A 138,488-nucleotide genomic window follows, 5' to 3' on the forward strand; every position below is an offset into this window, starting at 1 on the left:
GACCAGGGCCCAGCAGGTCAGAGACGAGACGGCCCGGGTTAGACGAGTTCAGAGGTGAAGTCGGACTGACAAAGGGCCATTGAGTCGGAGGTGATTGTGTCGTCGACTGCAGACGATACCGCAGAGGTTCACAGGAATGTCAAGAACGCCTGTCTTAATGTATTGTCATTTGTTCGTGCATGTGTGTGTTCACAATGCCTGCGTGTGTGTGTGTGTGTGTGTGTGTGTGTGTGTGTGTGTGTGTGTGTAAATGCATCATGAGGTAAACGTGTGTGGGTGTACTCTACGCCCCAGGAATAGCACTTGTGTCGTAAATGCTCTGTTTAAAACAATCAATATCCACTCTGGTTTATACACAATAAAGGAGTATGGAGTGTGTGTGTGTGTGTGTGTGTGTGTGTGTGTGGCTGTGCTCTTACATGATGGGAGCCCTGATGCGGCAGGGTGAGTATGCGTGAGCGTGTGTGTGGGCTGTGGGCCACCCTCTGATCGTCTCCTTGGCAGCCGCTGTGCTGAAGTGCTCTCCGGGTGCAGAAGAGGCCTCTCAGAACAACACACACAACACACACAACACACACACACGTACGCACACACATACACACGCACACACACTTCAAACTCTTTATCAGAGCTGACAGCCTCTTTCTCTTCTCTACACTTGGGCTGGAACAGCATCGCCTAGATGTGTCTCTGCAACTTTGTGCCAAGTTACGGTGCACACACACGCACACACACACACACACACACACACATACACATACAAGAGAACCGAGCTCAGCTTCTCTCTCTCCGCCCATTTACCTCCTTGTGTTTGATGTGGTCTTTGGAGAGCCCGTGTTTAAAGAAATTCTTCTCCGGCTTTGAAGTCTCCCTGTGTTTCCCTCTTCTTCACTTCTTCTCAGCCATGTTTCTTCTCTCTTTTATCTTCTGACAGTTTTGCGAGTTGGGAGGGAATTAGGCTGATGTGGAACAAGATACTCGCCGCTCACAACACTATTTACCTTATGTTGTACCTGTGAACTTGAGACGTCTCCCCGGCAGAGCCTATTGTTTCCTTTGTGACATGGTCATACCTCTACTTCTTGCCAAATCCTGCGGTCTCCACTTGATGAAGAGCTCTGTTGAGCACGCACACACACACGCCTCGGGAGCAATGTTTTGATGTCATTCCAAGCATTTATCTTGCTCCACATGCGAGGGAAGAAACCCTGAGCTATGTCTGGTATGCTCAGTCAAATATGACTGGCGTCATTATGGCTTCTTGCTCGACAAAGAGTCAAATGACTTCAAAGGATTTAGCTGTAACTGCTGAGTCGAGTCCTGTTGACTCGACACGGATAAAAGCTGGAATACCAGTTTATGCCATCGCTCAGTGCCGTGTCGCTCCTCCTCCTTGGGTGACCCGACACGGACAACGAAGCTCCCCGGGCTGGGCAGATATTCGGACATGCAGGAAGGAGGAAACGGAGGGAAATTGAGCGTGTATTTGCGGACGCTTCCTGAACGCCTCCCCGGAGAGGTACTGGGCACGTCCAAGCGGATATTGGTATATTTGTAAGTAATCGGCCCTGGGAACATTTTGTGATGTCCCAGGAAGTAGAGGGAGGATATGGCGAGGGAGAGAGGGAGAGAGAGAGATGTTGCTCACCGCATTCCCTGCGTTGCCCGGACATCACAAAAGCAACCGGACGCTATTACACATAAGAAGAAGGCCGATTGATTAGTTTGCATTTAATTAGGTGATTTGCTTGTGTTCTTACATGATGCTTAATTAGACCAGCAGCAGTAATTGCGTAAATGCTCTGATCTTACATAAGGACAGCGAGGTCTCATTTGCTCAGGCTGACATGCTCTGACCTTCTTCGCTGAGATGATCCGCTCGTCTCACAGGTCAGCGGCGCCCACATCAGTGTTTACAAGCCTGCACAGATGCCTCAGAGTGTAAATTATGTGGGTAATCTGCGTGGGCCGGATGACACAGGACAATGTTTGTACATCTTATTACTGCTAAAATATAATTTACAGGGTGGGAAGCCATCAAAGCACAGCAGAGGCTTGGAATTAATGAGTTAATGAGATAATTAATTCACGTCAAGTACTGGATTGGAGTACAATTTTTGTGGAATGTGTACTTGACTTATTTGGGAGTAGTTTTATTGCGTTACAGTGAATTTAATGGCTATTTCACAGATTCAGATTCTTTCTTTCTTTCTTTGCTTCCTTCCTTCCTCCTAACTGTGTCCTTAAGGTTTCATCATCATGTTTCTGGTGGAATAACCTGATTTCCTACACGGATCTGAGCGTTTTAGGTCTCATAAACCAGGATGGAATAGCAATTTCCTCACTCTATAAGCCATTTCCAGCTCTGCTCGTGCCCACCCACTTTTTTAAATTAACATAGTTGACGTCTCTATATTTGGTGAGGTGATGAGGATTTGGGGACACGGATATTACAGGCCAGAGAAATACTGTTGCAAATTCAAGCGTAGAGCTGCAGTTGAAAGGTGGCTGTTATTCTGATGAACGGCGTCTAATCAAGGCCCCCGGTGCTCCCAGCTGAATGTATTAATCTAGCTACTTTGTAACGAATGGATGACAAAAATATTCACAGAGGCCCTGATTGCATGATGTCGCTATTCTGAGAAATGTTTACCCACTTCAATATCTCTGATCAGAGAAACCAGCGTCATGTCCACTTCAGGGACTTAATTGTGATTAGTGAGCTGCGGCCGTCACACCATCCCCATCCCCACCGCCGCCGCCGCCGCCACCACCACCTCTTCCCACCATATAGCCTTCCTCCATGGCAACACAGACAGACAAACAGGAAGCAGCTGTTGCCAGGGAAACAGCCAGAAGGTCTGCAATGCTACAGTGTGGCAGAGAGTGTGAGTGAGGTAAGAAACGAGAGAGAAATGCGGAGGGGAAAAAGGATCACTGTGGCGGTGGAATCTAATTAGACTGTGACAGAGGATAAAAAGGGATATTTCCAGCTTGCGTTGATGGAGCCAGAAGGAGAGAGAGAGCGAGAGAAATGTGTGTTTCCTCTGTGTGTCTACGCGCGCGTGTGTGTATGCGCCCTCATTTGCGCAACTGCTATACCTGCGTCTGAGCCTGGGAATAGGCTGACTGACGCACGCATGACAGACGAGCTTTGGAGTCCTGGCAACCCTGCTATTTCTCTCTCCCTTCTCCCTCCTCTCTCTCTCTCTCTCCATCTCCCTCCACCTCCTCCTTCTCCTCCTCGTACACCCCCACACCTCCTCTCAACTCTCATCCCTCTGTCTCCTATCTGCCATCTCTCTCTTCCACGTCTGTCCTCTGCCTTGGCATGAAGTGATTGCATATGGATCGTCACATAATCCGATTCTGTCACTGAGAATAGCTGCGCCTTCACGGGGCCGCTCCTTTCCTCCAGAATGTGAATTTGGAACACTTATCTGTGGAAAAATGACAAGGATGAACCCGGAATGATTACATTACTATTCACCATTTTACTGCAGCGGGAATTAGTTTCATGGAGGCTGATATAGCTCTTACCTGTGAAATGATATAAAGAAGTGGAAAGTCTGGGCTTTGGATAGACATTAAACGGAGAGCTGGCTCCTCTTGGTCTTTGCTCAGTGGTGGCATACAATGCAACCCCCCCACCACCACCACACACACACACACACACACACACACACACACACACACACACAACCTTATTTTAAGTCCACCTGACTTTGATCTTCAGCCTGGAAAACCAACAGAACACTGTATTCACACACACACACACACACACACACACACAGAGGAGATGTATGTATTATGACTCTAGCATGTTCACATTAACATATTATGTATCATCTTCTATCATTAAGCTGTAAATACTATCTGTTTTGTGGTTGCACTTAGTTGAGTGTATTTGTGTCTTGTGGCGTTGTGAGACATGAAGACATCTCAGTGTTTCCAGTGAAACAGCTCCTGGACTTTCCCTTCTCTTGGCAGATAGCCTTTTCCTGTCTTTGGATTTTTCCATCTATCGCCAAAACGGCACCCAACCATTCTTTCATTCCTGCTCTTCTCATCCCGGTGAGCTCCCCAAAGCTTTCACAACGGATTTGCAAGAAAGCCCCTGAAAACAGCGGCTCACATGGCAGCGTGCCCGGTCTAATACACTCTCACTGCGCTTTGAGCAAAGTCAGCTGCACTGCCCTCCAAGGCCCAGACAGCTTTGTGTGATTTAAATAATGCACAGGGGGGCTACAAAGGAACAGAAACAACCAACAATGACCACAAGGGCTTCATTAGAGTACATACCACAACAAAGGCTGAGCAAGCCACCCACCACAACAGCATAACGTAACACTGCTGTTTGATAGCATGCCACGGTTTGGTGAATCACTTTAGAAGAAATTGACAAAAAAAAGTCCTGCCATTTCCTAATATTAAGAAATCAGATCTTTGATGGACACAGTATAATATAACTAATTCTCAAAAAAATTGACCCATTACATCAGACACTTTGGAACCCACAGCTTATCTTATTCCACTGATTTGCATTATATAGCAAATGTGATGTTTGATTGTTTTCCGCTCCCTGTTCATTTAATTACGATTATGTGTCGGAATTCATCTTGACAAACACGCAGGGACGTGTCACCTCCACCACACTGAGAACAACGGTTTTCAGAAGTCGAGTCATCAACTTTACGTCGTACGTCAATGAGCGATGTTGCTCAATCATTTCACAAACCACAAGTTGAGGAAGCTGTGACCTCACCAGCGCTCAACTTTGTGCAAATTAGTGAAGGAGGAGCGACTTGAGCACCTTCCAAAAAATCCCATCCACCCATACATAACGTTTTCCATAGAGGACGCTGAATCCGTGAGAGCAAAGAATAGCTTCCTGGTGTTAGTCACAAAGTTCCCACTGCTTAGACTTTTCCATTGGAAAAAGGGGGTGTTAGACATTAAAGGTGGCACTGGATGTTGTGTTTAACATTAAGATCAAATGCTAAATAAGTTTATATCAGCAAGCCCTGTTGTATTTATTGATTCAAAACTACAAAATTAATCAATTGACCTAATTAGCAGCTTTGCTTGCATGGACCTTGTATGGATGCATTTTGAAAGAAATGACTCAATAGGCTGTGGTCATTACAGATTTACAGTGTATTCATGCGTGGGTGTTCATGAGTATACAACTGTGAAGGGTATGTACATCACCTTCAGTGAAGTATGTATCTCAACATCTTGATAAGACGAAGTGACGGTGACATAAAGCGATGACGAGCTGTTTTATCATCTCACGCACTCTCTCTCTTTTTTCAACCCTTATCCTCCACCTCCTCATCATCTAAAGATCACGGGTGGATCTGCACGCAACAAGCTTATTTTTAACTTAATTCTGTGACAGAGAGTGCTAATAATAATGTCAGGAGGAAGTGAGGAACAAATGTCCTCCTGGGTCAAGTTCTAATTAGAAAACCAACAGAGGAAGCTCTAGAATGGAGCTGTAAAATGTATTCATTCACGCCTAAGCCTTGTCATTTCACCTTTTGTTTTATCTTTAAATCATATGATTAACAGTACAGTGAAGGTCATGGGTTCAAATCTGAGTGGCATCAGTTCCCCATGACACAGGAGAAGCAGAGAAGATCAACTCCCCCTCTTCCTCTTCCTCCTCCTCCTCCTCCTCCCATAAACATGAAAAAAGAAATAAAGAAAAACAACACACTTTTCCTTTCCCTTATACACATGCCTTTAATTAAAGAAGATGTTATGATGGCAGAATGAGAATAAGTGCCATATTTTTTTTCCGACTTACAGTACTTGAGTTTGGATCGTTTACATATAAACACATATTTTAAAACATATCATAAAATATAAGAAGATATAACATTTTCCTAAACAAAGCAGCTTCATATTTGCATCACAGCTTTACAATGAATGAACTTCAAATAGAAATGAAGGAGACCAACAACCTGTAAGCTGTATTTAAATGTTGTTGTTTTTACATCATATCTCCATGAAATGAACGCAAATGCTGCGGAGGAAGTCAGAAATCAATCTAGAAATGGTCTCAAATGGTTTTGGCTAAATCGACCACCACAGTAGTTTAGAAAGGTGTATTTCTCACTGAGAGACTCTGTACTCTCGCTCTGCACAGAGGTTAGTCATAGCCAGGTGACAACCCCTCTCCCTCTCTTTATGTGTGTGTGTGTGTGTGCTGTGACCCAGTTGATGCTTGACCTGCGGGACCACACGTATGTCAGACCACCAGAGATGTCAGAGGGAGAAGGAGGAGGAGGAGGAGGGGAACACAGCAACTAATGAGATGATAACGTGCAGGTTTTGCTAGTGACTAAAGGCAAACATTTATATACTATGTACTATGTTCATGTACTATTATTGGAAGTTTTAAATGTTCCCTCTGGTGGTTGTCAGTCACTGTGCAGAATCCCTAAAGCTGCCATCATGTGAGGCCGAGCCATAACACCACAACGCAAAAGCATATTTACCTCCCTCCCTCCATGAGATTCTGTTCTCACCCACATTTGTTTGTTTGTTCTAAACTGATTTAAACGAATCTTTGTCCAGGGAACAATCCAATCCAAGAATTGATGTTTGACGCCAATATTAATCAGATCCATGAATCATCAATCTTTTTAATGATTCCCTAATAGTGGGTTAGGGCATTGTTCAATATGTTTGCCATATTGTTTCTATCTAACAGGCTGATTTCTATTAAAAGCCATATTTATAAAAGGGTTTGTATAGATATGGATACATTTGAAATCATATAGGACACTATGGTAGCAGTGGTGCCTCACAGCTGTGTAGGAGTTGAATAGAAACATTTTGTCCGGGCTTTTTTTGGGCCTGTTTTCCTCCATACAGCACACGTGTTGGACTCCACACACATTATATCATATAGAGGGTGTTTGTCTGAGCCTTTGGGGGGATTCGTATGAGTCGTGCGATCTGCATCCTAGTGATTCACATGGATGAGTCACCCTGTTTGGTCCCACTGTGGTCCCCTGCTCCTATAGGAGGCCTTTCTGACAAGATGGGGGAGAGTTGGAGTCGCTCTGAAGGAATCTGTCTGCTCTGTTTAAGTCAAACTCTTCTCATTTCCTCTGCCTGGCATAAGACCCAAACTTGACTGTTTCACTGATTTGTTACTTTCCCCACAGGCTAGAAGATTGGTAATTATAAAGAGAAGAAGAGTGTGTGTATTTGGATGTGCTTGTATGTTTCAATTTGACACTCTTGAGGATTATTCTATAAGTAGATTTAACATCTGGAGGTGGGCGGCTGACAGAGAGGGTGTGTGTGCGTGTGTGTGTGTGTGTGTGTGTGTGTGTGTGTGTGTGTGTGCGTGTGTGTGTGTGTGTGTGGTTGCGCTCTTACCATGAGAGGAAGGAAGCATGAAAGCGACAGATAAGAGATTGGTGACGATAGATAAGAAGTCAAATAAAGCTTTTTATTAGTCGGTGGAGGAAATGAAGCAACGGCACCATACGATTTGTAAAGAGTGAAGACTTCTTTTACAGAGTTTTTTTCATTCTTCGTCTTCCCTGCTGCTAAATTACAAGGCTCTGCATTAATGACCTACACACGCACAGATATTAAATTCATTATGGCAATCATGTGCCGTTGCCTCCCTGTCTCTTTCTTCCTCTCTCTCATTCTCTGAATCAGCCACTCCAGGCTGCAGCTGCCAGCTTCTAATGGCTTCCAGATCCAAATCTCTTCCTCCCTCCATTCCTTTTCCCATTCCTCTGTTTTTTTTTCTGCAGCTTTTCAGATGAACAGGCCAAAGTGGAAGTGGAAATCCGCCGTACTTCAGCCAGTGAGTCAGCTCGCTCGGCACCCGTTTGAAGGAAAACCGCATCAGGGGTTTGAAGAAGTAATGGATTTTGTTTTTCATAAATCACCGTAGAGGTTGTTGGGAGATGGGGGGGGGGTATATATTTCAAACAGAAGAGCTTTGATGTGTGCATTAGTGAAATACGTGTGTTTGTGTGTTTACACTCAGGGGAAACGCATTCAGAGAAGTAATGTTGGAATTATTTACCTTTACTGGAAACTGAAAAAAAGGCTGTGTGTAATTGCTGTGAGACATGACATGTGCTTTTAAACTGCTTTATGTGTCTTATAATGTGTGTGTGTGTGTGTATTTGTTCATCAGAGGTGGAAAATGTGTTTTGTAATCCTGCTTCCCTTAGACTGTTTCCATTTTCAGAGTTCTTCTGACATTTCTGTCTCTTTACTTCAGAGGCGTTATTGTATTTTTGACTTGAGTACATTTCTCTGACAGCTGTACTTACTTGACCCTGCGGAGTTCAATTTTACATTCAAATGTTGTCAGGTAAAAAATCACATCACAAAATCCATTTTCAAGAGCTTTTTGACAACTGTAATCCATCTATCTCCGAATGTTAAAAAATCATTGCTCTTAGATTTAATGGTTTTGAAGACATTTTGAGTACTTGAATGCAGATTTAGTATGTTTACTTCCTCTTTCTCTCTCTCTCTCTCTGTCTGTCTCTCTCTCTCTCTCTCTCTCTCTCTCTCTCTCTCTCTCTCTCTCTCTCTCTCTCTCTCTCTCTCTCTCTCTCTCTGAGTTTCTTTGGAACTGAATGAGGCAAATAGGAAGGAGAGAAGTGAGTCACCTAAGTTATTGTTTTGAATACAGTGTGCACTTGTGCCTGTTAATGGACAAACGCTCACGACAATAACAGGCAACAATACAAATGCAAAGCCTGACAGGTGACAAGGCCTAACACAGAGCTCCCACACACACACACACACACTTTCAAGCTGCATCCTACATGATCCCTGCCTGCTTTGTAAGTGTGTGCAGCAGATAAACACACACAAACACCGACCGGCCCTGTACCACAGATGGAAGTCGATAGAGTCCTGTTAGGAGGAGCAAATGCTGCTTTATATCAACTGCCTGATGACATTTTAATTGCAACCGCCGTCTTTGTGAAACAAGCCAGTTTTTTCTACGACTGTTTTGATTACTCACTCTTAGTCATCAGGAGCACCAGCAGCATCGGCAGCAGCGCGGAGGCCTCATGTGCCACATACCAGCTCGGCCTCGCGGGCACAAAGAGCCCAAAGAGACGGAGGCCTATCAATCACGTGAGGTCACTGCGGTCCAGCAGAGTGGAGAGGGGGGACGGCAGCGCTTTTGTTGCGTGTTGGTGTGTTGCGGCCGCTGACATCACCCTTTGTGAAGTCTGTCATTAAACAGAGATGGATGTCTTGTGTTGTCTGTGTTGCAGGGTTGAACAGTGGCCAGAAGAGCTCGGCCCCTGCAGCCAAAGGGCCCCTAATAGATGGGTAATGGTGTTATTGTGCCACGTTCAGGGTCCCGCCACGGAGAGTCCCCGACCACAAAATGATGTCGATGATGTGTTAGTGAAACCGCGCACTTTTAGGGTGGATGAGTGGTCGGACAAAAGAGCTGACACAAAAATAGAAGAAGAAAGTAAAGCAATAAAATCTGCGGTTTTCCTGATGAGAGTTTAAGCACTTTCCATTATGGGGGTGATTCCAAAAGCTGCAGTAAAAGCTCCTATATTTGAGCGCCGTCATCACTTTGCAAGCATTCATCAGCATGTTATTGTCACACAAGATGGAGTTAGCAAGTAATAAACTCTAAACATGGCAGCTGATGCCCGCTGAGTCATCTCCACTGCATTTGACCTGATCATTTGGAGTGCTTCGACACACTCACACATACTGTAAACTGGTTAGCAATGAGCCAGTAGCGGTTCCAGCTTGTTTTTTTTTCACGCCGTAAGTCTTAACTTGTTATCTCCTCGGGTTTCAAAGCAGAAGCGCCCGTCTGCACCAACAAAGGGAGCTTATGATGCAGACAGCTGCGACTCTCCCGCTGCAGCGCTGCCTTCGCGTTCATTCCGAGACACTTGTCAAAACTCAACAGGGCTCATTGAAAGCATGACGGGGCAATCTGCCGACGAGGTATTCAAGCTCTGCGGTGGGACGCCTGAGGGGGGAGCGACCGGTAGAAAAGAAAAAGTGATGACTCACCAAACTTCCCAAAATCCCCGTCCCTCCCCCCTTCCTGGTTTACGGGAAATGGAATGCTGTTTTTTTTTTTCCCCCCCGCTCAGCTTCAGATGTTCGTCTTCTTGACAGGCTGCAGGGTCAGGGCCCGGGTTAATGTTTGTCTGCGGGACTGTTTCATCTCTCTGCGGGAGCCAATCGGGTAAAACGGGTGTAATTATGAGAGGAGGCCGTTTGAAAGCACTGACTTGTCAAACACATACGGCTTTGTTCTGCATCATAAACAGTCCTTTTATACTGTGATTTATTCTGATCAAGATGAGATTTACCAGCTGGAAAATTCATTCACGGTTAATCTAAAAGGCATTAGTGGATCAATTGAAGTTTATGTAGATGTTGATAGACTACTACACTGTTGAAGTGTGCTTACAGGATTTCATCAGGTGTTTGGTTTGACCTATAAAATATTTGGTTCATCACACACACACGACAACGGAAAGATACACAGAGGTTGTTATGCAATTCTGTACAATCTGATATTCAACCTCCAATTATTAAGGTCATAATCAGTGCTGCTGTCATATTAGGCTGCATCGTGTCAAAAGGTCTGGACACAACACTATCATGGTATTATCATAACTATAATTGGAAGGGTGCAGGTTCACTTTTTCACGTAGTCACACACTTCTCAGCACACTGCAGTAATACCCAGTGACTAAGGGAATCTCACCTTAGCACCTGCAGGGCGAATGTCTTGCTCAAGAGTGCCTAGACTGAAGCGTTCACTTCTCATAACACATTTGTCATCACAAAATTTAGAAGTTGCATTTTATTACCTCTGATAATTCTCAATAGCTGACATTAATTCTTCTCTTTTACTTTTGATACATCTAGTGTATTTTGCAACTATCTGGGCATTTGGTCATTGTGGTTTTATTCTAAGCTCTTCTTTCCCCACTTGTAATAGTGCGTTTGTCTGTGGTGTATGAGTGAACGAGTGACCTGATGTGACATGTATGCAGCCCTTGTCCTCATCGGAGAAGTTGATAAATTGCAAGATGATTACAGACAAGCTGTCCCATGGGCAACAGTGGTGTAACAGTGACCTGTGAGTGGGGGAGGGGGGATGACATCATGGAGCTCTCTGTGGTTAGGGAGCTGTCAGGGTGCCCGTGCTGCAGGCACTGACCCTACAACAGGAGTTGAAAGGTCGTGGGAGTTATCGTTTCAGCGATGCTCTAATCCGACATGACAACTCCCTTTTTAAAAACCTAAGTGAACCTTTATTCACCCGCCTGTAATTATCTCCCAAACCACAGGTGCTATCACTTCTTCTTTGTATCTTTCTCTTTGTGCAACCATTATGCAACACCTACATGCCAGTTATTGTGCGTTCACCTCACACGTCTTGTGATGGTATTCGCAACTTCAAAAGACTTTGAATCTTAAGTGGCGTTGCGTGTGTCAATCGTCAACTGGCTTTTGTTAAATGGAGATCAGAAAAACGACGACAAGCGTAGTTATTGGACGAGTGATGCTACGGAAATGAGGTCAGCGGCTTTGACTCTTTCAAGTGCGTTTCAGTGTGTGTGTGTGTGTGTGTGTGTGTGTCAGTCAGCTGGACAGGCGCTCCATCACTTGTTTGTGAAATGAGGGGAGGGACGGTTCCTTCACCTGTGTTCAGATCAGTTGCTATAGGTTGTTGTCTGAATGGATCAGTCTCAGCTGGACAGTAGAATCCACACATCGCCAATGTGCTGACAGTGTACACACACACAAACACACACAGAATTAAGCACAAAAGAAACGTGTAAACAAATGAGGTGACTTGAGGACGACAGGATCAAAGGATTTGTTTAGTTAGATGAGTATGAAGTAGGACAGGAAGAGGATAATTGTGGTAATTATCGACGATAATTGCAGAAACTGAAATTGAAAGTTGGAACACAGCAAGATCATGAATTTGATTATATGGTAATGTATATTGTAATGTTGGTCGTACTGATGCTTTTTAGTGGATGAAATGAAAATTGGAATATTCCATTTTACTATGATTCGTCATACATGATGTGCAGATAGGCTCCTCTTTATTAACCTGTATTTCAATTTGACGTTTTCAGATGAAGCTTAATACAGACGCCTGTGCTGTGTGTAAGTACACGCATGTTGCTCTGCATGCCTCAGAGGACACACTCTGATATGGACGAGGGTGGACAAACAGGGAGAGAGGGAGGCCGTCCTCCCCCCAGCAGAGACTGGGGGAACAGCACCACGCCTCACTAGGATTACAGTCAGGCCAGATGAGGGCGTGCTGATTGCGGTGGACAGGTCCAGTAAACAGAGGCTGTGTGCTGCTGAGTCAGGTGAGGTGTCACTCTGGGTGAAGGGCCACGGCTTCACTCAGGCCACACTTGTTTTCTTCGCTCAACGATGGTGCTGTGTAATTTAGGTTGTTGGGGAAGGGCATCAATTAAGCTCGGCTGGCTGCAAGGCACAGAGAGGGACTTATGGGTGAGGAGACGTTTGGGTGTGTTTGCTGAGAGTGTGTGCACCAAAAGAATAGGGAAGTTGTGCAAGGTTGAAGGTGTGGTTGGCTTTTTTTTTTTTTGGCGTGTGTTCGCAATTCATTCAATTCTGGTGTCACACCCTACAAACGGCCAAGAATGGAGGCCTTTATAGTCACAACTACCACAGACAATTAATACTTATTTAATACAGTATCGTAAACTCTCCCATAAAGTAGGTCTCACACGCACCCACACACGCACCTGCACACACACATTCACAGAATCTTTTCAAAAGCACCTGCACTGAAGGAACAGAATGTCAGGGCGGTCTCCAATCTCATTTGAACTTGTTTTCAAGATGTGGACACACGTCTGGAGGAGGTTCCTCGTTCATTTTCCAAACATCTACAAGGAAAACAAAATGACTTTGCATATTTCACTCCCTCTCAAGACATTTTGTCCATGATGGAGGTCAGGAGGCCTTCAAAAACAAGGTGAAAACTACAGAGTCATTTATCAGACTTGCATACCTCTACCAAGGCCGAACAATCGCTGACAAAATGTGTCTGAATCTCTGATAATATGCTGGCATGAGGAGAAAGAAACAACCTAAATAATGACGACATTAAGATGTTTTGTGATTCAATTTGATCTGGATCTGGGCCAAGTTGCACCTATTTTTTATTGAAATGACTTTGTCAGGATGTGATGTCATGGGAACCATTTTGTACCCCGCCATTTTCAAGGCGTTGCCCTTTAAGTTTCATAGACAAACGCCAAAATCGCCCACAATCCCACTTTTACTGCACTTCTAGTTTCAACTGGCTGTCTTTACTGGGGTAACAGGACTTCAGTCTTGCCAGCGTGCCCGGTCTTGCCACAGTCAATCCAGCCAGTCAACACCACCATGACCAGACCACCGAGTGCTGGTATGGCACCTGTGCCGGCTGTGCAGTATTTCAACAATAGGTGTGTGGAATGTATGCGAGAAGGCAAATAGGGTGGAGGAGAGATACGTCTGGCCTGTCTGAGCGGGGGTGGAGTACGCTGCACGCTCCCTCCTATTGTTGAAGTTCATCGTGGGCGTGAGAGGTGTGTTTGCTGTTTGTGAACATGCGCTGGGAGGGACAGGCTTAAGTACTGTGCCTTTAACCTGTTATTAGTCCTACACTGTAATTATTGCATTTATAACCTCTAAACTATATACCATGATCTGTTGCTTTTTGGATGCACGTGAGTTGATATTTGCTTGTGTTATGACGGAAATATGATCCACTCACCTTAAGGCAATAACATAAAGAAACAACCCTCAACAACACTCAAGTGAGCAAAACAGCTGCATATGCATTCAATCTATCACAAATGAGAAACAAAGTCATTATAAATGGATAGTTAAGAAATAGCTTCTATATACGTCTAGGATTTCTCTATTGATAGGTAAGTAGATTAGTAGTTAGTAGATAAATGAATGATTAGTTGCTAATTATCAGTAAGTAGCACGCTTGTCTACTGAATTGTTCCTAATTTGATCAGATAAATGGCATGGAACCAATAATTAAGCATTACCTCTTAACCTGTTATTTGTAACTAGTTTGTCTGGAGTAAGCTAGATAGATCATAATGCCATATACTGGATCAATTACTCCTGACAGCATTACTTACTTGCTGTCTAAAGATGACGCCGTAGTCAGGGCACAAAAATAGCAACTTACATACACATGACAAGGAAATAATACCTCACTTTAGTTACTTAGAAACTATTTGTTGACGCATTTTTAGACAGTTAGTTCCTCATTGGTGCTTGGTAATTGTTGAGGTTTTTAGATTCCTTGTAGTAAAGTGCTTAGACACATCTATTTGTATTCCAGTCGTATTGTGTAACATACTTGTTTGTTGCTTCTGGAAAGGTCATTCCTCTACGTGCTTTTATAGATACAGTATATACTATGTTAGCTGCACATAACCACACACACCTCTGCCTACCCATCAAACCAGCTATCTCATAGAATACTCCTCACTATTTCTATTTTTAGATGCACTGCAAGCCGAAGAACATGCCAGCATGTCACTACGATCGTTCTGTGCAGGTTTCGTTTGGTTCACGTTCAAGGTGTCTGTATCTTCTTTCAGGTGTGTCTGGCATGTGCTGCTTCTTTATAGTGAACTTGGAGACAATGGCCTCAGTCTCACGTTGCCCAGTGCAGAGCGCACCTGATACACTCAAGGGGATTGGCCCTGCTTACAAGGACACATGGAGGGACTCTCCCTAGGTGGAGGCACTTGTTACCAGCCCGGAGTGACTCACTCTGGCTCTGGCCATGTGCTGCCTGTATGCGTGTCAGAGAGAAAGAGGGGCACCGAAACAGAAAGCGAGGGAGGCTGAAAACACAAACACAAACACAGACTCAACCAAAACTCTGTCGTGCCGCTAGAGGTTAAAAAAAAAACAAGTGGGGCACACCTGTTTTCTTGGCGTCCAGATGCCATGACAGTGATCAATTGTTTCGGGGGTGTCTGCTGCCACCCACTCATCACAGCTGATCCCTCCTCCACCGATGGCACAGTCTGTGGTTTGATGTTACTGTGGGTCAGGCCTGCAAAGAATAGAGTGGGGTTTGAGTGTTGCAGCTGCTGCCATTACGCCGCCATGAGTCACGAGTTAAGACTTAGATCAATATGTATGAGGGTCATTTTGTGCCTGTTACATAACGTGAGTGAAACTTTGCTGTTTTAAAGTGGCACAGACACAACACTGGCTAGTCACTGAGTCACCACAGTGATGTGAGTGAAGTCGCTGAACTCACTCATCTCTGATATAATCCACAATGTTGGTGCACGTGATGAAGGCTCGGGATACAACTCGCTGGGATTTGAGAATTCTTTGACAACAAATAACCCATCTGTGGATCTAGTGTGGGTGTGTTTATTTAACAATCAACACTCACTCACCATGTTCCAGGTTTAAGGCTATTATTGAGAACCTGCCCTCACCAGAGACATAAATCTGTGGTTTGAGAGGAGAGAGAAGATAAGGCAGAAAGGGGCCATAAATCACAGGCAGGGTGTGTTTTATACTGTTTACATGTCCTGACAGCATGTATGGGTGAGCTCATGTCTAGAAATGGTGTTTGTGATCAGACCCATGAGGGGGGTTTTTTTATTCGTAGCCCCACACCCTCTCTTTTATTCACGGCTTGTTCTTCTCTGCTCCAGGGTTTTGTTATTTTCCTGCCCTTGTAACACCTGGGAAAGCTGGAGGGGAAATTAACCACTGCCAGCATTCCAACACATTCCAACAACAAATGCCTGGGCACAGCCACAGATTGCTGGCATTCTTTCACTTAAAGGTGCAGCCTTTCTTTGTCTTTCCAAACCACAATATATATATATATATATATATATATATATATATATATATATATATATATATATATAAAGGAAAGGCGTGTGGAGAACTTTATAAGGCATTGGAGTTTCAAAATGTGTTCATTCCTCTTATTCAATCCTTGGCTCATAAAACAGGATTTAAAGCACAAAAGTTGGTTTTGGAATTAGAATTGGAAGGATTACAATCAGCTTTGTGACCTTGTGGTGTATACGATGCAGCAGATGGTTTGCTTTTTTACACTTAAGAATAAAAAAAAGGAACTGTCCGTATTTTCTGTCCAAACAAGAAAAACCGCAATCTTCAAAAAAAAGGAATAATTACTCAATCTTAGCTACTGGCCCTCGGTCCTCCACCCTCCTCCAGTTCCCCCAGAGGGATGCAAGTGCGTCAACGAAGGAGTGGAAAAGAAGAGAAGTACTGCTTTTTGACTTTCAGGAAGGAAACACATCTGGGGAATAAGGAAAGAGAGAACGGGTAAAAAGAGGAATTAGTGTGGAGGAAGAGGAGCTGTCCAAAAATAGTTAACCTCCGCCTGAGCTTCACCAGAAGCCCCAGCCTCGCCTCCTTGCCACTCATGTGTTAGTCAGCCCCGACCCTAACATCACTGACTGACTAACCTATGAAAACCCCCCAACACACACACACATACACGTATCTTGGACCCCTCAATACGTTTATGTATACTTACTGCTCTTACAGGGATCCACTAAGAAGGCTACAAGGTCAGAGAGGAAACTATGACTCCCACCAAATGTTTCCAGTGGTTAAGGAGGTAAAATAACAATAACATGGCTTTTACCGCATTAAGACAGGTTTGTAAAAACAGATGAAACCCAATAGAAAAATCAGTATGACAACAGATAAAAGGACGCTGCATGAATAACAGCCATAGGAGTGGAGCGCAGAAACACGTGCGTGCAAAAACAACAACTTTTACGAGACATGCATATACTGGTAAAGTCAGTTGTGAGGCAGTGTGACCCATACAGTTGTCAGACAGGTTTGGATTAATTGCCCGGAAGCAGGGCGGCTATTTCACCATTTGCAGGTGTTCAAAAGAGACTCTCCTCAGACTTGGCACACTCTCCTTTGGCTGGGTTTGCCAGAGCAAATAGGAAGTATGTGGGCAGTGTTTCGCTGTGATTGGTCACTGTGTTTGATTTGTGTGACAGTACAAAGAGCGCAGAAAGGAGACGTGTGAGTGGGGAGATTCACAAATTGCCAAGGAAAGGGAGTACGTGTGTGCCTGCATGTAAATAATGCAGAGCTGTCTCACAGAAATGTGCTAAAGGTTTTTTAGGTGTCAATCATAAACCAGTGTGAATTATTCAGCACAGTCCTTACTGAAAGCCTCTGAATAATATAGGATAGTAATGGTTCTCATTATGTCTAAATGGGGGAATTATAAACACACATGGTGGTACATGTTGAAAGTGTCACATGGTTAAGGCTGGTTGCTCTCGGTAACCTTAAGGTTCGTTCACAGCTCCTACTATCTGAACTCATCCTACTAAGAATCTAACACAAAAACACCTGTCACAAGCAGTGTGTCTGGTCTGTAGCCTTGGAGCAGCCAGCTGTGTGTGTGTGCAGCTCCTTACCATAGCTGTTTGTCAAATAGAGCCATCCAGTGGTGCTTTAAGGAACTTAGCATATGTAATCATAGTATACTGTAATCCAGATGATGTTTTGAATGCACCCAGTTAGTTCCTCTCATTACACACACATGTATAGTAATCACTGGTGTTAGTTTGTCACAGTAGTTTTATAGTATTGGGATTAGGTTTGGTTTGGCAGCTTGGTTGGGGTTAAGGTCAGTTTGTTGGCTATTGATTTGTTTTCAGGTCAGTCAATGGTCAAGGTCACAGACTCAGGTCAAAGTTTCAACCCAACGCTAAACCATGCGGAATATTTAGAAGGATTATATTATGGAAATGACATGGAACGGAGGTGGTATTTATTTATATCTATTAAATTAATATGTGGGTGGTTGGGGAAATTATGTGGAAAAAGTTGAGGAAAAAAACCTTGTGCAATTCTGGGGTGATTCTAGCCAAATGAGGCGATTTCACACGCACTTAAGGCAGTCTGAGTTGACTTTTCCTTCTGTTTTCATTTCTATGTAAATAGCGTGGGTAACAAACGCACATGTTTCGCCATAGTGGGAATTCTCCATATATTTGGTTGCAGCATCTCTTTGAGCACATTTCTAGCCTTTGTAGTGTCATTGAGTAAGTAACTTTTGGTTGATCATAATATTTGTTCAACTATATTTGTTCCCTCTCTGTTCTGTTTTATCATCCAGGACACATTTTGTTTCCTCCGGGTGTTCCGGTTTCCTCCCACAGTCCAAACACATGCAGGTTGGGTGAAGTGAAAACTAATGTACCCTTGGGTGTGATTAAAAGCTGCTGCATGAACTCGTTTGTCGGAGTGTTTGCCCTTTGATGGACTAGTGATCAAATAATGAGAGGCTACATTAATGAATATGGGCCTCCAGCTCCCCGAAACCTTCACTCCAAATATGATAGATAGATAGATAGATAGATAGATAGATAGATAGATAGATAGATAGATAGATAGATAGATAGATAGATAGATAGATAGATAGATAGATAGATAGATAGATAGATAGATAGATAGATAGATAGATTTTGGAATAATCTAACAAAGTAACTGAATTTCTATACATTTTAGTTGTTTTTAGGAGAAACATCTAGCAATTTGAGAATGACTTTGTAAGTTTATAGGTATGATAAGTGTAGGCAATTACAGATTATAGGTTATAGGTGACTTTATATAACATATTATCATTAAACTTTTTAATGTTTAATGACATTGTGATTGTAATTGTAATGTGATTGTGGAACTATGACGCATTACGTTTTTATTTTCACGTTTATTTTAAGAATTACAATTGCTAATGAAGCCGACCTGCATTATAAGCCGTTACCCTGGAGACGCTGTTAGTACGGGGGCTCGCTTGGATCGTAGGAGGTGAAGCGCGAAGGGGGCAGGAGGAGGAGGAGGAGGAGAAGGAGGAGCGGGAGGAGGCCATGGCTGGATGACTGACGTGGAAAAGTGTTAGGAGAGAGAAAGTTGGATTAAACAAGTGTTTAGTTAAAAACGCCGCGCCTCCTCCGGGATTCCAGCCGCTAAATCAGGATGAGTGTGGATAAAGCAGAGCTGTGTGACTCTCTGCTGACGTGGGTAAGTTCGCTGTTTGCGGCGTTAACGAGCAATGCTAACAGGCTAACGCTGTCATACAGGTGACAGCAGGTGCCCCACAAATAAATATATAAAATATACTAACATAACGTCACACTTTTGTCAGCCATAACGACAATTCGACGACAAGTAAACGCACTTTATTCCCCCAGAAGCTGTGAACGTAAATGTAGTCGGCAGCTATGAAAGTTGCTGTTGTTTGGAAGCAAACTATCGCTAGCCGGCCAAGCTAACTGAGTGAGAGCCATGTTTGTTTGAGCTTATATGTTGTTTGTAACAAACACGCCACCGTCTGCGTGTCTACCAGAACAACTCGAACAACAAACTCACTTGTGTTGCCTTTTACTGCTCACAAGGAAAGTGAGGTTGAGATGAAACACGAAAACTTCTCCCTATTACATATTAAAGAGCTCTGGAGTGAGGGAGGGTCACATTTCTTCACTCACAGTCCAGTTTGACGATTTGGAAGGTGGCATTTCAAACCCTTTTTCTCCCTCAAATATCTCCAATTTACATACATTATTCCAGAACAACAACATATACTTCATGTTACTGACAAATCACCAGTGAAAGCTGAGAGATTCCATGTTGGAGCTGCGTACACAGTCCTACCTGTCACCAGATAAACAGCTTTAGTGTTCCCTTTAGTGCTCCCTGGAGTTCTACTGCAAGGATGGAACACCATTCTTCACATAGATAACTCCTTATTTGGCGTTTTGATGATGATTCTGTACATTTGGTGTGGCATCCATGGATTCCTTGACTTATTGAAGGAGCATTAAATCACAGTGAAGGGCCAATAATGAGTGATTATATGATGAAACATCTCTATCTTGACGGGAGTTGTGTCCAGGGTGAGATAGCATACCACCATCATTTAAACACTGAATTATAGATTATCCTTTAGTAGAATGATGTCACAATTCTCAGGTAGAGTCTCAGAGTCTTGTACAATCTATGTCAAGCAGCACGGAAGCCCGTATATTGGTTCTATTCATCAGTATGTGGCCCGAATCACTTACACATCAAACTGACAAGATATTATCAACTGAATAACTCATCTCAAAGCTTTGTTAATTGTCTAATGTCCTAATTGTCAATGTCTTCATCCTCAGCTCCAGACGTTTCATGTGCCGTCATGTACGAGCAAGTACGACTTAACCAGTGGAGTGGCCATCGCACACGTGCTGCACAGAATGTAAGAGCGGCATTTTGAATGATTCTGCTGCTGTCCGTGTTGTGTTGGTGATGCTTGTGTTGCTTAGAGGTACATTTACAAGTAAAGGTGTGAATGAATGTAGGAATTAATTTCGGACTGCACTCGTGTGTGTGGTTGTATGATTTGCATTTATTGGGTGTTGTGGTTGTACAAGCTGCTATCTATGCAAAATGAAAATCGCGACATCGATTGGAGCCTGAATTTCGGAGATTATGACACAAATTCAATCATTTTCCTCTTCCGTGAGTGAATGTACACGCCTGTGTTGGTGTGGGGATTTGTGTGTGTCTGTGTTTGTGTATCTGTGTGTGTGTGCCTTTATAGATCTTTTCATGCTAGATGACCTTTGTATCCTGCAGTGGAGCTTTTTGTGTTCTCACTGTACACACGACAGTCCAAAGATAAAAGCATAGTACAGCTGTTTTTGAAGCTAACACTTGGTTTAACTCCCCCCAGTTTATCTTGGGGGGGGTGGAACTGCTGCACTTCTTCTCGTTTCAGCTCACAACACGTTTTCTGGTTCCCATGTGTGGTGTGTATGTACCTGAGACCTTTTTGTTGTCATTAACAGAGACCCCTCCTGGTTTAATGAGACATGGTTAGGCAGGATCAAGGAGGAGAGCGGGGCCAACTGGCGCCTCAAGGTACCTTTGGAAACACACAGATAGGACACACTAACCTGGAGCCACTTTGGTTGATCATGTATAATTGAAGAGCTCCATTACAAAAACAACCCCAGATTGTTTTTCCTGATTTGTTGTTTCATTTCAGGTCAGCAACTTGAAGAAGATTCTGAAGAGCATGTTGGAGTATTACCACGATGTGAGAGGATTCATTTTTACATTCTAAATCACGCTTTTTAGTGGCATTTACACGTGAATTTCTTCCCTCCTCCTCCTCCTCCTTCTCTTCGCTCGGTTACATCCGTAGCTCCCATCCTGATATCTCACCTTTCTCCTCGTGAACAGATGCTCGGTCACCAGGTGTCGGAGGAGCACATGCCAGATGTGAACCTCATCGGCGAGATGGGAGATGTCACTGAAATGGGCAAGCTGGTCCAGCTCGTGCTCGGCTGTGCTGTCAGCTGTGAGAAGAAACAAGGTAATCTGCCAGACGCATAATGGAGCAGCCATCCGCGAAAATAACTCAGGATTTAACTCAAACTTAATTTATGTCACTGCTGAGGAGTTCATGCACTGATCACACATCGCTTTCCCTTCAGTGAAACACATTTTGCGGATTACAGTTGAAAAGGAGAAACTGAGCGGGGGCCATCTTATTTATCCGAGCAGAAGCTTGATTAGCTGTAATCGCCCCGGTTCTTTGAAAATAGATTCAGCGCCTGCCTGTCTGATTTTGAAGAACGCATTTAATGTAAATTTGTGTTGATCTGTATTTGGCGGCACCTACACTTGTCTCATTTTCTCCTCTTTTACAATCAGAGCAAATCCAACAGATAATGACTCTGGAGGAATCTGTCCAGCACGTCGTCATGACAGCCATTCAGGAGGTGAGTGAGCCACTTGCTTATCCTCTCCATTGTCTTTTTTTTTTTTTTTGTATTAATCCCGGCTGTTAGTCGCAGTAAATTCCCCAATCAAAGAGAACAAAATCTTGGCGATTACAAGACTAAATAAAGTCCCAGAATCAGAGCTTTGATGTTTGAAGCGACTTTATAGTCCTTAGTTTGAACTTGCAGGCGTATAAAATAGGAAATAGATTACCTATTGGCTAGTTAACACGGTCCTGAGCTGAGCTGGGACTTGAACTGCCTCTTCTTGTTTTAAGCTCTTGTCAAAGGAGCCTTCATCCGAGCCAGGAAGCCCAGACACCTACGGGGACTTTGACTACCAGGTGAAACTCTTGTTCCTTTTCTTTCTGCTCGCCTCGCTTCTGTCCACTTCTCTGTTGTTGTTTTTCCCCTCAGCAGATCTGTTACATGAATCCTTTTGTCTTCTGCCTCGGCCTTTCACTCATGTTTACACCCTCCTACTGTGACTAACATGACACCTCCTCTGCCTCTGTGCTGTCCTTGCTGTGTCTGCAGTCCAGGAAATATTATTTCCTCAGCGAGGAGGCCGGCGAGAAGGAGGACCTGAGCCAGCACTGCCGGGACCTGGAGCATCAGGTTGGTTTGAGCCCCGACTCGCCCCCGTTTTGGTTTTCGCAACACAATTGCGAGCATTTGTAACGCGATCCAGTTCACCTCCATGTACGTCTGAGACCTGCTTCTGAGGTAGTGTTGTTGAAAGGTGCGCTCTGGTCATTATTGATTAGGCGGATCGGCACTATTTTGTTTTCCTGCCTGTATTGTGTAAACAGTGTTTGGTTGGGCGCCACCGTCTGAAGAAGACTAATTTGGGCTTTTTCAAAAACATGCATCCCAGTCAATAGTTGCATAACATCAAACTAAAACTGACACACTGCAGAAGGATGGAGCCGTAGCCAACAATAATTTGTGCTGCTCTCTGCCCACCTGTTTGTTTACTGACTTCGCCCACGCATTAGGAATTAGTCATTTGTGTTGTTTTGAAAGCTCTGTACTGTTGCTGGCCCTGTGCTAAAGCATGCAATCTGTCCTTAAAGTTCAGGGTAGGGTTGTGCTGTGTGCTGGAGAGCCGTCCAGCAGGTAAGTATGCACCCCCCCCCCCCCCTCCTCGTTTTTTCATATTGGAATGCCACCTTGTCTAACTGTAACCCCGCACATACAGTAGCTGCAGCGTGTTCAGTCTGACTGAATCATTCTACAAGCATCATGTCTCAGCTCTGAGCCGCAGTCTTTCCTCTCCGTAGCCCAACAAACTGATTCAGAATACTCCAACCTTAACCATGTAACCAGTATCATAAGTGGTCGACGCTTATTTCTTCCTTGATATCACAGGGTCTAGTTTTGACCTCGGGGTAACGCTAACAACCTCACTATTGTGAAAGTTCCATGTGCCTGAGACCATTTCATACCAGCTGACTAACTGGCCTCTGACGACCGCGCATGTCAAATGAAAAACAAAGCATGTGTTCAGAGTCTTGTGGGTTTATAAGAAGCTGAGTTTGTCGCCTCATCTCTTTTTCTCTGCTCTGCGGCTTTACCCTGTTCAGATTCAAAAACATGCTAAACTTTTGATACTGAAGCATTCTCGAGAACGACAGAGACTTTAAATCGCCACTCGGCTTTTTCTTCGCATCGGCGTTTCATCTGCATCCATTTCCTCTTTTTCTCTGTCCTCTGTCCAGCTTTAGATTTGGGTCACGCCGCGCTACTTCATCACTTTCTCTCAACACTCTCAGTTTGAACACATCCGTGTGCGTCGCTCATCTGTTTCTCTCCCTCTTCCTCCACAGTTGTCAGTGGCTCTGGAGGAGAAGCTGTCCCAGCAGGCCGAAACTCGCTCCCTGAAGGAGAGACTGAGCTATTACGAGTCTCAGGACGCCTCCACCACTGCCATCACCGGCAAAAAGTTGCTTCTGCTGCAGAGTCAGATGGAGCAGCTGCAGGAGGAGAACTACAGGTACGTCACAACGGCAACACAAACCTAGCCGCCCAAACATGCTAGGAAAACGCTCCAGAAAGGCACAAGCTGTAATCCACATTACAGTAGTTTAGGTTTACTTAGGGAAAATAGGACTCATACGTAGGCTGTAATATAATATAAGGTAAATAAAGCACAGTCTTATCTTAGGTTTACTTAGGGAAAAACAGAGCTCACACGTGGGCTGTAGGTAAACACTGGGGGGGAAAGACTTCAGGCCTGCACACAGTAGATATCCTAAAATGAGCTAAATGTATCAGCAAAGTTCCTGATATGAAAATCCCCTGATGTCCCTCTGTCCTCACAATGGCTCTATTCAGTGAAGTTGTATAAGATATGTATATGTATATGTATGTGCGCCTCAGGCTGGAGAACAGCAGAGACGACATGCGTGCACGAGGAGAGATACTGGAGCGAGAGGTGGGGGACCTGCAGCATCGCAACGAGCAGCTGACCAGCCTGGCAGAGGAGGCCCAGGTCCTCAAAGACGAGATGGACATCCTCAGGTAACGCCGACCATCAGGGTTCAGATAATCCAGTCTTAACCTCCTATGACCTCCGGAAGGACTCGTCTCTACTCTTCTTACTCTAATCGGTCCTCATTCTTTGTCATTAGCCACGATTAGATTTTCCTACCAAACGATTTAATGTGTTGAGTGCTACAGAGACGGCGGTTGTCCAAAACTTCAAATGATAAAATTTCCCTCTCATTTTGGAAAAGTAATGCAGATTTGTGTTCTAACTGGACTGTCGGCTTCATGTTTAAACTGATGCTCTGTCCATCAATCACCCTCAGTGAGACGAATCAATACAGCTCTCCTGCCCCCTCCTAGGCGCTAGTTTGGACATTATCAATTTACATGTGGCAGAGAAGCGACACCCACACCTCCTACACACAGACGTCAATTCACCTCCTTCCTCCGTCAGCTGTGTTGATAATGTGAATGGCATGTGTTGACGTTGTTTTGCCTCAGAGTAAGTTTGTTTTTACCAGTTAAGTACATACCGAACACGGATGTGTTCTGTTCAAACATATTCGTGTTCGTGTGCTGCTCTGCCACACCTCCAGCTCTCTCCCCTCCTCCCCCTCAGGCACTCATCTGACCGGGTGAACCAGCTAGAAGCAATGGTGGCGACGTACAAGAGGAAGCTGGAAGACTTGGGAGACCTGCGCAGACAAGTGCGCCTCCTGGAGGAACGCAACACCGTCTACATGCAGCGCACCTGCGAGCTGGAGGAGGAGCTTCGCAGGGCCAACGCCGTCCGCAACCAGCTGGACACCTACAAGAGACAGGCAAGCAGCGGCCCCTGATTAATTCACGTGTTTGGAGTCGATCCACAGCACTCTTTTGCCAACCAACACTTGTCGCTGCGCTGTTTGACTCGCAGGCTCTTGAGCTTCACACCAAGCACTCAGCAGAGGCCATGAAAGCTGAGAAGTGGCAGTTTGAGTACAAGAACCTTCATGACAAGTATGACGCACTGCTGAAGGAGAAGGAAGTGAGTTTGAGTTCATGGATATTGTGTCCACATGCCTCTTAATAAATGCTCCTGTTATTGATCTTATGAATGTGCATTATCAGTGTTCAGTGGAGACTTGTACTCATCTAAATGTACAGATGGACGCATTATAATCCATACACATCCATACAACTAAGCCTGTGAGTGTGAACCTAAATCAGTGTTTTGTGTTTTAGCGTCTGATCTCAGAGAGAGACACACTCCGGGAGACAAACGATGAACTCAGATGTGCACAAGTACAACAAAGGTGTCTCAGCGGAGCAGGTGAAACGCAAACCCCCACGGATCATCATAAGCTAATTTCCTCCTGTGGTTGAAAACGTTGACGCCTCGTCTCTATCTTTGTCTTTGCAGGAGGCTTGTGTGACGACGACGCCCTCGCCGTAGGAAACCTCGCCGCGGAGATTATGCCTGCCGAGTTGAAGTATGTCTGCCATTCTCCCGCATCTGCGTGTGTATGTTGGCACGTGGGGGTGTGTGTTTATGAAGCAATCAGATTTAGGTGTAACAAATGAGATTTAGCTACAGAGCCTCAGCCTTTAATAAATTCATTAGTGTCAGAATCGCTCGCCCACTCTTTCGCTATATTTTCCCGTTGTCTGTGATAAAGCACTCAGCCCTGCTATCACAGCTGCCAAAGGTTATTTTTAGCATTAGAAGGCCCGATTGGCTCCCAAAGTGGCAACACATGGCTGCACACATTTGTCTGGGGCGTTGGTCAGCTCAGCGCAGACCTTTTGCCTCTGACACATTTCATCTGTCGGCCTCCATCCCCTCTCGCTCTTCAATCGCCCCCTGACGGCCCTCTCGTCTTCTCCTCCCGTTCCCCGCACAGGGAGACGGTGGTGCGTCTACAGAGTGAAAACAAGATGCTGTGCGTCCAGGAGGAGACCTACAGGCAGGAGCTGGCAGAGGTGCAGGCTCAGCTGGAGGAGGCTCAGCGCAGCAAGAACACTCTGGAAACTCAGAACAGGTCAGTGCCCCACACGCTCTTCTCTGGGAGAAGTGTGATCCAGGCCTTTCTAGGTCACCATGCTGTGTGTTCCTGAACATTAAAGATGGCTGACGGTGGGAGTGATATCTGCCTAAATGTCAGCTCACCCTCTGGACTGTGTTCTGAACCGAGCTGTGTGGGCTGATTGGAGGACAGACAGCAGAAAGCCAGATTGTCCCTTGGCTGTGTGTTTGTGTGTGTTAACATGCCTGTGGGCATGTGGACATGTGGGTGGAATGTGCGTGTGTGTGTGTGTCCATGCAACACCAGGCTTAGGGTGTGGGAAGCATCCTCGGCAACAGTAACAGGAGGAGAGGAGCGGAGTGAGCATGTTCAGTGGGGCGCAGCAGAGACTGACGGACCGGGCGGCACACAAGTGGAAAGAATGAAAGTCACGGGCAGCAGATACACACGATTCCACCCACAGTCGACTCAATAACCTGGTGTCTCTCTCTCTCCCTCCCTCCCCTCTGTGTTTTACTTCTGCCACCATCTCCCTGAAACTTTTCATTCTTTCCACCTCCTCTCCTTTCCCGCTCGCCTTTGTTTCCCGCCCGTCCCTCTTGTGCGTCTCCCGCTCCGCCTCCCGCTCGCAGGTTGAATGTGCAGCAGATCACCGAGCTGCGTTCCCAGGTGGAGGAGCTCCAGCGGGCTCTCCAGGAGCAGGGCAGCAAGACGGAAGACGTGAGTGCAGACAAAACGGGCCTCTCTTTCCTCCGCACGCCGTGTCGCTTCACTTCATCACCAACCAGAGTTTCCATCAACCACACTGACACAACACTTAAACTACCCAATCAATCATAGCCCCAAATGTCACAATATCGCACATTTATTGGCTGCAAGTATTCATTGATTTGTAAGAGAGTGGAGTTGTAGACGTGACTCTAAATGAGAGCATGTAACCGTACACTGTAACGTTAGAGTGAGAGAATCTGCTCCTGATGACACGTAGCTGTCAGGTGCTGCAGTCTTGATACGACTTGTTGTGTGGGAATTCAACGCATGTTTGCTGTGGTGACTCAGCGTTAACGCTTAACCCCTCTCTGTCTGTGTCTCTGGCTGCCCTCGTCGATCGACTCTGCCAAAATCAGGCCATCGTAAGTACGGCCCCCCACCCCCTGCTGTCCAAATGGCCTGTGATTGTGTGTGTGTGTGTGTGTGTGTGTGTGTGTGTGTGTGTGTGTGTGTGTGTGTGTGTGTGTGTGTGTGTGTGTGTGTGTGTGTGTGTGTGTGTGTGTGTGTGTGTGTCTCTCTCTCTCGGCGGTACAGAAGAACCTGCTGAGTTTTATTCTTTTTTTCTATCCTCCTTCCTGTAGTCGTCCTTATTAAAGAAAAAGCTTGAAGAGCACCTGTAAGTATTCCAACAACATTTAACAATGTAAAGACCAAACCAGGACAATTTCACATCAAGCTCCAATCAACATTTTCAGGGAGAAGCTCCATGAAGCTCACTCAGATCTCCAGAAGAAGAGAGAGGTCATCGACGACCTGGAGCCCAAAGTTGACGGCAACAGTAAGTCATCTTTCAGAGCTCTGAAGTCATTTCATGCTTTCATAATCCTGTGCATGCCCACTCTTTGTTTGCCGTTGAACCGTTCTCGCACCTCCTCTTGTTTTTCCTCTTCCCTCTCTTCCTCCCACCCCTGCCAGTGGTGAAGAAGATAGATGAACTCCAGGAGAACCTGCGGAAGAAGGATGAGGACATGAAGCAAATGGAGGAGAAGTACAAGCGCTACATGGACAAGGCCAGAACGGTCAGGCCACCGAAATGTCTCACACTTATCTCAGCATGTGTTCAAAAACCAAAACGCTTAATTTCTTTGCTTCCCTGCGAATAACGTGTGTGTGTGTGTGTGTGTGTGCAGGTGATCAAAACCCTGGATCCTAAGCAGCAGCCGCCTAATGGTCCTGACGTTCAGGCACTGAAGAACCAGCTGACGGAGAAGGAGAGAAAAATCCACCACCTGGAGGTAAAGAAGCAGAGACACACAGAGGCAGAGCCGTGGGGTTAGGTTAGATTATTGTCACACATTGATCCATGACCTCTTCCTGTGTGCAGCACGACTACGAGAAGAGCAGAGTGAGGCACGACCAGGAAGAGAAACTCATCATCTCCGCCTGGTATAACATGGTATGTGAGGGGACAGACACACACACACACACACTGAACGTTTGACCTTCAGCACAGAAAACTATTGGATAAGGAATACTTGACAGGTTTTTTCAGATCCTCGCTCTCTCGTTCTCTCTCTCTTTCAGGGAATGGCCCTGCACCAGAGAGTGGCTGGTGAGCGCCTGGGTCCCTCCGGTCACACCATGTCCTTCCTGGCGCAGCAGAGGCAGTCCACCAACGCCAGGAGGAACCTGGCGCGGCACCAGCCAAGATGAGAGGCACCTGAACTCTGGGGGAAACACTGGAGGGAGGGCAGGGGGGAGGGAGGGAGGGAGGGAGTAGAATCTTCCCAAAACGTGCAGCAGGAGATCTGGAGTCCATCTTCACCTTTTATGCCTTCACTGGAAACATGTTTGCACCTCCATAGATACCGTCATGCTGCTGCTGCACTCTGGTGGCTCTTAACGGTAAGACTACTTTATCTCTGGCGCCCCAGAGGAGCAAGACAGGTACTACTGTGGGTTTAACTCCTGTCTGTCGCATTCAGAGTGAAACACCTAAAGGTCTGTGCCTGGAGTGTTATAGAGTCTGAAGAAAGGCTTCTCACCTTTTGAGGTGATTTTTATTTCCTCTTTTTCTTTACCTCTTGGACCTCCTGTTTCTTTAGGGTCTCTTTTAAATATCTTTTATATATATTTTATAGAATACAGTGAGCCGTGGTGTGGATTGGCCTCTAAGGAAAGTGACAGGAGAGGAGAGGGAGGCATTCAGAATTGTTTCCTGCCTGTCGACTGGAAAACACTGCTGTTATGATGTTGGTGTCCTCTTGACAATGGACACCACAAAGTTACGTCTCTAAACCAAAACCTCTTTTTTCATCAGACTGAACCTTCAGCTCTTTGTACGTTTTTGAATTTTCTCAATTTTTTTGTCTCGATTGTTGTTGTTTTGGGGTTTTTCTTCTTTAGTTTAATTGAAGGCCATGTGGGTGTGTACCAGCTTTAGTCGTTTGCTGTTTAGTCACTTGAAGCTCTTTCTCATAACTTTAATATTCATGTGAACAATTGGTGCGAATTTTCACAGCGTACACCAAAGCACTTTTCCTCTGAAGGTTGTTTTCGTTCAGTGCCTCACAAGAAAAACTCGACTGAATGCCCCTGAATGGCTGAGACCAGTGTTAGATCTTTACTGTACTGCAAGAGACTTCCTGTCTCATTCTGTAGGTACAATGTGAATGTGTCTGCGTCACACGTAGCTTGGGTTTGCCTACGATATGTCTTGACTGTTGAATCATTGCTGTCAGAGTTGCCTATGAATTTAGCGATTATAACTTTTTGAACAATATACCTTTTAAAACGGGGTGTTTACTAGTTGTGGGTTGGGCCTAATTGCACTCACCACTTTAGACTTGGAACCTATCTGAATGTAGACAATAGAAAGGAACTGAAAGCGTCCAAGTTAAGTAACAAACTGTAGAATCAACTCCTTGTGTGTCCGTTATGAGTCACAGCTGCTAGAACCTCATTTATAGTTCAAATGAACTGGAAGGATATGTATTGATCAGTAGCTGGACTTCTTTTTTTCCGTTTACAGGAAGTCACTGGATAATGTCAAAGTTGATTTTGCATGATGTCACATTTAGAAATGCATCTGCCATTAATCACCACTGGTTCATTTTCCTTTTCAATTGATGTAGTAGTTTTTTGTCTCATCTGTCCCATATCAGAGCTGCTGTGTAAGGACTTTATGTACTTCAATCTCTGAATATTTGTGCTATGATTTACACAGACACACATCCTGTTGTGTGCACATTTAATTATGGTTTGGTTTATTACTTCAGTAGATATTTATGGTGTGTATTCAGTATTTTTGCTGGACATTTGCATGGTTTGAAGGGATTAACTTGTAGGTCTGTTTTCTTTTGTGTTGGTATCATACAAGTGTCTGTTGTAGATTATAGCATACAATAGAGAGATTTGAGACAAGTAACAGATCTGTAGTCCCATCTGTTCTACTTTTGCACTACAAATAAATGGGATCTTAAAAGATTATGTCCAGTGTTCTTTTCTTCATTGTAGACCACTGTTCCACCAAGCAATCCCGAAACATTTGCCACCCTTTTGTACAAATATAGTCACAGGACCTTACAGAACAAAATGTTACCTTAACTTAATTACCAAACAAATAATGTAAGACTTTATGCAGTATACACCAAAGTAGAACAGCAATAAAAAGGTAAAGATAATGCCCCTCCTGCACCACCCCTTATACTGACACCATCCTTTAAAATCCGCTCTCCTAACCTGACGTGCTGTGACATCATTCATGATTCTCAAAGTATTCTGTGTGTGTAGATTGTCTTTAAAAACTGTCAAATTAAAGTTAATATAATTATTTGCTTTCATCATTTTATTATTATTTCTCATCTAGTCATGTGGCAAATTCTCTCTGACATCTGTGACATACCCAGGAACTCAACCCTCGAAGGAGAAATGGAACTGTTAAGAGAGTTTGCTCCTCTGTCCTGAATATCCTGTTGAGCCAAACAGCAAAGAACACAACACCTTGTGATCACCAAACATCAGCTTAACTCACTGTGCTGGAGGGGGGGAGAAGTTTGCTCAGGGTTTTTTTGGCACTATGTCGTTCTTATTCAAAGGGAAAATAAACAAACAAATTCAAATTAGATTATAACAACTTTTAACATTGATTTCATTGTGAGGATCAATATGACATTTAAACAGTAAAATAAAAATTACTCTTTTTAACAGTCCACCATAAAAGATCACTCCTGTTTTTAATTGGATGGAGCCCACTGTAAAAAGAGTCCAGACTTTTTAACCTTGTGGCAGAAAAATTGAACAGGCCTCATTTTCTCTCGCTCTCCTGTGTCTCTGTCAATGTCGATCACCCACAGGAAAGTGAGGTGGGGAAGTGAACTTTACAGTGTGCTCACACTGTAAAAAGTCAATGTATTTTGACAAGAAGCCACCATGGACAGGTGAGCATTAGAAGTGAAACTTTTTTGGTCAAATTTCAGCCCACTTTAGTTCAGCAAGTAAAGCTAATGGTTGGTGATCACAAGGTTGTGAGTTTGAGGCCCGTTATTGTGTTATTTGCTGTTTGGCCCAACAGGATATGTGTCTTTACTTGATGTTTGAAGGCTATCGATATGAAAAACGACAAGCAACAATGAAAACATTTTGTCTCTGTGGCCAAAAGTGTTAGACCATAGCTCACTTCTTTCAGAAACAACCAATAAACACTCATTGTTGACATCATTGCACAAAAATATTCTCTGTTAATGTGTTTAAATGTGTTTTTAATGTTTGCACATTTCTGTTTACAAAAGATTGCACTGCTTCTGTGGCTTCAGTGCACGCGCACTGAAGATTGCGCAAGGAAAAGTAGGTGTATGTGCTTCTTTTGTATTTCTGCCTGCCGTATATTGTAACGTTGAACAACCGGGTGTGGAGGCCATTATGCGCTTGCGTGATCCAAATCAGGTTTCCGGATCCAAATTGGGAAGTGACAACTACTTCCGCGATGTGACGCCACTAGGGGAAATTGAAGATGGCCGATGGCAAGTGAGTGGAAGCTAAACTTCGCTAGAACCAGTGATAAAATACGCTAAAGTACAACTTTTTCACGCATGCGTTTTCACTCTGCGGTGCACAGAAACAGCGGTCATTTTTCTACACGCCCTACTTGTGAATTGGTGGTTTGACTTGCCGCCGTTTTTCTGTAAATGTCTGGCTAAACGGCGTGTTAGCCCGCAGTGTTAGCCACCTTAGCAGCTATAGTAGCGCCTGCTTTGTGTTTTTGTCTGCTGGTGTGGATGGATACGCGTCCGCGGGCTGGACGTTAAACCGAACAGCTTCTTCATTTTGGACTTTTGGGATTTAGGAGTCTTTTATCCTTGTTCTTCAGGTGGAGTCCAGCCTGTGCACCGCGCTGACTGCTTTTAATTGAAGTTTAACTCTAAAACAAAGCCTTAATAACTCTCGGACGCGGACTGTTCCAACAACCTGAATTCCAGCCATTGGTTTGTTCCACTTGTATGACATTTTACAATCGTTAAACATGGATTCGACGCGCACACACCCAGACAACCCCCAAACGAGCAGCACAAGGGGCGACTCGAGCAGCGGCAGCGACCCCGCGTCTCCCGCCGGCAGCCCCGGGCAGGAAGCCGCCGCGGGGCCCGGAGGAGGCAACGTGTTCGCCAACGACGGCAGCTTCATGGAGATGTTCAAGAAAAAGATGGAGGAGGCGGAGAAGAAGAGGAATAAGGAGGTTCAGCAGCAGCAGCACACAGGTGGAGACGCGAGAGCCACCGAGCAGGGACAGTCCACAGTGGGAAAGAAGCCCCCTCCCGTGACGAGCTTTGTAAGGGGTTTGGCAGTTGTAAGATGAGATAAGACGTAGAATTCAACACATTCAGATTAAAGCGAGATAGCCAGGAACTCCCTTTGGCACTTCTATTCCACCATTAATGCCCTTGACCATCATTTCATCATACATCATTTTAAACACAGATATTTGTATATTTCATAAGCAAATCCATGATGTAGAGCAGACTAGGACTAAGGATGCTCCTCACTGATGGTTTGTCTTGGTGGTGCAGCAGGAGACTAAATGTAGACCTGCACCGGTGTAATCTCCATCATTGGCAGTCGGTGTGCAGGAGCTCGTGTAACGGTGTCAGTCTTCTATCCCCTAACCCAGGTGGGGAAGCGCAGAGGCGGTGTGTTCCTAAAGACCGGCATGGTTGCAAAGAAGCAGAAAGAGGACGGCGAGGTAAGTATAGGAAGGCGTCGACTGCTTGAATGCTGCCTGTCCGACTTGCAACTGCTGTTAAATACCTCCACCTCCTCCTCCGCAGGGTAGGGAGCCGGGCAAGAGCGATGCTTGGTCAAAGTACATGGCCGAGGTGAAAAAGTACAAAGCTCACCAGTGTGGCGACGATGATAAAACCAGGCCTCTGGTCAAGTAAGCTCCTAAAGGTGGCCGTGAAGCGACATGTTTTGAGGGAGTGATCACCCGGGAGACGCTCTGGGACTGGACCTCTTACCGCCAGTTTAATTTACCATTCACTTTCAGTTGTTCACACTCTGCTTAATTTGATTATTTTTTTGTATTTGTTGGTGTGGTAAGTGGATCAGGAACTTGGCATACTTGATTTTCTTTTTGTTTTGTGATATATCACATTTGATTTGCTGATATTCAAGTCAAGGTTTCAATTAAATCTACACTGCCCAGTTTAGTTGTGTTGGCTGGCTGTCACACACTACCTCAGCTCCTGTTTGCTCTTTGTCTGGGGGAAAATATTGAATGTGTATCGTGTCCTTTTCACTGGACACTGAAACGGTGTCATTGATTCCACTTGATGCAGTATATGAAGTGTGGCTGCATTAAAACAATTGTTACATTCAAGATTTTAAGGCATTTTAATTAAAAGTAGGTTTGAAATCTGTACAGAAAAGAATTCATTTAAGAATCCAGTACAATGAAAAGGTGTACAGCTTCCATTGGAAAAAGTCAAATTCATCAATTTGCATTCAGTTTACATTTCTTACAGGTTTCAGTGATAATTACATAAAACAGCACCAAATAGACATCAACCACACATCAGAGAGGGAGGTTCACAAACACACAGTCCAAAACTCATCCAGACCACATGCACACACACCCACACCGCACATTTAAAAATGATCTTCCCATTTAAAGTCCATTCATCCCTTCTCCCTATCCACAGTGATATAGGTCTATCTATGTAAACATTGACAAACTGCATTTGTCATTTCATTTAACAATCCTATGAAGAACAGTATTAAAATTTTATCAAATTGTTTTACAAAAAAAGTTATAGTTGACTGGTATTCATAAAACAGTTGAGCTGATCTTGGATCATGAGTGTACTTAAGTCTTTGTTTCAGACCCTATTACGAGTCTTCACTCAAAGCGTCGTTCTGTCCTGATTTGTCCCAACACCTCATCTCGCTCGGCAGCGTCCATCCAGCTGTATCATAGCGTTTTCCGCTTAGCGTCGCCTCCCTGGCTCTGACTGACATCTGGACAGGAAGAATAGATATCGAAATGTAAGTGAAGAGCACAGGCCGATCCAACATGTCTGCAGACAAATAAGATGGCTACATGAAAACATGCCACTGCCACCGGACAAACAGGAGGGAACGGGACCACACGGATACAGAGGGCACTTGAGGAAAGGAGGAAGGGGCGTGGCTGGAGCAGAGTTTTGGGGAGAGGGGAGGGTCCGAGTTTACCTGAGAAAGCGAGCTGCAAGTGAGGAGGCAGAGCAACCTGAGACCCTGACTGGAGACTCTTATACAGATCTGAGGAGACAGGACAGGCGGACAAGAAACGAAAAAGGGAATGGACCGTAACAAAACGTGACAGACGGAGGGGTGGAGAAGATGGAAGAAGTGAATTCAGTCCAGTGAGAGAGAGGTGGGACAGTAACCAAAAGAGAATTGGCAGAATTATGGCAACACAGAAGAAAATGGGAAAAATGAAACAAAATGGGAGAACGTCAAACAGGAGAAAAATCACAGCTTACATCCAGACGCACAATATGACGATAAAACAATGGTGTTTAAACAACACAACGAGCCCCAACACATGAATGACAAAGACAACAGCAGAGCAACATACTGACACACATACACACACACACACACGGTGCCCGTCTATGATACGAGAACAGAGGAGGACGTTTAGATTTAACACGTTATCTATTTGTGGGTGTGGGTGCGGGAGATTTGACTAATACTCTGTCATGGTGTGTCGGCGAGAATGCGTCACTCACTCTGGGTCAGGGCGGATAACGCGGCGTTGCTACTGGCCGCTGAGCTGCTGGGTGCTGTGCTGGAGCCCGCCGTGCCCATGGGAGACAGGTTGAGCAGTGAGGGGAACTGGAAGGGCAAGGAGACGGGGACCAGACCACCCAGCATCCCGAACCCCAGGGGGAGAGTAGGGGGAGAGCCGAGCAGGCCGGCGCTCCCTGTAGTGGACACCTGGGAGACGGGACGTGGAGTTAATATGTGGGAAATCACCCGTTGTGATGCTTTCTGGCAACAATATGTGGATTGTCAGCACAGTGAGGTCAAACAAAGTCAGGTGTACCTTCTATCTGTGAAAGTGCCGATTCCTAATGGAATTCAAATTACACATTAGATGCATTATTTCTGAAATGGCCGTGGTGTATCGGAGTACAAACCTGCGCCAACTGAGACGAGACCGATGATGGGACAGACACAACTGGCTTGACCCCCTGAGGTGTCCCGCCCCCTGGCCTCTGCCGCTGAGCCGGGTTGGCGCAGGCCGTCGCGGGGGAGGCACTGGATCCTGAAAGTTTGCTTATGGATGAGGTGTTAATAAGGCTGGTGTTGGTGCTGTTGCTGTTCGGGGTCTTCTGGCTCCCTGGGGAGGCGTAGCTGCTTTGCCCCGGCTTGGTCGCTCCTCCTTGGGCACCTGAGAACTGCGGGCGGAACCCCGCTGCGCTTTTGGGAGCGTACTGATGGATGATGGGCGTCGCCTGAGACCTTGAGATGGAGGGTGAGGCGGAGGTGGTGACGGTGTTGGGGGCACGGGCGGTGAGCTTGACGATGGGCGGGGTGCTGCTGTGGGCTGACTTGGTGAGGGTGGCATGCATCGGGGTGATGAAGTTGGACTGCGACTGCGACTGCACCCCGGTATGCGAGAGGGAGAGGGTGGTGGGGGAGGATTTACTCTGTGGGGTCAGAGGGAGTCGGGTCGTCTGCAGGGTTTTGGGGGTCATGTGAACGGACGACGAGAGGGTGTGGAGCCGAGACTGAGGTGAGGTGATGATGAGCGTGTCACCACTGTTGACCTTATTATTATTGCTGCCTCTGAGGAGGCCGGCGGGGGCAGTGGAGACCCCCGTCTTTGAACCTGGGGGCACGAGTGGAGACGCAGTCGGCGGTGGGCGTGGTTTCGGGGGCGATGGTGAAGGAGCCAGGTTTGCTTTAGCCACGCCCACCCCGACAGGTCGCTGAGTGTTCAACACCGAGTGTCTGTGTGCCTGTGCCAGGGCCTTCATGCCCCCCAGCCCATCCACCCTCACTGAGGGCAGCGGGGAGGAGGAGATGGAGAGAGGCCGAGCGAGGAGGGTGGAAGAAGGCGAAGAGGTAGACATGTAGTGAGGAGCGCTCGGGCCGGGAGTGCTGACGGAGCTCTTCTTCTGCTGCTGGAGGAGTTGTGAGGCGTGGAGGGAGGAGGGGATGATGGCCGCCTTGGCGCCCTCCGGGGAGGGGGGGCTGTCGCCCTGAGCGAGGCCCTTGGCTGCGTTGCCCAGGATGGCCAAAGCCTGGGAGATGGAGTCCAGGGAGGGAGCCGACAGGTCCTCGTCAAGGGAGTCGAGGCAAATGGGCTCTGGAGGTGACTGCGGTCGCTTGGCAACCTGGGCCACCAGGGAAGGCGTGGCACCTGCTGAGGGTGTGGACCGCTGAACCCACACAATCTCCTGAAATGATAAGACAAGAGTTACACAAACGTACACACAATATAAGTAAAACTGAGGCCTCTGATGTGAATCTCTGTCGGAGATGTGATTTTATATTATCACTTCTAACTGGAGTTCCTGAAATGACTGGACTTTACCTTAGTAGCCATGTAATGAGCAGAATTATACACAATAACATGCGACTCATAGACAGGAATGTCGGCACCCTTTAGGAGCTGCTGGCTGCATGTGGCTGCATGTGCCTGCATGTGTTTAGTTTGCTTTTGCAAAGTTAAACAAAAACCTCTCACGGTTCCTTGGAACTAATCCCTCAGTGCAGAGGTCACTTGATTACGTCTCTGAATTTCCAAGAGCCTCATAGCAGAAATAGGACAGCCAGCGAGGAACTGAAGAGCTCAACTTCTTATCGACTAAAAACCGTCAATGAGCGCAAAAGGTGTGAAATGCATGGTAGTGAAGCTGGGAGTCAAACCTTGGGCCGGGCTTTGGGTGTGCTCATCATCCTTTTCTTTGCCCTGGAGGAAGCAGGAAGAGTGCATGAAAGTGTGAAAAGGAGAAACTCATTCATTCATAAGGTGTCTGAGTGATGGTTCAGCTGACTCACGTGTAGCCTGTCAGGTGACCGTGGGCCATGATGCTCTCTTTAAACAACATCCTGCAAGCAGAGGTTACAACATGAAACTGTGCTGTCATGACCTCTAACACAACTGAGGAAAAGAAACACACACGCACACGCACACACACCGACATCAACTCACCTGGCCTGCATCCAGCCCTTGGGCCAGAGCAGTTTCACCTCCGTCTCCATGAAGGCCTTCAGGTAGTCCTCCAGAGAGAGAGAGTTCTTGCCCTCCAACTCGTAGCAGCTCAGCTTCACCCGGACCAGATTACACAGCAACGACCTGGAGAGCAAACGCGCACACACACACACAATACATACTCAATCACGCAAGAGTACAAACTGATGACGGCAGCTTAAAAACCAGGTTGCGCTATAAATGGCAACAAAATCCCTGGGAAAGCGACGGCGGCAATGTGCCGATGTAAAATGGCCGCCCGCCCTTAGAGGAACTGACCTGAGTTTGTCATCCCACACAAACTTCTTGCGAGGCCCCATCACTCTCTTCCCCGGCTTCTCCTCGTCGTCGTCCTCTGAGCCGTTCTTCTCCCCCTCCCCAGACTGTTGCCTGAGGAACGCAGGAGAACTTATCACACACACTGACGCACACACACTATCGGCGAAGGTAGCAGGTGAAGTAGAAGAAGAAGCGTCCTTACTTTGCCACCTTGGCGATGCAGTCCATGTTGTAGCGGGCGATCTGCTCGGGCATCACGCTGCACACCGCCAGCTTCAGCTTCAGCAGGGGCGTTCGCAGGCGGTCGTCCTGCGCAACGGCGAGAAGACACAAGTTACAAATCTCACTCACACACACACGCGTATGCAGGGCAGCGGCACACTAAATATAGACCCGGACAGCAGAGCCGGCAGCTATGACGACAATCACTGAACGTTATATTCAAAAGGACCCGGGCCGCTTAGGATCCAGCTACATTCTCCTGATCAGAGATCCTGAGCAGCGTGTGATGTTTTACAGGACGCCACCAAAACCTTTTAACTCCCAGGAAATCAGTGGGCGACACAGGTTTTCTGCTCATTTGTTTGTGAACAGCCTGAAGTCGTGACATGACACCGCCTGCACATCATTCACACTGTGCTCCACTGCAGCACTCACTTGTTTGCTTTGCTGCATGAAAAGGCAATGTATCATTTAGACTCAGGTGTCACTGTTCGTGCTGCGGGTCAAGACAGGAACCGGCAGCGAGACATTTTTGCCAGGAATCTGTGGTAATTGGGCCGTGTCAGAGTGACGAGGAACACCTGTGCTTTGCGATCACTTCTCTGGTCTGGTGCGGACGTTGTGACCGTCTGTGTTCCAGCTCTGACCTTGTGAATGTCGCCACACTGGCACACCTACGTGCAGCAGCAGCAGGCATTAATGTTATTAGTCACTCTTGTGCTTTTCCTGCAGGGACATGTCAAGATGACTGGTGTGAAACAGGCCTATTAGCACAACATCTAGTCTCACACTCTCACACACACTTACCTGGATGTTGAGGCTGAGCTTCTTCAGCCGTTTGAGCAGAGCTTCTTTATTGCAGGGCACAAAGGCCTCCAGGTGAGAGTAGACGACTGAGCGCACCTCGGCCGGCTGCTCCTGAACCTGCAACTCAATACTAACACACACACACACAGATTCAGGTTTATGTGTGACTTTGTAACGAGCTCCAAAAGAAAAACAGGAGATCCCTGATGGCACTCACTCCAGCAGGATGTTGTTCATGTCCAGCGTGAAGAACTTCTTCCTCCCCTCTTCATCAAACAGCCGGGACGCCTGTCAGGCGAGAGAAGCGTTAGAAACAAGACGTCTCCCTTTCCCAGCAGCGTTTCAAGAAAATCCACGCCACCATGTCAAAGTCTACAAGCTTTTGCAATAGAAGTCGCCGACCTGCAAAAGCAACGTCCAGCGTTTACCAGGAAATCAACACAACACAGCTCTCACCGCTCTGAGGTCTTCGATGCGCTTGATGAGGGGGGCCGGGAGTCCGCTGGGGAGGGGTGGCGGGGGCATCATGGGACCCAGGGAGGCGCGGCCAACGCCTGCTTTGTGCGCCAAGGAGCCGTTCTCTCCCTGGGCCGGACTGGAGGGCTGCGGCGAGTCCAACATGGTGAAATCCAGGTCGCCCATCATGTCCTGCAGCAGGTCGTTGTTGGCCGACCCCAGCAGCGACATGACGGAGGGGTCGGCGCTCAGGTCCCCCATGGTGCAGTCGCTGTTGCCGGTCTTGGCGTGGGCGGTCAGCAGAGCACTGTTGGCGTTGGGCACTTTGGCGTTGGGCCGCGGCGTGACCGTGGCAGCGGCGGGGACGTGCTTCTTGCGCATCTCCTCCTTCTCTCGGGTGAAGCGGCGCAACATGTTCGCCAGCTGAATGGAATCCTTCATCAGCTTCTTCCTCTTCTTCTTCTCTGGCCGGTGAACATTGAGAGCTGAAACTCTGTCGGAGAGAAGAGAAGTGTGTTTATAAATCAAAAAGGTGCGACCCACCTAATTAACGCGGTGACAGTCTAGTTAACAGTTTAGCAAAGTGCTTGTGAAACAGCATCATGTTCACCAACCAACTTCCCCTTTGGCCATGAGGTCATTTTAGTCTACATGGGGAACATATGAACATATGGATCTCTTGCATCACTCCAGCGGCCTCTCACACACACACACACACACACTTAGCTCCGATTCCACAGACTTCCAATGTGCAAAAACAAAACATAACACAGATATGTGCACAAATATCGGTGTTAAACCAAGCGGATAAACAAAAAATATGGAAACACTGGTGACATTGACGTGACACGAACGGACAAACCCACCCTTGTTTTGGAACTTTGTTCTTCCTGGGTTTCTTGTCTTCCAGAATACCACCTTCTTGCTTTTTCCTGCGTTTTTTAATCACCCTCTCTTCACCATCTTTTACCTTCTGTAGACACACGCAACAAAAATAAGATAAAGGTACAATAAGACAATTTAAATGTGTCGGAGCACTTATTTACTCGTCGCCTTAAGTGTGGAGAAAGCAAACTACCTTGAAGTGGTTGTCCTCCGCGTTGGCCTGCTCGCCCTCGGAGTCAGACGCTGCTCTGAACTGCAGAGTTCCCGTGTTGATGTAGAAGCCTCCGTGTTTAGTGGTGAGAGAGGCTGGGACCAGTTCATCATACTGAGGGGAAACATTACAATACAGATACAATAAGTAGTGATCAGAGGATATGGACTTAAATCCCCAACCCCAAAAGTTTGTAATAGCCAAACACTTTCTTATAGCATAGTTGTGTAGCAGTGGCATAGTTTTAGAGAATAAAAACATCTGCTCGACAGTGACATCTGTATACTGCATACATGTGAAAGCATGAGCAGAACTAGAAACCATGTAAGTTTGTAAAAAAGGGAACTCACAGCCTCTGAATTATCTATGAAGGGGTCAGTTTCATCATAGCCGAAGCCGATGTCGATGAGATCCTGTATCCGGTCCCTTTTCTTCTTCTTTGGGCCGGTGCCCTGCAAATCAAAGGGAAAACAGGAACCAATAACAAAACCTAATTCAACACCCAGAACAATCATACACTCGCTCTGAAGTTAGCACACTTACATATTTACTCTCAAATTTCCTCGCCAGCTCTTCCACCTCGCGTCTCTCCTTGTCGTCGTCTGCGAAGGGGTCGCTGGGGTCGAGGGGAGGCGCGAGGCCTTTAGGGACAGATGAACTTGCACGCTTTACCTGGAGGGACGAGAAAAACTGGATTGAGATGGGATTGTGATCACAGCTGTGTGTCGCCCTCCTGTGGGTTACAGCATCAAAGAGCCAGAGAGTGGACTGGCAGCTGGAGAGTTGCCGGTTTGCTTCCAGGGCACTGCCGGGGTGCCCTTGAGCAAGGCACCGAACCCCCAAACTGCCCCAGGGGGCGCCGTATCATGGCTGCCCCCTCTGTAAAGCATGTGTGTGTGTGTTGTGATATGGAAGAGGGGCACGCACGCAAGACAAATTTCAGATGACGTGTTTGCATGTGATTTGACTCAATAACAACTTAATTTCCTGTTTAAACTTCCTGCCCTAACTTTGACTTAAAACTTAGGTATATATTTTGCATATGAACAGAGGTTTAAGTGGGTAAATGGGTGTCTGGTGCGCCATGTTGTGATGTTAGTCCTGTCACGGTAAAGGCGTAGTGAAGCTGTCATGTCCTCCTGACCTGAGTTGGAGCAGTAGTAGTAGCAGTAGTAGTAGTTGGAGTCTTTGTGTGGACCAGCTCGCTGTAGCTGAACTCGGCGGAGGCTCGCTCGTTCGGCTCGGTCAGGGTGAGGTTGAGGCGGACCGTCGGTTTCGGCTCCACCGAATCCCCGTCGGCTCCTTTCCCGTTTCCAAACGGATCTCCGCCGCCTCCTCCCGACCCGACGGCCGCCGCACTTCCACCTCCTCCACCTCCATCTTTCCCAAAAGTGATGTCGACGGCCTCATCTTCGCGGCGGCGCTTCTTGTTAGGCTCCGGCGTCGGCGGCGGCGGCGGCGGCGGCGGAGTGTTAAAAGTCGAAATGGTGACGAACGGCACTTTCCTCGGTTCTGCCATTTGCTGCTGCCGCTCCCCGGCACACTCCGGCGGGCGGTGCGGGACTCCGCGAAAGCGCCGCTGGCTGGGAGTCTGAACCTGGAGCGGGGCGATAAGTACAACCTAGCTAGCTGCTCCGCTAGCTAGCTTCAACAGAATGGGTGCTGCGGGCAACACAATTCCCTTTATCTCCCTTCAGCCTGTATTAATCCATAAAGCTCTAGCCCCGGTACCGGCCCGGTCACCTACGAGGGACTCGAACAGCAGCAAATCGCAGTTTTAAGTGCTTCCATTAAAATCTTAGTTAGCTACCGCAAGGAGGAATCCGTAGTAGCCATCTTGATCATTATTATCATTATTCAGCGAGTGTGTGCGTGCGTATGAAAAGAAAGCGGAAGCTACAGAGGAAACGGGTACTATTGTCCAATCAGAGAGCTGGAACTCCCCTCCCGACACGCCCACCGGACAGACAAGCGCGAATGTAGCGGAGGTGATTGTTCTGCACAGGCGGGATGTTTGGACTGAGAGCTGCACACTACAGTGAAACACACACACACACACACACACACACACTCTCTCTATCTATCTATCTTTCTATCTATCTATCTATCTATCCTTAAAATACAGAATTATAAAGCAATGTAATAACTATTTAACAAACAAGAAATACAGAGAACAGAGTCAAAGAACAGCTTTTAATGCAAGATGGGGTTAATAAAGGATGTACACATTTGGTTTGACACAATATACAGTATAAACATGTAATGGGGTGCATGTACATTTGACCTTGTTCATTCTTGTATGTGTTTGCTTTCCCCTCCAGCCTTATCATGTGTTATACAGGCGTCTGTGTTAGCAGTATGAAATTCCTGTTAGACTAAATTACATCTGGAACTAAATATGTAAAACGATTTAAAAAGTAGGTCAGTTTCAGTAGAATTTATGGTAAAAACATTCATATTCAGTATCTGGGAATTATAAAACAGACTGAGAGACAGTCAAACTCATGAAATGCTGTTTATTCGCAGATTATGTGGTGCATCTGAGCACTTCATCGAAATTGGAGCACATGTAATGGGTGTAGTTGGTACATCTGGGGTAAAATCACACCCTTCAAGTTCTGCTTGAAACCAATTAATCTCGTATTATCACTGAACAGAGACCAGCAAAGGAGATGAAGTCAGACAAGGACACAGAGAAGTGGTTTTCTCCCAGGAGGTCACTTTGGGTATTTTAGGCATGTCAAACAGCGAATTCCAGAGCTTGTTTTGACTGAAAGAGAATGTGTTGCCTCTGGTTGATTGCTATAAAGTTGAAGCTGTTGTGACGCATCTTTATTGCAGCAAATCTCAGGTGCAGGCAAGATCATTCTGTCATCTGTTCATGACTTTGTGCTCCTAAACATGGGCACGTGTGTTTGTATCACCCATATGGAAGCTGCATCTTTGTGTAATTCTGCATCCCCTCTTCTCTAAGCTGTGACCTCTCGATCACAGGCATAAAGACGAAATAAGGGTCTCCTCACAAACAGTATTTTGCCAAAGGCCAGCGTGAACGATACCGGCACACCTTAATGTACTATAACTACCATTAATCCTTGTTCTGCTGTCACGTCCAACATGTCTGCCATCAGTTGGCTTAGCAGCATCTCCTCCATTGGGGCCCATAGGAAAGAGGTAGAGCTCCAGAATTTCAACCACATCATCTAGATGGCACTAGGATCATTTGCTGCAAGTTCGGGGCAAATTTAAATTGTGATAAAATTCGGGAAAAATGTCATAGGGTCACCACTCTGATCATCTACATGTGGTTGAATTTGTCGGGTTTGAGAGAGCGCATTTCTCTCTGTTGAATCCATATATTTGTAATTCTGATTTTGAAAGTCAGTGCCTCCCCAGCCACGACCCTCACCGCACGTCACTGAATAGCTTAGAATTGAATGCACAATAACAGGGTAGCTATGTTTATACATGGCATTAGGCCCTGTTTAATTTAAAACACAATTTCATACAATATATATAGTAGGGGGGTCCCTGCTCCATCGCTCCATCAGTTTGGGGGTCCTTGGCCTGAAAAACATTGAAGACCCCTGCTTTTTAGCAAATCGCACAACACGTTGCTGTATATCATACCACACGTGTATGCTGTGTGCAAGTTGTATACATTGTAAATACTCACTTTCCCAGCCAGATGCACATTGTCCTCTATATCTACCGCATGTATTTTATCTAGCATATTTTTTGCACCAGGTGATTCCTTTCACTCTCCACTGTACTGGAACTGTTGCAGTGATTTCTCTCAGGATAATAACCTTATCAAGTGACATTGATGACATCAGCATTGGGGGAGCTACGGTGGTTCCAGTCTCTTCTCCCACTACTGCAATTTGTCATTGTTAGTAAAATGGAGGCAGTCTATACAAATGCCAGACAGCGGACCAACGTTTCCATCATATTTAGGGACATGCTTGGATTTAATTACATTAACTACAACTATGAAAGACAAGACTGTAGCATCAACCTTTCAATGATTTCATCAAGCCATAACAGTAGCGTCATTGTCATGTCTGAAGTGAATTCTGGTCCATCCATCTTCTCTACTGTGCCTTTGCCATGATTTCTTAGCTGCACTTCACTACATTAGGTGAGGTCTGTACCCGGTTAGAGGTGGGTCGGGTCCTTCGTGTCTCTGCTGAAGTTTTCCTCAAATATAAGGTCAAACCTGCACCTTTATGCAAGACAAATCCTAGTTCAACCACTGTACACATTTTATCAGTACCATTACATCTCATGTCAAAGTTGAGAATTAGTTTTAGGGTCATGCTCGCTAACAGCCTGCAATACAGTTAATAGGAACGTTCCATATTCAAGTGTTTACATTTTGTTTCTCAACAACTGTAGTTTGTGTAAGTGTGTTAAGTAGTTTGATGAATCCCTTTGTTGACAATGGAGCAGACACCGGATTTGAGTAAATGTCAAATGAATCAACACACATATGAAGTTAAACTGTAAAAAACAGCCATTTTATTTGCAGTCATTTAAGACCAGTCAGCGGTGGCACCACCCCACTCAGACACCTGGGCAGTGGGGGCGGTGGACCAGTCCTCTGTGGCGGGCTGGGTGCTCCAGTCCTCAGCTGAAAGATACAACACAAACATTAACATCTAGCTATTAAAAAGTACACAGCTGACATGTTTGAATGATGACTGATAACATAACTCACCAGGGAAGGTCTCACCGGTCTTGACAGGTGCAGCAGCTGAAAGGTAGAGATCCAAGTTATGCTTTTGGGTAAAGTCACTTTAAATGATCAACAGCACTGTCAAATCTAATAAAACAACTTCCACCTCATCTGTGGTCTTACATCATGAATTTAACAGTTGTGGCTCAGGTTACTATCAAACCCTAGTCATAGGACAGACGTCCTCATAGTGTTAGCGAAACCCGGCCGAGTCACTCTGGCACACTTCCGACACCTAAACACCGACGTCAGTGCCTGGCTTTAACAGTGTGCGTACAGGGCAGAGACCTAACCTCAATTACACAAGCAGCAGAATTCTAGCCCAAGTCTGGATCAATGACAGCAAGTCAACTTACGTGCAGGGAACTGCTGGATGGGCACAGAGGGCACAGCGACACCCTCAGACCAATCAGCCACCTCAGGCTGGGTGAACTCAGCCGCTGGGGCGCTCCACTCGCCCTGGAACTCCTCCTTTCCAACAGCCTTCTCAGCAGCCGCCTGCTCCTCCTTCTCAATCTGCACAGAGCACATACGTCAGAGTGATTAGAAACAATAGGAGCAATTAATAAAAGCTGCTTATGGAACACTGCAACACGTCTTACCTCTTCAGGGTCCCTGTAGAAGTAGAGATCAGGCATGACCTCCCATGGGTGATCCCTGGAGATGGTTCCCCTCATCCTGAGAACCTCCCTGGCCAGCATCCACCACATCAGACCCACAGAGTGGTGACCCTGCACACGGTTCAAACATGTTTAATCACTGCATACAAACATTGACCATCACTGCTTATTCTCATCAACTTGCTTGGTCGGTGGAACCATAATACATGAAGCCTGACACATTGAGCTATGTTCTGTAGCAAGACCTTCACCCCCCTGACCTCAGTACTTCAGAAAGGGGATAAGAAAGGTCAGGCATTTCTTTAGCACACGTCCTACACCCAGAACTGCACTGACAGGACAGCACCGGGCTCTAACTGTGTGCAGGAGACAGACTTAACAAAAACCTAGTCTGACTCTTCACTGAAGCACAGAGGTACATCAACCACCTGCTAACAGATTTCAGTTTGACATGAGCAGATGTCCATTCATGAGTCACCTTGTTGTTGCAGGGGATAGCGATGTCCACGTATCTCAGCGGGGAGTCGGTGTTGCACAGGGCGATGGTGGGGATGTTGACGTATGAGGCCTCAGTCAGTGGCTGGTGGTCGGCACGGGGATCTGTCACGATCAGGAGGCGGGGCTCTCTGAAAGCTGCCTGGATCTGATTGGTGAATGTACCAGGGGTGAAGCGACCGTGGAAGGTGGTGGCACCGGTGGCAGAGGCAAACTTCAGCACTGCTCTCTACAGGGGAAACAGAGGATTGTAAGTCAAATATATTGAACCTTCCCCTCATCTGTGGTCTTACATCATGAAGTTGGCAGTTGTGGCTCAGGTCACTATCAAACGCTAGTCATAGGACAGCCGTCCTCATAGTGTTAGCGAAAACCCGGCCAAGTCACTCTGGCACACTTCCGACACCTAAACACCGACGTCAGTGCCTGGCTTTAACAGTGTGCATACATTAAACAGCCATAACACAAGCAGCAGCATTGCAGTCTCATACCTGTCCGGTGTTCCTGGATGAGATGACGCACACATCAGCTGGGTTCTCAATGGCAACAATGGCCCTGGCAGCCAGCAGCAGCTTCTCCCAGGTCTTCTTCAGGTTGACGATGTACACACCTGCCCATTAAACACAGAACACTTTACTTTAGATATCCATTTGTTCAGCCTGTGGATTTGTGTGCAACCTAAGCGGAGTATAGGTGAAAAAAAGCTATTGCTCAGATCTCAACTTCCCACAGTATTCAGACACTCACCGTCACTTTTCCTCTTGTAGACATACTGCTCCATCTGGAAGTCCAGGTTGGTACCTCCCAGGTGGGTTCCTGCTGCCAGGAACTTCAGCACATCCTCCTCCTTCATTTGAAGGACATCTAGACCTCCGGACATCGTGACCGCTTTCCCTGCGTTACGAATTAGACGGGAGAGCTGGAAAGGAGGAAGGAATACAGGGGTAAGAGTTATATACATACCGCACGTGTTCAAAGTAATCTAAGATGCAATAGAGGTAAAGAAATGTTTTAATATAAAGTGTAATATGTTGCATCTCTGAATAAGAGCAGGACGGGTCTCCGCGTTACATTTTGTTTGACTTCAACCGCAGTCCATCACTCCAACATCCGGGGACTTTAGCCTGGGTCTTTAAGGTAACATCAGAACTGATCTAAATGTGTTATAGACCTTAACATAACGTATTCTGTAAAATGTATATGTATTGTACAAACACTTAACATGATAATGTGAAAATTAATTTGATGCGGAAATGCGGAGCACGGGAAGCGTCCGCGTGTCGGTGGCTAACGTTAGCATTGCACTTAGCATAATTCGCAAACGGACGGTTTCAGGCTAAACTAACGGAGCAGCTCGGTCATATACTTCTCTTTTAAATGCTTAAAGGTATTATTATGCTTTATTATACGTTTATTACACATTTAAGGTTCTGTTTGCAATAATAAGGCTGGTTTAAACTCACCACGAAACAAAGCCGTATGGAAGTCTGACCACACGGTGTAAAAGAGGGCGCTTAGAGGAAATGACGTCAAATTTATACCGCATATCCAAGCGTCTGATTGGTTGGAATTAATAGCCGCAGTTCTCGAGTTCCGTCGCTAGATGGTGTTGTGTGCCTCTCCGTGCAGTCGGATGGGTAACCCCATATTAAGACAATAGGGATGGAAAGACCATATTAAGACAATGCTGAGACGATGAAAAGCTGACTGTGTTGTGCAACGTTATTTGCCAGAGATAAAGAGTAGGAGATAATATGTACACAGTGGGATTGCAGCAAAGTTGAAAAATGTTTTAAAAGAATTTGGTTTAATGTGCTTGGAGAAGTAAGCAGTCATAAATGGACTACATCTGATGTAAACAAACAAGGACAGCGTAGACTTAAATAAGAGTGTTTTCAGACGCTGTGGTGCATTAGAATGCTTGTTAATTTGATGGGGTTGCGTTTGGATGAGGGTCAAGGACATAGTGGAGATGGATCTTACAAATAAGGCTACTAGAGATTGATTAGAACATGGTGTGTTCTGGGAAGTGACACAGTTAAAACACAGCATGTGGAAATGATCAAAACAATCTGGAACAGGGAGTTCAGACTATGGACTATGATTCATTCTCAATGTTACCCCGAGAACATACATTTGTTTTTCAGATGTTGCGATTGATCTAAACTAACCCTAACACCACGTGTCAAATACATCAATCGTAGTATGGATTGTTTCCTTTCCTGACAAAGATTAATGATGCTAAAACTTATTAATTGTGTTTGTGTCACATTTTCACACAGGTATTGTGCTCCTTATAATACTGTTAATATGTTTGATGACAACTTTTATATTAATCCAAAAGAGTGGAAAGGGTTGATACACCTGTTGGATAAATGGCTATTTTTAGATACTTTATTTGTTCCTGATTTATGAGTTAAGATTATTTTATTGGACGGTCAAAGAACATTCAACACCCACCTCATAAATTCAAGAAAATTGCTATGTTTACAGAAAATCTGCTTGGACAAAGAGAGAATATTGAAGTTGTCATTGTTTATTTATCATATCCAAGCACACATGTTCAATTTACCATAAGTGCGTAGAGATGATTGCATTAACTTTTGATGTAGTAAAGTTTTCAATATCGGATCAATACTGAAACATGGATCCTCTTGAAAAATACACCAAAAACTGACTTCTTTCTTTGGCTCATTTATTTAGCACATATGTATAGAAAACAAATCAAATGAAACAGCACAATTGTTTCCTCTTGCCTGACAAACTTTTACTGGCTGTGCTGAGCTCCTATTTGATGTAAAGGCACCACTCCTCCTGTGCTGCTTATCTGTGACTGGCTGCAGCCCTCTGATAAGTCTTTGGCCTTCGTGTTCTGGCAGACAGCTGCAATAAACGGATCATTTATGTCTCGCTAATCTTTTGGTCGTGTCCCAAATTCTTTCCACCACTTCCAGTGAAATGTTCCATATCATCTAGCGTGACTCAGACCAAAGTAAGGCTCAGACTCACTCCTACTTTCACTGCACTACAAAACAGATTGGTTAAACTTCTACACTAATCAGCTATTAGACTACTTGTAACACTGTAGGTATCAGGGTTTATCTAATTACCAATTTGACTCATTATGTCTCATATGTATTAACTTGAGTCAAATACTTCATAACTTTAAGAGAGGCAGTGCTATTGTGTTTACACCACCAGAAATATAGATAAGGATGATTCAGCAGATTTGTGGTGGTGCGTGTCATGAAGTAGGACACAGATTAAGTGCTTGGGGGGACAAAAGCTTCAGATCTCGTCTGGTCACTCTGACCCGATCACACTTTTCCTGTGTCATAACAAACAGCGGCTGTATCTTTACTGCGGGTCAGAGGTCAAGCTTCAGATCAGAATCATTGACAGCGACGAGGAAGCAGGCGAGCACAGAATGAAGAAAGTGAAAACTCGTGTTCCATTCACACAAACAAGGCATTTAGTTCTTATTAAAAAAAGTTAAATACTTTTTTTTTACACTTCAAGCCTAAACATTACAAAAAATACTCAAAGAGAAAAAACAAAAGCCTTCAGTTCATCTACAAAGGTTTGAAACTTTGCCAATGGCCATAACAGAGCAGCAAGGTTAAAGTGCATTACATAAGCTTTATCCTTTCAATAATAAAGCAATGGAATCCCTAGAGGCACATTAAAAAAATCTCAGTTAATGACCAGGAGTCCAGAGAAAAACAAGATAAGAAATAGTGTTGTGAACATACAGTAGCATCAACGCAGTGTATTTATAAAGAGACACACACACACACACACACACACACACACACACACACACACACACACACACACACACACACACACACACACACACACACACACACACACACACACACACACACACACACACACACACACACACACACACGGGGGAGCCCTCTGAGGTCACTGCCTCTCTTTCATGTGCTTTTCCAGACGGCCTGCTTAAGTTCACACTCTATACGTCCAAAATAACAACGGCTGGCTGTTTCATGTTAGTTTGTTATCCTGATACAGGTGTGAACGTGTCCAGTGAGCGGAGCAGGTGGTCTGGTTCATCTTCAAATCAAGTCCCTGAATCGGTGCAAAGCAAAGGTCTTCACACATCCGCCACCTCTCTTCCCGTCCTTACTGTCTTGGCGGCGTCTTGACTTATGTTGTTTTCTCCTCACACGGGCGTCTCACCGTCGATCACGCTCATGACTTCAGTCCCAGGCGAGCCATCATCTGCTCGTACACTGTCCACGCCATGGCGGCCATCATGGTCCTCCTCAGCGAGCGTGGAACGGCTCCCGTGAAGAATCCCTGAAACCCACGTTCCTGTGAGGAAGAGGAGGAGGAGGGGTCAGATGGAAGTTGATCACATCACAGTGTGTGTGTGTGTGTGTGTGTGTGTGTGTGTGTGTGTGTGTGTGTGTGTGTGTGTGTGTGTGTGTGTGTGTGTGTGTGTGTGTGTGTGCGTGCGTGCGTGTGTGTGTGCGTTAGAGCTGGAGAGTTACCGTGAAGATGATTCTGATGGCCTCTGCTGTCCTGAGCTGTGGATTGGACACTTGGATGTGTGTTTTGACCACATCAGCAGGTTGCGTGATCAGCGAGGCCAGCACACCTGCCAGGACCCCGCAGCTGAGGTTTGCCAGGGGGGCGTACACCGACTCCCTGACCTCTGAGGGAAGATCAGGATACAGAATTGAATCACACACGATCACATCGCCTCCTCGCCTGCAACCCTAATGTTTCATCATCAGCCTCTCACCCGTTGGCATGGAGGCCTTGGTCTGGCTGTAGAACATCACGTAGATGCCGGAGAAGGGAACGTCCCTGAGCAGCGTGGCCATCAGTCCAGAGAACAGAGCCCTGGGCCCCTCGGTCTGACACACACTGCGCAGAGCCCCCACCACGCTGCCATAGCGATACTGGCCACTCTATGAACCAGACAAAGCAGATAAAATGTGTTTAAAGGAAGCCGATTGTTCTGGGAGACGACACACGACCCACAGTGGGTGTTTGGACTGTTTGGTCCATCGCACTCAAAGCTCCCTGCTGACCTCAAAGCGCGTCTTAATGACGGTGACGGGCAGCATGAGGACCCCTGCCACAGTTCGGGCCCCGGCCCCCAGCAGCGCGGCGTCTATGGCCCCGGGTCTCCTCTCCTGGAAGAAGTGTTGCTTCAGAGAGTAGAAGGTGCTGAAGTAGAGGCCCACGCCTGGGATGGTCCGGACGAAGGACTGGAGGAGCGCGGGAGGAAGAGAGCAGAGTCACTTGGCGCACTCAAACAAATAACCATCAGATGAGGTTGTTAGAGTGACATTGAGACGCTCTTACTGGTGAAACGCCTTTCCACAGTCCCAGCAGCCTCTCTGTCCGCACCACACTCAGGAACACTGTGAACATCCCCACTCTGGCTGAGCTGAAGAGGGAACAAATGGAATATTGAGGTAACCTGTGACGCCTGACTGACTGACCTATGGTGTGTGTGTGTGTGTGTGTGTGTGTGTGTGTGTGTGTGTGTGTGTGTGTGTGTGTGTGTGTGTGTGTGTGTGTCTCTCTCTCTCACCCGGGCTGCATGCCACTCTGCAACGTCTGCAGTCGGGTCTTGACGAGGTCCAGAGGCTGGAAAAGCAGCGTGGAGCAGGTCCCACTGAGGGAGCCGCACATGAAGGCTTTGATGGCCGGGTGAGCCTGAGGGGGAGACATGGGGGGAAGAGAGTGAGAGAGAGAGAGAGAGGGGGAGACAGGGGGGGGGGGAGAGAGAGAGAGAGAGACAGAGAGAGAGAGAGGGAGGGAGAGGAATTAACTGAATGTCCTGAAAAACGTTCCATAGGTCAACATTCAAATAATGGCATCATTTCTAGTCTGGGACTTTCTCTCTACATTTCAGCTATGATGTCATGGATATTTTTTACATTACATGATGTCATTTAATAATCCATGTAATGCCCTTATAAAGGCGCTGACTTCAGGAAGACAGTAGCTGCAGATCAGACGGCGCGAAGCGAGGTTACCACGACACCCTGTAGTAACCTTATCAGTCAGCAGTGAGCTTTGACCAGTCAGACAGGATGCGCTGACCTTAGATTAGATACAAAAGACATCGTAACAAGATGTCCCCTGCTCACAACCCCTCACGCACACACACACACAATGTAAAAGAAAAGGCGTGCAGAAAAATAAATTGTAAATAACTTATCTGTTTTTCAAATTAAAACAATTATATTATCTGTTGTGTGTAGAAAAATGGAAACCCGTGTAGAAACACCACATGAACTGTAAAAAGGACAAGATCAGGATGGAATCCTTAAAGGAACAAGAAGGAAGTTCAGACTCACCAGTGAGAGTTCCATTTTTCCGCTCTTCTGAAGGACAAAGTCGGATTTCTCAAGGCACAAATTCTTGGTTTTCTTCTCCCACCTGTGCTCTGTGACTCAGACCTGACCAGAGGAGCACAGAGACGTTAATGTACTCCTGCTTTCATCCTTTTAAACAACACTAAACGTCTCCAATGTCAGCCAGCAACGGACTCTCTCACAATGGATGATGGGAGAGGGTACACACTACTTTAAACTGCCATGGATCGCGTACACACACAAACACACACACTGCCCGCCCAACATCGTGCTTCCCATTTGTAACCAACCAGCACAAGACGCTGCTATTCATTAACGAACCGAACTGCATCATGCTTCATATTAGGATGTCTGGATCTTGTGCACGTTTTCCATGTGAGCACGAGCTTGGATTGGAGTCATCTGAATTAGATTTAGACAAGATTTAAATTTAGGAGCCCAAATAAGGGCAAATGGAGGTCAAGAAAATAACACAAAAGTACAAAATTAAAAGTTGGAGCAATATGGCCAAATTTACAGAGACTAAAGACTAAAACAATACTCAAAGGAATATTTAAAATGTTTTGTATTATAAAAAACCCATTTACGAATGTTTTAAATATACTCGAATGTCTACGGATACTACTGTCTACTGCACTACTGCACTTACGTGAGGATGTGAATCATAAATAAGGGGGATTCATTTGAAAACATGTTCTACTTATTAATGGCGCATTCATTAGACTTACCATATCTTATCTGTAGTGTTGCTGTGATAACTCCTCAGCAGTGCGTGACAGCCATGATGGTTATGGTTCAATTACATTCAATAAAACACGAAAGCAATGTTGAATAAGTGACTTCCTTGGTTCCACCTCTTCCTGCGTGTCGCATTGACGGTTATTTTCGCCCACACTCACAGCAAACCGGTCCAGTCTCCGTGTAAATCCCTCTGAGTCGCTATGGCGTCCAGATCAGAGCCAGAACCACCAGAGCGCCCCGTTTTAACTCCTTAAGTGGACGCAGCAGACGGCTGATGTAAAAGTTGGGGACGTGAGTGAAACCGGCCGGTTCCTGTTTGGTGACGCGGTGTCGTAACTGCGTTGAAACCCCGCCCACTCAGTCCACTTCTGGCTCCTGATTGGCCATCTTGAATGTCAGCTGAAAGATTTGGAAGGTTCACTTTTTTTACGATTTACGCACAAATCTGATTTCACGCAGCATTTAAGGGTTTTTAGTTCATGTAGTAGAGGCTTTAAAATGCGACCATGCAATTTGTTAACAAGACAGAAACTTAGTATTCTAAAACAGTGCCACATGGTGTTCGCTTCACTGATGAAATACAATTCATTGATTCGTCACATTGTTCCAAACTCCTATTGATGTTACTCAAAAAATGACGTTGCCTTATAAATGTCCCACATAAAGACAAAGACAGGGAAATATGGTTTCAAATAGTGCAGTGTTATCCTACAAATTGTCGTTCAATTCTCGTCAGTTTGAACAATTAAACATTTCTACACTTTTATTGTATTGTGACTAGATTCTCAACAGATCCGTTCCAATTCTAAAACCTAAGCAAACCCAAGAGAATGAAGATAAAACTTGAGGATTGTTAACACTTTTTATGTTGTATTCACTACAAGCAGTGACCATCTTTTCCATCTAAATGATAAACGGTAGTTTTTATAGGGGAAATTGGGCTGATCAGACAGATCATCAGTTAAAGGTGATACATTTACTCTGTTCTTACCTCGAACTTCTCCATCTTTCTTGACCGATTACTCTGAGGCGAAACCGGTTCTGACTTGCTTGTGTTGATGATAAAAATAAAGCACCGGAGTGCCCCCTTTAGGTGAGACTACGTCATATCAAAAACAACCTTTTAGGGTATGAAAGGATTAAGACACGTGGTCCGGAGGTAGCAGTTTAGAAAGCCTCTTTATTGCCATATACCACCATGTCACAACTGATGATTTCAGAGGTGCAGACAGACATTAAACATGACAAAAGAATAACAGGAGATGCAGTTTCTGGTTCACTTTCTCTTCATTTGGATTTTCTTTAAAGTGTGAAATTGAGCAATCCTTTAATTTTGTGACCGTTTTCTTTGTAACAACACATTCCTCTCACTTCCCAGCAGTGTGAGCCAAAAGCCTCCCCTGAGCACAGCCTGCGAGGGTTTCTTCCCGGTCTTAGATCCTTGCATTGTTTGCAGAAAAGAATCCTCTGACAACTCCTCATGTCTGTATCGAGCCTTTACAGTAAAGTATATAGGCTACAGAGATGACATACAAGGCTATGTCCCAAAATCTACATTATATGGCATCAAACTACTGAATCTGCCTTTAGTTTGTAACAACCTCAGCTGTTGCTCCTTCATCAAGCTGTGCCCTGAGAATACAGTGTGTGTGCTGTGAGCAATAAACTACCCCATCACCCCCTTTTAAGTTTTACCCTGCACATAACAAAAACACTGATAGTGATAAACATAAATCAATGCATGTCCAGAAAAAAAGCCAACAACCCTTCCCATTATAATTCAGTTGTGCTTAAGGCTTTAGTGAATGTTGGCGTCGACTAGCATGTCCATGGTCGTTCTGAAATTTACAAGCTTCTGTTTGACATGTCTGTCCTCTCCTTCAATATATGAATTAAATGCTTTAATGCAGTGGTATATAATGTATAGGCTTAAGTTATTCGTTCATATCTCAGTGCAAAATGAAGAAAGATTAAGCACAGGTACGATCAGATACCTTAAGTATGTCAATGCGTCTCCAATTTTGTCACTGTATGGAAACTTGCCTCTGAATTAACTCTTGCATTATCCAGCCCAAAAGCTTTATCACATGTCGAGAACAAACCGCAGCTAAATTGATAGAATACATTGCAGCACATAAACCTCCATTATAAATTGAGGTAACAGCACGAGCGAGAGCCATAATAAACATGTAGAACTTCCATACTTAACCATTATAAAAACCTTTGCATAAAATACAATTATATAGTGAGATTTGACTTTGGTCCCCTTCCAGTACTCCCTCTCTTCATTTACGTTTAGTCTTCCTTCAATTACAAAAATAGATGCTCAATCCGAGCGGTTACAATTGGAATGTTTGCTTACAAAAATACCCCTCCCCCACCCCCCACCCCAGATAATGAAAAATTAAGCTCAAGAACAGAATTTTGGCCCAAAATAATGCATGCATGTCAGCAAGATTGTCCCAGTTTACTGGCTTTGTGTGTGAAAATGTATCAAGAATGCATAGATTGTCAATGTTAAACAGATCTGGGAGTGAGAGGCTGACACAAGGCTAGACTGGGAAGAACGACCCTAATCCCTGCCTCTGGTTTATACGTTTGCTCTCCCTTCTGTAAATACAGTAATGTTTGCTCATATATGTATTTGCGTCTACTTATGTTGCAGTTCAAATCCTCTAAGGGGTAAGCGGGCACTGTTGGCTGTTCATTCAGGTTTGGGCTCGGGGGTGTCGCCCTTGGGCTCGCTCTCCTCGTCACTTTCGCCCCCAGCGCGGGCGACAACACGCCGTATGGTGAAGGGGAGGTCGCCACGCCTAAAACAGGGAATAGCATCAGTGAGAAGGACAGCAACTAGGAAATTGAAACTTGCAAGACAAAGTAAATACTAGTCACTTAATACAGTTTAAGTTTATGGTTTGAAGTTGATCTATTTTCTCTTTTGCCCACCTGAGTTTGCTCTTCAAGCTGCTGACTTCGCGGTTCATGGCATCTGCGGACTCTGTGACGTCCTCCAGCTCCCTCTGGAGTTTCCTGCGGTTGGCATTGGCTCTCTGAGCCTCTTCCTCAGCCTCCTCAAGCTGACGCTTCAGCTGCTTCATGCGAGAGTTCAACTTATCTACCTTAAGACACAAATGCAGAATACAGAGTTACAGAGTTAGACATGAAAAGGTATTGATGATTTTGATGATACAAAACATAACTTTCATACAATTCAGAACACAAAAAAGGCCAGTGTGAAGCTGCTTATTAGTGACATAAGAAAGTCTGACCTGGTCTTTGTACTGCTCTGTGTTGCGTCTCTCGTCATCCACCTGGAGAATGACCTCCTTCAGTTTCTTCTCTGTGCGCCTCACAAGCTTGGAGGCACCCTGTCTCTCTCTAAGTCACGGGTACAACATTTGTTAGAATAAAGAATGATTTCCATCAGCAGCAGCAGAATCATGGACTATGAATCATAAGGTTTATCCCCAAAAGGCCCACATGCCTATTTATAAATATATACTTGTATTATTCATCATGTCCCACAGTAGAGGCTTTACCTGGTCTCAATGTCCAATTGTTCCTCCAGCTGAGCAATCTTTGCCTCCAGGGCAGCCATGTTGGCCTTGTACTTGGACTTGACGGTTCCCTCCAGCTCCTGCAGTTTCAGTTTCAGCTCCTTGTTCTGACGGTCAAGCTGTGCTCGAGCCCCTTCCACGCGCTGAGAGGAGCTACGCTCTGCAGTCAGCTCCACATTCATCTGGTCAGTCTATTGGGGTGAGACGGGAAGCATGAGTTTATGCTGAACACATCACTGTGACTAGGGTTCAACATGTTTGTAGTTTGAAAAAGCCTACAGAAACTTTACATTAAAACTCATACTGGGCCAATAGTTTAAGATGTAAGATGTAGCCACACTAAGTCAAAGCCTTATTCAGGTGGTTCTCTACAGACCTGCAGCATGGCTTTCTTCAGCCTGTCATTGACCAGCTCAGTGTTGCACTGCTCCTCCTCCAGCTCCTCCTCCAGCTGAGCAATACGAGCCTCCAGCCTTCTCCTCTCCTCCGCAATCTGGGCGCTGAGAAAGAGAGACGAGGAATACGGGAACTGGGTCAATAATAACTGATTCAGACATTAACACAACATTATCATTTTATGCGAGTCTGAGACTTCTTACTTTTTGCCAGACTGGTTGTTAATCTCATCCTGGAGCTCGTCTCTCTCCTGCTGTGCCTGTCTCTTCACCCGCTCTGCAGCTGCCAGCTCCTACAGAGGATCAACAAACAACGCCACTGTTTATATGCGACAGCTCTTGAAATAAGTGGCTTTTCCGACTAAGTGCTTAGAGAAGGTTTATTTACTTGTAAAATACAAGTAAGAGAGGCAGGGAAATAGAAGAGAGAAGAAGTGTGAATGCTGACCTCCTGCATCTGGATCATATCAGCCTCCATGCCCTTAAGTTTCTTCTCTGACTCTTTGCTCACGGCAAGGATCTCCTCTCTGGACATGCGAGTGTCCTCCAGCTCCCTGATGAGGTCCTTCATCTGGGCCTGGAGAGAAAAACAACAAAGAGCAAAGATCAGTCAGTCTGTCTGCGTTTGTCTTTATTCATTTCTAAATGGGTACTGATGCTTCAATGCTCCTTTTCAACCCTGTTCAAACATGAATAATCTGACAACAGCAGGACTTTTCAATGGAAAGTATAAAATAAAAACCAGATATACACAATAAGCCATTAAAAAGGCTTCCGGAGTGCCATCAACAATATAAAAGACAAACCGTCTAAGGCAGAAGACGCAACTGTTGTCCGTTTGTTAAACATGGATCTTATTTGAAGTCTACAGAGCATTTTTCTCAGGAATTGACTCACTTGGAGTTTCTTCAGCTGTTTCAGGGCCTCATCACGGTTCTTGTTGGCCATGTCGATACCCGTCTCCAGCTCCTTCAGGTCTAGTTCAAGCTTCTTGCGTGCTGCCACGGCTCCAGAACGCTGCTTCCTCTCATCCTCAAGCTCCATCTCCATCTCCCGCACCTGATGAACGTATTATCAACAGCAAGGTCACCCAATGCAAAGAAAAATAATTACATATGCTTACATCTTCTAAACAATGGTTACTTGGATGCCCTCTCTATTTTATCAGTACCTGTTTGATCAGGGCCCTCTTCTTCTCCTCGCCCATCTCATCCCGTCCTGACAGGTCCCTCTCATACTGGGCCTTCATGGCCTGCATGTTGACCTCCAGACGCAGCTTGGCATCTTCTGTGGCCTGCAGTTCATCTTCCAGCTCTTCCAGCTGAGTCCTCATCTCATCCAGCTGCTGCTCCATGCCTCGTTTGGACTTCTCCAGCTCATGGACCTACAGGACACGGGAAGAGGGAGGACAGTGAAGTAGGTCTGGGGAGGATAGTATGATGCGGGACTAATGGGAGAAGCCTAAAGATGACTTACACTCTTGCCAACATCATCCTTAGAGGATACCAGGTCCTCCATCTCAGCCCGCAGCAGTTTGTTGTTGCGGTCCACTTCGTCCTTGATGTCCATCAGAGATTCCAGCTCACGGGTCAAAGACAGTACCCGGGTATCCTTCTCTCTGGCCTCACCCTCAGCTCGGTCACGCTCCTCTGCATAGCGTGCAGAGATGTTCTTCTCCTCTGCCAGCATCTGGAGAAATTGAAGGGAGGGATGGGACAAAGTATTAAAAGATTGTCAATGTCAATATGTGGATGTAATAGATATTTACATAGTCCCCTCCAAACACTATACACATTCTCTCACCTGGTCGAACTTCTTCTGCTTCTTCTCCAGGTTTGACACAATCTGTCTGAGGTGGTCCTGGTCTACCAGCAGGTCATCCAACTCTTGCTGAACACGAGTCTTGGTTTTGTCCAACTTTTCGTAGGCTAAACATTTCTCATCCAGGCGCTGGTTTGTTCCCTCCAGGTCCCTTTGCAGCCTCTTCTTCCCCTCCTCAGCACTCTCCAGACAACCTGAGTCCTGCTCCACCTTCTTCCTCAGCTCAGCAAGCTACAGGGGAAGATGTGGTGTCACTCACATTTCAACGCTGTGTAAAAGTCATATGTTCTGCATGATGTATAAGATGTTGAGTCAAATCGGTTTTCTGCAAACAGCTTTCCAAATGTTAAGATCTCATCCCATCGTATGTTTTATGGAGCAAAGGTTGAGATCTTCGCTACCATTAGACGCCTGTAACCATACCTGAGCCTGCACTGTGAACAGCTGCTTCTCCACAGTCTTCTTCGCTTCTTCCTCTTCCTCCAGCTGTTCTCTCAGGTTAAGGTGTTCATCCTCCATCTGGCGCAGGCGAGTGTTGAGTGACAGTTTCTGGCGTGTCTCTTCTTGGAGCAGTTCCTATTAGAAACATTCAAAAGTGTAAAAGCTGTTAAAGAGTTGTAAGCAGCATCGACACATCTCAAGTGAAGTGTGTGTAATGTGAAATCTCTGAGCAGGTCATGTCTGCTGGGTGATGGTTTACCGTGGCATCATTCAGCTGGGACTCCACAACAGAGCAGTCTTTGGTTGCCTTGATAGATTTGCCCTCTACGTCGCTCAGCACCGTGTTTACAGTTTCCAGTTCAGCCTATGGTGAAAAACAAATAGCAGGCAAATCCTTTAATGTTCCGTTTGGACAGATAAACATATTTGCACTATACAATACGCTCAGTTATGGAGCAGATGTGATCCAATATCACTAAATGTCAGTAAAGTCAGATCTATTCCACTTCCTGCGTCTTATACCTGCATTTTGGTGAATCTCTCTGCCAACTCCATCTTCTGGCGCTCGCTCTCGGAAAATTTCACCTGCAGCTCCTGGACCTGACCCTCGGCCTTCTTCCTACGATGCTCAGAATCTCCTTTACCCTGCATCAGAGTCTGCATCTCGATGACCAGCTCGTTCCTCTCTGACTCCATAGCCTGTTTGGCCTTCTCCATTGACACTTTGTTCTGCAGGAAGGGTTAAACATGGATGAGTGTTTTTTACAGCCAAAAAGAAAATGTGCAGGATATAGACACAAGGGGGAAAATGATCAAAACAGAAGCTAGATAAAGGAGAAAGAAACTATTCAAATTACCCTCTTCGCCTGCTCCAGCTGCTCATTGAGCTCATCGAACGCCTGACCGTGTTTTTGCCTCATCTCACCCAGCTGCTGCTCGTGGACTTTGGCCTCATCATCCAGAGTCTTTTTCAGATGTGCCACCTCCGTCTCACGCTTGCTCCTGAGGTTGAAGAGCAGAGGGTTAGTTTGTTTGCCATGTGGTATACATCTTTTGATGAGCTGTCCCTAGATAGAATGTGTACCTGAGTTCCTGCTGAGCGGCTGTGGAGTCCAGAGTGTCCTCAAGCTCGGTCTTTAAGGCCTCCAGCTCTTCTCCCAGGTCCCTGCGGTGCTTCTCTGCCTTTACACGGGCCTGCCTCTCCAGCTCCAAATCCTCCTGTAGCTCAGAGAGCTGGGCCTCCAACTCGCGGATCTTTTTCTGGGCCAGGTTCTTTTGCGCTGCCTCCTCCTCAATCCTTAAAGGTAGGAACAGGTCGGAAACATCAGGAAAATGCCTCACAGCTATTACCGTAGATGCCAATAATAATCTAAATCAAACAAGCTAACTAACGTGCAAATATTGCAATGTTTCATGACTAAGATTCATCGATACTTTATTTATCACAGACAGGGAAATTGTTCAGTCACAGCAGCATAACAGTCGTAATAAATATAAATAAAAACACAGCAGTAAAAATACAAAATATTCATTTATGTCCGTCTGTGTGGTGAGGTGTTGTAAAGGGACATAACAGGCAGGAAGGATCTCCTGTATCCGTTACTGTAATAAGTTTACCAAGTCTGCTGGTGTCCCTGGCTCCGATGCTGCTCCCCCAGCAGACTACAGCGTAATAAAGTGTACACACACACACACACCTGGCTAGAGCCGCCTGAAGTTCCTCTTCCTTCTTGGCGAGCTGGGCACGGAGCTCAGCGATCTGGGCTTGCAGCTCAGCAATCTGGTCATGGATCTCAGTGGCGTCGCCCTCCAGCTTGCGACGGTTCTTTTCCAGCTCCTGCCGCTGCTTCTCCTCCCTGCGCAGTCGGTCTGACAAAAGGAAAGAACAACAAATGATAAATTATCTGGAGAAAAAATACAACCAGACCTCTCCGTCATATTCAGCCTGAGTGTAGGAGGAATCAGATGGATATGCAGTCCTACCCTCCAAGTCTGTGATCATGGCCTCATGTTTAGTCTTGAGTTTCTGCAGGCTCTTGGATTTCTCCTCCTCCTCTGCCAGGTTGGTGGTGAACTCAGAAATTCTCTCCTCCATTAGCTTTTTCTCCTATAATCAAAAATATAAAATATTGACATCCTTGAGCTTGGGCAACAACATTGATTTCAGTATCAAGAGGGGAATTCATGCTTGCGCTGCCCAATAATAAGCCAAGTTAATTTGTAAAACCCAATATCACATACAGTACAAATGTCTCTAAGGCCCACAACAACAAACAAGCTCTCTAGGACATCAAGGAACAATCTTAACATGTAAGGAAGGACTTGTGGGAGGCATTCAAAGTGAGATTGCCTCTCTCTGACCAGCCAGGTGTCCAACCAAAGGTGGGAAAAGACTTAAGCCTAAAGAAATGCGATTGATACAAATCATATTAACATTAACAAATAAAAGCATAATACACTTAGTCAGTGTGTTTAGATCTAGAGAAAACCTGGAAATCAATATTCCAGTCGAGAGCTGAACTCCCCCATCAGCCAGGAAACTATAATGTAGTGTAGGTCATCCTAACCTTGTTGAGTTTGTTATTCTGGTCTTCTAGAACCATAACATCATCATCTATCTTCTTCATCTTAGCCTCCACAGTGACTTTCTCCAGCTGGAGTTTCTGTCTGGCAGCCTCCTCCTCATCCAGCTGCTGCTCCAGGTCCTGGGTGCAGAAACAGAGGTGTGTTTGACTGTGCCAAATTGGAAATCTTTGGTGGGTCATGAATAAACTGAAGCTTCCCTTTACTCACTGTGATATTCTGCTGCATCTTCTTCTTGTCTGATGACAGATGAGAGGCTCGCTCCTCCTCCTCCTCCACACGAGCCTCCAGGTCATGGAGGATTTCCTCCAGCTCCTGCTTCCTTGCAGCCAGACGGGCTCTCATCTCCTCAGCTTCAGCACACAGGTCTGTTTCTGCCTGCAGTTGCTCCTGCAGGGCCATCTTCTCAGCATTCAGCTATAAACACAACAGAGCAAAACCATTGTTTTGGTATAGAAAACCTCAGACTGGCAGCCAAGTGTTAGGTGAGCTCCCAATATTCACTGATTGATGCTGAATATTTGCTTTCATCTCCCTACAGGAGACAAAATAACTGAGAACTTAAACGTTTACCTGCTGGTGTTTATCCTCCATTTCCTGGATCTGCTGCTCAGCAAACAGGTGCTTCTCCTTGACTTTATTGAGCTCTTCATCCTTTGCCAGCATCTCCTCTTCCTGCCTGCTCACTTGCAGCAGGGGCTTCACCTGGTGACAAATGGTGAAAAGAGGGGGAAGTTAGAGAGGACGAGTAAAGCACAGTCGGTGACAGCGAGATTTTGACTTTTCAGTTACAAAGACACTGGCTAATATGCTGATCAAGACTTAAGTTTCACCTTGGTGAAGAGTCTCCACCACTGCCAATTCCTGAGTTTAAGATACGCAGCACAGTTCCTCTGGATCACCTTCATTGCAGTCAGCTGCTGCTGCCTCTTGGCAAAGGCTCTGTAAGGCAATATCATATACACTCATTTTCTTTTCACAGAAAGGTGGAACAACATAAATGCCGACTATGTCCATTATGCTTTTTTATTATGATTTATTAACATAGCATTCAGTAGCTTCAGCTGTATCCAAACTGTACTCTTGAAAACCTACAATGTGAAGATGGTTTCTTACCTGCGGGCTATATAGCCTCTGCACCAGGCCTGGAAGCTGATGATGATGTCAGTAATCTTCATGTCCCTCTCCTCTTCCAGGTGAGCAAGGACTCCAGCTCTGAAGAATACTTTACTCTGGCCAATCCGGTACAGGTTTGGATCCAGCTCCAGGCTTCTGATCTAACATGACAGAATACGTACTGATCAGTCAGACGGCAGAGGGTTTCATTTGTGTCAATTCTTAACAGTGTGTGTAGGGATATTGTAGATTAGTACCATGAGCACACAGGCCTGCTTGCCGTCCATGAAGCCCTTGGGGATGGCGTTGGGAGTGAGGATCTCATACCTGAGCGGGACACATGATGGGATTTTTGTTTTACACATGCCTGCTAGGCAACAAGCAGCATTAATGGGAACCGTGTGTGTGTGTGTGTGTGTACAAGTCCGTCACCTCTGTCTGAATTCCTGGAAGACGATACGGTTGGGGAATCCCTGTCTGCAGATACGGATCCCTTCCAGAACACCATTGCACCTCAGCTGGTCGAGAACCAGGTGTGGGTCCAGTTTACCAGCCTAGGGGAGACATGACACTTTTGTTTAAAAGCAGTGCGACCAAACAGTGTCACCAATAAAACCCAAAGACATTTCACTGATACGTTTACGTTTGTAACGGTAGATAGGGACCCATATGAATCATACATTTATCTTGTATTGGTTTATACTCCACATATCAAACTGCAACATTTACATAGATAAATTATTGTGTCAATACCTTTTTCTCGTGGTTGGGAATAATGCAACGGACAAAGTTGGGGTTTGTGTTCCTCAGTGTGGCCATGAGCTTGGACAGCTGCTCTTTGTAGAGCTGGCCCACAGTGCGGAACATGCCCTTGCGGGTCTTAAAGGCACCGGGCATCTCCGACATGCCAGCCACCTTATCCAGACCCACAATACGGTCCACTGAAAGAAAGAACAATAGAGGGAACAAGAGAATAGAAACTTCAGTGACATCATTTTAATCATTTGAATATTTCACAATGCAAATTCAAATCAAATGCACGTCACGGGGTAGAAAGAATATGACCATTGGCCCTCCACTTCCTCTTGGCAAACTTACACCAGGAGAGAGCCGAGGTCACGATGTTCATGAAACCACAACCAGTGAAATACCACACAAACGGTGAATGCAGAGGGATGGGGAACGCAAGGAAGATGACAGAGGGGAGTCGCTAAAAGCCAGTGAAGTGTGTGGAGAGTAGAGTCACACAACAATTCAGTGCAGTGGGTGGAAGGTGTTTGTGTATGTCAACCGTTAGTAGATATTTGAGTGCAAACTATGTGAGGTGTGGTTACAATGTGTGTGTGTGTTTCAGGGGAGGTGACACACGTGGGGCGTTGCAGTGGTCATGTTTTTTGGTGATGACAAAACCAAACCAAACCCATGCAGTATATACCCATCTCTGCAGTACCAAAGACCAACACCAGGGGGCCCAAACCACACTATTTCACAGAGGGAGAGAAGGAGAGTTCATTGACAAAGCAACAGGAGGAAAGAACCACTAGAAGACAGGAATTCACTGTACACAGAGCTGGTGAACTCCACAGAAGAGCACTCACAACATTACTGAGGTTTTCTGTAAACAAACTGCTTAAGGTAAACTTCAACCTAGGCTTGATCATTAGGAGAAATGGACGGGCGGAGCAATGGAGAGAACGGTCAGGATAAGATGTGACAGACAAAGAATGACGGGGGGAAAAAATGAAGAAATGAAAAGAAAAGCCTGGTCACCTGAGTCTGAGTGTAGAATAGGAAAACGCCGATAAAAATAGGCTCTCTGACAATTCTTTACCTCTGAGACCCAGTGAAAATAAATTTGGGAAAAAGAAATAACAGACAGACAAAATGGGGCCGTACAGAGGAAGAAATGGACGGCACATGGGATTTGGAAGGTAAAAACAAAGGTCCGGATACAAAACAGAGAGAAAGAAAGAACTATGAAATGCAAAACAAACTGATTCCCACCATGGAAAAATATTTCCATATCAAGACACCACCCCTGCTAAATGAATACTAATACTGGGTGACCAGAACACATCATCTGGCTGAACTCACCATCCTTCCAAAGCTCAGAGACAAACTTATCAGTGGACATGTTCAGCAGCGTGGCAACGTTGTCATTCAAAGGGTCCATGTTCTTCATGAGCCACTCATCAGCCTTGTAGTCCACCTGGGGGAGAGACAGATTAAGTTGAGGAAATTACAATAATGAGGGATTAAACGTACGAGAAAAGGTAGGAAATGCAGCATAAAAGACTAAAATAGACCAATATTATGATGGAATTCAACCAAAAGGTGAAAGCAATGCTGGATAAGCAGCCAATGAGGATGCATTCTCAAACCCTCCACGTTTACCTTGCCAGCATAATGCATAACACAGAAGTCAGCCTCATCCTTCAGTTTCTTGGGCTTGTGGAACTTGGGGTGTTTGCCCTGCTCCTGGGCCACCTTCTCCACAAAGCTCTTGTCTGTGGCTTTAGGAAACCAGCACTCTTCATCCAGCAGAGCCAGAATACCAGGAGGACTCGCCTAGACACAGAGAGGAAAGAGTACAGACCTTAATGCCCGAGTGTGTATACACATGTGTGTTTGCATTTGTTCTGCAACCGATGCTTTATTTGAGCTTGGAAATGAAATGAATGGAAAGTGAATCGAATTTGCAGTCTCACAGGCTTCTCGATGAGGTCGATGCAGGGCTGCAGGTCCAGGCCAAAGTCAATGAAGCTCCACTCGATGCCCTCCCTCTGGTACTCCTCCTGCTCCAGGATGAACATGGTGTGGTTGAAGAGCTGCTGCAGCTTCTCGTTGGTGTAGTTGATGCACAGCTGCTCGAATGAGTTCAGCTGAAAGGATGGCGAGAAATGCGCTCATTAAAACCTTTAATATACATTTGTGCATATTGGTGCAGCTGCATGCGTCGTGTTACAGTGAGGTAAGTCGGAACAGTTCGCTGAGCCTTTTACCTCGAAGATCTCAAAGCCGGCAATGTCGAGGATGCCAATGAAGGAGGCTCCCTGTCTCTTGGTCTTGTCAAGAGCTTTGTTGATTCTCATGACCAGCCAGCGGAACATCCTTTCATACGTGGCCTTGGCCAAAGCCTCCACAGCAAACTCGGCTTGCTCTTGAGTCTGGGCCTTCTGAACGTAGTCTCTGCCCACCTTGATCCTGGGTGACAGGATGGCTCTGGTGAAGTCTGTGACACTCATGCCCATAAGGTGGCACACTTTCTGAGCAGCTGTGCAAGAAATAATTGAACATTGGAAGATGGAAGGAGAAAAAAAAGGAGGAAAGGGGAAGATTTGATTAGTTTATATACTGTACTTAACACTGGACAAGACGTTCAGATTCTGCAGGGCAAGGCAACATGCCAGAGCCAGCTGTGTGTGCTGAAGGATTACTTCCAACTCACCCGTGTTGTCAGGCATGGAGGCCTGGTCTGTGTGACGCTCTTTCTTGAAGCTCATGTTCCCGAGCTGAAGCACAGAGGACACCACCTTCAACATGCCTGCACACAGAGACGTTGCATCATAATGGGAACACAAACAAGCTTCTTTGCAGTACTGAAGAAATAGGTTGAAAAAAAGTCATTACATTACGTTACGAGCATTTGGCAGACGCTTTTATCCAAAGCGACTTACATTACATTACCACCCTACGCAGAGGGGGGAGCAATTGAGGGTTCGGTGCCTTGCTCAGGGGCACCTTGGCAGGGACTCGAACCGGCAACCCTCCAGTTCCCAAGCCAAAGCTCTACCCACTGAGCTACTGCCTTCCCACAAGGCAGTAGCTCTAGGCGGTCCTACTGGAATTTTATGCCACCTCCCTTACCTATCTGCTCGTCTTCAGGGATACTCATGATCCGAAAGGCCTCCATGGTCTCTGTGAACAGGTCCTTGTCCTGCTGCCCAGGAATTGTGACATTTCCATTTGACAGGAAACGGTAGTTGTTGTAGCCCTCAAGACAGAGTTCAGCTGAGAGAAAAAGGTTGGAAGGAGATAAATGGCAAAATGGAAGTTAGAAAGTTTCAGATCAAAAACTTATCAGTGTGCAAGACAAACAAAAACAATACTGCTTTGTGCAATAGGTCGCTTACAGCGCAATTTATCTCCAGCCCCCGTGAGCAAATAGTAGAAGACATGAAAAGTCCTCTCTTCTTTGGCCTGGCGGATGGCACGGGATTTCTCCAGCAAGTCTAGGGGTCAGTGTGTCAAGGACAAGGTTTGTGATAGCAGCTATTCCAGAGCTCTACAAGCCAACACGAGCATAGTAGTGAGACAACTTCAGGTTAATATGGACTGTAACAGAAACTGAACAGACAGTATGAAGGATACAGGTTTCAATGTTGGCACCAACAATATAACCATTGACATCAAAGTTGATCCTGATGAATTTTCCCTAGAAGGGGGTGGGAAGAAACAAAAGAATGAACACTCACGTGACAAAACCATTCCTAAACCAGTGAAAATCAACAACTAGCTTGAACTCTTACAAATCGAGAGGAGTTGTCATTTTTGACGGTCTTGGCATTTCCAAAGGCTTCCAGGATGGGGTTCGCCTGCAGCAACTGCTTCTCCAGCTCCCCCTAGTGGAGATAAAGAAAACGGAAAACAGGGAGAAGAGAAAGTGTTTTACATCTCCCACCAGCAAACACTTCCCGAGTGTAGATCCCACTGTGGAGCTTGTGGTTGCCACTCATTACTGTGGTATAATGACACAGCAGCATGTCTGTTTATACATGATATACTTACTTCCAAGCAGAAGAGACAGTATGTCATTTACAAATGACATGCTGTCACAAAGGAGGGATGAGACATTTATAGTAATCGTGAGCAAAACACGGAAACACTGAACCAAAGCATTTGCCCCCACACAAAACATGTTAGTGCACAAACTTACAAACTCCCAGAGGCCCAATGACGCTCAACCCTTCACCTGATACCCACAGCAGAACAATCCAGTGAACCCCAAGCACAGAACAAACCTGCCCTCAGCACATGACATGCTTACATTAAACCCTCACAACCAAGGTATTCTGAACCACAGTTAGCCTTTGCACACGTCTACACCACATGTTATGTCAAATGCATTACACCTTAGCCACATTATTCACCATTTAGGATGGTGTGTACATATAGGTTCATCCTGGCAAAAGAGCAAGCATGAACACATTTTCTCCAAAAATGGTTTTGTTGAGCATGTGTGCTTTTTCATCGATGTCTCGCTCATGCATCACATTTATACAGATGCATGCACATTTTCAGACCTGGGAGCTACCCGGGGTTTCATATGAAGGGTTTTCCACCCATTTGGCTGAAGATCACCCAAGATCCACCTGGCAAAAACATAGAACTGCATCACTTGCTGTTGCAGTGATTCACGGATAGAGAAAGGTGAAGAGTCTCTCTGTCAGAGGTCAGTGGATGGTTCGGTTAATATTTGACATCCATGAGTCCTTTTATTCAGCTTTCCTGTGTGATACCAAGATCACAAACTTAAGTACCAAGGTCATTACAAAACTAATCCTAATCCTTTAAAAAAATCCCTTCCTAAGCGATCATTTTGGTGTATATTTAGGACACACGTGTGCAGAAACAGGAAATCAATCCCCATGAATGATAAATAGGTTATCAGCGTCTCTCTTCCTGAACAGGTTTTGATTAGCTGGGGACAGAGCCTGTATCAACACAAGCACTGCCCAAAGAAAACATCATATGCAAAAAAGGTAGGAGCAAAGGACACTTATATTTTGGACTCGGGGAACACAATGTAGCAAAACAAAAATATGACAAATTCAACCAGACAGTTGTTTAAATAGATTTTACGCCAAGATTTTATACTGGCTGGAGGAGAACCGGTAACAAATTGCTATAATCTTTCCGCTTTCCTCCCACTTGTCCCACTATTGTCTGGGTGGATTTTTCAAAAGGAACACAGTGCTGCGGCTGATCTTGCAATACAAACACACAAACAAAAAAAACCCCCCAAACACTCGCCCGACCCTTTATTGGCTAGCAAGACGAGCCGCCTCTGCCCTTCAATAAATAAAAGTGACGCCCATAACAATTACACTCCAAACACACGAGGAGACAGCAGGGGAAAAATTGGAGGATGGGGGTTTGGGGTGGGAAGCTGGAGGAAGGTGATGACAGAAGCAGGTGGGGAGGAAGGGCGAATGGAGGGAGAGATGTAACTCACATGTGACAGGATCGAGCTGTTCTGTTGATGGGAAGAGAGAAATACAACAACCTCAAAAAAGGGATGATGGATACAGATGTGGTTTGAAATAAAACTCCACTGGGAGATTTGAGCAGCATCGATCATGAAGCTGGCAGGTCAGAGAACAGCAGTGCAGGTTTAACACTGTCAAGAGGCTGGATTAGGTTTGATTTCTGATGAAAGGCCACAGTTAAGTCGCCAAATAGATTACAGATGAAGTAAGAACTCCGGCCTGTACGAAATATCTGCGAGCCAGACAGTAAAGCTTTTACATCTGCACTACTGTTTTCCATGCCTCCAGGGCTCACAAGTCAATCACCACAATTTCCCTTTTAATGACATTCATTTGTATGGCGGTAGTACGACAGAACATTTGTCTGCTGTGGAAAACAAGTTGTCTGAATATGACAATGTGATGATGGATTAATAATCATGTAACGTTAAAGAGCTAGCTGCAATGGTATAGTCACAGACACATTCATATTGTCATAAGAGTATAGAGTACAAAAGCAGTTGATATAGTAAAGAGAAATAGGAACATGGTGTTCCTGTAAGATAAAGGCACAGGGGGAATTAGGAAATGTGCTTCACTTCAGATGGAGTGCAAGATTATGAACAAAGAAAACTATGGGGAGGGAGGTGAAGATTGAGAGATGAAGGCAACCTGATGGCATAAGGCAAGTACAGGAAAGAAGGTTTAAAGGGTGATTTGAAGGCTTGTAGCCGAGAGCCAAGACTGACCTGATCTTTCTTGGTCTTGTGAGACGAGGCCACATGAGCCAGATACTGGATGACCTTCTTGGTGTTCTCCGTTTTACCAGCACCAGACTCTCCACTAGAGCAGACCAACGGAAAAAAAAGTCAAAGAAACAGAAAGCCTGTGCAGAGAAACTAAGGGTTGACAGTGGCTTGAAATGCTGTGTAAATGATCTGTAACTCACGTGCAAAGAATGGACTGATCCTCACGATCTGCAGAGAAGATGTTAAGAGAGTTAAATATATATAATATTTGCAAAAAAAACACAAAACAAAGTTGTGCATTATAATTGTACACTTGTTATCTAGAGAGTACATGCTGTTTTTCACTGTTACAGGAAGTACATTGGTCACAGGCAGGAAATCCATATCCGGCTTGCTCCAACTGGAAATGGGTTACTGCAGGGCTTCAAACTAACCAGCTAATTACCCGTTGGCTCCTGTAATGTGGTCTGAATGCATTCCTAGAGTCAAGCATGTAGAAATCTAGTACAAAAGTGGGATGGAAGTTGGTCATGGTGTGCAAGGCACATGAAGAAAACCACGCTGAGACGGGATGTAATGCAAAGCCAAGAGAGGACATTCAGGGAGTAAACCAAAACATCTCACAATACAATAACCGTCCAGGAAAAAACAATTAGTTGAAGCTAACAATGCTCAGTTTTTCTAGGGACTGCGAGACGTGTTGACATGTCAACTTGACTTTAACAGGGAGAAACAAGCTGATCCTCAACAAAAGCTGAACAGGATGCTTGCCAAATGGCACTGTTCTCCTCAGAAACACAGCCACAACTAAAGCACAGAAACAGAACTTATATATTCAAATGATAATAGAGTTGAAAATAGAATGAAGTCTGGACTAGAGACCGCAGCATCTTTGTCTTACTGTATCTATTCTAGTTCCAGAAGGATTGCAATGTCTTTCTATTGATTTGTGGTTGAAGAGAGGATAAACACTGCAACTACATGGATCCTGTGTTCATTTACAGTATAAACTTGGATGTACAAAACAAACAAGAAAACATTTTAGGGAATGTGACACATATGCATGAATCCTAATCACCATGACTTGCAGTTTATAGCTATGTGGTCACACTCCATACAGCAGCTTCATTGACAGTTGAGTCGGATTAAAAAGTAAAGGGGGGAATTTTCTCCAATCCCAAAATGAGTTGTAAAACCTGTGGGCCAATTGACTAAATAGCAAATGACGCTATTAAACATTTTAGTTTAAACTCCTCCTATAATGTTTGTGACTCATCTGGGTGATTGTGCTGGTTTGCAGCAGGAACTGTGACTTACCCTGCATCATGCTTCTGTAGGATGTGTCGGTGATGGCGTAGATATGGGGAGGCATCTCATGCCTTTTCTTGCCTTTGTACATGTCAACAATCTCCTCAGAGTAAATGGGCAGGTTCTTGTAGGGGTTTATGACGACGCAGAAGAGGCCAGAGTATGTCTGTGGAACAGTTGGAAACCGTGATCAATATAGCTGCACTTAGAACACATGGAATAAGAAAGAGTGAAGAAAGGAGAAAGAAGGGAATGGTAGAGAAGGAGGGTTTAATAGAACTTGAGGTGTGTAAAGATATAATTAAAGAGCATATCTGAAATGGTTGTATACAAGAGGAAAATGGAGATCTGCACATCTGTGTGTAGTGGAAGGAACAGGGCTGGAATCATGACAGGGGATTGCCTGGTTATTTGACAATAACCAGGCAATCCCTCAGCAACACTGAGTTGAGTTTCTCATGACTCCCATGGTTTGGTCTCCTTTGTGCTTATGTAATCTAAGCCCCACCCTCGATGAGTTAAAACCGACGAATGACCTTGACATTGTGAAACTCCAACTACTTGAAACGCTATCCAAGTCGTAATTCAGATCACTGCTGTGGTATTATCTTTTTTGCTTTCAGGCCAAGAGTAAAGCCTTTCTCCATTCCACCCTTAACTAATAAATCCACCCATACCCTTTACTGCTTACAGTCGACTCCTACTATCACTTATTTTTCTCTGCACTGCATTCCTTTGCTGCCCTCCCCATGTCTCTTGTGCCCTGATCTGCCAGGCATCTCCTTCTCTTTTGTACATACGCTCTCTCTCTCTCTCTTGAGAGAGGGAGAATCTAAAGCATCGGGCGTCTGGAGGCACTCAAACCAACCAGAGCCTGCCCCCCCACCTAGAGGGATAGGGGGGACGCAATATCAGGCTGTGTTGACGTGACCGGGTCACAACACAGCGGAACAGCGACCTAATCACTCCCAGCCCTGGACATTGGGATAAGTGGCATTAATTATGGTGGGCAGTATATAGTTATAACAAGATTTACATTCCATGTCCCTCTCAGCACACACATACACCCTTAAAGCTACATCTCCATGCTGCCCTTCATCTCCCCCTCCGGACAGCATTGTTTCCTGCTTCCTGTTTACAAGAGAACTCCAAACACAGAGAAGGGAGCAAGAGAGTGCAAGAGAGACAGCGAGAGAGAGAGAGAGAGGGAGAGAGACAGAGAACAAGACAGTGACAAAAGAGGAGTACGAAGGAAAGAGCTCTTGCATATGTAAACATTTTTTTCAGTGACAATTAGCACAATGGATTGTCCTAAACAATGGGGCTTAAGGTGACGTTAGGACAGAATAATACATTGGTTTGGAGACTGGCCAAGGCGGATTCTTCCTACAAGCAAAAGGGTGCCTTTATAGCAATTCTGGAAAAATGTATCAGACAATCCACATGGAGCCTAAAATAATCATTCGGTTCATAACACAGGAGAACCACAGGAGAACCAAACATAATGATTTCATAATGTGCTTCCATTTTATACTGAGGCGCATAGCACAGCATGGCCTCTTAGCTGAATTGCTGGTAGCGGGGATTGTTTCTGTGGGCTGAAATGGGCTCATACTCACATAAATGAGACCAGAGTAGTATCTCTCCTTCAGGTTGTGCAGCACAGACGCCTCATTCAGGCAGGTGAGTTCAGCCATGTCCTCCACCTTGCTGAACTTGGGTGGGTTCATCTTCTGGATGTCGTCCTTGTTCACCCTCACCTTCTTACCGGAGTCTGCCAGCTCTACCATACACTCGTCTCCGCGCTCCTCCCGCACAGTGCCGGCTTCGAAGCCCAAGCGCTCCGATGGCACCCATACCAGTTTCTTGGTTGCCCAGTCGGCCTGCGCCAACGGGTTGTTGACCAGTTTGCGGTCCACATACAGGAACTTGTCCGCGTCCGACATGGTAGCTGCGGGAAGAGGAAAGAGGTTTCGTGGTTAGAGGTGTGAAATTTAATCAGTGTTAGGAACATAACAAACCAACAATTCACCTGATGCTCAAATCAGATACCAGGTTGATTAAGATAATTTCAATGCTTTCTATACATCACACAATATTCAATGTAGTTGAGCTCGGCTGCCATTTAGAAAAAAAAAAAGGTTTGTTTGCTCCCCCATCCTGTCTCCATATGCAACCTCTGAGGCATGCAAAGGTCACCATGGGATGTACAACAGAGCGTGTTCCCGCAAAGTTGGGTCACCATAAAACACATCCATGTCAAACAAGGCGCCACGGTCCTGCACGGCCAACTGCTGTGGATCCTTAACCAAGCCTCCAGCTGTTGGGTCAGTGGAGTGTCAGGGGAGCTGAGCCAGAGCAGAGATCCAGGATCGTTTCTCGGAGGCGGTGCATATGTACTGGCCAAGCTACAATTTTAACAACGCAGAAAGGCCACAGTGGTTCACTGGTCTTTGGTTTATACTGTGAAACTTCCATGTAAACAGTTAAAATACAACTAAGGACCTTTGTGAATCCCTGTCACCGTCATTTGGAATGCATAATTAATTAAAGGCAAAATGCCAAAATCATGTCAGATTTGTTTTAATGGACAACATGTGCTGACCGGTTTATCTAAACAAACAGTCTGGGGAACAGCTGAATTCATTGTGTGCTTGAGGTTCATCTTCATACAATTTATGTTTACCAATGGCGTGATGCATTAGGTGAAAATCAGGTTGAGGTGGGGGGAAGGCTAAAGTGTCGTTTTAAAAAGATCACCTACATAAAACTTTGAGATTGGGAGGGAATAAAGCATGGGGCTAACATGAGAAGACTCCATATGATGAACGGCGTCGTCAACTAAAAGAAGGGAGCTTGATGGTTCTTCATGTGTGAAAGCTCATAAATCAGCCGCAGGTGACAGGGAGTGCGGAGGGTTAACCTATATGAAAGGTGACTGGACAAGTATTACCAGTACTGAGGGAACAGAAGACAGTGTTGCGTAACCTTTAGCCAAGCCACCCTACTCGACGGCAGGAGTCGTCGGAGCAATTAACTGAACCAACTGTGCTTTCACTGACAAGGGTGCCCCTGACTTAACAATCTCAATTATCATTCCGACACAACAGGAGCATGACACCATTTTCCCCAGCGGTGCCGGGGCTGTTAGCCTAGCTTCCTCAGATGTTACCTGACCCTGCGAGGGAACACTGAGAGCAGCTCCACAGTGCCCTTGTTTGCGTACGCTGCGCTGCACGTATGCAAACAGTACGGAAATCAGAGCACGGGTCAGGACCAGCCTATTCTTACACCATTAGCTTGAGACAGTTGACAGACACATGCGGATCATTTTGGCATGCAAAATGTGCACAAGTGGGGACGCTTTGCTGAAGATGCCGACAGGAAAAGCTTAGTCTGATCAAATCTCAACTAAAAGTGCTCTTCAAGCTAGATAGCGGACACAATGTGCCTGCTAAATCCGACACTCTAAAAGCATTGAGGCAATAAGGTACAATGAGGTTAGATTCATTACCAGAGGAAATGAGGTTATACGATTCCTTAGCTTTGCGAGAGAATGCTTTGATGTTTCTACCAATTTACTTAAAAGTAATACCGATCCATTATTACTTCTTTTCGAAAATGTTGTTTTGTTGTTTGGCCTTGTTTAGTAGTGGTAGTTTTAAAGATACAATTACTGTTACCCTTATTTAAATAGAGTGGATCTTTCTAGTTGGGTATCATTTTGACACTTCACCCCAAAATTCCATTAACTGAGGCTTCGCTCCAGACAAAACATAAACTGCAATTACGAGGCATTGCTCAACTGAACTGAGAAACAGAAATGTGACAGACCCTTGAGAAACTTAAGGAGAGGAGGACCAGAGCAGAGGTTAGTGTGTTTAACAGGGTTGTGTCTGCTCGGACCGTTCCAGAGCATTAACCTCCATCTGGGAGGGGAGAGCCATTCTTCTCATGACCCCTGCCTCGCTCCGTCCTCCATCAACGAAGTCTGTCAGGCGGCTCTCCAGCCTGTGTCCGTCACTAGCCCCCCTCTCCCCCAACTCTGCATGTGTGTCTCCCAACACTGAACCCACACTGTAACAGAGTGTGTGTGTGGGGGGGGGAGGACACCATTACAGTGGGCACCAGTGCAGTGCCTGTCCCTCCCAGTTGGCCCCCTCGCTCCCTTCAGGGCCCGACTTCATCCCTCTAGTCGCCATTCTCTCCCTCTCTAGCAGCCGCCCCCCCTCCTCCTTCTCTGTTTATCCAGGCGTTTCAGGGTCGCATTCCTCCCATACTTGCCCGTTATCAGGGAGAGAGAGTGAGCGAAGGAATTCCACAAATTTCTGTCCTCCATCCACCATGCCCCCCCCCCCCCAGCCTTACATCTTTCTCAGGCCCATTCTCTGGCTTTCCTTCCCGTCTTCCTCCATTTCCCGTCACATCAGCAGGACACATGTATGCACCTTATCAGTTTTATCGCTCGGATCAGCATCACCTCACGCTAGTAACACGCCGATGCCTTTCTCTCCTCCCCGTGTGTGTTCCCAAAATCCATGAAACTTCAGTTGACCATTAACTGCTCTAATACATTTACAGCTAAGTCACTTGGCTCCGTGCAGGGTTGAGTACAAGCTGTGACTAATCCCTTTGGATATGTTTCTTGCCAAAAGTAAAACAGAAGAGGCCGAGCACGTGTTGACTCACATCTGCAACATTTCACCATCGGGTTCAAGGTGGACGGAGACATGTTGTCCTACATGAAAGCTCTGTCTCAAACAAACACTTCTAACCATAAACAGACACATGCGGCTTTAGAAGAACACTTAAGCACGATCGCATAAAATAACTAATTTAAATCAGAGTTGGTTCGCAAGAAACAGAGTGTGACTGTTTATTTCCAGATTACCTCCAGTTTATTATTTGTTAAGGAGAAACGACGCAAATTGTAAAAGATGCATCACAGGCTGTATTCTCTGTTGATGCCTGCCATGGTAAAGTCACAGCCTGACACAGATAAGTCAGTGACACACTTCAAACGTCCCACTGCCTCTCTTGAGAGCGACAGGAGGACTAAAATTATTCTTACAGCTAATCTAGGTTTACGAGATGTGCTCTGCATGGAAGGTGCAAAGGGGCCTTTTCTTATGGAATGTCTACAATGAGAAATGGATGTCGATTTGACATTGAAAACACAACTTTGCACACGTTAAGATAACTGCTGCCTCGCAGCCAAATTCTCAATCATCCGCTAAGAATCGAGGCTTTTCTAATCCTGTGTTGCATTGAAATCACTGCGCTGCGGTAGGAGTGATCTCTAGTCTTAGCGGTTATTTACAATGAGATTAAGTGGCCTACTGATTCATAACATGGATTACTCATTAACTGAATACAGAGCAATTGGTAGGACAAGGACACCGTTATCCCAAATAGATCCCTGGCAAAATCCCTGAACTTTATGGAACCTGTATGAGACACTAAAGGATTATCTTCTAAAAATAGCCAAATGAAAATAGAGAGTTAGCAATAACCTGTCATAGCAACAGCCTACATAATAGAAAAAGCAAAGGTTAAGAGAGCACAGGCTAGTTTTAGATTGTGGTCTCCTCATAAGAGACCCAAATGTGGTTGTAAAGAGGGAAGTGGTGTCATAGTGGTGTCTTTGGGAAAGAAGCAGAAGAGGAACAAGGAAGAAAGAAAATGGAAGAGCAGCTGAGCTTCTCCAGTCCCCGGTTGCCCTGGTCGGCATGAAGACACCCACCCATCTGACTCCCTCTTATTCTCTTCCACTTCAGTGACTCCCCCTTGACTGCAGCGCCGCAAGGTATGTGCTTAGTTATAGTAAAGGCCAGAGTGATACTGTCTTGGGGCGGGAGCTTCTACTATGATATATATATCATATACAGTCCGGTTATGTGCATCCCTCACGGCTACAGGAAACCGTCAAACCAGCTGTGGCGTGTTGACCATCCCATTGGCAGGAAGTCACGCACCCTGTACCCCCCACCCCCATAAACTGCATCAGGTTGTCCTAAATATCATTCACTGACCTCATTCTACTCTTGTCCTTAACTGTCCTCCTTAAACTGTGACCATCAACCTAAACTGCCATCACCCTTATCTGTTCGGAATTCTTCCATTTGTAGGGCCTAAGGCAGAATTATAAATGCTATTGAAGCGGTCAATGGTTTTGAGCTGGCACCCCCCCTCCCTCCCCCCTTCCCCCAAAAGTGCAGAGGGTGGGGCAAGGAAAAGGAAAGAGGAAATGACAAAGTAAGAAAACTATTTTGCCATTTGTGGAACTTGTTGTGTGGATTCTTTCTTTGAGGAGGGAAGGTGGTGTTTTCCTGAGCACACGCAGAGCCGCTCCAAGGGCTGAGTAGTAAATTAAGCTTGTGCTGGAAAATAAACCACACTGCATGACAGATCCTCATCCCCTTTCCACATTATTTTTCACATTCCTGGCCCGAGCCGGATCCAATTTCACTTTGAACTGCAGGCCGGCCTGTGCCATCTACCCGTACCAGCTTTAGACCCCTATTTGGTCTGATTAAAGGCCTCAGCACTTCATCCACACAACAGCTTCCCGTGATGATAGCACTAGGTTCTCCATAGCACTAGCTTTCCATTGCATTGACAGGGGATATTTAGGTAACTGGAAAAAGTAACGCCTTGGTCCTACAAGCAGATGTTTGCCAGGATAAAAACAAATTCCACATCTATGATTCAATCGATAAATCTGATGATACACTGGACTAGATTGCACAATTACTTAGCCCTTCAAAGTGTTATTGACCAATAGGTTACGTAACTCAACTAAAAGAACACATAAGGCAGCCAAATGTTTTTAGTGGAGCAGATTTTAAATCCTCCACTGGGTACAGACAAGTCTAAGAACCAGTGAAGAAAATGTCTCTCCTGTGTCTTCATGCAGCTCCAGAACTTAACCACCCACCCTGTTTGCTTGTACAATTCATATCACCTTTTATCACCAGCTATACAAGGGCACTCCAACTGTGCTCGGAGCCACTCGCAGACAATCCCATCGAAAAACCACCTCAAGCAAAGCAATCACAGGTGTCAATGAGTGGAGATTCATTTGGACTGATAGGTGTCAGGGGGAGACACAATATGCAGCACGATTCAAAGTTCACAGTGCAAAGAATTGTGTTTTAAGAGACCGAGGTCAATATCTTGTGTAATCTCGAAAGTATCAACTACGTCTTTATAGTCACACGCCAGGTGTGTCGGTCACACACGCCCAACAACGGGCAAAGTCTATTCTCTGACCTGTAATACACGGAAGGGTGTTGTGTCTCTTATGCATGAAGTAATGTCTCTCAGTGCTGTAAAACACATGGCTTTGCTTCAAACTGCAAGTACATATTTTCACAGTCCAAATGAAAAAATTAAAAATGACTCTACACACCAGTAATCTGTGATAAACCACCAACAGTTCTTCCAAGTGCAGAGTAGGCGTATCCGTGGCACAAACCATTATCACAAGAGACTTCCTCAAGGACCGTCATTCCCAATCAGCATTGTGAACAAGGCCTTTTTTGTATGTAGTCTAAGTCTGAGTGCAGCCATTTCCTGGTATTGTTAAGTGCCACTGAAATCTTACAGGTGCAGGCTGTGTGAGTGTGGGGGTGGGAGGAAAGGATGGGGTAGTGGTAAAAACACAAACTGAGGAAAGGGAGGAGAAAAATAGAGAACACAAAGGAGCAGAGAGCACCTAGAAAGGACTGAAGGGAAGAATAAGATGAGGCAGAGGAGAGAAACAGACCCACAGCAGAGAAGAGTAAGACAAATGAACTGTGTAGGGATAAACAGCTGGGTCCAATCGGGTTGACGCAAAAAAATTTGTCGTTTCTGCCTGCCAATGTTAATGCAGAAACATAGCGTTCTCCATTCAGACTGGGTTGGTCTCTTTGCGTGAATGGATTTCATGCCGACTGCAGGTTACCAAGACATGTACAGTATGACACCACCAATCAGACAACAGCGACAAGCATGGCCGGCAAACGCATGAGAGATTTACTCAGAAATGGTAACAATAAGGTTTCTTTTGGCCTTAGCACATAAGCCCTTATTATTATCCAGTTTATGGCAGCATTAAGACATTGTATCTAAAAGGTAAAGTTGGCAAAGACAAGTTTCTTCGAGATTCATTTTGGTCTTCTCCCTGCACTGACAATCTACATTGAGGGCATAAATGAGTCATGCCACCACATGCAACAGACAGTGGGTTAGAAGGTTGTTAACATGACCTTAAGACCTCGAAACAGAAGGCAACCGGGGTCCAATTTACCAGACTGTGTCATGCTGCCCTTTCCAAGTAACAATCGCACACATACCATTACATTACATTACATTACGGTCATTTAGCAGACGCTTTTATCCAAAGCGACTTACAATAAGTGTGTTCAACAAAGGTAGATACAAGAACTTCAGGTCACAAGAAATCGTAAGCGCATTTCCTTCCTAAACCAACAGCTAAGAGCATAACTAGAGCTAGAGTAGAAGTGCAATAAGTTAGGTACTATGATGAATGAACCAAAAAAAAAACATTACATGTAATCTCTCCCAGGCACGATCGGCATCCTTCAATGAAACCTAGATATCCACAGGCACAATTGTTCAGACATCATCATTTCTAGAAGATTGAATACGCTTGCACGCCAGCTCCCTGTTCACATTTTAAGATGCCTGCATTTAATTTTGTTTGGCCTACAGTAAATAACTCTCCCAGGAGGGCCTAGGCTTGCGTACGGACATTGCTGACACATGAATGGTGGAATGTAACAATCTCTGCAGGGGGGCTCCATAACGGCACTGAAACTGCCAATAAGTGAAAAGAACAGGCCTCCAGAGAAATCATTGCACAACGCACTGCCAGAGCTTAATTCATTACTCGACTGCACTGACGGGGTACGACATACTGCCTTAATGTCCTCCAGTGAGCCCTTTAAAAAAGGTAACACAGTGTTACCAGCCTCAAGACTTGAGGCGCGGCACAAACCACCTTTCCCCCTTGGTTGAAGTGAGAAAAGGGCAACATAAGGGCCAATAAGTATTCCGGCTAACTTTCAAAATAGGAATATTCAACGGGCACCTTCATAAACCAAACTATGTACATCAAATACCCAACCGTCATACACCAAGTAACATTCAAACCACATTCGCACAACATCCGTATGCATAGTTCAGGGCTGGGCTGCTCTATGAAACATCCTGTCATCCTCCCCCCACCATAGGGGAAAACATCAGTGAAGAAATAATGTAGATTACATTTCACTAAACACTAACATTTATACAACGCGGTTTCCATAATAAGTGCTACAACATAATTGATGACACCGCAAGTTCAACATCTACGAGTACGAGAAAACTTATTAGCCTGGCAAGCTCAGTTGGGGATTTCATAGTTTCTTGGCAAGGGACGTGAGCTGGGCAAAGGTGTATGGTTATGATTAGTTAAATTGAAAGCCAAAGGGTGATGTTCACTCCCTCTCAGAGCACTTTGGACAATGGGAAGCAGACTGAGATGTTGCCTCGCCAGAGTTGTTAAGTGTTCTAATGCCCAAGCTGACATGACAGAGGGTTGAGGCCTTAATTTGACGCAAATAGTGCCACGCAGAGCAAACAATATGTACACAGAGGTACATAGACCCACAACATATCTAAATCTGATAAGGGTCTGGCACATTTCAGTCTATCGTGAAAATGTGTGACTGGAACAAACTGTGTAAATTAATAAATATGTGAGTTTGTAGCATACCATTAGGCTGAAAGAATGAATGAAACGGATATTTGATGTACTGCAGATTTGAACAGATGATACGAGAATATAGGTAAATAATATATCACTGAATCAGTCTACAATATGGGCTATAAAACTGTTTGTCTAAATGACCTTGGAAGAAGTCAAATTACGTGAGATTACAGATATTTGAAGTCTCCCACAATTGCAATAATAGATCCACGTGAGACAAACCAACGCCCAACTTGGTCGCAGGTAATTCCATACCCGATTAAACATTGATCAGTGCTGAAAGTAGCTGTACTTTAGTGGGGAAGGTAAGCTAATCACCCCGTTTTTGGTTAACTAAATCAATCCCAAACGTATTGCTTACCCTTGTTGTTACCCGTTTTTGGCATTTGTGAAATCTTTAAGGGCCCTGCACTCCTTTAAACTGGCAGAAAGTGCACAGACGCAGATGGCATGGTTGAATGAAGCTGAGCTGGTCAGCGGTGGAAAAGCACAGCGCGTTTTCAGTCCACCAAGAAGTGACGTCATACCGCCAGCCAGACGTTTGAGAGGCCACACACAGCGTCAGTTTCTGACCATTACGAACCCAAACCTTAACTCAAAGACGTCACGAAATTACGTCCCGTTAGAGTGTAAAGTCGGTGCTAACTTTCCACAAACACCGGCCTTTTCTCTAACTCATTCAAGCGAGTCACTTCCTGGCGCTGTGGTTTAGCTTCTCTCTAGCTACCACCAAGTTCACGTCATATTCCACCCCCAAAACGTTACACTGGTACATACGTTTAAGTTCAAAAACCGACAATAAATGTACACGCACGATGAAAAGTTACACGAAAGTGGTTTTAAATCTAGCAAAGAAGCGCCACTCCACCCGACGAGGTTGTTGAACTTGAGCAGTTTCCGTCTTCCTGGTTAACTGCACTTGCTAGCGGCATGAGTCGGGGGGGACTGCATGAGTAATCAAAGAGTACATAAGAAAGCAGCACAAGCAAATGTGTTTGATTTGAGAGAATTACCTGCTTTGTTCAGGTGCAGGACGCCTTTCAGATAGTGGCTAACAACAACCGGGTGACTCAGTCAGTGTCGCCGTAAGTCAAACTTCTTTTCAGGTCGACGGCAGAGAGTTCAGGCTAGACTAAACCACTCGCTTCCTCCCTCTCTTTCTGTGATTCAGTCACTCTTTCTCTCTTTTTTTTCTCTCCTTCTTTCTTCTTCCCTCCCTCTTCCACTGGCCGCTAGCTGGTTCACGTAATTTCACTCTGCGTAGCCACTAGCCAGCCGGAGCCGGGGTGCGGTCCAGGACGAGGTGGGTCCGGGCCCTCAGGGTCACGCCCCTCGTCTCTATAAGCCAATGGTGTGACACTCCTCATACTTTGGGCCAATCGTATTCGGCTAAAGGCGGGGCTAAGTGGAGGAGTGACAGCAGTAGGGCAGGGCAAAGAAGTAGCGAAAAGAGTGAACTTGAGAGAGTTAGGAGGAGGAGGGGTGCCGATAAAGCGTGTTTAATGAGAGAGGTATGTGCATACTAAGGATTTTTATGACCATATAAGTACCCTTCACTTTCAAGATGGCCTGCATCATCCAGGTTCTCCCTAGTGTGTCATCAGGATCTAGTCTGACCTCTGGCTGCTTTGAAAACAAAAAGCTGTGAGAGATTTTAGGTTAGGTGGCTACTATTTCTGATAAAAAATATCACTTATCACTAAATGTGAATGGGATAGATTTTGCTATTCACACCTTAATATCAGCAATAATGGCAATAAAAATATCTTCTGCCAATGTGTAGAATTAGTTCAAACTATACACCTTGGTCCTTTTCAGTAGTAATATGGAGCTTTTATCAACATGATGATTATCAACCTGTCTACAAGAAGGTCAGAGGTCATGCTAAGCTTCACAACAGGGCCTCTTACACAGATAAGGTTTTATTGTGTCTCACTGTCTGGCCCATGGACACCGGGCCAGACAGTCAGACACAGCTTGAATCTATACTCACTTGAATCACTATGAATCATAGCCCCCTTTTAATACTCAGCCACCTTATCACCATTAGACATATTACATATATACATGTAAAGCGACTTGTTCTGTTCCTATGTTGCTGTACATAATAATCCCGTCAGAATTTCAGATTTCAATTTAAAAGTATACTCTCACTTAGCTGTAGTGCCATCCAGTTGACATGGATGTAGTTAGACAATGCAAATACAAAGAACATCTTAAGATAGAAATTCTATGTTAAATATATATTTGAAGATAGGTGAGTTAAGAAAACTGAATCTGAGTAAAATTATCCATGCATTATCCCATAAACACATAAACAGCACTTTGGTGTTGGTGCTCCTTAGGCTAAGATGAAGTATGAGGTACAACACATAAACATCACGTACACACGTCATGTGCCACAGCAGATTTACCTTCCAGGTAAATTTAGTTTCAGGACTAGACATGTTATTACTACATGGGAACCGCTGCGGGCGATAGCATAATTAACGACTTCAAATCACTCCTGATGTTTATTTTTCTTGCCTTGCTTCTAGACACTCCAGGTTAGAGGATGAGACGGGGCAGTGAACGGTAGAAAGAGACACACGGAGAAAAGGCAAATAAAGAAAACAAATGAGAGGTTTGTGGATGGGGGAATAGGAAAGTGAGAGAGGTTAAGAGTGAACAAAAAAGGGATGACTCCAATGATAGATGTGGAGATGATATGTCTCCCGAGTCAATGCCAAAACACACACACACACACACACACACACACAAGAATGGAACGATACAGTGTGAACCTGTTTACCTCAAATACTCTTCTGGGATTCAGATTTTGGAGATCTGAGCCCAATCCGCTGAGTGGAACTGAAGGCACAGGGCCAATGAACATGCCCCAACCAGCAGGGAGACATTAGCGATGGAAAACCTTAATTTTTCACTCACTCTGTATCAGCGGCACAAACCTCAACCAAAAGAAAACGTATCATAATGGCTAGGGGTGAAGTTTTAGAGATCACAGAGATATGTGTGATAAATGCAGATAAAAAAATATACAAGATGTAAATGTCATTCTACATTATGAACAAATTATATCATTTATTGCCTATCTTATCTTCCCTTCCTCAATTAATTGTGGCAGTGATATCAGATAAAATCCCACAGCATGAAGTGAAGCAGATGAAAGTGGTTTGGCCATATGAGATGTAAACAACTTTGTAGCACGGCCTACAGCAACAAGCACATGATGCAAGCGTGGAATCTATAACTTACGTCACAAACAGCACAATCGAATTATGAAAATTATGCAAGAAGCATTCAGCAAAAAAGACAAAAGCCCCTCCTGTGTCCATCTGCCCCAAGAGAGCACCTATGGCATGGTTGACATACACTGGAAGACCACATTTTTCTGTTCAACGTGTGATTTACGTGTGCTGTGTGTCATTATGACAGGAATGTCTGTGTGTATCCCCAAACGTTTAGCAGCTGGACATCACATGCATGTCCAGCGAAACACTGGATATTGAGCATGCTCGGAAAAATCAATACATTCCACACTCTATCCCACTCTGGGACGGATGGGAAATAACTGAAACCTCAACTGAGAGTTCAAAGGTCACATGTTCCCCTTCTCTCAGCAGTACCAGATGTAAAAGGAGTAGAGAGCTGAAAAATGAATAGAGAGAGAGGAAGAAATTGGACAGACAAATATGTCAAAAGGAATTGATTAAAATGTGAATCAGAATTAAAATTAGAATGGGAAATTTTGTGCGTAAGTGAATACGTGTTGCAAGAATGATGTCAGACGGGACTTTGGGAACACAACATACAAAAACAGTTCCATGTATTTTTAATTATCAGATGGGTTTGGCTGTGTTTCACTCTATGTTTAAGTCCCAAATGTGAAAAGACAGAAAACAAAACAAGTTGGGAAATGTAGTATTAAAATGCATGCATCACTGTGAATGACCAAATATGGACACTTCTGACCTCACTATCTCCTTCCCTCCCTCTTCCCCTCCCGCTCTCCTTTTCACAGTGACCTAGACTCTCTCTCTCTCTCTCTCTCTCTCTCTCTCTCCCTCTCTCTCTCTCTCTCCCTCTCGCTCTCTCTTTTTCCTTCAGTTGGTTGTAATAGCAGCAGGGTGTGTCTGCAATTCAGGGCGTGTAAAGTCATTATATCATCTAGCCGGAGAGAAAGGGACCCATTCAGTGACGGAATGTTAAAAGAGTAGTATGTTAACTCACTGACCATGTTCATGGTGTAATTACTTGTGTGATTTCATGTGTGGGCATTCATGCAATAGTGTCTTAGTGAGAATGTGTGTGTGCCCTCATGCATGCACACGCATTCAGCTCAGATTTGTGTCAAATCTGAGTGTGAATTGGTTGTTTTCTGCTCCTGTTTGACCCACATCCTCTTCTCTATCCACCAATGCTGTGCACATTATGAAAAAAGAGTTACACACACCAAACGCTGCTATTCCCTCCAGCAAACAATCAGCGGGTTTTGGGTTTGACATCAATCATCGAGTCATGTATGAACTCACTGCCAAGAATATGTACGCAACTTGCTTTAGTTCACACAGTCATTTCACATCCTGAGAGTGTGTGTTTGTGAGAACATCCCTCACGTCAGTGTTCACACAAATCACAAAGAAGAGCATTGTAGGTACGCAAAATCAGGCTCTTAATGTGTCACTTTAATCTGTTTTATGTCCTTTACTCTTAATTCTACTTCGCAATTCCTCCACCCAACTAATTTCCTAAGTAGTCAGTACACAGGATGGAGTGATAAGGAACGTCAGATCATATAAGTCAGTGATCAGGAATGTGGAATAGAGGGGAAATATTCAAAGCCTTGCATACTTTTGCCTCCATATTGGTTTGACAGCATCTCAAATCCACTCTTAAGTAAATTTGGTATTGTAAGCCATGTGTACGTTGAATGGGAAAAAGATGGAGTGATAAACATTAACAGTAGCTACTTTGTCTGCGTCTGGCTGGTATTTGTCTGGAATACAAAGACGAGCTAACAAGTCGGAGGGCAGCATGTGTTGAAGATATAAATACGGCTATGAATTTACTGTAAACACAGAATACTAGGCCGTGCCAGATCTCTCCTCCACACAAATCTATACACTTTCACACAATAACACACAAGCCCACAAACACACACCTCATACACACATAGAAAAGCCACTTGGCATGGTGACGCAGACAATTTCAGTTCAAACAAACACACGGCGAGCATTAACATTTCCACGCTCTGAGAAACGTAGCCACACTGGGAAAGAGTTGGAGGAATTCTGCAACTCTCCCTCTCAGCCCGTTTGTTCAGCAGCAGCTGGCTTCCCCTGTCTATTTTTGCCTTATATGGTCACAAGAGCGGTTGAGCAAGAGAGAGAGACAGGGGGAGTGAGGATGGAGGTGTGGTCTATTGTTTTTGGCGGAAGAAGTGTAGGGTTACATGCCGCTCTTGAACCTTTGGAGCCTGCCGTCATCCCCTCAGTCACCTCTTTCCTGTGACTAATGGCAGACCAAAAAGATGAATAGACAAAGAATGGTGACATTGGACATCAGGGGTGTGTGTTTCTGTGTGTGTGTGTGCCTAAGAGGCCTGTCTAGTGTGCAGGCATGTAATCCTGAGGCCTCGACGCCATTCACTGACTGGAAATCTCAGGCAGAGAGAGACAGACAGTGGAGTAAGAGGTTAAAAATAGCTGAACAACAAAGGTGCTGGCCTGTTGTTCCGAGCCACTGAAAGAATGCAGGAATGTCTTTCATTCAGCACATGAAAAACGTTTTCATACATCAGAGCGACTCACACCTGATTACGTAATGCCAGTGGAATTCCTCCCATTTAAAAACCGCTGGGCCTCTGTCTCCGGTGGCTGCTGAAGCACCCAGCTTTGCATGAATACGTCCCTGGGCTTTATTTGCAATGATCTAATCCAAGCCAGGGCATCTAAAAGTGCAGATGGAACATGTCCGATGATGTGCTCTTAATAAGTAGTGTGGAGGGCCTCGGCATGATCCTGTCAGCTGTGGGCTCTGTAATAACATGCCAGGATAGGAGGGCAGGCTGGGTGGGAATGTTCATCGCTTAGCAAGTCGTGAGAAAAGAGGGAATGACGAAATGATGACTGGAGAGAATCTGAGCCCAGGTGCTCTCTTCTCCTGATGAGTGTTTCTACAGGGCAATGAGCCAGAGATCACCTCATCTAACTGTCTATAAGAAGTAAAAAATAAAGAAGCTATGCCACACTGTACCCAGTATCAAGAACATAACGTTTCAGAAATCATTGATTTAAGCTGAGTATCACTGGGCCCTGTGGTATTACAGTCAAACTACTTGTTCAATTAGGAGTGGTTTAGATTTCTAGCAATGCATCATGTCATGAGCTTTCGTTGAGCTTGAGCAGCAATTAATGTGCTTCAGTTCAACTGCAATATTTCTCTCTGGGATGTAGTTTAGTACCAGTATAACGTGCAACAAATGGAAATAAGCAACTAAGGGACAAACTTAACTGAGCAGCTTATGTACATTACATGAAAACTTACAGTATCTGCTCATTTGTACAGAATATATATTACATATAAACAAGTAAAATATTACAAATGATTGATGTTACAATTCCACTGCAACCTGTTTCATAGGGAAAAAATGCAATCCAAATAACTCCTCAGCAAATCCATTTAAAGGTTGGTCATAAATATGATTTGGTGAGGAGTGATGTGGGGGATGGTTTTTGATGCTTTGGCTCAAAATCTAGGCAGCTCAGCACACTGATGTATGACGTAACTAACACCTGTATAAATACATATCAGCCTGCTCCCCAATATATAGAGATACAGAATAATAAATAGCAGATGGTCAGTGTCAAATCTAGTGAGTAATTACTGGAGAATGTCTGATACGAAGATAAAACAGTAAGTTCAGGAAGACAACATCGGTTTTTAGGGGGTTTGTGAGCAAAATCACTGAAAAAATGATTGAACTCAAATTAATATATGTACACAAAGCAAGGAAAACTACTCAGTGAGCTAAGAGATGGAATATTAAAGGAAGGTTAATACTTCGCCTCACCCTTCCCCACCCACATGTCTGTAACAGTTAAGTCCACTCCACTGCCAGATATCTACACACCACATTAGGTTTGGGCTTAAAAGTGTTGATGTCATCTGTAGACAGGCTGTTCAAAGCCTGGAAACACATCTGGACAGGTGGTCTGACATCCTAACTTGATGGAAATAAGAGGCAGTGATCTATACATGTGATAAATAAAAGATAAAAACATCATAAAACATCAGAGTGAGATGATCCACCAAAACAATTTAATTGCACCTTGGCATTGATTGTTCAAGTCTCTGGAACTACCTTGTGTGACTCATCCCTCCAGAGTGACTTATAGGGGGCAGAGGACATTTGGTCGGGAGGGGGAGATTTGGAGAAACATCTTAAGTGGAGGCTGATGAGAGGGTTTGATATAGCGTGAGTAACACCTACCTGTTCAGACACAAGGCAGAGATGAGGGGTGGGGTGTCATAATAACAGGACGTACGAGAGCAAGAAGTGCTGCCATATTTTAAACTAACACTTAAAAAAACTCAGTGTTGCTGGAACTCCTCTTCCTCCCATTTTAACTCCTACATCTGGGCAAACATCAAATCAGCATCCTGTCTCTGCATCCCACAGGCCTGTCAGGACAGCTAAGAGAGGCCAAGTTCATCATTTAAATAAGGCTTTGCATTAGATAGGAGCAATAAAATGCCCATTCCATCCTTTTGTAAACGGAGACAAAAAAACAGTTTAAGTACAGAACATCTTTCAAGTCCTTTATTGCTTGACTTGGTCAAAATATGTCGTTTATTTGAATAATAAACCACATACGGCAATTCCTGCTCATCTTTACTTTCATTGTCAGGACACAAAGACAGACGTGGACACGTACAAAGAGGCGCATACACACATGCGCACAGACAGACACAAACATTCCTTCCTCACATTATTTAGGCATAATGGTGTAAAATGATTGTGGCTTGGTGATACTAAAGAAATGCCACCCCCATGTGGACAAATACAGGAGCTACAGATAATACTGTCACAAACCTCACTCGGGTTTGAAGCCGTCTCGACCACTACAACTATAAATGTCCTTCCCTCATGTCACACAGTAGAAGTGCATTATGGTGGTGCACAGACCACTCTAGACTCTTTTACAGCAAAAACAATCACATTATGAGAGAAGCAATGAACCCGCTGCCAAATGGAGGAAAGACATTAACTGGAATTGTTGACTAGTGTTCAACAAAGACACACACCCATCACAGAGAGAGAAAGGCATTACTGCAGAATGTCAGCACAGTCTAGTGAAGGGTGTGAGCATTTGACAGTTTGCCAGCTGGGACAGTGGCGAAAGTTGTTTTTTTTTAAATGCGTTGGCCGTCATTAAAGTGACTGAACATGGCTGCGGGGGACTGCCTGAATAAAACGATACGGCACCATGATAGCGTTGTGTGGCAGGGGAGGGCAGACTAGTTTTTTATTGTCCAATAAGCTTTTTGACGAAGGAGTCCAACTGATCTTCATCTTTGATCCCCACAAACTGGTCAATGACGTTGCCTCCCCGAATGGCGAGTACTGTTGGAACTGCAGACACCTGAGGACAGATTGGAAGCAACGACTGAGAAGCAGCAAACGTGGACACTCCAGATAATAAACACAGCTTAGAGTTTAAGTGCATTAGCCATGTCTCAAAATATGCTTCAAAATGATTCTTACCCCATATTCAATAGCCAAGTCTGTGTGATCGTCGATATCAACCTTTGCCATGGTAACTCGGCCTTTCTGTTTTGCGATGGCCTTCTCCAGCCTCGGCCCAAGGATCCTACAAGGACCACACCACCTACAGAGACAAACACAGGGCCAACATCAGAGTGGTACGCTGGTTCTTGGTTTGACTCAGCAGTTATAATAAACTAATGGCTAACTTGTTAATGAACTGTGTTTGACAGGTTTGTCATACTACATGTACACTACAAAGTTAGACGAGCAGTCTTACAATGCAGCTAGGGACACATTGGTATTCACAGTGCAGAACATATGGTCAACATGTGCATCTCTCAATTTTCCACCTTTAGAACACCAAGAATATAGCATCAAACGTTTCACAGAGTGAGGCTGTGTTTATGTATTGGACTGAGGATCACAATGGCTGCATTTTCAATAAGAGGCGCTACATTGTTTCACCATGGTAACCAAACAGTCGACTCGATTTGGTACATTAGTGCCATCATATACTTTGTTCAGGCGGTACTCACTGTGCGTGAAAGTCAACCAGCACGGGCAGTTCACTGTTGATGACCCTCTCTGTGAAGTCCTCCTGGTCCTGAACGTTAAAGGAGACGTGACGGCTGGAGATGTGAGGAAGGGAACGGGGCTGAGCGCACGACGGCGACAGGAAGGAGGACCGCGACGTGGCAGACTGCAGGAAGGTGGAGAAAGCAGAGGAGGAGGAGGCGATGATGGTCGTTGATGCTGGGAGCTGGTGGATGTCCTTTATGAGAGGCGTGTAAATTCTACGTATTAGCAGCCGGTAAGCCATCTGCATAAAGGAAACAACAAGAATCAAGAACAGGGAATTAATGTTTGATGAATAACACTCATTGTGATTTCAGACTGGGCCTGGCTGAGTCAAAGGCAGAGGGGCTGGGCAATGTTTTGACTTCAGCACAAGGACAGGACACTTACGTAAGAAGAGCTTATTAAAAGAGTTCCCCTCTGTGTCGCACAACCGTAGGAGGGAGTTCTTAACTGAGGAGCTAACTAGGATTAGGAACCTGGATTCTTCAAAGACTGTGCATCAGCCATTATAACTGTTGCTCTTGCAATGTGTGGAGTTTTGAAACACTACTTTGACTCTGCAGAATTGCAGTTATGTGACACATATTAGCCAGATACCCTGGGGTTGTAAATTGAGTTCATGTAAGGACATTTACACTGATTTCACACATTACCTTCACCCTTTGGTAACAAGGAGCACTATTCTGCATTTGAAAACTATATTAAAAGGCTTTTGTGAAGTTAGGGGGCCCTTTGCCGAGTAAAGGAAATTGGCGTTGACACCATCCGACAATGAATAACTTAGAACACCAAAACTACTAATAGAAGAGAAGCGGCATTACCAAAAACACACCAATACTGGCAGTTAAGGATAAGATCTGTGTTGTCAATATAACAACAGGTTTAGTGGAGTTACCTGTACAAAAAGTGGACTGCTATAGGGGGATGCAGTGAAACTTTGTAGAGTAAATTTGGGGGAAAGCTTTGTCACACAGCGAAACATTAAAAGTTAATCAAGAATTTAAGAATAATACTTATCAGGAAGCACTAAATCTTACAAAATAAGGCCAGAGGTCACTCATATTAAGAAGTCAGTCTCGTAATGTGAGATGGTATAATGTATATAATATATAATGTAATATGCCTGTAGATAATATGCGCAGTTTGTGGTACATATTTACAGTATAAGACAGTAGTATCGCTGTAACAGAGAGCATTAACTTGATTGCCAGCTCATCTCCCTCTTAGGTAACACAGCCATGTCTATCCACCGCTCAAATCCCGCATAGCTTCACCCTGACGACAACTTATGCTATGATTTAGTTCCGTTAATACGCTTATCCCGGTAACTTTTCGGTTGTTTCGCCACTTTACACTGTTTGCTGCGTATATACCGGCAGCTCTCTTCCTCCGTTAACCTCCGTGTGACTTTGTCCTTCTCGTCCTCCTCTTCCTTCTCCTCTCGTCGTGAAACACACCAATTCTCAAACCGGAGTGAGTTTAGCTACTGTTGGACAAATGCGACACGCAGCGCGGACATGAAAAACGAAATATTAAAAGTTTTCATGTATTTTACCTTGTTGCTGTTGGATAATCGCTGCTCTTGGCCTCCAGGACCAGTGAAGTACTTCCGCTTTGCGTCGCAGTTAAAAAAAGTGACCGCGCCGCTCTCTTCTGTCCGCCGCCTTTTGTGTAGCGCCCCGGTGCGGCCAAGCTGAAGAATACAAGCGTTTTACTCCCGCAACCCCCGGGGAAATTTATTCACGCGTGTATGATTTTCACAACACTGATTTAATACTTGAATTGGAAGATTAAACATGAAAGAGTAGGCTAAGGATTTACACTCTGTAATCGCAATTTTACAATTCATTCTCTGCAAACGTTGTCATGATTCCTTTAAAACCTGACGGGGCGCTTCTATTTTTACCGGCGCAGCTTTTGTAGTCTTTACGGTAGTGGTTTAGGGGATGGAGACGCACAGACCAATTGCATGCGAGTTAAACCCACGTGATTACGACTCAGCCAATCAAGTCTGTGCATTCAGGCAGTAAACATTGCGACTCACTCTACAGCACGGACAGGTGAGGGGGCTGAGGCAAGTTACACATGAAAAGATGATAGAAAAGAAAAGGAAGAGAGCGATACAGGAAGAGAATAGAGAAAAATAAATCAGTTATTTTACAGGACCATATAGAATAGAAATAAAGAGCTTATCAATTTGATGTGGAGAGTGGAGTGTGTACAATATAACTTAATGCAGAATAACTGTAGACCTAGTGCAAAATGCAAGATTATTCAGTCAGTGGGTGGCCCGGGCCTTGTGGGAAATTGGGGAGAAACAAGAGAGAAGAGGGGAAGAAACAAAAATTTGTGGCGTGAGGTTTTGTTCCTGATGGACCTCAGCCAATCTCAGAACCAATTTCTCATCACAGATGTCAGGGGTTCTTCAAAAGAAATCACACAGCACTTTAAATGGGTAAATGCTGATCCTCTGAAAGAACAGTCCCTTCCACCTTCTGGCTCCAGATAGACTCAGACAGCTTTGCCGGTCTGAGGAAAGTAGCCCTGTACATTTTGACCATGTTTGGCTCTACATTCAACTATGAGGCAGCTTTCGCCACAATGATCATAATCAAAACTAAATATTGAGAATGGCCCTGACTCCATTCAAGCCCAGATTTTCTTTAAATCCTGGCAGGACAAGCCAGCGATTCATTCTCCCATTGAGCAAAAAAGGGGGGCAGTGGGATATAAGAGGGGAAACACGGGATACTCTAAAACTGTTCAATTGTTAAGATATGTTGAGATTTATCATCTGTAAAATTGGACGAGACTGTTTAATCAGGATGTGAATCAGAAAAAGGGGCATCCAAGCTTTTGTTCCCTTTATTAATTTTTTCTGAAGTTAAGCACTTTTTTTGAACATGCACAATTTAAAATGTTTTTGTTATTCATTCCTCAATTAAATTTATTATGAATAACCATAATAGCTAATGGCTGCATTTCATTTGTGGCAGTGTAAGGGGCTGCATATTCATTATTATAAAGCTTTGATTTTCCTCCTTTGATTACTTTATGCCCTGACAATGAATATATAGTAAACAACAGCACCCACTGTGATATAATATTAGGACATTTTCTGACCCATAAAGCTCTCTAGTGAATGAAAATACCAAATATTCTTCTTTGATTGTTGATTTACAGATTAATCAGGCATACATGTATTATATATGTAGATTTTGACTCACATGATGGAAATTATAATTTGTAGAAATGGCCTGATGTTTGATCTTTACTTTCTCTTCAAAAAAATTATCTATGTGAAATGACTTTCATGAAAATTGTATCTTCATTTTAATCTAGTTTTGTCAATTGCATGGTGTCAGGTTAGATACATGTGAACTAATAGGGCCAAAAAGCTAGAGGAGAGCTAGAGCAAGATAATGTCAAGTAATGTTTGCAAATGTCTCTGATATCATGAGTGCAAACCTCAAGTTTGTTTATCATGTAATAAGAATAAACAAGCGAGAAGCTTAGTGGGGATGAAAGCTTAGTGGGGATGAAATATTCTCCAATAAACTACAGCTTACCCTGCTTTCTATTCAAGTCATTCATAATTTATCAAGAAGAAATAGCGTGGTCGATGGACGGCACCTTTCATGTGTGAGAGGGCAACAGGATGAAAGTCGGTGGGTTGTTTGGAATGGAGATGTGTGTTATCCAGGGCTCAGTGAAAAAGTCAAACTCAAACAGACTGAAGGACACACTGTGCAGACAGATGAAGCATCAGAGAGACCAAATATTTGGCGAGAGCAGGTTTCCTGGCTAAAGTGGTTGGACTTAAAACAGAAAGGAGAAACGGTGGGCCACATCCAGCACCTGATGATCAACAAGGAGTAAAGAGGAACTGGCCTGCATCTTTAGGTTGGTGGGGCTTTTTCCTTTGGAGCATGATGATCTGTGATTACAACCAGGAATCAACGTCTGGATCAAGAGTGAGACTCTTTTGGATGGTTGATCTCTTTATAAAGTTACCCACCAGGACTTTGTCTTGGTCCAGGACATTGATATATCCAGCTGTATGATCAATAATGTTAAATATGGCCTCACTTATAAATCTGCATGTGGACAGTATTGAGTCAGCATTGTGAGGTTTATTTCAGGAGCCATACTTCCATACAGTGGAGTTTCATGGGAGAATGGATAAAGATATATGTAGCCTCGGACTGTCTCGGGTCTCTGCCAGCCTGCCCCCTCACAGACGACTCCGCTCTGTATTCTCCAGGTCAAGATCTGTGCTGCCTGCCAGCACACACACCGTCGACACTTCAGGAACCCACACCTTTACGGACACACAGACACACAATCACGCTTGTGCACCTCCATTTCAGTTGGGTTGCGGTGATGAACTCTCAGAAAATGCTCAAGCCAACAATGTGATGAAAGCCCAACAACCTTGGCTGGGAAAAGAAGCCGGCTTACACAGGACTGCAGTGTTTAAATCAGGACTTCTTGCAGACATGCTGTCTCCGGCAGCTAGTCCTCAGGCTCAAAGCAGGCAGGGGGACAGACATTTGTTTACTCGTGTTCATCTAACTTTAAGGACCCATGGCAGAGGTAGAAGGGGAAGATTGGTGGCTCCATTTCAGACATCAGAACATCCTGAGTGTGTATCACAAGCAATCAAAGAAAAGCAGAAGAAAAAGAGAGAGATGACAAGTTTTAGGTTTGACTGCCCAGGGAAAGAGAAATACGTAATGCCATCACATGTCAGGGTCTGTGGATTACAGAGTTTGGCCATTGCAGATAGCGATGAGAAGAACAACATCACTGCAAACAACCAGCAGCAGCTATTTGCATCTGGGTGCAGGGGGAAAACAAGCCACAGAGAGGCCTTTGCAGACACAGCAGCCGGCCACAGGGGAGACAGACGACCCTGTTTCCTACCTCCCATCTGTCAGTCTGACTCCCTCCTTCATGTGCCCCTCCTGCTGCCTGAAAACTCACCCCCACCCTCACGCTGCACCTCTGCAAATGCCCCCATCCGAGCTCTGCCCGTGCCATTTTCATTGAGGAGGAAATGAGCTGCTGTCAGCCAGCCAGAGGAGGGAGACCACTGACTTCCCTCCGTGGTCCTGAAGCCCTGGCTGCCTTTCTGATTTGTGTCTGTGATTTAAGTTATGCAACCGATATTCTCCCTGGCTTTCATTGATTTCCATGCCATCTTGGTTGGTCCTTACACATGCATGCATTCTGACTTTTTATCCGTTGAATTACACGTCATAGACATCTGTAGTCTATGTGATATGGGTTGCATATGTTATTCTTCATCGTTTGTTTTAATGTGATGGTTTGTAATGTTGTGCAGGATTGCAATTTACTTCATTTTAGGGGGGGTCAATTTTATGTGGATACTGGTGGACAACTTTAAATCAACACTTTCCATTATTTTTTGCAGGTGGTAGGTTATTGTGTCCAATTACTGCATTTTATGTAATCATTATTAGCACAAATTAGCCCCTTAAAGTAGTATCAGCATGAACAACCAGACGTTTTGGGAAGATACAGCTTTGAAAGAAGTCCATTTTACTTTCAGTTAGTGCTGTTTATTCTGCCCACTTTTACTGGTTTACCCAATATCTCCAGTAGTGGGCGCTGTGAATTGACCAGACAGGAGGTGGGGGTGAGATGTTTATGAGGCTGTGGCCGTTGGGGCCCGAACAGAGCCGCGCTCTGTGTCCCTGCTGAGGTGGGATCTGTGTGTCAGGACCAGAACACACGCACCTCAGTCCTACTTACCGCTCGCCTTGCGTAGCCCCTCTTGCTCATGTTTACCCTCGAATGCAGCCCGAACTGTTTGTGAGTGAGGTTCTTTTTTCAAGGCGGCTCACCCCCCAGCCCTCTTCCCACCAAATAAACATTGCACCGGAAATTGCAGGGATATCTGGGATTTTTGAGGGGTCCCGGTGGAAAGGAGGCGAATGCTAGAACAAGGGTGCTCTCTGTGACACCTTGCAAGTGAAGGGGGGTCCGGAGGGGAGGGCGTGACCTTGCCTTGGGTGGTTGGCGGGGTGGGCAGTGTCAAGTAAAAAAGCACATCCACTGACAACCAGGTACAGGTGACCCAATTTCCTTTGACCCCATCAGGAGCGCCAGGGCCGAGAGAGCGTGCGTGGAATGAGCCCGCGTTGTCGTCACCAAAGGAGCCGACCCAGGCTAAAGGTCAAGAGGAAAGGATACTCTGTGACGCAGAGTTAACTGTACCTCAGGTCTCTTAACATATTACGACTTCTTAGGATCCTTGTTACTGCTGCACCTGGACTCGCCTGTTTATTCCCACTCTGTGTCCTTATTCGTCTCCTGTCTGCACAGGAAACAGGACAGCCTCCATTGATGAAGCAGAGATTTCATAACAGACCCTGACAAAGCATGTCTGAACATGTGTGCGTGTGTGTGTGTGATCTTTGCGCACACAGCCATTCCTTCTTTCTTTTGCCTCCATAAAGGCCAATGACTTTATTTGATAATAGCAGCTTAGTGACATACCCATAAAAACAGCACAAAGCCTGTCATTGGGAACATTTTGGCAAGAAGATGATTACAGTTGATGAACTTGTATTTATTTCAGTTAGTATGAAACTGTATCCTCACTCGGTGATTTTTCTGTCTCCTTGCATGTGCTTTTGCTGGTCTGTCATCTTTTTTTTGCTCCAGCTCTTCTCTCCCTGCTTGCACTCACCACTGGCCTCTAATTAGGTTAATCTGACTGTCTGTTCTTCACGTGCAGCTAGGTCTGGATTATAGTAAATTAGACTAAATACAATGCATATAGGAGAATTTGTCAAATAGAAGACAAAATGAATGAGTTTGTTGTCAGTGATTAAAGGTTTGATGATGATGGTGGCGGTATTTCTTCAAAGAGAGATGTTTAGGCTGAATGTGCATGAATATATGAGATATGTGGTCGTTCACGTGTCCTGATGAATTTGTGAGCGTGAAATATGGAGAATGTAGATCTATAGAGATATGTGAATGTGTTGACACATCTAGTTTTGGTAGCAACGTGTTTGTATGAATGTGGACACATGTATGAGATGACATACCTGTGTGCTTAGCTTCGAGAGACATAGATGTTTGGGAGTGTGTGTGTGTGTGTGTGTGTGTGTGTGTGTGTGTGTGTGCCCCTCCAGCTTTACTCTTTTACCGATCTATGTTTCAGTGTTTGGGAAGTCAACAGTAGAGTTCCTGTTCTTGGTTTAAAAATATCTTTGGGACTTAAATTCCTCTCTCTCTCTCCCCGTCTCTCTCTCTCTCTCTCTCTCGCTCTCTCTCTCTCTCTCTCTTTCTCTCTCTCTCTCTCTGTCTCTCTTTCTTTGCTTGTTTTTCTTTTCCCTTTCCTTCTGTTTTGGAACAGTCTGTGCTCTCTGTATCTTTTTCTTTCAATCACACACACACACACACACACACACCCACACACGCCACTAAATAGCATGTGCATGTGTGTGCTCTCTCTCTCTCTCTGTGGATAGTATAGCAAGTCCACTAACACACAAACACACACACACACACACACACACACACACACACACACACACACACACACACAGAGTGCATCTTGTGTACACAGTGTGTGTCTGGCCCTCAGAGGAGTGTTCCGGCAGGTGTGGCAGTAAGGAGCTCTCCCCTGACTTGAACAAACACCCCACACCTGTCTTCCTCTCCTTCTCCTCCTCCTCCTCCTCCTCCTCCTCTTCCATTTCCCTCATGTATAAACACACTTATTCTAACAAACACACAAAGCTCTCCTTACGGTAAACCGCCGTTTTCTTGGCTCAACTTGTGATGTTGCGCTCTGAGGCAGCTCGACGGCAGCTGGCGGTTGAAGAATGGCGTGAGAAACGGGCTGCTTCTGTGCCACTGACTTCACTGTACTATGCTTTTTGATCTATTTTCTTCATTTTCTCATTGCCTAATATTTCCCTGGCTGAATGCATTTGCCTCACACCTTCCTAAGTCTCTCTCTCTCTCCTAGTCCGTCTCTCTCGTTTAAATTTGTATTTCCACTGACTTATTTTTGAAGGTTTGATCGGTTTCTCACCTGCCATTACACCCCCCCCCCTTCCAACACACACACACACACACACACACACACACACACACACACACACACACACACACACACACACACACACACACACACACACACACACACACACACACACACACACACACACCGTTGCCCTTTCCCTCCTCCTGCTCCTATGTCCACCTCCAACCATTACAGCTCCTTTTTTAATAGTCGTGACAGGGAGGTTTTCCAGTGAAGTCTTTAAAAGCAGACTTGTGTCACTTCAACCATTACCAGGTGACATTCACTGTCAGCTTAGAATGTAAAGGTCACCACAGAGGGCATGTTCCCATTGGTCATGCCTGTCCTCATGAGCAAATGAATGCCTCTATTTTGGTGTGCGTGTGTGTGTTGGAAATCCAGTATGTTTGTTTATTATGTCTAGGATGGAAGCCACTGAGGCCAAAGTGGAAAATGGAACCTCAATATGAATACAACAACAAGAACATACTGCTTCTGTATACATGTTGTCTAGGTGGGTGTGCACATTCCCTTTTGCTTACGTAATTGTTTCGTTCTTGCTAATTTTCTCTTTAAGTACTTGTGGCAGTTACATCATCTCTGTGTACTGACGGAGAGAAATGGATTGTGTGAGAAGAGAATGGAGGTTTGGAGAAGATATCCTTTTATTCTCTGTGTAGGTGTTTGTGTACACTGCATAAATGATGATACGTATATATGTGATGCCTTTTATGTGGTATCTGTCTATGGGACCACTTCATTACAGCATGAGGTGATTTAGAAGAGGATGCAGGCAGTGATGTCCTCCTTGTTGGCACACAACTGTAAACATCCTTTCACTTAATAACACATTTAAGGGAAACTAACTGCGAGGGAAAACAACAATTTACTCACTGATTTTCAAACAGCAGCCCACTACTTGTCCCCGCCATGTGTGCGAACAGTGTCTGCAAGTGTATAAGTGTGGAATTTGTATTTTAGCAGGCTGCTAGCTACTGAATGAGGTAGACGGCCAGGTTCCTGTGTGCATGTCTGCTGGGGTGAGAGGAAGATGATCCAGGTGGGCCTCGTGTCTGTTGGGGGCTCTGACCACTACACATAAGCTAGATTAATTTGTGTGTGTGTCTGTGTGAAAGGGTGGTGGTAGTAGTAGTGGTAGTGGGGGGTAGCCTGGGAATCTCTGAGTAGGTGTTAGGGATGTGGGGGTTAAAGACGGGAAAAGGAAATTATGCAGGGAGGAAAACAGAGTGATAAATTGCACGGGAGATCGCGAAGTTCCAGCCCCAAAGAACATCTTCTTCTCCTTGTAGATGTACTTTATCTGTCCTGTTCTTGTCTAAAAGTATTTTTATAAAGTAGACGAGGAAATTCCTATCTGTTTTCCATGACTGGCCCTGTATTAATGTAGCGCAGAGGAGCAGCTGAGTATATTTATTTTACTTTTCACAAAGCAGCAGCCGGATAGGGGTATGCGTGTGAAAACGACTTTAAAGCATCAAAAATATTATTTTCGCTGGAACATAAATAAATAAACACCCAAAGCCAGGTCCTCTTTGGAATGTAGTAATTCTGAATTTTTATGAATGACTGCATTCATGCTTGGCCACGCCCCCTAAACCTCAGCTCTGGGGTTTGGAGCTCCGAGACCACGCCCCCTCCCGCTCTGTTGAGACGTACTGGTCCCGCGCCTGAGCTCTGATTGGTTAAAGGGTCTCGATTGGGCGGAGCTTCCACGAAAAGCACGGGGCTGATATAAAAACAAGCCTCAAAGTTATATCCGTGAAAATGTGCAAGTGATGGAGGACTATTAAGGATCTTTGTGCACCGAACTGAGCTGGATTTAACTTTTGTGGACAAAACCCATTGTTTCCCAGCCGGTGGAGGATTTATTGTGCGGTGATATTAATATCAGTTTTTCACACGTTCTCTTCTGTCAATTAGTTGTCAGCTGACAACATGGGGACGCTTCTATTATTTGCTGCATTGCAAATAGTGTCGATCTGCTTGGTAAGTGTGTATACCGTATATGTTTACACTCTGTGTTGGTTTGACATAAAGACGGTGATGAATGAAGACTCAAATGTCCCAGTAGGTCCAGTGCTGCTGTCATTACGTCTCTTTCTGGTGTAATTATCAAGAAATACTGCCGGTGTACCGCAAAGTCAAAATCGTAATGTGGGAAGTTCTTTGTTGAGACCACTCGGGTTCCCTGAAGGGGTCAGAGAGTCTTCGATAACGTGTTTTTGTAATCATAATTTCAACAATAAAAACAATTTTGTTAATAATTTTCACTTTAACCCCGAGTATGTCACATATTTAAGTCGAGGCAGAATTATGAAATAGCCATGTTATTTTTCAATTCTAAGTGAAAAGTCAAATGAGGATATGCCTTACATGAAAATGTTGTGGGTGGGGGATCCCTGTCATATATATATATATATTTATATATAGCCCTATTGCCTACCAGGTTTTAGAATATAAATATCAAAACATGAAAATATCCTGTGGTCACTCTAAGGTCAAGATTATACTACAGTAATATTATCCAATAGTAATATCATTGGGGATAAAAATACACCTGTCTCTGTGAACTCATTGCACACTATAAATATCTACAGGAATATTATGTGACTTTTGCTTTGGGGATGTTTCCAGTGCCCACCTATAATTCTGAAAATAGAAAGGTATTGTCACTGCATTGTGCGTTGCCATATCACATAAACACCTGAACCTCATGAAGAGTGAGTGAAACAGGCTTAGGGGCTTTGCTGGCTATTGCTTGTGTTTCCAGGGTGAAATGTGAATTTAAGAGATCAGTGGCCTTTAATCCGCAGAAGCACACCGGGACCCTAGCTCGGATTTAGAGAGTGACAGAGTCAGGAATGGACACCATTTGGATGAGCTGACTGCAGACAGACAGAGCAGACTGAGACTCCCCTGTGATCTCAGTATCTGCCAAAGTATTGAATTGTTGGTGTGGCTTGTGTAGGGTGTGTGTGTATTTGTATGAGATGTGGGTTTTGGGCAAAAACACTTAACTGTCATCCTTGCTTGCGTGGTAATGCCAATACCGGCATGAGAGCATAGGTGGCACAGGGTTACAGATATCCTTGTGGGGTTTGGGACAGTGCTGGGCATTCAGCAAACATTTAAGCCACACACACTTTTCAGAATTCTGTGATCTGGGTAACATGAGTCAAAAAATGTTCCTGTTTGGTTCCAAAATGCTCACCAAAAACCAAAAATGTGTTCAATGAATCAAATTGCATTCTTGTTGGAGTAAATGCATTCTGTCCTCTCCTATAGGTGAGTGCTGGATGTCCAGTGGTGTGTGAGTGTCCAGCAGGGCCCCCGTCCTGTCCCCCAGGCGTCAGCTCAGTCCCAGACGGCTGCGGCTGCTGTAAAGTGTGTGCTTCTCAGCTCAACCAGGATTGCCACGAAGGTCGACCCTGCGACCACCACAAAGGCCTGGAGTGCAACTATGGCAATGATGTTGGCCGTACACATGGCATCTGTAGAGGTACGTATCAAAGAGTTTGGCTCCAGACAGAAACAGGTATCAGGGGGTTTGGGGGTCTAGCTCAGGGTTGAGTGAGGGAATGTGTAACTTCAGGGTGGGGAATCAAACTTCTGTGCCAAGCGACGGGTGTCTGGCTTTGATAGGGGCTTGAGGTTTGAAACCTGTACCATGTTTCAAAGACCGAGCACCTTCATGAGCTGTGACTGAAAGATGGCCAACTCTAAGATTTATATAAGAAGTTCACTGTGTACACAAACAGCTCTGTGAAACACACACACACATGCACTTAGGTATTTTTATGTATGTGTTCATTTGGGGGTGTTTCTAAATAAAGGGGGGGTGTATCGGGGGTGTTATGTGGGGAGTCCCAGCAAGGGGGCAAAGTGGAAGGACATTGTAAACAAGTCAAAATTCCACCCGGGTCTATGAATAGAGCCTCCTTCATAAATCTGAAGATAGCGTGTCTCTCCCTCTTCGTTTATCCAGCTTTGCCTGCATGTCATTCCCATGGATTTACATCAATAATTCCGTTTTCATCACCTTCATCAAATCTCTCTCAGACAAATTTCCGACAGCTATGACGGTCTCCATTATAGAAACACTTCATATCTGAGGATATCGTTGATCCGCCGTCAATATTCTGACAAACCTCTTCTCCTCCTTCTCCTCAGCCAAGGCAGAGGGTCGCTCCTGTGAATACAATGGACGGATTTTTCAAAATGGTGAGAACTTCCAAGCTGGTTGCAAGCATCAGTGCACCTGCATTGATGGAGCAGTGGGCTGTGTGCCCCTCTGCCCCAGCCACGTACCCCTGGCGTCCCCTTCCTGTCCCGCCCCACGACTGGTCAAGGTGCCGGGCCAGTGCTGCCTCAGCATTGACTGCCACAAGGGAACTACTGTGGTTCCCGCAGTGCATCGCCGGCCACAACCCCCAGCCTACCCGCCTTACCCGTTCATGCCCTACCCAGCCTACCCCTACCCCAAACCCTATCCAAAGCCTTATCGGAAGCTGTACCCTTACAAACCCAAGAAGGACAAGGACATCCTGGGCAACGAGCTGGTGGAGGTGGGGCGCAAGTGGGACAAGCCACGTGGACACAAGCACCTGGCGGGTAAGACGGGGCGCCGCAATGTCGCCTCAGAGTGCCGCCTGTTCCTCTGTGCAGTAAAGCATCATGTTTATGTTTTAGCCATTTTAGCCTCCTGACACACAAATGGCCCCACTGTGAGCTGAACTCGCCTTTCCCTCTGCATTTGTGTGTGTGTGTCAGCATTTGCGTGAGGCTTGTTTTCCACTGGCTCCTTGCACACCAGAGGTGCTCTCTCTCTCTCTCTCTCTCTCTCTCTCTCTTACTCACACTGCTCTCACACAGCACATACCTCTGTCACCCAGCTTTCCTCTCTCTGTAATCACCCTCTCTATGCGTCAGTGTTGCCTGTTTAGTGAATGAGACTAGTGTGCTTTACATCTCCCTCTCAACCTCTGTTTTTCCCCTCACTCTCCCTCTGACCCTCTTTCCCTGATTTCGCTTTGCTCATCTCGTTTCTCTTAATTTATTGCATCATCTCTTGTTCTCCCCGACTCATCATCTCCTCTCTCCCTCATCTACCCTCTTTTCTTCTCTGACTCCAGCTTGGAGGCAGGTGGGAGATCAGTGTGTGGTTCAGACCACATCCTGGTCTCAGTGTTCCAGGAGCTGTGGAATGGGCGTGTCCTCTCGTGTTACCAATGACAATGCCCAGTGTAAGCTGATCAAGGAGACACGCCTTTGCAACATCAGGCCCTGCAGCTCTATGTCTATCCCTGTCAAGGTAAGGAATTCAAACACCAAGACAGCTGTAAAGTACACTGAGAGATTCCCTAAAGGGAAAAGATTGCATTGCTTTCTCTAGTGGCACACAACCATGTAATCCTCTGCACCATGCTAAATAGAATCAGGAAAGGATTGCACTCACAGGGTCATATATGATATTAATATCTTGGCATGTATTCACTGCCTTTCTCTGATTCCCCCTGTAGCTGGAGCCCTTTCTCTGCTCCATTCTGTCTATTCACAGTTCTGTTGCTGTGTGGTCAAATGTTCCTAGCAGGATAAGGACAGAGCTCATGTAGGCCAGGGAGACAATCTCACTGCCTCACTTAACAAATCTGAGATCAATTGAGTAACACTGGATCTCCTAATCGTGCTAAAGCCCAGCTGGATGTTTATGTTCTTCAACCGCACATGAGAACTTGATTAGAAAAGGGGAACTCAACTATTAATTTCTTTCAAGCAACAAGACAGAAAGCAGAAACAAAAACAGATTCCTTCGCCACTGAAGCGTTACATTTCTACAGCACAGCATCAGTACTGTTAAACTGTTTATGTTCCAATTTGTGATCTAATCCTGTTTACTTTGAACAAGCCTGCTGCCCATGTGATGGTTTGCAGATTTGATCTTATGGATATGTTGTTATGACAACGACTCCAACAAGTGATTCTAAGAACCAAGCGACACAGGATCACGCCACATCAACAATTCAATCATGCTTACTCATTAGTCCACTTCCTGAGAATAGCTCCCTGGTTTTCCCTTGTTGTTGTTATTTCTTCACTTTCTGTTTCTCAGCTTGTAGACAAGAGTTTAAAACAGAATATTATGACTGAATGAATTTTTCACATTAACTTAACATCCACCTCTTTGATTCCATTAAGCTATCCGATTATTAATGTTAATACTACTGTATTATCAATGTATATATTGTGTGGGTGTGTGTGTACATCAGAGTCTGTTTCTTCGAAATTTGGCAAATGTTATGGTTGCGGATATGATATTGCCACTTAAGACTTAGACCAATAAATCTTGCACTGTCACTTTAACACGCAATGACCTCCTATGAGAATGTGTTACATGTGTGTTGGTTGGTATCTAGTATTAGTGGAGAAACAGACAATGAATGCAATGTACTGTATGTATCGAGACAGATTGCTTATTGACTACAGTACCACAACAGAATTAAAAATAATAGTTAAACACTGTTACTTCACGTAAATGTGAAGTGACAAGGAACACTTTACATTTGTTTTTGTGTGTGGGTGGGTGTGTGTGTGCTCTTACGTACTTTTTGTCCATGTGAAACTCTCCCACACTGAACCTGGGCCACTGTGGCTGCAGCTAAAGCCTCTTTACAGTGTGATATGAAAAGCACTCCATTCGCCCACTGCGTTGCGTACTCACATTTCATACTCAACATTCTGTCTCCCTCCGTCACTTATGAGGTTGATGGGTTATTGTGCACCTGTTTTCCGCTGCTCTCTCAGTGTTTGCAGAGCTTTTGTGGGTGTTAATGTGTATTAGTGTCATTCCATAAGTGTTGTTGGCATGCTCCTCTCTGCAGCTCTCATCTGTTGTTTTGACCTTCACTTTGTTTTTCTGTCTCTGTATTTACTGCATCAACTGTGTTTTTCATGGCCCTGTGCATGAGTAATTATCTCTTGTTGATGTGCCACGTAAAAGTTCTGATTTGTGCTTCCAAGGAAAAGCAGGTTAAGCCATATTTTGAACATTTGTTGTAGAAGTGTGTGGCATCTTACTGAAAAGGTTAAATCACCTGCTTCTTTTTCCTTCCACAGAAAGGAAGGAAGTGTTCTCGTACCCATAAGGCCCCTGAGCCGCACCGTTTGTCCTACGCTGGCTGCAGGAGCACTCGTCTGTACAGGCCCAACTACTGCGGTGTGTGTAGGGACGGCCGTTGCTGCTCGCCGCGCCGTACCCGCACTGCCACAGTGACCTTCGCCTGCAACGATGGTGAACGCTTCGAGAGATCTGTCATGTTCATCCAGTCCTGCAAGTGCAGCAACGAGTGCAACCACCTCAACGAGGCAGCCATGCCTCCGCAGCGATGGCTCTACGGAGATACACACAAGTTCATTGACTAGTGGTACTATTCCCCCAACGTACATTCCTTCGCAAACTCCAAAAGACATTAAGTTCCCATAGCAAAACCCCATTATATCATAGCTTTCCCTGGTGTATCGGTGAGTAAAAACATCTTTTTCCGGAGAATAATTTGGGGAGGAAATGCAAACAAAAACAACAAATCAAACAAGTGCATCTCCAGTGTGGACATAGTCAAGTTACAAACCCCTGCTTTAGTAGATAGGTTGCGTGTGGCCCAGCCCCGATTTTAGATCAGACTGCTCAAACACTTCAAGGAAGACATGGATCCAACCAATCACCATGTCGTTGTCATGCAACATGTATCCCCAGGAGCATTTGGTGGGGATGAAGGGACGGAGAGCCTAACTGTTGTTGATGTATTTTAATGATGGTGTGGATCCAGGGTCTGGTTTGATGTTCATTTGAAGCCAGATTCAAAACAAGCTGGAGTTATTCGTCAGTCTCCTCCTGTATCTGAGTATTGATAAACCAAATGGAGACACATAGAGAAGACTTAAAGGATGAGACAGGGAAGATGGAAAAGTATTCCTCTGACTTTTTACGATATTTATTCATTGGTATTTATTGTTGAGCAAGATGTACCAGGCGTTCCAGATGTTCATGATAACACAGTAGCCTGTCATCAGGAGAGGTGGCACTGCTGTGTGGAGCATCGCCGTGGCTGAAAGGGGATCTGAAAGGGACAAAACAGCCGAGAGCTGTGAGCCACGACAGGGAGTAGAGAACTCCCATAGACCAGGACTCGACCTTCGGGTCAGAACAGAGGTCACCGTTGTCAGAAAGCCATATCTAATGATGGATGATGAAGGCAACAACATTGGAGATGAGAAGAGGTTGTAAGTATTGGGAAAAAGACAGACTTGAACCTGATGGGTTGGGACGTTGTGTGCATTAGTGGGCCAAATGTCAAAGGTTGTTTACACAGCTGGACTCATCCCCTAACTTGCCTCCACAAGAAACTGAGACATTTACCAAGGACCAGAAGAACAAGCCTGGGATTCTGGCGTCAAGAAGTCGACTGACTAATTCTGTGCAAATTACAATCCTGACTGTGCAGGGTAGTGAGAGAAAATCAGCCACTCTTTGGTTTGCTATAAAAATAAAATACGAAAAACTGCCTGCGCTGAGGTAAACATGTAATTTGCGCTGAGCGGGTGGAACCGCTCTGGTGGCTAATTTGCCCTGTAATCTAGAAGCACGCAAACTCACTGAAACAATAACTCATACTTCTTCAAGTGTGGTGCGTTTCTGAGCAATGTCGCTGACATCGCTCCCAAGGACAGAGGAGACATTTGTGGCCCTGCAGAGGACGAGGACGAGGTCGGGGCGGACGTCTTGGCCACAGAGGTCACTCACGGCCTTATTTCCACGGATACGTACAGCGGCCTGTTTTGGCATCTCGTGCATACTAGCAGGACTGAAGGAAAGAGAAACTGCATTATGGTATGCTTGGTGTGGCCCAGACTTCTATGACTGAAGAACTCAAGCATCGCTGGGACTTGGGGTCAAAGTTCATGCACCTTATGACAGCGCGATTCATGACTTCATCTTTAAATGGAGACGTACTGCGGGGTCTTTTTAAACTGATATCTAGACAATACATATTCTAAATTGGTGATTCTAGTTTGAGCCACCTTTTTAACTCTTTAGAGATGTTTTCTCTTGTGCAGTACGATAATGGCTTTTTGCAATTTTCTGTGAAATGGGAAAAACATGGATAGTCTACCATGTCTTGGCCACAATAGGCTTTCTTGGGTAGGAGACCGCTGCTTGTAAGCCTCAATCTCTTTAGAGCGTTATCTTAGAAGGAATATATTTGGTTTTATTAAATGTTTTCATGCGATTGCAATTTGCCTATGTAGATGCTGTGGTTTTGGTACAATGTCTAGTTTTGTTACAGACACTATAGAGCAGCTATGTACAGATGCGTTGTTACAATATTTGTAGTTTTTCCTGCTGTAAGAAGGCCTTACTTTAATACGTATACTGAGGTAGTCCATATATAGTTAGCACTGACCAAGGCAGCATCCAGCCTCTGAGTATCAGGTGCCGGTTTGAAAGCATGTTGAGCTTATGTCTACTTGTACACAATAATGCCATGTGCCATGTCACAAATTCTACAATCAAGTATAAACAGTATATGACAGAAACCGACAGGTAAACAGGTTACCTACCTACATTTTCAACAAGACTGAATAAAGGATTTAATGCCATCATGTAGCGTTGAACCTTTTATCATGTATACAAATGTAATCGGAAGCATTTCAGTGATCAAACACTACACGTCAAGCTCAACCAAGCATCTATGAATTGAGCTTTAAGTCACATTTTGTTGATTTGTAGGAGACACAGATGGACTTCAGTCACAATTCCATGGTTTCGGGACCATTTGTGTAAAGTTTTATTTCAAAACATTAAAACATGATAACTGCCCAAGAAATACAAATTAATCAATTACATAACAGTGTGCAATAGATGTACTTTCAACATTTACACAGATGCATCACTAGTACTCTACTTGGAGACTTCACTGATTCAAAGCATTCAATTGGTGGCAAATGTCCTAGGAAAGCTGCCGTACGAGTCAATCTTTTCCTTTACTGTCATTGTATGACTACTCAGACTTACTATGGAAACAAACTTGTGGGGGAAACGTTCAATACAAAAACTAGTTTGGATTGACTTTTGATCACAAAGGGGCTAAAAGCCAATTTTACATTTTCCCTCAGAACTGAAGCTCTGCTTGAGACATAAAAACTGACGGCCTCAAAAGTGAAATATTTCATAAAAAGACTTCCACTAATCAAAAGCAAACGGTAAAAGACAAATTAAAACCAACAACACACTCCCCCATGCTGACTGATCCTTGAACATAAAACAGAGCTTTTAAAATGAACAGTGAAGTGGGTCCAATTCCAAGCAGAGACGAAATCGATGAAGAGGAGACTTCCGCTTGGCCAGGGTTCTTCCGAGTACTCATCTGGACTGCTCAACTAAAGAGGAACATGCCAGACACCAGATTAGTAAAAATCACTCACCGCCACTGAGCAACAGCTGAGCATACCAACATTACACCGACAGGTTAAACACGCAAGTGCCATTTCCATTTGACGAGGCCTGCACAGTTGCGCAGCACCAACTGTTGTCTCTGGATGCTGAGAACACTTTATTACACCAGCTAATTATGTGTCGCACAATCCTAAACTCACAAGATCCCAGGGGCTTCAATAGCCCAGCGAGACACAATGAGCGATTGGCAGCGACGGTACGTGCTGCACTTATGAGATAAACAGAATAAAGTGTACGACAGAATGAATATGCCACATGTCAGAGCAGCAGGAGACTTACTGTACGAGGAGATGTCGATCTCATCAGGTAGTTCTGCAACATTGACCTCAAAGCGGTCCTGCACGTCGTTCAGGGTCTTGGCGTCTGTCTCGTCTGACACAAAGGTGATCGCAAGGCCTTTGGTTCCAAACCTACCAGCACGGGCGACCTGGGGATGAAGAGCGTAACAGTCAAGAGAAGAGAACACAACTGTGTAATCATGAGATTATATGAACGATGGAACAATTCCACAGTGATGGCACTGCTCAACCACCACTCAACTATTCACAAACAATCACATGGGAAAGTCGGCTTCCCAGAATGCTGCAGTGACTGACGACACAAGAACACAAAAAAAGTAAATAAAGGTAACACCATTCCCCTCTGTAATCCTCACCCTGTGTAAATAGGTGTCAGAATCCTCTGGCATGTCGTAGTTGAAGACGATATTGACTCGCTCGATGTCCATCCCCCTACCAAAGAGGTTTGTGGCCACGAGGATTCGTCTTTGGAAGTCCTTGAATTGCTGATAGCGAGACAGTCTGAGGAGGGCAAGCAGGGGTGGAGGGGGGAGGAGAGAGGCAGAGGGGATTATCAACGCAGCTGCTGTCAGCGTTGTGGGACTGGACTGGGTCCCCTTTGAAGGCAATGATGTGTTGAGTTAATTGATGAGGCCTCCGGCTCCGTAAACATACTTAGCATTTGGAGCTCAATAGAGCGTGTGTTTATAAGCGTAGGTATGAAGGAGGAAAATGTGTGTATGCAGCGCTCACCTCTCCTCCTGGGCCATTCCCCTGTGGATGGCAATGGCAGGGAAGTTCTGCTCCACCAGGAGCTGGGACAGAGCGACACAACGCTGGACTGACTTGACAAAGATCACCACCTAGGGGCAAGACACGGGTGTTACAATACAGCTGATGGGGCTGCGTCAGAAAGAAGCCTTAAGCATGATCGCAACAGACGGGAACAAACCAATGTATGCATCTGTGTGTCAAATTTAATTTTGAGAAGTGCAGCAAAGGCCAGACGCATGCTGGCACGAGATCAACAGTAACAATTCCACTTAAGGGGACTTCCAGGGTGAAACCGAGAAAGAAAGTGCCAGACGGGCCAGGTGGTTAACAGCTTACCTGGTTGAACTCCAACACGTCGAGCAGATCAAAGAGCTTGCGGTTCTTCTCGCTGTCCTTCAGCTTGCAGTAGTACTGCTGCAGGCCGTGGAGTGTGAGTTTGGTCTCATCATCCACAAACACTTCCATGGGCTTTAAAGGAAAAGACAATGGGTCAAAGAAACATCACGGGGTAAAAACTGACAATTCTAACAGCAGTAGCAAAATCCTCCCATTCATCAACAGCATTTACTCACATCCTGCATGAACTTGCGGCAGACCGGCCTGATCTCTTTGCTCAGGGTGGCACTGAACATCATGACCTGCTTCTCATGGGGTGTGAGCCTGAAGATGTCCTGGACGTCACGCCTCATGTCTGCCACACAGTAAGGTCACAGGAATCCAGTCAGAAAGCACATCAATACTCTTCAAAGAGAATTTTGTGTCCGACTATCTAAGGGAGAATGTGATCAGAAAACACCAGTGCTGAAGTAAAAAGAAAAGCAAAGTAACTGTCCAAACAAACCCACCCAGTTGCTCCAACATTTTGTCACACTCGTCCAGGACAAAGTGCTTGACATTCTTCAGGATGAGGGTCTTGTTGCGGATGAGGGCCAGGATGCGGCCTGGTGTTCCGACGACAATGTGAGGGCAGTTCTTCTTCAACACGTCCTCGTCCTTCTTGATGGCCAGGCCGCCAAAGAACACAGCTGCTTTTACCGTGGGCATGTACTTGGAGAAGCGCTCGTACTCTTTGCTGATCTGGAAGGCCAGCTCTCGCGTGTGGCACATGACTAATACGGACACCTGGCGGGGAGAAATGCACAACACAAAATGACTCTCCACACCTTCAGGACGCCACTTTCTTTCCAAATCCTGCAAAACCCGGTGTACTTCTCGGGTTAGGGCACTAACCTGTCCATCTACGGGCTCAATCTGTTGCAGGGTGGCCAGCACAAACACGGCCGTCTTGCCCATACCGGATTTGGCTTGGCAGAGGATGTCCATGCCCAGGATAGCTTGAGGGATGCATTCATGTTGCACTGCAGCACAGAAAGAAGCCGTTTTAACCTCACAAAACTATGTAGGCAGTCATAAAACTACAGACAAATGCAGATCAAATAATAAACCCTTCAAACATCAGCCTTATGTTAATCGGTACAGAACTTTATGCAAATTAAGAGTGAGAACTTTGACATGTTGTGAACAGAGGTGCAATGTTCTTAAGCCAAAAAGAAATTATTTAAGAGTTAAAGTAATCCAACACCTTCCGCACACCTGTGGCTCTGCATCTTGACACATCATCCACTTTGTTTCCAGACAGTACTGCCATTTCATACGGCAGAGGCACACATGCATGGAGAGGGCACACTGCGGAAACAAAAACGACCCCTCACCTTCGGACGGATGCTCAAAACCACAGTCGATGATGGCGCGCAGCAGCTCCGGTTTGAGCAGGAAATCTCTGAAGCCGGAGCTGTGGATGGAGACGTAGGAGCCCTTCACCTCCTTCTTGCCGGCGGGGGCTGTGCTCTCTGGGGCTCCTTGCGGCTCTTCGTCTTCTTCGTAGTCGAGCAGCTCATTGTCTACGTCGTTCTCAGCCATGATGTTCCTAAAATAAACACAAATAAGGAGTTTACAATCTGGTACGCCCCCCTGCTGGGCTCACAGTACACAGTGGGTCATTAAAGCATCAGTTGTTGCCATTCTAACTTTCACTGCATGTTTAAAGCTGAAGTAATGATTGTGAATAAATGTGTACCCTGGTTAACACCACTTTAAAGACAAGCAAAGTCCATCACCGGTGTTAACCCGCGGTGCTTACAGTGTCAAGACTCCAATGCTGCTTAAATACACAATAATGGCGCCTTCAAAACTGATACAACATGACGTCACATTTTACACATGTCATTTATTTCAAATGCTCAAGATCCCCTTTGTCTCTTACACTTTGCTTACTATGTCTACCTCTATAAGAACAGCCTCAGGTTAAGACAACAGCTCAGGCCCTGGAATCACAACTACACGTCTGAGTTTAAGTTATATAGTTAGAAATCGGTATTATAGTTCAAATCGAAAACACACGTCCAAACATCTAAAGGCTCAACAGATATAACCGAATAATCAAACTCGAGGCGCCTGAGCCGTTGAAGAACGTCCAATACTATTATGTTGCATAATTGCTAACGCGACAAAGCTACTTAGCTATAGCGTCAACGCACAATGTTCCGCTAGATATTCCGCCACCGAAAACACGCGTTTATCTCCTCCAAAGCATCACTTTTTTTTATAAAACTGTGCGCTGTTGCAAATAATAAAGATAAATTGAAAATAAAAGAGAAAGGTTGGTTGGTAGGTTTAGTAAAGTTGCAAAGCTAGCAAATGCTAATGCACACTAAACATAGCCGAAGCTACAACAGCAGCATCCGCATACCAACAATGAATTGAACTGGCCGTCTGAATCAACAAAGACACAATGCAATGAATGGAAACGTTGTAACATTCCAGTTTTTGAATTGCGGTTGAATAAACTACATTGCTACGACATTAAAAACAATACTTCATTCTTACCTTGTTAGTGTGAGCCGCTAGTCAACCTGCAGAGAAGCTCCAAACCGCATGGACAGGCCGCAGCTTGGTTTATACGAGGAAGCGGAAGTCCCGCCCACGGTAAAGAGCCTGGATATCATTGGTGGATCTTGGCAAACGCCGGCAATAACAACTCCTGACTGGTCAAAGGACACGTCAATCACTTTACCAGGTCAACTACAACTAAAAAATAAGCGGGATCCAACAATAATACTGAAGGAGGAGGAATCCCAAAACATCTCGAGTAAATTCCCAAGAAATAACATTTACCCACACCTTTTCCACATCGGCGTTTCTACTATTAATTCTGAACACCCCAAATCATTGTAAAGTTCTTTGTGTCAGTAATCACTCTGAATGAGAACAGTTCATTGTGAATGGAAACGCACTTGGCTTTGTTTTTTAAATGAAGCGCATCAATGTTTACCTTTTTTTTCTTCTATTGGAGTCGATCCATCTCTTGAGACTTATCGACAAAGGCGGTGGTTTCAATTAAAAATAAATAAAAATTATAATCGTAGGAGCAGACTAATAATAACTCGTGAATCTGCACAGTGAGCATCCCATCAATTGACCAAAACAAAGCACAGCACATTTGAGGTGTCAGCCAGGCTCTGCTGCCTGGTCTCTCTTGCCACATAAAGTATAATTTGATGAATATCTGAAGAATTTGGGAGCACAACTTAAAATTGGTATTCAAAACAAGCTCATATTTCCCCTCATATTTGTGTTTTGATAGCAGCGAGAAAATAATGAATAGATGAACACAGTGCTGTATTTTTAGGACAACAAATTAATCTCCATAACCAGTATTAATTTATAATATTAATATGATGTTAAAAAGGTCCCCAAACAGCCTATTTCCAGTGTAAAGGCACTGAATAATGACAGCAGCTCTTATGCAGCTTAGGGGCACAACAAACAATTCCAACATACAAGCGAATAGATAGATAGATAACCCAACTAGATACCAGAGTATGAAAATGAAATGTTATATACAATATGATGAAGTGTTTTAAGGTGCGATTAGTCATACATACGCTATGTCTAGAAATATTTACTCAGTGCACAAAATGGTAGTGCACAACAAACAACTCAGACCATCAAAATGGGAATGTCTGCACACCTTACATGCAAAATACAAAACTTGGACCTTGTGATCATTGGATAAACTTGCATGTTTGTTGTCTTTATTTGAGGCCTTCAAGATTAAAAATCGGCTCCTGTCATCTAATCCAGGGCAGCAGGACGATCCTAAAAGCAGCTTTTAACTACTCTGTTTTCATATCCGACTCAGCTCTTTGGTGAATGAATAGCGCTTTTAAGATGAAAGCAAAACCCTGGGCTGCTGCTTACACAAGTTTGTTGTTTTAGGCTGACTTAAGAAATTTACTTAAACAGTACAGGAGAGATTTGAAGCTTCAGATGTTGGAACCTTCAACAGAACAGTTATATGTGAAATGTTGGCAGTTTTTAAATTTAACCAGGAGTATGTCTTATTCTGTTACAGTTAATGTCTCAAAAATGTCCAAAACACAGTTTCAATTAATTACTTCTTGAGGATGGAATCCTCGACTAAATTCAACAAGGTTAGAGTTGAATCACCTGTGTAATCCTTAATAGTAAGGTTGGCACTTGCCTGGGAGTGCTTTTAAAAGCTGGAATGGATCAAAAAAGCCCATAATTTGATGGAATCTGAGTAGTGAAAGCAAAGAAAAGATGGAAGGAGAAAAAAAGAACTCAATCTCAAGTTGCATTCTGCATTCTTTTACTACATGTGAAGTTATAACAAACACAAAGGAATCTTGACACTAATGTGAGTCAGTTAGTGTTCGCTTTCCGATCTTTCATGTGCCCTCATGACTTACATTCATATTGCATTACTGCATCTCGTTCTTACAGAAGATTGTGTTGACAGCTTGAGGTTTTGAAGTGTTTTAATTTAAGTGATTAGTAAGATTGGTACTTTTCCTTATCTAGCCATGCTCTGTAGTCTGACATGTGAAATACCTCTACCTTTACTAATATGCGGTTTCGAGATATGGTACTCTATCCACCAGTGAGAATAGATGATACAAAAATCCATACTAAAACTCCTGTTGGTGATCAGTAAATAGTAAACAGTGTTAGGAAAGTGCAGCTGTATAACTAATATCCTTATATCTGTGATTCCAGAGCAGAGGAGAAGCTCCACTGTGAAGGAGAAAAGTAAGGGAAACTGTCAGACTCTGGCCGTGAGGACCTTACTGAGCACGAACTAGAGGGAATGGTCAGAAAGTCCCTCACATGACATGGTAAAGATCGAAGCAACCATTCCTCCACTAGAATTCCACCTCCACGCAGCCCTGAGCATCGGCCCAATTCAGCAGGGAGCTCCTCCAGACTGTTGCTGCGTAGGTCCAAACTGAACAGGTGACTTAAAGCAGCAACCCCACTGGGTAACAAACTAATAGAGTTGTGAGCAACGTTTAGGATCCGCAGCTCCAAACAATGAATGAATAGCTCTGGAGGTAAACTCTCTAGCCTGTTACCACTGAGATCCAGCTCTGTCAGCAAGTTCAGTGCCTTTATTTCTACTGGCAGTTCTCTCAGCAGGTTGCCAGCCAGTAGGAGCCTCCGGAGGCGGTGCAGAGTGAAGAGTGCTGGAGGAAGGCTTCGAAGCTGGTTGTTGGCCAGATCTAGGAATTCTAGGCTTCGCAACACACCAACACTGGCCGGCAGAGCCAGAACACAGTTGTAGGACAGTCTGAGGCAAGAAAGACGTTGGAGATGAGCAAGACTAAGCAGTTCCTCCAGAGTTCTCAAGTTATTATGGCGCAGGTCAAGCGTTCGCAGGTTCGTCAGAGCCAAGACGACAGAGGGCAAACGCTCGAGCTGGCAGTCTTGCAGCTGCAGCTCTGTGAGGCCAACCATTCTTTTTAGGCCTGTCAATACAAGCAGCCTGGTGCCCTCATTCTGGATCTCCAACCTCACCAAGCTGCTTGCCACCTCACAAACTTCCCCAGGGACCCGTTGCAACATGCCTCGGATCACCAGTATGCGGAGGTGGCGTAACTGACGGAGGCTCCCAAGTCCCCAGTTGCGGGCCACTCCGCCTTCATTGCCCAGGCGACCTGAGAGATGCAGCTCATTTAGGCCATGGAGGGAGAAGACCCAGCTAGGGATTTCTGCTGCTTGAGTAAAGGTGAGGTGAAGGGCCTCCAGACGTTCTTGCAGAACTCCAAGGGCAGCAGGGTCCACGGCTGCAGTGCAGTGGTACAGGTGGAACTCCCTGTTCAAGAAATAACCAACAGTCCAAAGGGTGTGTCTAAAGTGTGTAGCCTGTGATCTACAGATCACAGGCTACATGATTAATTAGTGAATCATTCAGCCATGATATGACTGACATCACTGTCACAGAAATGTGTTCAGCATACAGCTCACCTGAGTGCAGTCATGTTGGCCACCTGTGCTGTAAACCTGGCATCTGTGATGAGCTCCAGCTTGAGGACCTGAAGCTGGCTGAGGGAGAAGAGGGCTGGAGGCAGTCGGGGCAGGGCCACCAGCTGTAGTCTGGAGCGACCCTCAGCATCTAAACTAGTCATGGAACGCAGCTTCTCCTCCCCCCAGCGCTTCTCCAAGCTTTCCTCCAGCAGTCTGCTCTCACTGACTGGAGACAAAAACACAGACAGTCGCTGTGCCAGCAAAGGGTCGTACTGGTCTGACATGTGCAAAAGAAATGCCAGGTCGTTGCTAAGGTCAGGAACGTCTCTCAGGGAGCACAACTCCTTCAGCATGTGGAAGGAATACTGCCGGAGGGAGCTGAGGGGGAGCAAGAAATAGAAGCAAATGGTTGGGAAAAAGTACATACACTGTTCATAAAGGTTCACTTTATACATGAAATAAACTAACAGGACATAATCATGATTAAATCAGAATACAGCACACATTCCTGACTCAATGGGATGAGGATTAAACACACCTAAACAGCTTAATACGTCAAGTAAAGTCAGAAGGCTAATATCATTTCTCTCGCTACGTCGCCTCACCTGTGTAAAATCCAGCTTATGGTGTAAATGTTCAGCAGGCCATACAGCGCCAGCAGGGTCACGTAGGCCACCAGCAGCTTGTGTAGCAGGGAGGCCAGTGCATGGGTGCACTCAAAGGTGCTGTAACCCACCAGGTCATGCTCCCCAGGGTGACAGGTGTGGGTGAAAGAGATGGAGTTGAGACGAGGGATGGTGTAACTCACAATTAGTGTTACCATAAACAATTTGAATATACTCTGGGCCAAGTAGACCTGGAGGGAAAGAGAAATGTGAAATTTAAACATTTAAAGTGACAAATACAGGTGATTAAATCACCTCTAGATGGCCCCTCACCTTGTAGATCACATCCGAGCTTTCACAGTGGGTCCGAAATCTCCTGACCCTCTCAAACAGGGCCCTGGCCTGTTCCTGATCACTTTTATCCAGACTGATCACCTGCCTGGGATTGCCAATCATGAGTGAGGGCCTTGAGAGAGCTATGGGCATGGGTCCTTGGGAGCTGAGGTAAATAGACGACAGGGAGGAATTATAGGATCTAGTAGAGGGGCACGGAGAGGGCGGGGTGGCAATCAACACACTATCTGTCCTCTTCCAAAGGGGATTGTCTGTGCTAGAGTCCAAGCTTGAAAGTTTCATGTGGGCTGCTGAAGATGAAATTGACATGTGCACAGGTTGTGGTGGTCGTCCATCCTCTTCCTCCTTTTCAGCCTGTGTGTAGATGTTGTCCTGCCGGGCTGCGTGGGACAGGGCTCGAGATGTCCAGGGTGACTCGCAGCACTTTGCTAAGATGGTCAGGAAGTGCTCTAAGCGGGCAGAACAGGGGGGGAAGTGGAACCAGAAGGTGCCGCTAGCTAGCAGCACAACAGACTGCAGCAGGGCGATGTAGGGGAAGAAGCGTGAGAACCAAGGCAAAGCCTCATGGTAGCACACCTAAACAGAAGAATCAATACATCGGACACAATCACCACCGCAATACACACACTGCACAAGCTTGTAATGTAAACAAACTGCTCTGATGCATCATTTGAAAAGGTAAATGCAGAGGAGACAAAAAACCCAGTCTGCTACCTGGCTAATGTAAACATACTGCTGATAGGCCAAATGGGTGCGTCGACCTCGGGGTGTTGGAGGTGGATTTGGCCTGATGTCATGTGGGATGTGGATGGAGGGCTTTGAAGATGGAGCGAGCGCCACATGGCTCCCTGTTGAGGAAATGTGATCACTGGTGTTTGTAGTGATGATTGGATCCAGGGGTAGGCAGACCACTCGGTCTCTTGACAGCAGCACCGTTCCAGCCAGAACAGATACCATCAGCATCAGGACCACAAGGTAGTCCATGAAGACTTCCCACCAGGGTTTTAACAGTTTGGAACTGCTCTGATGGTGGTTTAGAGAAGCCAGCTCTGATAGCGTGAACATGGTGACCTCTGGGACTCCAACGACAGCTGTAAAAATAATGCTGGCAGTGATGAAAGAAAGCATGAACAGATGACATAATCAGATGTAGAGGTGTACAAAGATGAGCCCTTTCTAAACATCCAGTGTCCCCGGCAAAAAAATATTAATCAGAAGAACTTTGAAAAACAAGTCTATGACTAATACAGCTGACCAAGCTTCAGTCAATTAATGCCACTGAGAGCTTTCACAAAACATTTGCTCAGCCACACCATGGACATTTTGGCTTGTTGAGAGCTCCAGATATACAATATGTTGATATATGTGTAATCTATTTTACATATATTTTCAGCCGATGTGGCATTAATGTACAGTAGATGTCAGATATAAAAACCATGCAAAGTTTATGTTTTGCTGTTTGAATAGAGAAATATGACATTTAGAATAGGGACATATGGTATATGACATTTGGTACATTGCACTTTGGTACATACTGTACAATATATTGGATTTCCATGCTGGAAGGTTGTGATAATAGAAAAACAACATTTGATTAGCTTGTGCTTACCTGGATAAATTTTCCAAGGGTTTTCTCTTTCTTTCTTAACAATCTCCCAAGTTTCTTCCCCCGGTTCATTCAATAAACACTAAAAATAAGCGGGTGCTGAGCAGTTCACACCAACTTCACCAACTTCATTCCGGTGCGTCCTGGTTCTCTTCTGAATAACCCATGAAACCTTTCAGGGGCCTACACACAGCTTTTCAACGGTTGTCATGGCATTGAAGGACGTTGGCCAAAAGATTTAATTCAGTCTGCTCAAGCACCCCACAGTGGTGACTGCACCCTTTAAATGCCTTAAAGAGCAGGAAACTAATGGAGTAGTAATGTAAAGTATGTACAAAGTAGTTAGGACAAAACATCAGAAACATTTTTCAGTATAATGCAGTCCAATACAATGTCATGGATATTAACTCAAAAGTACCAAATACCAGAATTAAGACCAATCATAACATCTAAGAAGAATTATGGAAAAACCTTGAGCATGCAAGTGCACTTTAGTAATACAGAGCTTGAAAAGTATAATGTTGAAGTTTATTGTGTGCACAAAAGACAAGATGGGGTATTTTGAACAACACAATCTTATTGTTAATCTACCATAAAAGTTTTTTGATGAAACCCATTTCATGAGTGAATGATCGGCCAGAATAAGCAAAATAATTTCAATTTACAATGTCATCTAGTGTACCTCCATCATATTGTGTATTCAAGTATCAATGACACAAATACAGGAGCAGAAGCATAAGACTTTACACGTCCTTGTATTTTCTCTGATCATTGAGTGAAACTATATCCAGCAGGGGTCACTGATGTTACTGTTTTTGCAACTAAACACCTGCATTTGAAAGCACCATGTTGTTCCAGTAATGTGACAGCTCTCAATACTACTGTCTAATCCACACACTGACAGTCTGTTGGCCACTTCAGTACAAACACAAATGGTCAGTTTGGGAATAAAGTGTTTTAGGGACTAAAATGTCCAACTGATCTCTGTTCTGGATTGCTCTCTATAAGTCTCTGGGTTGTTTCCTGAGGGATTAAAAATCACTGGCTATAGTTATTGACACTGATGGCTTATAAACGTATGGAATTAACAAAGTGTGTGGGGTTTTCATTGTATTTGGGCCATGAGGAATCTGGTGCAAAGTCTCAAACTGACACTGAACCACACTCTGATAATGTAACAGCTGTGAGTATTTACTCTGTCTACTCTGGATGTAACTATGGTTGTGTGTGTGTGTGTGTGTGTGTTTGTGTGTGGTGGTTAGAGGGTATGAGGTTTCACAGAGCAAAAGAAACAAAAGCAGTGCAATACTTGCAGCAGTGTTTGTGTGTGAGATTGACATTTATGTTGAGGAACAAGGATAACTGACTGTATTCCTAACCAAAGGCAGATTGAACCTGAATGCAATATGATGGAATCCACACAAAAAGGTATTTTTCTTTGATGGTGTTTGGCCCGGTTTTATGTGTACCAGACAATTTGATCATACTTGATGTATGCTAATGAACAAATGGACTTTTTCCATGAAATGACCCAATGTGTGGAAATGTGGCATTGAAATGAAACAGTGGGGCTTTGGTGTAGGAGGCTCAACATTACAGGCGAGGGACTGATGTATCCTAACAACACCCTCGGTTTCAGACTTCTGCTGAGGCTTCACACCTCACTATTTGCCTTATACCAACAGGAAAACACTCGCACAAAGTCCAATGAGTGAAGCATTTGAACATTGAGATGCTTTGGGTGGGGTTGTGTTATGTGTTAGAGAGGATTCACACATACACGCCATAAAGTAACATCACATGCAAGCTGCAAAAAGGGAGCACATTAAATGTCTCAAGGCTTTCAGCAGGTTTTGACACCTTTCATAGCATCGCTGTTGATCATCACTTTATGAAGTGCTATGGTGATGAAGAGGAGGATAAACCTAATCTGCTGGGAACTCACACATCAGAATACAAACTATTAATAAGAGTTCCTCTTTACATTCAATAGATGGAGAGTGTTTCTGTAAGTGTGGAAATCTTCAGCAGTGTGACCCCACGATGTTGACGATCAACCCTCTGTGCATATTTACTGCCACAGCAAGCAAGTTTGACCTCAGACGAAGGACAGGTTTTAGAGTAAATAAATGCAGAGAATTCTTAAATATTTTCTTCTTTAGAAAACTTGATTACATTTTGATTCCGCTCACAGCCCTCACTATCTTCCTCCAAGCCATCTGAACTGGGTTGACTATGATTTTCTTCAACTTAACAGCAATAACACAGACGTTCTCCTTTTCTGTTCATTTGTTTTCGTCGAGTATTAATGGCTGCACTGTTCCCCTCCCTGATTTTGGACATTATACTCTCTTTTGAGCCTCAGATCCTAAATGTACCTTGGGCTGCATTCTTTCCCCTTCGAAACATCACAAGACTTTGTCTATCCCTCACACAGCACAGCACTTGCCTATTGTAGTTGCTGTCCTTGGTAGGCTCCAAATCATTCAGAACGGCAAGTATTGTCACCTGTACCCCATTCACCAATCATATCACCATTATACTCATTTTCAGTAGCTCCCCTGGCTCCCTCCATCATCCTCTTGATCACCTTCAAAGCCCTTCACAATCTTACCCCTTCCCTTTTTTTCTGAACTTCTACAATTGCACAATCCTTCTCGCCCCCTACTTGCCTCCTCGCTGTACTCCTCTTAGTTCCTTTCTTTATGATTCCGAACCATGAGTTACAGAGCTTTCAGCTGTAGTGGCCTACTCACTCTGATTCACAATTGCAATATTATGTGACCTCATATTTTTCCACAAGACCTATAAAGGAGAAACTAATGTGATGGAATCCAAACATTTCTCCTAAATCTTTTCTTTGCTGTTATTTCTCTAATTCTACCAAACTATGGACTTTTTGTCATCTGTCCCAGCACCCCTCAGGCCTGTGCCACCTTCACTAAGAAGTATTAACGCAGGTGATTTGATTTGAATCCTGTTGTCAAGGACTCTGTAGTATAGTTCATAGTCCAACCACATGTCTTGTCACGAAACTATGCGTGTATTCCTTTACCACCATTGTGTAGATGTACACAGCAGCTGCCTTGGGTACCATGTCATTAAGGAGTTCTCACACCCTCTTACCTCACTGTAACCCTGCTTTGTCAGAATGAGACAAATCTGAGAGGGATGGTTGTGAGTGTGGGAGTGGGGATGCCCATCGTGTCGCAGAATTTTGACATGCTGGGATCATCCTCACTATTACAGAATCACCATCATTTCCATTATGATCATCATCAACAAAAAAGCTTACAAAGAGTACAACGTATCACTTTATAATGTGTATTAGCTTAGTATTGTTTCTTTAAAATAGCTCAATGCGGTTTTCATTTGGGTTTCTGATGTCTTTAGCGTGACAGAGGTGGAATGTGTAGGAGGATGAGCAAAATACCTACTTCCTGTTCAAGAGGCACAGGCCTTGATATGAGTAGTGTGGGGTTTTGCCTACATGACCATCTGATATGGCATGCAGAATTATACAGTCACCAGTTTCCACTGTGACAGTAATTAAAGATAATTTGTTTTTGTTTGTATTTATGTGTGTTCATGCAATCCCAGGTTACATGATCTGTTCCGTAACAGTCACTAAGCACACTTAAAGTACACCTATTTGTGGATGTCTTATCCTTCATCCTGCACTGCCCTTGACCTGCACTCTTTCGCTAATCAAAGTGAGAACGAGTGGAAGCGCTGTGAAGAAACGTGTGTAAAGAGGGTGGGTGGGTGGGGGTAAACTGGTGTGAGAAAAATACAGAAGTTGTTAGCCGTGAGAAAGTGGCACAAGAAGATACATCGAGTCCCCTGGTTGAAACCACTGAGCCACCAGCCGCAACAGCTACACAAATAAACACCAGAAGGCTCTGACTGTAAACCGACTGATGAGATTTTCCTATCTGTGATCTTTCATGAAGAGAAATAAATTGATTTGTGTGTTTCACAGAACAGTGGCACAAATCGCAGTTCTGAGAGGTTACAAATGTCTGTTGGCAACTAAATTGCCACTAAAATGAAACATATTTCATTTGTGTGTTCTGATGAAAATTCTTTCAAGTGGGCAGGAAGCAGTGTGTGTGTGTTTGATGTCAAACTTTGGCTTTACTTGTTAATTGTTTTTTTCCTTTGTGCTTAAGGGTGCAAAGTTTAATGTATTACTATTATCATTTAATTATTCCACTGTTGCACATGAGGTTCCTCAGGGATCAGTTCTAGGGCCTGTTCATTGCTGTGCATTATCTTCGTTGTACCTGTATGTACCTTTCCTCCTCTGTCAATGATCAGACTTGAGGTTTAAATGTGTTTTATGTTTACCTCCACTAAGCATATTCAAGTAGTTTGATTTTTTAGCAGAGCTACTTCAAAATGTATACATTTTTTATTTTGCTATTGATGCAGGGGAAGAAGAGGAACCCATGAAATGTTGGTGCTGGTCTGAATAATATCCTGAATGTTTGGACTGGGGACACATTCTTTGGAACCTCAGTGCTGTAACAAACATGCAACAACCACTAATGCGTAGCTTTGATGCTCATTCTATTTTTTTTTTTATTTTTGATTGCTGTTGAAATGTTTAACATTTTACACCGTAGTTTCTTACTTTGTATATCAGTATATGATCGTAAGAAGACAAATTTTACTTGGGCTTGTGCATCCTTGGCGGAGGTATGAATGCACTGGCTGATAGTAAAAGGAAATTGGAATGATTGATGTGTTATAAACTTGTAGACATTCAAATGTAAACACAACATTGTATGACAAAAAGAGATGACTCTGATATACTTATTCTTTGTTCTGTTGTTCAGTATATAAATGTGTAACACATTTGATTGATGTTCCTTTTTTCTTTTTACATGTCATCATTCTATAACTATTATAGATAAATCATATCACAGACACGATTAAGATTTAAAAACACATGTAAAGTAAATGAACATGAATCGAAGCAATAAGAAAATGAGCTTTTGACTGTGTTACATTCTCTTTACTCTTTAAACCCCCCAGAGTTTCAGGTTCCTAGAAAGGCAGTTTTTGAACCAACATCAGGGGAACAAGAAGCCCCTGAACCCCCAACACAAATGAGACACAAAACCACCAAACCCACCAGCTCATCTCAGCTCTCTGCTCTCCTCCCGCCTGCTCTCCCTCCCTGTCAGCCCCTGGGAGAAGGTAGCGAGCCCCCCACCACAGCGACCACACAGCGCTCTGACATGCATCAAACTCTTCATGCACATCAAGGTGAACACAGCAGTGTTGAGCTGTCACAAGGCTCCAAATGAGACGTTTGCTAAAACATAGTAATTCTTGGAATTCAGTGGATTTCATGACGATTTCATTTCAATCTGACTTATAATTAAAAGATGTATATTTGGATTTACGGTATATTTTCTAATTCATTCAAATGTTTTCTGTTGCTGTGTGAAATGAAAGACAACTAATGAATGAAATGGTTATTTTAGGGTATTTTACCCAGAGTTTGCCACATTTTAAGTTAAAAAAAAGAACAAAAGAATCTCCCTATGTTCACAGATTGAGCAGTGTGGGGTCTGCAGGCCACATAAGAGACTATGCCCCCCACACACTCTCACACACACACAAACACACACACGTGGTGGGCATGTTGAAAACAAAGGTCCCAGGGTTCTCATGAGAATGATGCTGCCTTCAAACTTTCCAAAGGATGCTCAGCATATTTACATATCCACCCACATTCCCACACTACAGTCACTTTGGCAGCAAATCTATTACAGTTCGGTCCTGTAGTGGAAAAGGTATTCATCATGGCAAATATGAAGTGATGTGATGAAATATCAGCAGAGATTTTAAAATTTGAAGGTAATTTTCCCTGTAACTTCTATATTTTGTCATTATAGTTTGTTATTATCATTTTTCTTATTTGTTGTATATTGTTACTCTTAAAGCAGTTAAAAACATTTCTTAATTTTAAGATCTAAATAAAAAACCCTCTATGTACTTGACATCATCTTCACATTATCAGGATGGGGTAATCTTCCCATAGTTTAAAATGTAAAGTTAATAAAAAGTTTAAAGTTAAGTTTTGCAAAACCTTTGGTCCCACAATCCTCAGTGGCGATCCTCTTCAAAATCAAATCAAATCTCTTTGTGTTGTGTCATCAGTTAATGGGTGTGAGGAAGAGAAAAAGGACTGCACCAACAGCAACGACACGAGAATCGCTTTCAACATTCAGAGGCACAAGAGGTAAGACTGAGGTAAGACCAGAAGAAAGACTGATGCTGCTGGTGATCTCCATTTGATGACTGTATTCAAGTCTATAAACTTGGCTAAGATACTTTATGTACCTGCAGCATTTAAATTGATGTAGTACAAATTTACAAAAAGTACAGATGCTCTAAATTCTGTGCAGGAGAGGAGAAATGTTCAACCTCTGTTAGTCATTAACTTCTTAGGATGGATCTTAGCAGAGGTTTACTAGAAGAAATAGGAGATAACTTGGGAATAATTGTTTTTCTTACTTTGCTCTTTTTTGTTAATTTTATAATGAATTAAAATTTCATAATCATCAACTACAGAAGCAATTACCTCACCAAAATCTTATTACTAAAATGGTGATGTTGCTAACAAGATAGTTATGTAACAAGGACAACAATTGCATTTTGACCAATTTTGGACGAAAATTTTGAAATGAGAATATTCTGAGATGATCCTATGTTGTTGAATTCAACATGTAAATGTTATCTGTTATCAGAGTTACACAGAGGATGCGATGTCAGTTTAGGAGCTGTGTGGTAATACCACAGTGGGGTTATCCTAAGTGAAAACCCCAGAAATGCTATGCAGGTGTGAGGCTGTATTTGCTGCAAAAACCTCAAGCTTTGGCGTTTTAACTGAACATGTACCAACAGGTGTGTAACATCTGAGTGTGTGGTTAGAATCATCCAGTGATATACGAGAGACAATTGTGTTTTATTCTCTCCCATCAGTCCCCTGCCATGCCTCGCTCCTTCCTCGTCAAGAGTAAACGGACCGGGTCGCATCTGCTCAAGCCATCTAAACACTCCAGATATGTGGATCGCAGGCTCCAGTCCCAGTCGTGCACACACACTCAGCAGACGGTGCAGTTTGGTGTGCGTCAAGAGAAAAGGCAAAGCGAGGACGCAGTGCAGCCTCTGTCCTCCATGCTGGGGGTTAAAGATGTGCTGGTTGAAGCCTGCACGCCTTGGGATGGGAGGACAGACGGACCCCACAGTGCCCACACAGAGGATCCTTGGTCTTCAGGTACACCACTCATTCACAGTTAGAAAGATGGTGATTAGAGGACATACTGAACATCCACAAATGACAAACAAGCCATGGCAAAATGAGCTTGGTTCTAATAAAAACACTGACTAAAAGAGAGAGATGTTTTTTGTGGATACTGGCAAAAAAATGTGTGTGAATGAGTGTCAGTTAGTTGTATTGCTGGTACATGTTCTGCTTTTTGGCATACATGGATTTTGGATAAAGAAAGACATTTTTGTATGATTGCCATGATTTCTTCTGCCCGATAGTTTCTGTCGTGTTGGCAGGTTTGAATGCTCACGAGAAAAGAATGTGCACAAAGGTTTTTTTTTACAGAACCACAGAACAAAAGTGCAGTAAGGGGAAAAATCTTAAGTTAAATGCCTGAAAATGCCCTCAAAATTAAAACCAAACGGACCAATTGCTCTCCCTAAAATATGAGTAAGTATGTACAAAAAGCTAGATAATCTGATCAGTTGACCCTGAGTCATGTACATGGGCGAGCACACACATACACAAACATACACACACACACACACACACACACACACACACACACACACGCACCCACACCCACACCCACACCCACACCCACACCCACACACACACACACACACACACACACACACACACACACACACACACACACACCCACACCCACACACACACTGGACCTGGACCCATTTCCTCAGCTAAATTAAATAGGCCACTTCTGCTTGTTCCCCCATTGCTACAAAGATAGTCTTGATTGATTCATGATGTCTTTAATATTTGCAATATCCTTAAATTTCCCATAATTTTGAGACAAATCCTTATCCTTGTCCTTATTCTCAGCCTTTCACTGTAAAACTAAAGACGCTCTCACCGTCTCCACCCTTTTGTTTCCTAACAGAGCCCCCTGTGGAGAACAGAGACGTACCGCTGTCCGTCTCACTTTGGTCAGCCGACAGTTGCTCCACATCCCAAAGAGAGCGAGAGCTGGAGAAACTGGTTTACATGTTGCTCAACCACACGTCGCACACTGATCTCAAATCCCCCGACAGCGAGTGTCCCCTGTGTGAGAAGGTAAGAGTCCCCAGCACACTCACACTGAACTGCCTCTGTCTTTCATTGCTGGCTGTAAAATTGGTTATAATGAAAGGGATGAGAGCAAAGTAAGATGCAATAAAGTTTACTTGACCAGTTGAGTTTATTTTCTAATAATTATCCCCAAGTATCTCATAATTAAGATGTCATACGTTTCAATTAGGACATACCATACTGTGTATAGTAAAAATCTTATTTTTAAGTGGTATTAAGACTTATCAGAGACTTGGACTTGGACTTTGATGAGAACTTAAAACTTAAAACCTGACTGCATGAATGGTTACGTATGTTACACATGATCTTGTCTTGAATGAGACATGAGACTTGACTTAGGCCTTCCTGGAAAGTCTTAAAACTTGCAAATCAAAATGAAAACAATCTCTCTCTGTGTCCTCTCTCTCTCTCTCTCTCTCTCTCTCTCTCACTCTCACTCTCGCTCTGTCCCTCTCTCCCTCGCTCATTCAGTCTCTTTCAGAGGTCCTGGCATTGGGAGGAGCTCACCAGGCTCAGATCCGACACACACTCTCTATGCCATTTACAGGATCACCCACATCCCCGATCTTGCCCCACATCCCATACAGCTTCAGAGCACTCAGAAGCTATGGTAGAGCCAAGGTATGGGTCATGCTGAAGAAGTTCTGGAAGACACACAGATTTGTCCTCACAGCAGCCGTATTGATTGTGTGTGTGTGATTGTCTGCGTGCAGGAGCGTAGCTTCGGCTGCGAGGTGTGTGGGAAAGTGTTCAAACGCTCATCCACTCTGTCCACGCATCTCCTGATCCATTCGGACACGAGGCCCTATCCCTGCCAGTACTGCGGCAAGAGGTTCCACCAGAAGTCAGACATGAAGAAACACACGTTCATACACACAGGTGAGAGCACGACACCCAACCTGATCACAGCACGTGTAGTATAGATGAATACACAGCAGCAGCATCATCTGACAACCAAGTGACACTGATATCAACATCCTAGTGACACAAAGACACCATTCAAGACTCAAACACTAAATACTCAAACACACACTCTTCCCCCCCTCAGGTGAGAAGCCACATGTGTGTAAGGTGTGCGGCAAAGCCTTCAGCCAAAGCTCCAACCTCATCACACACAGCAGAAAGCACAGCAGCCACCGGCCTTTCAGCTGCCCTCGCTGTCAGCACAGCTTCCAACGCAGAGTGGACCTACAGCGCCACCAAGAGGGACCATGTGGCTATGTTGGCATGTACACACAAAGCTGAGCCCGCTGGGTAATGTGACCATGAGAGATGAAGTGATAACTCTGTAAATAAATCTCACTAACTGATCGTAACTGTATCAAAAACTATGAGTAATAAAAGTGGATTTTTGTATTGAATAAAAACAAAACAAAGCATTTTTTCATAGTGTTAGTTTCCATTTTGTTACTTTGTGAGTAGTTTGTACTTCAGTGATTAAAACACTGACCGACAAGTCATTCTGACATGAAACTTGTTGTAATTTCCCCTCGTATGCTGACTAACAGCAGACCAACCAGTTACATTGGTATTTTTAGATGTGTGTGTGTGTGTGTGTGTGTGTGTGTGTGTGTGTGTGTGTGTGTGTGTGTGTGTGTGTGTGTGTGTGTGTGTGTGTGTGTGTAATTTCAGGCATCCATAATTCACTGCGTCACTCCAACAGTGATGATAGATGAGCCACTTACAGGATGCAGTCTGTGGCACTGAATAGAAGCAGCAGATTTTTGATCATTTAATCTGCTACCATTTCTACTGCAGCACCACTGTGCACACTGACCTTGCAGTCCACAAACAAAGCTTTCAGAGCGGTAGGCTTTGGGTTTGTCTTATTTCAAGTTTGGACACTTTCAACACAATATTTCAGTAAAAAAATGACACTAGTGCAAATTGAGATTGAGATCTATTATACTAGATATACTTTGTAGAACACACTGATTTATAAACATGTTTGTATATTTTTATCCAGTATGGCTTCTATGATGTGATGTGAAAGTGCAAGAATGAGCCAACTTGGATCTTTGCACATTTAATACATCTTCATAACACATTTACAACAATAATATACATACAGGTATAGTTTGTATAGCTTGATATCTAGGCATTCACAGTAACAACACAAACACACAGTTCACCTCTGTAGTGCTGCAACCTCTTGAGTTATCGTCACCTTGTGGTCTTGATCATGATGACAGTGTGGTTTCTGTCTGAGTCACTCCTACCAAGCAGAGTTCCTGTGTGAGTCCAGGTAACACACAGACTTTCTGCCGCTCCTGATGTAGAAGCTTTTTCTAAGCTTTCACTTTGAATCAACAATCACAATGGTGTGTGTCACAATTCTGCCGTGAAGTAATGACCCACATTCACTGACGTCCAACACACACACACACGCACAGACACACACACACACACACACACAGACACAGACACAGACACACACACACACACACACGTAGAAACTCCCTCGGCCCAACTTCTTCTTCAGTCTCAGATTTGGAGGTGGAATTCCTGAGAAAAAGGTAAAAGAGTGAAACACAAGCACAACATATCTGAGCTGTGATCTGCAGGTGTTTGCCCGATGCAGCTGCTTCCAACTGATATAACATGTTTTTACTAAACGGCTTTGACCTTAAGTTCACTCTGTGGTGTCACCTGCAGAGTTCTGCTCCACAAGCTGATAAGTGGCAACACACACACACAACACACTTCTACAAAATCTTAACTGTTATACTCAGTGACCAAAGCTGTACCCCCGTCACTCAAAGTACTGAAGCTTTTATTATTGAAGAAAGGTCAAGTCTCCTACCACACATAGTTCAGCATGTGTGTGACAATACTGGAGGATTGAAACAGTTATGAAGGCAAATAGAGGCCTTACTCCATATCTTCATGTAATATTATAGAAGGTTTTGTGTTTTAAACAAAGGCCTTAATGAGGCAAATAAGCAGTTTTTGCATTGTGCCATTGAGCCACCATATAGATGGCTGATTGACATCTGAAAGGATTCTCCCTAACATTCAGTAAATCCCCCTTAAATGACTGATATCTGTATATGTCTTACCTCTACAAACAGCTGGTCTGTTCAGCCACAGAGACTGGAGTCCAGATGTTGTAGCTGGGTTCTGCTAAATGACCCGCCGCTCCACCAAGTGACTGTGATCGGATTCCTTTAAAAAGGAAACAACTAGAATTCCTCAAAATTGTCCGTACTTACAATTGGAGATTACCGTAACACATGTAGCCAGGCCACAGATTAAATATCTGTATAAGGTCTGTTGTGTCCTGCTTCAAACGCTCATCATTACCTGTGTAATAAAAGATACCCCACAGCGCCCCCATCAGGCAGACACCCATCACAAAGGCAGCAAAGACAATCCCCATCACCAGTCCAGTGTGAAACTCTGGGCCTAAGAAGACAGGAGGTGAGACGTTTTACACACACACACACACACACACACACACACAGTATATGCCACTCACTGCTGTGTTCTGGTTCAGGATTGGTCAGTGGAGAGACACTCAATCTCTTGGTTCTTTGGCCAGTAGGGGGTCTTAGTGGTTTGGGTGCCAGTGAACTAAAAGGTTGGGTGACCACCATGGGCCTGGTCAGGTTTCTGGTCTCACACTGAAAGAGGGTAAACACAGCATGTTATTAATATATTTATGTAACTAAAAATATCATCTTCTTCACTCATCATGGTGTCAACAGCAACATGTGATGGCATTTGTCCTGCAGGTGGCGCTACATGGATAAGGTGTGTGTTTTCGGATGGTGTTTCATTTCAGAGGAGGTGTTGGGCAGTGTGTGTGTTTCTTTACCTTCTGTCTGTGTAACTTAGACACGAGTGGAGGGAGGCGTAGGCCGTCATCACAGTCTTCCTCTGCCGTTTCCTTTAAGGTTCCCCCTCTTGTTGAGTTGGAGACACACAGGCGAAGGCAGCAGTGGAGGAACTGCACAGAGTCGTTAAAAAGTGGCCGCAGGATGAAACTAAATCTCAAAGAGTGAATCTCCTCCTCTGCTTCCGTTCCAGTGCTTCTCTCTTTCCTCCTCACGTGTGCTTTTCGTCCTCTTCTTCCCATTTTCCCTCTGAGTGAGACACCTCCACCTTTACCTTCAAAATCGCTATAGCCTCTGTCTTCTCCCCGTGCCACCTTTGTGTCCTTCTCCTCCTCCAGTTCACCATCTTCATCATCACTTGTCCCTTCTTCGTCGCCCTCCATCACTGTGCTGAGGGTCAGCGAGGGGTCAGAGGAGCAGCCGTCCTTTATGACCGTCCAGAAAGGAGCCTTGTTAGGGTCGGACCATGGCGAGACCACACATGACATCACCTCTACAAAGTGAGTGACGGGCTCTTTTGCGGAAATCTATGAGCAGAGAAAAAAAAAGTGATGTGAGTGATGAACGAAGAAACGATCAACAAACTGAACCGTGAACACATGCACAGACCTCAACATAGACGCGTTGGTCTGCAGAGACCACACAGGGACCAATCTGTCTCTGCTCGTAGCTCTCAGTGACAAAGAGCTTCAGAATGAGGACAGGCCCAGTTCTGTGTCTGGGTGCTGGGAGGTGACGCGGCCCTGGATTCAGCTCTGGACCTTTGGGTGACCAGGGGAGAAGCTCTGCCTGAAGATGGCTTACAACATCGACGGGGCTCGGAACTGCTGCCACACAGCTGAACTGAGAGGAGAGATGGAGCGGATACTTCACTGGAGAATATAAGAGGTATAAGAATGTAAGTATATAAGATATGCAAAATATCTCACGTGTATTCCAAATGGTCTCGCCTCTTTCCCCGTCTTGTTGAGAGCCAGAACCGACTGAGGATCGTCTCTCCATAATAACACCTGACCAGGCAGGAGAGAGAAGACAACAGAATGATCCAGATCAGCAGACAGTACAGTATATCCGGAAATGTGTACATACAGTACCATAACACCTCCTGCCTCTGCTGTTTGGTGCTCTCTCCTTTCATCCATCTTCCTGTGCCTGAGCTGTGTTTTTCTCTCATTTAATTGGCCTGCAAATAGCATCGCATCATCAGGGCTTAACCCAGTACTAGTCTGGTCATGATGACCATGATGACTCACCAACATGGCGCCTTAAGTGTTTGTAGCAGCTGAAAGGCTTCTTCAGTTTTGAACTGAACAGAACGTCTTCAAGCCTGTACTAGCAGGTTCAGGTGCCTAAGAATAACTTTCCTCGGATAACATTACATTGTGTTATTATTTAATGGAATTTCCTATTTCCCTCATCCTTTTGTTCTCAAAGTTTGTATCTCACCATGTTTTTGTACTGCACCCGTCTGGGTCGTCCCAGGAGGACAGCCTCCGTCTCACAGGACATGACTGGGAACACCAACAGGAAATGACTCCCATTGGACTGAGCCTGGCACTTCAGGTCTTGCAGAGTTACAGCAGCCACTGGAACAGACAAAATCTGAAAGAAAGAGAATGAAGGTTTAATTAAACGTTCAAAATTCATTTTTTTTTGTATTATTAAATTATTAAAATTCCCATCAGGACAGAGTAGACTTAAAACAAAAATGTTTATAAAGGTATTGTCTATTTATAAACTTTTTTCGCAGTACATTTTATTCCATCTTGTTGTAACTTGCTTTCCAGAAGTATTTTTGTTATATATCAATGAAGAATGTTACAATTCAAGGAAAATATTTGTCGCTGATCCAAATTAAACTCAGTCCAGGTCCAGACCAGAGTCCCCCTAAAGAGAATCCTGTGTCTTTGATTTTCGTATTAGTATGAGCAGCGTTTGAAATGGAACCAAGCTGATTGTCCACTGAAACATGTTGGAAGTTAATGAGCCAATATGTTATGCTGGAATATAAATCAATACTTGTTTCTTTATCACGTGTAGTATAGTGCTGCATGTGCGGTATGGAGACCTGCAGGATGCTTTGTCCCAGCGCCACGCTGAGCTGTCCATCCTCACACTGGACCGTCAGAGCTTCTTGATCTTCACCGTTCAGCCGCTGCCTCAGCCTGTGCTCCTCCACCCAGGGAGGCCTCCCAGACAGAGGAGTCACTGTGGCAACCAAAGCTGTGGTGCAGGAGACAGACAGACAGCAGACAGAGACACAGCCACATGGAGTGTTACTTTATTTAACATATGCTACAACATAACAAAGAGAAGACAATATGATAATATGTCTGTGAAGGTTCCCAGTCATCCAGGTCATGGTATCCAGGGAAAGTCAATCTTAGGCAACTGGACTTGCTAGTAAAGAGTAGGAAGTCCTAATGACTGGTGGGGATTCCCAGGATTTAACCTGTGGGAGTCGTAGTCAGGGTTGTTGATACTCCTGATTAATCATTATCAGGGTCATAATCAGGGAAAACCCCACGTCCTTAACCCTTTACCAGCAAGTCTAGTTGCCTTAGATTTACTTTCCATTGTGATGATAAAGTAATGAATAAAGCACGTATGAGGGACTAAAAGGTTGATTAAATGACATGAAAACAGATTCCCTGAAATGAATTAACAAAGAAACTGAAAAGATCCATTAACTCACACAGTGAGGGGAAACAAGAGACACACAGGGGTCCTGACCTGTGCTGCCCCCAGCCAGCTGGACCACAAAGCGGTTGGCCAGGTCAGCTTCAGTGTAAGAGGTCACCTTGGTGTAGCCTCTCTCCTTGGCCCAAACAAGAAGGTCGGGAATGGTGGACAGGTCAGAGTTCACTGCAGTGGACAGGGTAAGGGAAGGCTCAGGTGGGTAGGGAGGGGACACGCTGTTGGAGGACTACAGGAAGGAAAAGAGAGAAATGTAGTGGTTTCATTGTAAACTCATGTCCATGTTTGTCAGTAAGTCAATAAGATTTGACTTCCAAGATTTGACGTCCATGTGACATTACTCAGATGTGAGAAATGCTACGAAAGCAGACAACATGTTCAAACACCTAACAGGTCCTGAAAGTATTACTGGACAACAAATACAGGTGTGTTTCTTACGTGAACAGAGATTTGACCCTGGAGACCGTGGGCACTGATAGCCCAGTTGACCGGCACCATGCTGCTGAGGATCAGAACCACATTCTGTGTGTTCCAAGTGGCCACTGGGGGCACCAAAGAGACCGTCACCTCTACTTGCAGAGAGCTGAAAGTGACAAAATGAACTCATTTAAATTCGATACGGCTGACATGACATTCAGCTCTTTCCTTGGCTTTGGTTGTGAACTTGGATGTGTTGAGTTTTTGTTACAAATGTCAGTGATTGATAAGAGATGTTTGAGGCTGCACACACTCACCCACAGAGGCCTGAACCAGCTGAGTGGAGTTTGATTATATGAACCTCTGGGCTGTTCCCCCCGAATCCTGCAGGGGTGCAGCCCTGCACCTCCTGTGGCTGCAGGTCAGAGGTCATGTAGTTGTGAGAGAGGAACACAGACTGCAGCTGGCACACAGCAGGCAGGGTTGGATCTGGACATGGAGACACATTTGTTTTAATTTGTTATACATGAAAGTATTCCCAGATGTTAGCAATACTATGATCTTTACATGAACATATCCATACACGAGATGCTGCATGAACATGTTCCACCATGGCTGCCCTGTAGTTTTTTTGCTATTTCATAGTATACAAATGTATGGAGTAAGATTAAGCTTCATCATCATCATGATTTGGTCGCCTCACCCTCTCCCACATGGATGTAGACTTGGTTGCCATGGCTGGTGTGTGTCAGAGAGGACAGGCTGCTGTGATGCTTCAGAGCCCAGCGGTGCAGAGCGCGAGGCTGGTATGGTAGTGAATGCATTGATTGTACCTGAAGACGCAGGCTAGGAGACTCTATGCTGGAGTTTGAGGACAACTATAGGATGAGGACACACAAAAGTAATGTCAGACGTCTGGATAAAACATGGTCATACAGGTCATACAGTCCAACATAATTCAATCCATTTCCAGGATTTGCAGATTTGAAATTTTCATGAAACGACCAACAGCGTGTGCTGCATCTACAACCACCACTTGATTGAAGGAATTTAAAACTGGTGACCTGGACCAGCACAGGGAGGTCTGCAGGCAGCCTCTTGGCCTCCAGCCACCAGTGAACAGGAAGCCTGGAGCTGAGCAGCAGGTGGAGCTCTCTGTAGGGTGATGGAGCAGCAGACAGAGGCTTCAGCAGCACCGTCACCTGCACACAGCGGAGGAAGAAGGTGATGGAGCAGCTGTTATATGGAGCCGTGCATGTGTAGAACAGACATATAGTAAAGGTGATGACCTTGTTTTCAGGCTGATGTGTGGCTCCTCCAACCGCAATGACGTGCGTCTCCTTAGTCCCGCTCTCTCGGCCAGCACAGCCTGGACCAGCCTCAAACTTCTCCAGCAGACCTTGGACAGGGTGTAGCGCCCCCGCTATAGCTACAGAGCATTGCCCCTCTTCCGTTAGAGCTAGATAGGGGTGATAGTAACAGAACCGTCATCAGCATATCAGCATCACAGCACAGCAATTTGAGAACGCACAAATTGTACACCATATACAGGAAACTTAACCGGAAATAAAACACAAGTTATGACTGCACTGAGGGCGATGACATCTGTGTGCTGAGCCAGACTTCATAACGCGCTCTCTCCATTTGCTCGTCTCCTCCCACGTTAACCCTCTGAGACCCTGTGTCCTCATACATAGACATGTATTTTTCCTTCTTTACAACTTATACATCATTGTGCTTAACATAAAGCTGTTGTACTCATGTCTGGACATGTTTCGCTGCCCCCTAGTGGTAGTCGTCCTCCTCTCCACAGGGTGTGTGTGATGTCACAGCTATTCCAAATGTTTGCACACTTTAAATCCCATGGTAACTGCAGGGGATTGGGAAGTGAAGATTAATGCCAAAATCTAGAATTCATCCTCTTTGTTATTTAGGAATTTTAAATATCTGATGCGCTCACAATACAGCAGAGATGGGAGCTATTGATTTACAAGTCACAAGATTTGGTCCTGCAGTCTTTTTGTTGCTAGTCCTAAACTAAGACCCAAGTCTGAGACTGACAAGTCAAGAATTAAGTCAACAACACAGCCACAACTTTGTTTTGATGGTATACAGATATAAGGGTCATAATGTCATAATGTCACTCAGATCAGAGCCTTTACCTGCTGTTGTCTTCAAGAGGAAAAGGAGACGGAAAACTGTCCATCCCATCCCTGACAGTGAATGCATCATGACTGTTCCACTGCTGGGCTGATTTCAGTGAGATGGTCACTGTTGCCACATTCTGCTGAACAGAAGTTTAAGATTAACTCTTAATCGCTCTTAAACATTATTCTGAATATGTCCAGTTACAGTTACAGATAAATATCAGTGTTTTCATCTTTATCGCAGTTTGCAGCTTCATGTGTGCGACCCATCAAGACGAAAGCAACTTTTAGCCTCACCCCATCTCTTTTTTATTCCTGTCTTTGTGCCTCTTGCAGCTGTGACTCGTCGCTTCAAAATGTGCAACCAATTATCAATCTGAAACTCGTTACTTAGACAATGAAAAGAGATGACGAGAGGAAAAAATATCGCAATCTTCCCTTTGAATCAAAGCAACCGGCAATAAATTAAATCAGGCATCTGCAAAAACAACTAAGCAGAAAAAAGAAAACAGAGAATCGGGGAAAGAGAGAGAAAGAGAAAGAGAGAGAAAGAGAGAGAGAGAGATTCTTAGTAAATCGGCAAATAACTTTTAAGCAAAAATCATTCAAAGAGATGACAAATAATTTAAGAGCTGCACGAGTAGATTCAACTTAATAACTTAATAAGATAACCGATCAGATGAATGACATTAACAAAGTTCTTAAGTGAATAGCTCCTAATAATTCCCATAAGGACTTGGTGAGTCTGTGGAGACTGAACAGTCTAATATTAATTTCACAATTCTCAGATTTAAACATTACAGTATTCCTCCATATTCCACCAAAGCAAAGGTTGAACTCACCTGCACGCAGAGCGATCCAGCTGTTGCTTCACTCTCCAATGTACGGGCTGTTCCCACAATTCAACACACGCCCCCTCATTTCCTAAACACACAACCGGGCAGTCACACACACTCTCCACATCTTGATTCAGGCAAAAATACTCCCGAGTCTCAGCTTCGTGCCACATCAGGCATCTTTATTCAGCTGAGGTGCGACTTGTGAGAAATATTTCTCAAGGGGAAATTATTTTATAGTGGGACTGAGAGGGGAAGGTTGTTGTATAAATGCACAATTAAAAAGGGCCCAATGGGAGGGGCATGCAGGATGGTGTGACATAGTGGAGAGAGGGATGGCGAGGACAGAGAATAAAAGGCTTGGAATGGGTTCCAAAACGTAGATGGTAACAGGAAGAGAAGCTGGAGAGGGAGAAGGAGGGGAGGTGGGAGGGATGAAGCAGGAGGAGGCTGGACTTAGGGAGTTTGACTGACAGGTGAAATACAAGGGGGGAAGGGTGAGGGGGGTGCTGAGAGAGAGAGAGAGAGGGGGGGCTTTAATCCTGTTTACTTTTCCATTTCTACATTTGGTTATTGCAACATTCAGGCTCTTTCGGGTCAAGTTGCTGATTCATTTCCAAAGAAAATGTAATCACAATGAAAGTAAATCCAATACAA

The 138,488-nt window shown here is 44.7% G+C and overlaps 12 protein-coding genes and 2 non-coding genes across 18 annotated transcripts; 4 read left to right on the forward strand and 10 right to left on the reverse strand.

The window, feature by feature from the left end:
* Positions 1–18,947: 18,947 nt before the first annotated feature.
* Positions 18,948–30,580, forward strand: hook2 (hook microtubule-tethering protein 2). Of its 2 annotated transcripts, XR_012961034.1 has the most exons (23): positions 18,948–19,137; positions 20,271–20,353; positions 20,946–21,018; positions 21,146–21,196; positions 21,343–21,475; positions 21,817–21,884; positions 22,163–22,228; positions 22,422–22,502; positions 23,714–23,880; positions 24,267–24,407; positions 24,994–25,195; positions 25,291–25,401; positions 25,599–25,686; positions 25,777–25,846; positions 26,258–26,395; positions 27,013–27,100; positions 27,733–27,767; positions 27,847–27,929; positions 28,067–28,170; positions 28,282–28,386; positions 28,476–28,547; positions 28,676–29,144; positions 29,233–30,580. XR_012961034.1 is itself a non-coding variant. In XM_076142816.1 (22 exons), the coding sequence occupies exons 1-22, from the start codon at positions 19,093–19,095 to the stop codon at positions 28,802–28,804; spliced, it is 2,133 nt and encodes a 710-aa protein (XP_075998931.1). In that variant the 5' UTR covers positions 18,948–19,092; the 3' UTR covers positions 28,805–30,580. The 2 variants fall into 2 exon arrangements, 1 of the variants encoding a protein (XP_075998931.1); XM_076142816.1 differs by having other exon boundaries at positions 28,676–30,580.
* A 1,500-nt stretch (positions 30,581–32,080) lies between these two features.
* trir (telomerase RNA component interacting RNase) lies at positions 32,081–33,965 on the forward strand. The gene is made up of 3 exons (XM_076142752.1): positions 32,081–32,918; positions 33,258–33,329; positions 33,415–33,965. The coding sequence occupies exons 1-3, from the start codon at positions 32,613–32,615 to the stop codon at positions 33,523–33,525; spliced, it is 489 nt and encodes a 162-aa protein (XP_075998867.1). The 5' UTR covers positions 32,081–32,612; the 3' UTR covers positions 33,526–33,965.
* A 25-nt stretch (positions 33,966–33,990) lies between these two features.
* On the reverse strand, positions 33,991–42,557 carry ubn2b (ubinuclein 2b). 2 transcript variants are annotated; one of them, XM_076142748.1, is made up of 17 exons: positions 41,837–42,557; positions 41,236–41,364; positions 41,043–41,144; positions 40,675–40,806; positions 40,463–40,569; positions 39,597–40,089; positions 39,358–39,428; positions 39,141–39,270; positions 38,314–38,420; positions 38,112–38,222; positions 37,794–37,937; positions 37,640–37,690; positions 37,508–37,550; positions 35,770–37,035; positions 35,359–35,566; positions 34,817–34,885; positions 33,991–34,603 (listed from the first exon to the last, which is right to left on the reverse strand). In XM_076142748.1, the coding sequence occupies exons 1-17, from the start codon at positions 42,209–42,211 to the stop codon at positions 34,557–34,559; spliced, it is 3,585 nt and encodes a 1,194-aa protein (XP_075998863.1). In that variant the 5' UTR covers positions 42,212–42,557; the 3' UTR covers positions 33,991–34,556. The 2 variants fall into 2 exon arrangements, with proteins under 2 accessions (XP_075998863.1, XP_075998864.1); XM_076142749.1 differs by lacking the exon at positions 34,817–34,885.
* A 2,628-nt stretch (positions 42,558–45,185) lies between these two features.
* On the reverse strand, positions 45,186–48,117 carry rpsa (ribosomal protein SA). The gene is made up of 8 exons (XM_076142945.1): positions 48,009–48,117; positions 47,293–47,464; positions 47,037–47,155; positions 46,529–46,774; positions 46,033–46,161; positions 45,787–45,946; positions 45,413–45,448; positions 45,186–45,325 (listed from the first exon to the last, which is right to left on the reverse strand). The coding sequence occupies exons 2-8, from the start codon at positions 47,423–47,425 to the stop codon at positions 45,228–45,230; spliced, it is 921 nt and encodes a 306-aa protein (XP_075999060.1). The 5' UTR covers positions 47,426–47,464; positions 48,009–48,117; the 3' UTR covers positions 45,186–45,227.
* LOC142992771 (small nucleolar RNA SNORA62/SNORA6 family) lies at positions 45,568–45,706 on the reverse strand. The gene has a single exon (XR_012961071.1). It is a non-coding gene; the product is annotated as a small nucleolar RNA SNORA62/SNORA6 family (small nucleolar RNA).
* On the reverse strand, positions 46,853–46,992 carry LOC142992770 (small nucleolar RNA SNORA62/SNORA6 family). Its single transcript, XR_012961070.1, has one exon. It is a non-coding gene; the product is annotated as a small nucleolar RNA SNORA62/SNORA6 family (small nucleolar RNA).
* A 1,877-nt stretch (positions 48,118–49,994) lies between the features above and the next one.
* Positions 49,995–53,956, reverse strand: LOC142992404 (mitochondrial glycine transporter A-like). 2 transcript variants are annotated; one of them, XM_076142826.1, is made up of 8 exons: positions 53,642–53,956; positions 52,896–52,997; positions 52,124–52,248; positions 51,892–51,976; positions 51,615–51,794; positions 51,323–51,491; positions 51,069–51,232; positions 49,995–50,889 (listed from the first exon to the last, which is right to left on the reverse strand). In XM_076142826.1, exons 2-8 carry the CDS (start codon positions 52,908–52,910, stop codon positions 50,767–50,769), a joined length of 861 nt encoding a protein of 286 aa, XP_075998941.1. In that variant the 5' UTR covers positions 52,911–52,997; positions 53,642–53,956; the 3' UTR covers positions 49,995–50,766. The 2 variants fall into 2 exon arrangements, with proteins under 2 accessions (XP_075998941.1, XP_075998940.1); XM_076142825.1 differs by lacking the exon at positions 53,642–53,956 and having other exon boundaries at positions 52,896–53,190.
* Positions 53,957–54,814: 858 nt separating this feature from the next.
* On the reverse strand, positions 54,815–82,901 carry LOC142992403 (myosin-9-like). 2 transcript variants are annotated; one of them, XM_076142823.1, is made up of 41 exons: positions 82,643–82,901; positions 73,492–73,823; positions 71,882–72,038; positions 70,765–70,792; positions 70,565–70,658; positions 69,803–69,823; positions 68,097–68,189; positions 67,939–68,002; positions 67,701–67,799; positions 67,435–67,578; positions 67,016–67,111; positions 66,570–66,841; positions 66,276–66,449; positions 65,962–66,135; positions 65,662–65,776; positions 64,321–64,508; positions 64,000–64,121; positions 63,825–63,894; positions 63,568–63,728; positions 63,285–63,393; positions 63,025–63,156; positions 62,662–62,868; positions 62,436–62,573; positions 61,852–61,975; positions 61,566–61,737; positions 60,953–61,165; positions 60,726–60,870; positions 60,391–60,597; positions 60,128–60,232; positions 59,851–60,003; positions 59,410–59,658; positions 59,083–59,295; positions 58,778–58,990; positions 58,504–58,665; positions 58,055–58,183; positions 57,811–57,899; positions 57,588–57,711; positions 57,194–57,402; positions 56,924–57,032; positions 56,601–56,773; positions 54,815–56,467 (listed from the first exon to the last, which is right to left on the reverse strand). In XM_076142823.1, the coding sequence occupies exons 2-41, from the start codon at positions 73,816–73,818 to the stop codon at positions 56,359–56,361; spliced, it is 5,883 nt and encodes a 1,960-aa protein (XP_075998938.1). In that variant the 5' UTR covers positions 73,819–73,823; positions 82,643–82,901; the 3' UTR covers positions 54,815–56,358. The 2 variants fall into 2 exon arrangements, with proteins under 2 accessions (XP_075998938.1, XP_075998939.1); XM_076142824.1 differs by lacking the exon at positions 69,803–69,823.
* Positions 82,902–89,436: 6,535 nt separating this feature from the next.
* txn2 (thioredoxin 2) lies at positions 89,437–92,635 on the reverse strand. The gene is made up of 4 exons (XM_076143251.1): positions 92,534–92,635; positions 90,936–91,219; positions 90,397–90,520; positions 89,437–90,274 (listed from the first exon to the last, which is right to left on the reverse strand). Exons 2-4 carry the CDS (start codon positions 91,217–91,219, stop codon positions 90,158–90,160), a joined length of 525 nt encoding a protein of 174 aa, XP_075999366.1. The 5' UTR covers positions 92,534–92,635; the 3' UTR covers positions 89,437–90,157.
* An 8,204-nt stretch (positions 92,636–100,839) lies between these two features.
* LOC142992394 (CCN family member 1) lies at positions 100,840–108,721 on the forward strand. Its single transcript, XM_076142806.1, has 5 exons — positions 100,840–101,053; positions 102,353–102,566; positions 103,238–103,678; positions 104,200–104,378; positions 106,181–108,721. Exons 1-5 carry the CDS (start codon positions 101,003–101,005, stop codon positions 106,484–106,486), a joined length of 1,191 nt encoding a protein of 396 aa, XP_075998921.1. The 5' UTR covers positions 100,840–101,002; the 3' UTR covers positions 106,487–108,721.
* A 150-nt stretch (positions 108,722–108,871) lies between these two features.
* On the reverse strand, positions 108,872–113,603 carry ddx39ab (DEAD (Asp-Glu-Ala-Asp) box polypeptide 39Ab). The gene is made up of 10 exons (XM_076142804.1): positions 113,516–113,603; positions 112,342–112,556; positions 111,860–111,987; positions 111,475–111,751; positions 111,202–111,320; positions 110,966–111,097; positions 110,609–110,718; positions 110,233–110,377; positions 109,857–110,004; positions 108,872–109,501 (listed from the first exon to the last, which is right to left on the reverse strand). The coding sequence occupies exons 2-10, from the start codon at positions 112,547–112,549 to the stop codon at positions 109,485–109,487; spliced, it is 1,284 nt and encodes a 427-aa protein (XP_075998919.1). The 5' UTR covers positions 112,550–112,556; positions 113,516–113,603; the 3' UTR covers positions 108,872–109,484.
* Positions 113,604–115,690: 2,087 nt separating this feature from the next.
* Positions 115,691–118,980, reverse strand: LOC142992316 (volume-regulated anion channel subunit LRRC8D). Its single transcript, XM_076142682.1, has 5 exons — positions 118,630–118,980; positions 117,895–118,491; positions 117,562–117,812; positions 116,957–117,334; positions 115,691–116,804 (listed from the first exon to the last, which is right to left on the reverse strand). Exons 1-5 carry the CDS (start codon positions 118,978–118,980, stop codon positions 115,691–115,693), a joined length of 2,691 nt encoding a protein of 896 aa, XP_075998797.1.
* Positions 118,981–124,650: 5,670 nt separating this feature from the next.
* On the forward strand, positions 124,651–129,209 carry LOC142992325 (uncharacterized). The gene is made up of 7 exons (XM_076142691.1): positions 124,651–124,795; positions 125,696–125,788; positions 126,521–126,815; positions 127,711–127,883; positions 128,370–128,519; positions 128,612–128,777; positions 128,947–129,209. The coding sequence occupies exons 1-7, from the start codon at positions 124,784–124,786 to the stop codon at positions 129,141–129,143; spliced, it is 1,086 nt and encodes a 361-aa protein (XP_075998806.1). The 5' UTR covers positions 124,651–124,783; the 3' UTR covers positions 129,144–129,209.
* A 730-nt stretch (positions 129,210–129,939) lies between these two features.
* On the reverse strand, positions 129,940–138,021 carry engl (endoglin, like). The gene is made up of 17 exons (XM_076142998.1): positions 137,838–138,021; positions 137,011–137,132; positions 136,138–136,307; positions 135,913–136,050; positions 135,552–135,726; positions 135,166–135,337; positions 134,870–135,014; positions 134,468–134,660; positions 133,803–133,957; positions 133,181–133,336; positions 132,664–132,744; positions 132,344–132,577; positions 131,716–132,261; positions 131,377–131,521; positions 131,202–131,303; positions 130,958–131,063; positions 129,940–130,403 (listed from the first exon to the last, which is right to left on the reverse strand). Exons 2-16 carry the CDS (start codon positions 137,078–137,080, stop codon positions 130,960–130,962), a joined length of 2,586 nt encoding a protein of 861 aa, XP_075999113.1. The 5' UTR covers positions 137,081–137,132; positions 137,838–138,021; the 3' UTR covers positions 129,940–130,403; positions 130,958–130,959.
* Positions 138,022–138,488: the final 467 nt, after the last annotated feature.

The sequence above is a fragment of the Genypterus blacodes genome, unplaced genomic scaffold, assembly GCF_046128005.1.
Source record: "Genypterus blacodes isolate CSIRO-AG114 ecotype Tasmania unplaced genomic scaffold, CSIRO-AGI_Gbla_v1 ptg000022l_1, whole genome shotgun sequence".
NCBI classification, from domain to species: Eukaryota; Metazoa; Chordata; class Actinopteri; order Ophidiiformes; family Ophidiidae; genus Genypterus; species Genypterus blacodes.

Excerpts from the sequence above, each read along its gene's own strand:
- LOC142992325 (XM_076142691.1), top strand. Across the intron at positions 128,520-128,611 it reads GAAGCTATGGTAGAGCCAAG|GAGCGTAGCTTCGGCTGCGA; the intron begins GTATGGGTCATG and ends GTCTGCGTGCAG. Across the intron at positions 128,778-128,946 it reads ACACACGTTCATACACACAG|GTGAGAAGCCACATGTGTGT; the intron begins GTGAGAGCACGA and ends TCCCCCCCTCAG.
- LOC142992403 (XM_076142823.1), bottom strand. The coding sequence starts at position 73,818 with ATGTCGGACGCGGACAAGTTCCTGTATGTGGACCGCAAACTGGTCAAC. Across the intron at positions 61,738-61,851 it reads CATGATCACAGACTTGGAGG|ACCGACTGCGCAGGGAGGAG; the intron begins GTAGGACTGCAT and ends TCCTTTTGTCAG. Across the intron at positions 58,991-59,082 it reads AGGATGATGTTGGCAAGAGT|GTCCATGAGCTGGAGAAGTC; the intron begins GTAAGTCATCTT and ends CGTGTCCTGTAG.
- LOC142992404 (XM_076142826.1), bottom strand. Across the intron at positions 51,233-51,322 it reads CAAGGCCTCCATGCCAACGG|AGGTCAGGGAGTCGGTGTAC; the intron begins GTGAGAGGCTGA and ends ATCTTCCCTCAG. Across the intron at positions 50,890-51,068 it reads CCATCAGAATCATCTTCACG|GAACGTGGGTTTCAGGGATT; the intron begins GTAACTCTCCAG and ends TCTTCCTCACAG.
- ddx39ab (XM_076142804.1), bottom strand. The coding sequence starts at position 112,549 with ATGGCTGAGAACGACGTAGACAATGAGCTGCTCGACTACGAAGAAGAC. Across the intron at positions 111,988-112,341 it reads TTTTGAGCATCCGTCCGAAG|TGCAACATGAATGCATCCCT; the intron begins GTGAGGGGTCGT and ends TCTGTGCTGCAG. Across the intron at positions 110,378-110,608 it reads GGAATGGCCCAGGAGGAGAG|ACTGTCTCGCTATCAGCAAT; the intron begins GTGAGCGCTGCA and ends TGCCCTCCTCAG.
- engl (XM_076142998.1), bottom strand. The coding sequence starts at position 137,080 with ATGATGCATTCACTGTCAGGGATGGGATGGACAGTTTTCCGTCTCCTT. Across the intron at positions 135,338-135,551 it reads CTACATCCATGTGGGAGAGG|ATCCAACCCTGCCTGCTGTG; the intron begins GTGAGGCGACCA and ends CTCCATGTCCAG. Across the intron at positions 132,745-133,180 it reads GGGTGCAGTACAAAAACATG|GTGTTATTATGGAGAGACGA; the intron begins GTGAGATACAAA and ends CTGCCTGGTCAG.
- ubn2b (XM_076142748.1), bottom strand. The coding sequence starts at position 42,211 with ATGGCAGAACCGAGGAAAGTGCCGTTCGTCACCATTTCGACTTTTAAC. Across the intron at positions 39,271-39,357 it reads ATGAACAACATCCTGCTGGA|TATTGAGTTGCAGGTTCAGG; the intron begins GTGAGTGCCATC and ends TGTGTGTGTTAG. Across the intron at positions 37,691-37,793 it reads AAGGGCTGGATGCAGGCCAG|GATGTTGTTTAAAGAGAGCA; the intron begins GTGAGTTGATGT and ends CTCTGCTTGCAG.
- LOC142992316 (XM_076142682.1), bottom strand. The coding sequence starts at position 118,980 with ATGTTCACGCTATCAGAGCTGGCTTCTCTAAACCACCATCAGAGCAGT. Across the intron at positions 117,813-117,894 it reads GCTCGGATGTGATCTACAAG|GTCTACTTGGCCCAGAGTAT; the intron begins GTGAGGGGCCAT and ends CTTTCCCTCCAG. Across the intron at positions 116,805-116,956 it reads GCCAACATGACTGCACTCAG|GGAGTTCCACCTGTACCACT; the intron begins GTGAGCTGTATG and ends TTTCTTGAACAG.
- trir (XM_076142752.1), top strand. The coding sequence starts at position 32,613 with ATGGATTCGACGCGCACACACCCAGACAACCCCCAAACGAGCAGCACA. Across the intron at positions 32,919-33,257 it reads CCCCTCCCGTGACGAGCTTT|GTGGGGAAGCGCAGAGGCGG; the intron begins GTAAGGGGTTTG and ends CCCCTAACCCAG. Across the intron at positions 33,330-33,414 it reads AGCAGAAAGAGGACGGCGAG|GGTAGGGAGCCGGGCAAGAG; the intron begins GTAAGTATAGGA and ends CCTCCTCCGCAG.
- rpsa (XM_076142945.1), bottom strand. The coding sequence starts at position 47,425 with ATGTCCGGAGGTCTAGATGTCCTTCAAATGAAGGAGGAGGATGTGCTG. Across the intron at positions 47,156-47,292 it reads CTACAAGAGGAAAAGTGACG|GTGTGTACATCGTCAACCTG; the intron begins GTGAGTGTCTGA and ends TTTAATGGGCAG. Across the intron at positions 45,449-45,786 it reads CATCCAGCAGTTCCCTGCAC|CTGCTGCACCTGTCAAGACC; the intron begins GTAAGTTGACTT and ends TCTACCTTTCAG.
- hook2 (XM_076142816.1), top strand. The coding sequence starts at position 19,093 with ATGAGTGTGGATAAAGCAGAGCTGTGTGACTCTCTGCTGACGTGG. Across the intron at positions 19,138-20,270 it reads GTGACTCTCTGCTGACGTGG|CTCCAGACGTTTCATGTGCC; the intron begins GTAAGTTCGCTG and ends CTTCATCCTCAG. Across the intron at positions 27,768-27,846 it reads AAAAAGCTTGAAGAGCACCT|GGAGAAGCTCCATGAAGCTC; the intron begins GTAAGTATTCCA and ends CAACATTTTCAG.
- LOC142992394 (XM_076142806.1), top strand. The coding sequence starts at position 101,003 with ATGGGGACGCTTCTATTATTTGCTGCATTGCAAATAGTGTCGATCTGC. Across the intron at positions 103,679-104,199 it reads TGGACACAAGCACCTGGCGG|CTTGGAGGCAGGTGGGAGAT; the intron begins GTAAGACGGGGC and ends CTCTGACTCCAG. Across the intron at positions 104,379-106,180 it reads CTATGTCTATCCCTGTCAAG|AAAGGAAGGAAGTGTTCTCG; the intron begins GTAAGGAATTCA and ends TTCCTTCCACAG.
- txn2 (XM_076143251.1), bottom strand. The coding sequence starts at position 91,219 with ATGGCTTACCGGCTGCTAATACGTAGAATTTACACGCCTCTCATAAAG. Across the intron at positions 90,521-90,935 it reads CTGGTTGACTTTCACGCACA|GTGGTGTGGTCCTTGTAGGA; the intron begins GTGAGTACCGCC and ends TTGTCTCTGTAG. Across the intron at positions 90,275-90,396 it reads ACTTGGCTATTGAATATGGG|GTGTCTGCAGTTCCAACAGT; the intron begins GTAAGAATCATT and ends ATCTGTCCTCAG.